This window comes from Eublepharis macularius, chromosome 6 (genome assembly GCF_028583425.1).
Source record: "Eublepharis macularius isolate TG4126 chromosome 6, MPM_Emac_v1.0, whole genome shotgun sequence".
In the NCBI taxonomy this organism is placed as follows: domain Eukaryota; kingdom Metazoa; phylum Chordata; class Lepidosauria; order Squamata; family Eublepharidae; genus Eublepharis; species Eublepharis macularius.
In genome coordinates, this window is record NC_072795.1 from 8,266,146 (window position 1) to 8,379,036 (window position 112,891).

At 44.2% G+C, this 112,891-nt stretch overlaps 2 protein-coding genes across 3 annotated transcripts; both read left to right on the top strand.

The window, feature by feature from the left end:
• The first annotated feature begins 3,866 nt into the window (after positions 1–3,866).
• On the top strand, positions 3,867–47,095 carry AP2M1 (adaptor related protein complex 2 subunit mu 1). Of its 2 annotated transcripts, none has more exons than XM_054982392.1 (11): positions 3,867–3,933; positions 22,659–22,776; positions 29,574–29,839; positions 31,743–31,825; positions 37,586–37,721; positions 37,810–37,951; positions 40,632–40,751; positions 42,336–42,471; positions 42,960–43,057; positions 43,207–43,318; positions 45,984–47,095. In XM_054982392.1, the coding sequence occupies exons 2-11, from the start codon at positions 22,703–22,705 to the stop codon at positions 46,116–46,118; spliced, it is 1,302 nt and encodes a 433-aa protein (XP_054838367.1). In that variant the 5' UTR covers positions 3,867–3,933; positions 22,659–22,702; the 3' UTR covers positions 46,119–47,095. The 2 variants fall into 2 exon arrangements, with proteins under 2 accessions (XP_054838367.1, XP_054838366.1); XM_054982391.1 differs by having other exon boundaries at positions 3,925–3,969.
• Positions 47,096–57,402: 10,307 nt separating this feature from the next.
• On the top strand, positions 57,403–80,164 carry LOC129331985 (matrix metalloproteinase-23-like). The gene is made up of 8 exons (XM_054982712.1): positions 57,403–57,525; positions 59,079–59,209; positions 62,013–62,149; positions 65,296–65,463; positions 66,898–67,062; positions 72,480–72,590; positions 75,594–75,726; positions 79,918–80,164. Exons 1-8 carry the CDS (start codon positions 57,403–57,405, stop codon positions 80,162–80,164), a joined length of 1,215 nt encoding a protein of 404 aa, XP_054838687.1.
• The last annotated feature ends 32,727 nt before the right edge of the window (positions 80,165–112,891 follow it).

Below are 112,891 nucleotides of genomic sequence, written 5' to 3' on the forward strand. Positions count from 1 at the left end.
CACAAAAACAATGGCGGAAAAGCGCATTCATGTTGGGAGGGTTCAGGCTGAAAAAGGAATTGGGTGCGGGGTGGGGGGAGAGAATAGTAACGGCCTCCACTGACGGCAGGCAGGCAGGGGCAGAAACCTGCTCTTCCGCAGCAGGTCTGTGGCAAGTCGGCAGAACTAAAGGATTGGAAGTGCCGGTTAGCCTGGAATTTTGCACCCGTGAGTGAGAGATTGGACAGGAATGTGGCAAAGAGTGGGAAGGACAGTGCCCATGAGCGAGCGATGAGCGACAGGACCCGCATTTGTACAGTGCAATGGATTGAAGTGTTGAAAACTGCTTTTGGTGAAATTTCCAGACTGATAAAAGCAGCCACCACTGCACCAGTCTGTGTTCCTGGTTGGTGATCATGCACGTGTTTTGTAAGCAATCCAGGCAACTTAGGCTGTGTAGCAGTGAGCTTATTTAAATTAACGTAGAAGAAAGGGGTTTTGTACAATTCTGCGTAAACCAACACCTAGTCACACTTTCTAGCAACATTAGCAAAAGCATCCAATCTACTATGAATACAAAGGACATACACAATACTGAGATTTCACACCACTGCTGGGGTAGAGTAGTTCAGAAGGGAGAAGAAGAAACAAAACTAGACCTGAACTGGTTGGTAACACTGTTCAAACCCAACTGTTACTGTTGGATTCAGGCCACTGAAGATCACGTTCAGGACTAGTTCTGCAGCCAAGCCACCAAAGTTACTGCTTACGTTGGCGCAACAAGACGTGTATAATGTCCTGCAGGGGCTTGGCTCACTCCTGTCCAGGGTGGCAGGCATTCTCTTCTGGGCCTGCATCAGGCCTATGCTCTGCCAGCGGTGCAGGCTCAAGGGGTGATGGTTGTACCTTGCAAGAGGCAGCAAAGTGCCTTGAACTATCCTGGTCATGCCCAGTTGATCTTGCACCTCCTCCTGGCAGTAATCGCAGAGATGTTCCCAAGATGGGAGTTGACTCCTTGCTTGCCGTTTAGATGGAGGAGGGCCCTTAGCCTTCAGAGGTACTCCAGTAAAACTCTCAAGTGACACAGCAGAGGAGCAGAGCCGGGAGAACATGGGTCCAGGGACATCCACTCCGGCTGTCTTTGCACAGCAATGGCTCAGCAAGATAGGGAGGCCCAAATCACTCACGCTGACAACTTCTAGACCTCTTTAAAAAGTGTTGAATTCCTGAACGCTCTGTTGCGGTGGCAGGACTTAACAGCAGGCTCCTCTGGTTCTGCGGTGGCTTTCTGGGTCATGAAAGCTAATTGCTTGGCCGAAGAGGAGGAGATAGGTGGCGCTTGTGCTCTTTGATAGTACCTTCTGTCTCCCTGCTGGTAAACCAGTCCTCGTGTGTGTATATTCCAATGGTAGGAGTGGACAGAGGAGGTAGAAGGAACTTGGATAGGGGTCCATCGGAGCCTGGCACTGACTGTGGCATAGCTGTGCCTTTCTATGCCATGTGACCTGCTATACAATGTATTTGATCCTCTGCCCCCTTCATTATAGCTGGTAAACAAGAGGGCACATTCCACTTTTCTTCACCACTCTACCCTTACTTGAACAGTTGATACCTCCCCCATTGTGTCCAATGGTTCAATGCACCATAGATGTTCTCTAGAACATGCCTTTAAAATTTTTGAAGGGAACCAGGTGTTTGAAGAAAGGGGCTACTGCTCACCGGCCTGCAGTGGCCCCTGTTGAATGTGTAGGAGTGTGGCAAGAAGCGTGAAACACGATGTATTGTCGAAGGCTTTCACGGCCGGAGAACGATGGTTGTTGTGGGTTTTCCGGGCTGTATTGCCGTGGTCTTGGCTTTGTAGTTCCTGACGTTTCGCCAGCAGCTGTGGCTGGCATCTTCTCTGAAGATGCCAGCCACAGCTGCTGGCGAAACGTCAGGAACTACAAAGCCAAGACCACGGCAATACAGCCTGGAAAACCCACAACAACCAGCGTGAAACACCTTCTTGCTAAATAGCCATAAAATAGGGTAAGTTGTGCAATATCATTCTGTGCCTTGAAACACGTCACACGCATGTCTTAATTCTGTATTCTCATACAATGTGTCAAGTCTTTACTCTTCCTCAATAAATAGGGCTAACCATCTGGACAGCATATGGTACAGCCTTCCTGATGCCACTCCAGCATGGAGACTGGAGGGGAGGTGTATTTTTTGTTCTAATTGTTTTAATGCCCCCATATAGCAAACACTCTGCCCATCAAAAGAAGGCTGCTTCATAGCCTGGTTTTCTATCTGATCTGTTACTTTTCTATAGGGATTCAGGACATGGGTGGGGGAGATGAGTGGGTGTTTATATAATGTAATAACAGTGCTTCTATACCACTTTTCTAGACAGATTAGAATCCCACTTAGGCTTGCCAGCCTCCAGGTCTCCTGGAATTACAACTGATCTCCGGGCCGCAAAGATCAGTTCACTTGGAGTAAATGGTGGGTGGACTCTATTGAATGATACCATGTTGAGGTCCTTTCTCAGTCCAAATCCTGCCTTCTCCAGGCATCACCCCCCAAATCTCCAGGAATTTCCCAACTTGGAGATGGAAATCCTAGCTCCACTCAGAGTGGTGGACAAAGTCAGTGTATTATTAACTTCACAATGCAGCTGGGAGCTGGGCTGAGAGGAGTGCCTGACCCAAGGCCACCGGATGAGCTCATGGTAGTAGTGGGATTACAACCCGCAGGCAGCTGATGTGTAGCCCAACTACTGGTTAAGTGATTAACTATGCTACAGCACTTCTTCCTCCCCTCTCTCTGTGCGTGCATATTCTTAGTTAAACATCATGGTGCAATCAGGGAAACTGCATTGATTGGGACCTAAGAGGGCTATATCACGTTTCTAGATGCTTAGGTGCAGGGTTGCCAGCTCCAGGTTGGGAAATTCCTGGAGATCTGGGAGATGAAACCAGGAGAAACCTGGAGAAAGCGGGGTTTGGGGAGGGAAAGGACATTGGCATGGCACAATTCCATAGAATCCACCCCCCCCCCCCAAAGTAGCCATTTTCTCCAGGTGATCTATGCGGCCTGGAGACCAGTTGTAATTCCTGGAGATCTCCAGCCACCACCTGGAGGCTGGCAACCTTATTTAGGTGAATTTATATATTCATGTAGTTGGTCCCCCCCCCACCTTCCCCACGCCCATTTGTCTTATCCCAGGAGATAAAATGGATTATGATTTATTCCTCCACGAGGAAAATGCAAGCAAAGCCTTTATGCATAAATTACTTTAGCTGAGCAAACGGAGGTGTGCAAGTTTATTCTAGTTGGGCATGTTTCCCGGAAAGCAAGTCCCTGGTGAATTGCACGGCTGAGCAGAGCCTTCAGTTTGCGCTTGTCAAAAATTCTAAAATTTGAACACGCTTGTAGAAGTGAAACACCCAAAACCCTGTGCCGTTTTACTCTCAGGGTGCACAGGACCGCATGTTTTCCCCCCACGTTTGCTCATGCCGGGAATAATAAGTAATAACGGTAATTTAGCCCTACACGTGAGCCCCATCAATTGCAGGACAGGAGCCAATTTTAGGAAAACTACGTATCCCAGCATGCACCACCGGGCTTACTTCTCAAACGCTCTTCAATTAACCCAAGAGGGAAAAAAATACATGCCCCACAGTGCTTTGCGCGCCGGCCCGTCCTCGAATCTAAGCTCCAGCGTTGCATTCTGGGACGCGCCGGCTCTCCTCCGCTTTCCCGCCCTTGGAATCACGATTCCCTGTTCACTTTCCCGCCCTGCGTCCCCCTCGCCCTCGGAAAGGCGCACGCGCAGGAGAAAGCCGGGCGTCGGCGGCGCACGCGCGATGGCGGCGGCGCTGCAGTGATAGGGGAGGGGCGGCGGGAGGAGGGGGAGCGGCCGCCATCTTGGGAGGTGGTTTCGGGGGCGGCCGGAGGCGGCAGCGGCAGGTGAGCGAGGCGGGTCTGTCAGGGGGCTGCTGTTCGGTTTGTGAGGCGATTTATTTATTTTTATTCTTTCTTGGGGGCTTTAGGGGCGGGGGGTCGAGGTTTCCGCGGGTTTTGGGGCCCCTCCCTTCAATTTCTGTGGAAAGCTGAGGGGAAAGATTAGAGCTGAGGGGGGTGTCGACGGGCGTTGGAGGCCTCTGCCCCCCGAGGAGACCGTCGAGCCTGGCTCTGTGGGGTGAGGGTGGCTACGAAGGGCTAGAGCTGAAGGCCGGGGCCGGGAGAGCAGGGGAGGCGCGAGTTCAAATCCCCCCTTTGGCCTTGTGGGTTTATCTGTTTTCTGTAGCGTATTGCATGTTAGATATTATATCTTTCATATAACAACATGTTATGCATTTTCTGTAATTCTATAATATTTTCTGTAATACATGGGTGTTGCTGTAAAGTATGACCCTCTTGGGTCGTCTCTGCGCTGTCAGAATGGCGTGGGCTCTTTTTCAGGGTTTCTTCGGCTCTGCATTGGATTTCTTCTGGTTTTAAATCCTGGCCAGTTCGCATTTATGTGCCCCGTTGCGCTGCTTATAGAAACGTCCTTGAAATTGACTCTCCCTGTGTAGCCTGCCTTGAGTCTCGGTGAGCAAGGGAGGCTTTAAAGAGATAAATAAATACCTTCTGGTTATTTATTGTTATTTTATTATTCTATTTTTATTCTGCTCTCCCTGCAAGTGGGCTCAGATACCAGGTTCTTCCACAATTCTAACTCCTCCCCAGATGACGAAAGAGCAAGAGTCCAGTAGCACCTTTAAGACTAACAAAATTTATGGACCGGTATGAGCTTTCCTGAGTCACAGCTCACTTCTTCAGATACCTGACACTCTAGTTTACAATACACCTTCCACCCTCTGCTATCTGAAGAAGTGAGCTGTGGCTCACAAAAGCTCATACCCGACCACAGATTTTGTTAGTCTTATAGGTGCTACTGGACTCTTGCTGTTTTCTGCTGCTAGAGAGAGACTAACACGGCTACTCATCTTAATCTATCCTCAGACTATAAAGATCCGTTTCTCTGGAGAAAATGGTAGCATTATATCCCTACTGAGCTCCCTCCCTAAACTAGGTTCTTTCCCAGGTGCTGCCCCCAAATCTCCAGAAATTTCTCCATCCCAGTGCTGTGAGCCTCTATGGAAGTCCTCTGTTTGGCTGTAGGCCCAGTTTCTTATCTTTCAGCTTTGCCTACCTCATAGGGTGGTTGTGAGGCTGAAATGGGAAGAGCCCTCCGCTTATACTAGATGGCTTTGGGCCAGTTTCTTTGCTCTTTCTGTCACCCACTTTGCAGGCTGGTTGTGTAGATAAAACAGGATTGGACGTTGTCCTGAGCTTCTTGAAGAAGTGTGATGTAGGGGGTATATGTTCTGTTTGGTAAAGTATCTGTTCAAGTGATAAAACATCTTTATTGTCAAAACATTAACAAGTTTTTGGTTCATCTAGCCTATGTACTTTTATGTATCAAATCTGTGATTGATTTTTATAAAGGAGAAACGGCTTCTTAACAGAGATCAGGACGGGTAGCATTAGTAGTAGAAAAGAACAAGAGCCCAGCAGCACCTATAAGACTAACACAATTTGTGGTAGGGTATGAGCTTTCGTGAGCCACAGCTCACTTCACTTCTTTCTGAAGAAGTGAGCTGTGACTCACGAAAGCTCATATCCTACCTCAAATTTTGTTAGTCTTATAGGTGCTGCTGGGCTCTTGCTCTTTTCTGCAGCTTCTTAATGGTCTCTAGTGTGTGCAGGTTACTAACTGTAAGGCTTGCATTGCAAAATACATGTTCCGCAGGCATGGGTGATCCTGGAATGCACAGGTAACCGTTTGTCTGTTTTCCAAGCCTTGGAAAATGTTTAAACATTTACAGTAATATATACATTGAAAATGAGTCCTTATTTAAACACAATCCTAGATAATGATGATTATCATTGTTAATAGTCTGCTGTTTTCACTGGGACTTGAGGTGGATTACAAATATAAGAATTGTTTTGTTAATCAGCAAGCAAATTACAAATTATAAGGATTCTTTAATTTAACAGCAAAGATTCCTCATGGAACAGAATAACAGAGTGGGTCTGGGCAGATTACAGGTACGAAAAAGTCCGTTGGCCAGTGTAGTACAAAATATGATAAAAATTCCGTCTTAACAGCAATGTTTTTTATTGAAACAAAGTAATGCAGTGGGTCTGGGACTGAGGAATTGAAAAAAATAGTGTTAGCAAACAAAAGGTTGTCTAAGGTAACAAAAAAACGTACTCATTACAAGTAAGGAGGCTGGCCAGCTGTAGGTGAGTTGTGTGTATGCTCATCACTTTGCCTTACTGAAAGTGGCAGAAACAAAGCAAGGCGGAAACGCCTATGCTGCCTTCCTTCTAGCCTCAGCATTTCTTTAAAATTAAATTGTTACTCTTTACGATGATGTCAGAGCTAGTAATTATTAGTCTGTTACATACATACAGGAGTTTTGTGGAGCCTCAAAGAAAGATACGCTTTTATTCTTGCATATGGTTTTGTAGACATGTGCCCACTTCTCATGTAATGTAGCGACAATCTAATACTTGACAAAAGCTTAATTTTCAAATTAAAATGTTACCTGTTAAGGTGCCACTGAGGTCTTATTCTTTATTATTGTCAAAGAGTCTCTGATCATAGAGTTGGAAGGGGCCATACAGACCATCTAGTCCAACCCCCTGCCCAGTGATCCTTGATATTGTGTTGCTTCAAAAATGCCAGTAGAGAAATAGGAGTTGCTTGTAATATCAGCAACTGAGTCACTTAAGTCTGTGAACAGTGCTGGAGTTAAAGCATATATGGCATGTGCATTAATTCCAAGCCTAGTGCTGAGCTCCTTACTGTTAGCGGTGGACCTGTCAGCTGATCAGGCTGAGAGTGTTGAGGACACTGCTTGCAATGTTGAATAGGAGCCAAAAGGCTTATGCTGTCTTCATTTGCTTTGAAGCAGTCTGATAAATGGCTGTAGCATGGTAGTTTTGATGTTTGTAGCCTGGGTGCATTTTCCTTCCTCCCCTTGTCTGACACATCCAACTTATAGTTTTGAAGGTGTGAGTGTATCATTTGAATTTGGTATAATGAAATGAGTGCAAGGATAAAAAAAGCTTCTTCTAAAGGTATTTAATAAACAAGGTGCCAGAAATAACTGGTTTTAACAAGAGCTGGCTACGTCTTGTTCACGAAAGCAGTTTGGCTTGGAGTGGGTGGAAGTATGGCTTGTTGCCTTATGTGTCAGTAATAAGTCTTGAGCAGTTTAACGCCAAAGGAAACGATGTATTATCGAAGGCTTTCACGGCCGGAGAATGATGGTTGTTGTGGGTTTTCCGGGCTGTATTGCCGTGGTCTTGGCATTGTAGTTCCTGACGTTTCGCCAGCAGCTGTGGCTGGCATCTTCAGAGGTATAGCACCAAAAGACAGAGATCTCTCAGTGTCACAGTGTGGAAAAGATGTTGGCAGGTCATTTGTATCTACTCAACCCCACCCCTCCTGAGTAGATACAAATGACCTGCCAACATCTTTTCCACACTGTGACACTGAGAGATCTCTGTCTTTTGGTGCTACACCTCTGAAGATGCCAGCCACAGCTGCTGGCGAAACGTCAGGAACTACAATGCCAAGACCATGGCAATACAGCCCGGAAAACCCACAACAGCCAAAGGAAACCTTTGTCATTTCACAGCAGGCCCGTGTGTTTGAGGGTTGTGGTAATGCTTGCTGTGTGGTTGCCCTGTAACTAAGGAGGCATGGTCAAGTATGGCCTTGAAATTTTTTGGACAGGCTGCAGTTCATGTTTGTATGGATATATTCCCTTCTCCTGCTGTGCGGGGCTGCTAGGCTCAGTGAAGGTTGAAAGTCTTTTATGTTGTACATCACAGGGCTTTTACAGCCCGTGTACAGCTTCAGAAAGTGGTGATGACCTATCAGCTTGGCTGTTCGTCTGGTGTGCCTGAATTTTTCTTTTCCCCTTGCTGAGAAGTGGTCCTGCCTCAAACATACTTTCTGCTGACATGATGAAGGCTATTTCTGCAGCATATTAGTCAGTTATGTTAGCCACCTGTTGCAGTAACCATGGGTGTTATGGCTGAAAATTGCTGGTTGAAGTCTGCAGTGCAGCTTTATCAAGCATTCTGTAAACTGGTGAAATAGCTGCTTTTTCTGGATTTGATCTGTCTATCACTATATTATGGAAACAGCCTTCTCTCTCATTTTAAAATTCTAGTATCTGTTTAAATGTAGAGTGTATAATAAGAACGGTGTATTTTGGTTTTATAGATATAGACTGTGTTCAATGGGATAGTGCTATGGAGTCTGTGGCTCCATTCCTGCTAGTTATTAAATAGCTGTAATAATCCTTGAGTACTTAACGCTAGTTGTGACTTGCTGCAGGTCATCAAGCTAGTTGCTGAATTATTAAGTGGTTAAGAGCAGCGGGACTTTAATCTGGAGAACTGGGTTTGGTTCCCCCCTCCCCCACTTGAAGCCAGCTGAGTGACCTTGGGTTAGTCACAGCTCTCTGGAGGTCTCTCTCAGCCCCACCCACCTCACAGGGTGATTATCGTTGTGGGGATAATAATAATGACATACTTTGTAAACCACTCTGAGTGGGCGTTAAGTTGTCCTGAAGGGTGGTATATAAATCGATTGTTGTTGTATTTCAATCATAATACATGTTTGGCTAGTCACTAAATTTAAAAGGCTGTGGTAAAACTTATTGACCTGTTAATCTTGTATATCTCTCCAGTGCACAGTCAACATGTTTTTGCAACACTTTTCTAATTCCTATGTAGGATGTAGTATATTCATAATGTTCTTGGAAACACTTGAGGATTTCTTCTATACAATATGATTATATTTAGAATGTAACAATCTGCAGTAACTATACTGTCTTATGCCTTATCTGAAAGATATAACAACAGGGAACCACTCTAGGATTTGTGGCTGTGGTAAAATTTGCTCTCCGGTGTAGTGATTGTTCAAGCAATGCAGAGGAACAGTTAATCAACAGAAGAACTTTAGAGGTCTCAGAATCAGATGAGGTGAGAAGTCCATCTGCTCCTGTACTTTCTAGAATGTCAATAGCTGATCTGACAGCTGTTTCCTTGAAGAGGAGGGCAGGGGAACACTGCTACAGTTGAACTGGAAAAAGCACCTGCAAGAGTGAGGTTCTTGTCAACTCCAGTAATGAGGACCTGAGCAACTTCAGGAGGCCTGGCACTTTGCATACTACTGAATCTCCTGAAGTGTATTATAAGGCCAGTGAACGTGATTAGATAATATTAACTGCCTTTCTTTCTGTGGATCCAGTAGAGGATTTCCTGGGTGAGTTCTGAACACAAAGCTGTTTCTGCATGTATGCTGAGGCACAGTGTTCTTGGTTGCATAACGTTGGCAGTTGGTGCTGTCCTTGTGTCTTGAAGCTTGGCTTGTGTAGCTCTTGCCGAATCAATTATGTTCTTCTGCACAGTTTTGTGCAGGTATCTGTTGTATTCCTGTCACTGTCCTGTAACTTTAAACAGCTTATAAAATGATTCCTTCTTTACATATAACTAGGTATCTTGGGCAGTTAAAGTTGTGAGATAAAGTTTGCATGGGGCCTTTGACGGTTTCACTGGAAAGATAATCCTAAGCGGGAGTGATACTTACAGTCTTGTTCTGAGTTAGGTAGCCGTGGGTCATCATAGGCTGGTTCTCATGAGCCCATGATAAGCCCTTTTCTGAGTTTTCTTTGCTTCTCCCCCCTCCCCATCCCACATACAAAGCTGTCTTGAATTCTAAGGATTTCATCCTTAACTGCTGCCCACTTACCTGTGAAGTCCTTGAACCATAGATCTCACTAAGATATGACAACAAAGGAAACGTTTTCTGCGCCCTTTTAAAGCTATTTTCCTTCAGTGCAGCCTGTAGTTTACCATTATATCTGAACCAACAAACAGAGGTTTGCACTTGTCCTCCAGATCAGAATTATTGGTTTAAACAGTTGTTGGGGATGGCATGCAGATCAGTTACTTTTTGTACTTGGTTTATTTGTTTCCTGTTTTTCTATTGTGTTCATGTTTCCCTAGCGGCTTGCAACAATTAAAATTGCAATAGAATATCAAAATCGCAGTAGAATATCAAAATCACAATAATCATGTTTTATTAATCATTTGACAGCATTAAAAGGAGAGACTGTTGTTGCAAGATGTTGAAACGCTCAACTTGATGCCAAAAGAGAAAGAGAGCTCCAGAATCTTGTAGATTTAAGGGTAGATCTAGTCTTTCTGTGGCTCCAAATCGCTTAGGGTTGTAGAGATCAAAGCCACTGCTTCAAAGAACTAAATGCAGAAACAACTCAATGGAGCTGAAATAATCACTCCAGTACCCAGTCAGGCCTCTCTTCACCACTGTATTTTGAGCTAGTGGCATTTTTCAGATGCTCTCAAAAGCAGACCAATAGAAAATGCATTAGAGAGGTGGAAGTTACCAAGGCATGGGAGGCTGTGCTTACCTCTGCACTCTAAAGGAACAAGAACAGCTGGTGAAACAGCTTAAGCTGTTGAGAAGCATTTCTGGCTGTCTCAGCCATTTGTTTATTCAAGTACCAATTAGGAATCCAATCCAGAAGCCCTTCCAAGCTGTGAACCTGAATCAAGAGAACATCAGGGTGGCCTACTCAGATAGCTTCCAGAATGTTCTAGGGGAATTTGAAAAGTTCTAGCATTACAGTCCATTAGACAGTATTCCTCAGTGTTCTCTGCCTCCCTGGTTTACCAGGGAGTTAAGAGCTAAAGAAAGGTTATGAGACAGCTTGACCACAGTCAGCAGAAGACTTGCATCAGACAGGAAATGCTGTAGAGCTCGTATGTGTGTGGTAATGATGATCAGGCAAAGAAGGCTTCCCCCCACCCCTCTACTGCCACTGTCCAAACTGAATATCATCTGGCACAGTTAATAGTGCGGACTGATGGTGCTACGTCACAATTAAGCCAAATATAATCTGGTTAGTTGTGGGGCTCTTGCTTATTTGCTGATAAAATCCCTGAGCCTCTCTGACTTAAATGCCTATTTAAATATAAATCATGCAGCACAGGTGATGTTGAGTGTTCATTTGTCAAACTTCTACATAGTTTTGAATGTTCTCCTTTACACATGCTGTTAAATTTTAAAATTCCATTCTCCCTCCATGGATCGCAGAGTGGCATACTTGGATATTCCTTCCATTTTCTTCTCCCTCCAGAGTCCTGTGAGGTAGGTTAGAGTGAGAAAACTACTGGTTCAGAGCTGCCCAGCGACCCTCGTGGCAAGCTGGGATTGGAATATACATGTTTGCTGGTCCCAGTCCAACACTTCAACCACTGCATCACTCTAGCTCTCATGGCGTAAGTGCAGTTCCTTGAAATGAGCGCCAGTGCTTGTGAATTAGATACTTGTCTTTCATGCTGTTTGAAATCTTACTAAGAGAAAGAGAGGGCCACTTTTACAAGGACTGTTAACTTGTCATGGATGGAACCCGCCCCCCCCCCACCACACACACAAAAGAAATGTTCAAAGAAAGCTAACTAGCCAATTGTAGGTCTCTTTCAGACCTATCCTTTTTAGTTAAAATGGCTAAGTAGGTGGTGGCAGAGAAATATCAGTATTCCTAGATCACGTCTCTGCCCTTGAATTATTTCAGTCTGGCTTTAGAACGGTGGTAATTTTATTCCTTACAGTCCTTCACTTCTCTCAACTTTATTTTATTGAAATACTTGAATAATAGAGTGGGTTTGCAGGGGGCAATAATTCTTGTTCTTTCAGTTCACTTGCCGATCAGGGTTGTAGTGGCCCAGTCAATAGTTACAGTACTTGCACTGCTTAGGAAAGGGTAGACAAACGTTTGGAGAAGGGATCGTGAATTTTGTGCTAATGGCACCTTAACCGTTTTATAAAAGTGCTGAAAAAGGAGGGAATAAACACTCCACAGTATTACATCAGTAATAAAATGTGAATTTATAGAAAAGATTGGGAGTGGTAACACATTTACTTTAGTGACTGACAATGCAACTAATATGAAAGCATTATGGGAAATCATAGTAGATACATATCTGCATTACTGCAGTAGGATGTGCCTCCCATGGCCTACACCTGCTTCTTAGAGACTTCAGGAGGTTGAATACAGTGGGAAAACATCTACAAAAGAGCAAAAGTCTACTCATATAGTAGCAGCCATCTTTAAGAAGCAAGGAAAGAGTAAAAATAGTGATGCAACTCTGTAGTAAAACTAGATGGGGTGATACCCTAATTTCATTTGAAAGTTTACTTTAAAAAAAACGAAGGTCTTCAAGAAAGTTATAATTGAAGATCTTAAAGTAACTAGAAGTGTCAGAACACTCTTCTTGATGAAGGTATCTTCTGGATTCACCTGCAGAACTTCTTGAAGCTTCTATATTCAGTTTCTTCAGCAGTCATTGTATCTGAATCAGACAGTGCACTTGCAGACATTTCTCACCTTATTGTGCAGATAAAACCTACTGTATTTGACAGTCTGTCACCACTTACAAGTTTAGAAGAATGAAAGGTGAAAGATTTAATTCAAAAACGAGAATTTTGTTGCCAAACAATTCTCCTGGATGTGAGATTCAAAGGGAGTCATTTCAGTGATAGCCTTTCTGCTGCATTTGACTGGGTCAGCACTCTTGGGGAAATGTTGTTGGAAATGATCTGAAGAAGGGAGCTTTGACTCTTGAAAGCTAATACCCTGAAAAATTTGAAGATCATTAAAGTATTACTGGACTCAAATATTACTGCTCTTAAATATTAGCCCACACCGCTAGCCCTGCCTTCTGTTGTTCAATGCACTGGCAAATACTAGGCTGGAACTACTAAATTGGCTTATTAAGCTGCCTTGGTTTGCTTAACTTGGAGCTAATCTTCCTTCAGCTTCAGCTATTTTACTTATAAATCTTACAGTCCCTGTTGTCAGTCCTCCCTTTAATATGTTAGAATACAGCACCCAACTAGTAAAGATTATAGCTGTAGTTTAGCAGCAGAGAACCAGTTGGAGCAACTGTAGGAGCAAGTTCTGTCTTGGGCTGCGGCCCCTGGGAAGCCCAAGCATAGCCACTTCTCTGGTTGGCTGGATAAAGAAGCTAGGCAAAAGCACATTGTAGAGCAGCTTTGTAAGTAATCTGGTTCAATTGGGATTAGTGTGTGTGTGGGGGGGGGGGAGCTGCTAAATAGTACTTCTGAGTGTTTTATGGGCACTGTTAAGCTGCTAAACATTAACTTTATGTTGTTCTTATGCCTTGGGGTTTTTTGTTAGGTTTTTAATTGATTTTAATCATATTGATTTGTCTTTAAGGCACTTCAAGCAAGTCTTGAGAGAGGAACAGTATACAGGTTTCTAAACAAAATAAGCTTGGAAGCGCTGATAATTTAATTTTTAATTTATTACATTTATATTCCACCCTCCGTCAGCTTATGACCGCCATTGCTTTATCTGTGGCACAGCTATTCATCCTTACAAGTGAAAGCTGCATACAAATAATTGCAAAAGCCTGTATTGCCAAACTTAGTCATAACTGGTTGACTGTGTTCCCTGGCTGTATTTGGACAGGTGCTGAGAAGGGCTTAGGAAATCCTTCTAAGCACCTTTCCAAGGCAACTATTTCTTCTTTTGTGCGTCATACCCCTGTTCCAAGGATCGTTTTTTCATATTGGTTATTTACCTTGGGTTGTATCCTTGGCTTCTTTTTGTACTGTGTTTTTTTAATTGTAAGCTACATTGAGCAGGACTCTGAAGAGGCAACATAAAACTATTTTAAATAAATAAATCCTGTGCCCCAATTCTACTAAGGGGAGAAACAGACTTCACATTTAACAAAAAGGGTTGTAGGATCCAGCAACTGAGTTTCTCTTTCTTCTCCATTCTAAAGAAAATTAGGTTCTTTCAAAACAAGTCCTAGAAGTTGAATGAAACATAACAACTAGTATATGCTTATATTTAATCTGACTGTCTTACTGTACAATACAAAAAAGTTTCATTTGTATTACATAGGATATATAAATACACTTTGCCATTTGGAATCAGCATTTTACCTTCAATAGAAGTGACATTCAGAATAGTCACCCCTAAAATACCAAGGCTGTGAGCCCTTATTTGGGACTTACGAGATGGGACTGCTCTGGCTGACACATGTTTCCAGAATTTATTTTTTAATAGCAGATGGATCTGGTGGGATTTTTTACTTCAGTTCTGATTGTTGAACTCTAGTAATGCAGGCTTCTGATTATGAATGTTTTTTAATCCTCTACTGGGTTCAAACTGACTTGAATTTAAATGTATTATATTTTCAGGTGGTTTGCTGTGTTGATTTATAGTAGAAAAGCAAGATTTGGTCCAGTAGCACCTTAAATATCAACTAGATTTCCAGGGTATGAGCTTTTGATTTCAGTGTATACATTGAATCTGAATTTTCAGCTCCAGATGAATGTTTCCTGAGGAAGGAAGAGGTCCACAGGGAGAGAGGAAATTTGATGTGCTTAGCATGCCTCACTTATTTCAGACCATTGTGTAAAGGGAGCTCTTCCTCTAATATATTGTGGTGCCTATCAAACAGGGGAGGATAACTCATTTACATGGGCCAGAATTCAACTTTAATTGAAATAAAGCAGGCCGTGCTTAAAGAACAACCCCTCTCTCTTGCGCTGTCGTGTGCTCGCATTTTCACGCGCTAGCTTGCTCTCGCTCTCGCTCGCTCTCTCCCAGAGCACGATTTCTCCTCAGCTCAGTTCTTCAGCAGCACAACTCTGCAGTTCAGAGGTGGCTGCTGTGGTGAGAAAGTGAGAGAGACTAGGATTTAATTGAGCAATACAGCTTCTGCGGAAGGCCTGGCCTGAGTCACCATCCTTTCTGAAGTGATTTTAGGGTCACCAAATGCCATGTAGGAATGAGTCATGAGCCCAACTTTTTAGTTACTGGGCAGCTGCTTTGGTTTCCAGTCATTACTGCAAAGCAAAAATAAATTGTCTTACAACCTACAAAGAGAAAATGTGGCTTTGGACACGGAGCTTGTCTGCATTAAGTCCAGCTCATGCTGTTGAAGGGACAAAACCGAATACCTAAATCTGTTAAAGTTCATCCTTGTGAAGAAATGTTGGCTGCTGTGCAATACATTGCTAGCTTATGATCTGTTTACCACAGCTGAAAAAAGGGTTTCCTTCCTGAGTCAGAGTTTGCAATATGTAATGGAAGTGGTACTCAAATGCTGTCCAGATCTTTTGGCCAGAGCTGTAAACTCGGCTCTAAATGACTTACTCTAGGAGGCATATCCTGGTTTTGTTTTTTCAAACAATGAATGCTAGTAAGTTATCCCGCCGTCTTCTAGGTGCACTAACTGTGACGTTCAGTGCAGAGTGACAGTAGAAGCCGCAAAATGGATTTAAATAATCCATTTTAAGAATTTGAAATCTTTTGATTTTTATAATATCCTAGTTTGATACTGTTTGAAGACTATGCAGGCATGCTAAAATGTAACCAAACTTGAATCCAAGATGGTAAAATTTGAAGTGAGGATGTAGTACTCCTATATAAATGTGCTGCCTTTAAAGGCATGATATATATATTGGGGAATACATGACAAAGTATATCGTAAGTTTAATACATTGGCAATACTGTCTTAAACAGGGTTACATCATCTTCTTGAGCTTCAAAGGTTGCATCTCACCTGAGCATGGCGCTGTGGGCAACAGATTGCTGACAAGTCATCTCCATTATTGGAACCCGGGTCCTAGCTCTGGGAGACACTGTCCTATAGCTCACCAGAGTTGACCACTGACCTCAGTTTGGTGATCTGGAGTTCCCATTCTACACTCTTTGCTATGTTAGTTCTACACCCTGGTCAGCCTCTAAAGTAGGAATATTATGCTACCAACCAAATCATGTTTTTTTTAAAATATGAACTTTTATTGGGAGTTTGCACAATACAGATATAAGCTGGTAAATGCCAATGACGTGAACAGATACAACTTACTGCCAAATCATGTTTTTAATACAAACACCCATGCTCTAAGCCAGTTGCGGTTCTTAAAACCGCTAGGAATGCTAAATTGTTACAAATGCTTACTATGTCAGCATATCTATAGCCCATCTCAGAGAAACATCTATATCCCCAGTGGAACATTCTTGGCATGTGATTTATACATAGTGATTTTGATTACTCTTTGTGTAGAGAGAATGCAGCAACAGCTTAACATTTCCTTGATTGAATTTCATATGCTTGCAGGGGTCAAAATTTCAGTTGTCAAATGGATCCTGCTGTTTTCAGCTTGTTCAGCAATGCTGATTTTAATCAGTGCTTAACGAGGCTGTCCACATAAAATCCTTCTGGACAGATCCTGATATGTGAAAGACTAGGACTCACAAGTCTTGAAACGTTTGTAGCTTAAAAGCAATATTCAAGTCCAGTAGAACTTCAAAGGCCAACAAAATTTCCAGGGTATAAGCTTTTGAGAGTCAGATTCCTTTCATCGGACCCTGGAAAGCTTATAATGTGGAGATCTTGTTTTTAAGATGCTACTAGACTTGAATCTGGCTCTTCTACTATAGACTAACATAGCTACTTACCTGAAACTACTTGTATCTTCCAACTTGTGTTGAAATTCTTGAGAGTTGTGTAGGTATTGTTGGTTGAAGATGATTTTTCTGAACTGCGTTCTTGAGGTACCAGAGGTCTTGCAACCTTATTCTGAATTGCCTCTCCACAACTATACTAGATACAGAACTTACTTTGCGAGACAAAGTTCAACATTACATCTGGAATGAATAAGTTTATTCGAAATGCATAATTGTCATCACATTTAGCAAAATGTTGACTGTAGGTCTTAATGATTCTTGGAACGACTGTACAGAAGAATTTACTGTGCCAGCTCTTACAATTTGTGTCCGGATTTATGCCAAATGTCCTAAAGCATCTCTTGCTGCTGAAGACTCTTGGCCTGCAAAATCCAGTTTCCAGTCTTGATTCCTACCATTGCCTGGGGGCGGAGGGTGCAACACATCTCCAGTTTCTCATAGCCCTTGCTTCAGAGGAAGTCTTCTTTGGTACCCTTTTCCCAGAATCCTGCAGGAGTTCCCCTCTCCACCTCCAGCCAACTGCAATTGGAATATTTAAAATCGTTTATACTTTGAGGGCAGATCCATGAATAACATGAGCATTCTAATTCTTGATGTAGGAGAAGGATGACTTAGTAGATCTCATGTTGCAGGCTGGTGGTCTAGAAAGGCAAAAAAAAAAAGGCCCAGTACTCTTTATAGTAGGATATGGTACAGATTACAGCTAACTTTAAACCCACAATGTTGGGGATTTTCTAGTGTTCTGATTTAATTTAATTTATTATATTTATATTCCGCCCTCCCCGCTTTCGCAGGCTCAGGGTGGATAAAAAATACAAACATGTTTAAAAACATTTAAAAACATTAAATAATGCATTTAAAAACATTAAATATAACAATTCATGCTGCATAGTGGTTCATACATGCCTCTGTGTTTGCATAGGGGTGATGGTTTAACCCCCCCTTCACGGGGGGGGGCACTGCCCGGCGTTAGCCATATGCCTGGCGGAATAGCTCTGTCTTACAGGCCCGGCAAAATGCAAGCAAATCTTGCCGGGCCCTTGTCTCGCAAGACAGAGCATTCCACCAGGTCGGGGCCAGGACTGAAAAGGCCCTGGCCCTGGTCGACGCCAGGCGGGCCTCCCTAGGGCCAGGGACACTTAAAAGATGTTTTCCGCCAGAGCGGAGAGTCCTCCGGGGCTCATATGGTGAGAGACGGTCCCTCAGATACGTCGGTCCCAGTCCGCGTAGGGCTTTGTAGGTTAACACCAAAACCTTGAACCTGATTCGGTACTCCACTGGCAGCCAATGCAGCTGATGTGTCTTATCAGCGTCTGAGCCCAGAGTAGTGAACTGTACAAATGAAAGTCTTGTGCTTTTGTGGTTTGATAATATGTTGGTAGTGGAGGCAGGCAATGGCAAACCACCTCTGTTAGTCTCTTGCCATGAAAACCCCACCAGGGGTTGCCGTAAGTCAGATATGGCTTGAGGGCACTCTCTACTAATACATTGGTGCCTCTACTTTAGTCCCTGTTTGTCAGTGCTTGCCACGTAGATTACATTCATGGAAGCTACCTGAGGATTGGCCTATGATACAAGGAAGACTGAGGGCCAAACTAGATGTAACGGTGTCCATGGATCCAACTATTTTTTAAAGCCCAGCAAAGTGATCAAAAAATGCTGTGAGGCAGTATGGTAAGGTGAGGGTGCTTTTCTTCGTCCGTGCACCTTTTCAAGTGCCTAACAGCTGTGGTGTTGTGTGTGCGCGCGCACGCATCCCTTTTGGCACCTGAAAAGGCATGTGGGGAGGCAGTGGCTCATCATGCATTGCTTTGGGGTCATTCAGGATTGGGCGCTTTTGTGGCATTTTATCAGTGTCTCGTTAAGCTTTAAAACGGGTTGGATGCATGGACAATGTCATTTTAAAACCTAATGAAGTGATTTAAAAATGCCATGCTTGGAGGTGGGGGGTGCTCTTGTCCTCCTCGATGCATTTTCAAGAATGCCTCATCTTGCTGCACTGCAGGCTTTATTGGGCCTTCGTGGCATTCTTACAGCGCCTCATCAAATTTTGAAAGGTGTCTGACGTATGGACACTACCATGTCTGTTTTTGCCCATAATTACTTTATTCCAGGTATTTTGACAATATCTGTTATTCAACAAAAATAGTATCTCTTGCCTGTAATGGTAGCATTCCCCAAGCAACATGGTCCATTCAAGTGTGGGCATAAAAACACGAAGATGTAAACGTGTTAGGATAAATGTAACTGAATTGCACATCCACATAGTTTTGCTAATATTTAAACTTCTGAACCTATTGAATAGCCAGAGATCCAAGCATTGAATTCTGCAGGTGGTAGAATAAGAGAAACTTGTTCTGAGGTAAATGAAGCTGTGTTTGAAAAAAGCTTTGTTGAGATAGGAATGGCAAACCATATTATCTAAGAATGCAACAGCATACAATTTTGCTGCCATATGAAGCTGTAGAGACACGAGAGAGTTTTCTGAAAAAGAGAAACTTCTGATGGAGTGAGTTAATGCTTAATCTGGAGAGTTACTGCATAACTAAATTCAGAGGCAACTTAAAGCACTCTAAAATGTATCTGTCTAACTTGGGATCAAGAAAGATCTTGCTCGTGTGGAATTGCTGCAGTCTTTATCCGTGCATGGTGTGAACTAAATAGGGGTGCAGTTAGAGATGCTCTGCAGAGCAGAATGTTGCTTGAAATGGATCCCAGTCTGTTCTCATTATTTATCTGCTTCACTTGGTGAGCAGAGAGCAGCGTGTAAGAGGGTTTAATCTGAAATGGCCATCTTGTTATCTAAGGCAGTTTTAAACGGACAAAATAGTCAAAATGAGTTTATGGCAATGTGCAAGTATGATATCTAGTTAATCTCTGATTTGCAGTCCTCTTTGAAAGCTAAGATAAGTACAGTTTTTAGGATGAATATACTGAATAACAGTAACCAGCCATGGGTATATATAAAAGTAACTGCCTTGTGTTACAAAGCCTTTCTTTGTGATATCACCCTCCCTTCACTAACCAAGCCCATAGCACACTTCTGTGCATTAGAGAAAGAGAGCTCAGACTTGCAAAAGCTCATGCTGAAATTAATCTTGTTAGTCTTTAAGGTGCTCCCTGACTCTTCTTGCTTGTGTACAGGGAAAAATCTGTTAACCCTCAGCACTACATATTTGCAGCTTTTTGTGTTCTGCTCTAGTACAGGCGGGTTTCAGGGAATACTACAGCTTGTGTGAAAATTCCTAAATTCTTGTACCTGTAACAGTGGCTCACTGTTCCCAGCAAACCGAGATCAGCTGCTAAAAAGAGTAGGACTTAATCTTCGACAAGAACAGACAAGACAACTCTCTTTTTCTGCACTAGTTGTAAAACTTTGAACAACTAAAAATCCTACTGTGGTTGTTGTGGGTTTTCCGGGCTGTATTGCCGTGGTCTTGGCATTGTAGTTCCTAGGAACTACAAAGGAACTACAATGCCAAGACCACGGCAATACAGCCCGGAAAACCCACAACAACCATGGTTCTCCGGCCGTGAAAGCCTTCGACAATACATAAAAATCCTACTATTTCAGATCTAGTTTGAGGATTCTTCTGCTCAGACGATTGGGCATTTGAGTCTTTAGAACAAAAATGATACTGGAATCAGACTTTGTTATAAGTAACGGCAAAACCTAATGTGACAATGAAATTAGCTTTTTGAAAAGTGATTGTAACTAATGTTGGGTTAGGGCTAAAGGTTTGTTGATGAGTTGTTCTTTGGCTCTTTTCCTGGAATGCCAGGGTCAGCATACAGGCTTAAAGTAAGAGATCAGCTAAACTTTTTAAGGGCAGCACATGGGAGGAGTACTCTCTCCTTGTTCTTGCAGCAAGCAAGATGGAGTCATAGTGATCCTTGGCAGTGTCTTTTACAACCAACTGCTGGTATCCCTGTTTAAAAATGTCTGAAGTTACGGCATGTGGCAAGCCACCTTGAGTTGGTACTCTGGAGAGGCAGTGTAGCAATCTTCTAAATGAAAATAAAGTAGTGAAGCTTTGCTATGCTACCAAGTTTTACCTGACTGCTGTCTGGTTAGTGCATTCATAGGCCTCAGTCATGCAGCTGGTAACAAATGGCATTATAATGAGAAATATAAGCTTCCACCTATGCAGCAGCATTCATGGAGTATTTGCCCACTGAGTTGACTGGGAAGCCCAGTGGGGTTACTTCTCCTGACCTTCAGAAAGACCCGATTCTTTTCAGAATGGCTGGGGCAATTTCTTATATAACGTCGGTAATATTGATACACTTCTAGGGCTATGTGAAAGTTATGAGACCAGGAGTTGCAGAAACGATGACCTACCATTTAATAAGTATAGCTGGTTCTGTAGTATGGCAGGCTTTCTACTGAACCAGCATGTGATTTCATCCCACAACTGATAATGCTGGTATAGTGCTGATAGTGCATAATTAAGAGGGTGCAGTGGCTTAAATGTAATGCTGAAAACTTGGTCAGATTCTATTGGTTTGACTCCATAAATGATTTTGATCCTGTTCTGCCTGAAACTTATTTTTACTCTTAGAAAATCAACTCCACAGAAATGTTCAGAACACCCTACATCTGACCTCTTCAGGGAAACTCTTGGCCACCTGGCTTCATGAGTCACTCTGCCTTGTGGTACTTTGCAGCCATAGTTAATATAGCCACTGTAAGGGTTTCTTTCCTCTTGATGCAGCCACTCATAATGCTCGAAACCTCTGCACAGTATTACTTTGGTTCATATGAATGTACTGATCCTAGAAGTGTGGTATTTGACCTCACAACTGCCGTCATCAATGTATCTAAGTCACAACATGGTCAAATCTGTGGGTACTTAAATCTAGAGACTAGAGTCATGAACAGAGAACAGCTTTCTACAAATAAGAGAAAAACCTCAGTTTGCAGAAAAATCTAAAATAAAATACATTGGGGGTTAAAACCTGCCGTGATAATAAAAACTAAATACTTTGTAATAGTTGTATGATATTCTGTATAAGAATTCCTGTTTGATATTGTAGCACATTGCACCTTACTACAGAAAGCCTTGCTTTCTGTCAGTATAAGGCATGGGGAGGAGGCAGGGCTTGGGCCCTTTCTTGGAGTGTTTTGGCCTTTGAGAGAGGAGTGGGCCAGGCCCACCAGCAACCACTGGGCAACTTACTACCATGCAACTGCCATGATTTATCCATGCCTTGCTGCTTGCTGCTGTTCAACACCAGCCACCCCACGAAAGTCACTGAGTATAGTGGTTAGAGTTTCAGACTAGCAACTGGGAGACCCAGGTTCAAATCTCTGCTCTGCCATAGAAGCTTACTGGGTGGCCTTGCACCAAGGAAGGGAAAGATGAAATAGTAGGGGAGCGGGAAATGAGATGTCCCTGCAGATCCTTGTTCGTCTCCCACTTCTGATAATCTAGCAGCAAACACTATCTTCTTACCCTTCCCCTTTTCTGCAGTTAGGTTTCCTAGTTGCAGGCAGGCAGGCAGGCAGGCAGATATAGTGTGTTCTGGAGGATAAGTATGATGCTAGTACAGGAACAGCTGATGTGAGTGGCCCTCTTTCCATTTGTCAGCTTAGAAAGCTGTGCTGTCTGCTTAAAAGAATAAAAGCTTATAAATGGCACGAGTGTGTTGGCAGCCCCAGCTTGAACACTGGCCAGTTGTGAGGAGGAGGGTGGTAGCCTGCATTTAGAGAGGAGCCAGAGGTGCTTTCTTCTTTACTCAGAGTGGAGAGTGTTGAGTAGATCTGTAGAGCTCCAATTCAAGCCCTGTGTATTGGATGGGGTATAATAAAATGGTAGTAGGCACTCTTTTATTAGTACATTGCTGTGCTTTTTTCTCTGGAACAAATTGCTGATGTGTACATGGATACATTTGGACTTCTGTCACAATAATGTGAGGATGTAAATCCTCTGATGGGAAAAAGCAAGTATCCACAAGAAGTATTTTTTACTTCATTTACCAACTTCCAGATTCAGCAACTTATCTTTCAAACAAAACAATTTGACCGCCGTGATGTTATGTTCTCTGCCATAGGTCTGATTTCTTCTTCTTTGTTTGTAGATCTAAGCTAAGCACCATGGAAAAAGAACACTAAGATTTCCATCATGATTGGAGGCCTGTTCATTTATAATCATAAGGGAGAGGTTTTAATCTCTCGTGTCTACCGAGATGACATTGGGTAAGTCACCCTAACACCATCCTTCTCCTGCTTTCCTTCTGCACTCCAATTCAGTTTCTTGCCATTCCTGAGCTGTTGGTGCTGCTTTAGCTCTGTGTGCATGTGTGTGCTGTGTTGCATCCAGGCTGTGTCCATTTTGCTGTATCTTTGGGTATGAAATGTCTTGGCTCATTCCCAGGCAATATCCATTAAGGAAACATCAGCAAGAACAGATCTTCTCAGATGCTGTCTTGGTTCCTGTATACCAAGCAAATGGCTTCAGAAAACTGCTTAATATAAAACCTGCTGTGAAACTGATCAAAAGCCGTTTAATGTAATCTTGAGGCCAAAAGGTAGGATTAGTGAGAACTTTGCTGTCTTATCCATGGGCTCATTGACACACCTCTTCCATAAGAGAGCTCCTTTCCATTTTCCCATTTACACATTTCTGATACTTAGGTATCATTCTGGAGCGTAACCATTAGCATTAAATGTAACCCTAAACAATAACATGGATGTCTGGCCTGAAGAACAGATGTGTATAAACAAAGCTTCTAGAGATTTTGTGTTTTAGCCTTGTCATTTTGCACATACCAAGATAAATGTGACCCACAGTGAAGGATGTTCTAGCATGAAAGGATATGCTGGCCACATACAGCTAGACAACATAATGACCAATATGCAGCACTGAAAAATAAATGTGAAGGTGCATATTGTTGCTTGATTCAAGGTGGTTATCTATAATCTTGATGATGCAAAAGTGTTTCGAAAATCTGTGTGACAGTCATGTTGCCGGATACTTACTTATTTTACTTCATTTATAGCCTGCCTTTTTCATTGAGGCTCAGAATGGATTACAGAATTAGAAAACAATGCAGAAGAGGCTAGTATATGAAGACAATGAACAGTGCAACGGAACTGGATTACAAATTTAAAGCGCAATGACAAACTGCCTAAACCATTGCAAGTAAAAAAATCTGCTAAAAGTTTTGCATACACTAAAACCACAACACTCTTCCCTTCATGAAAACTGCCCTCCTGAACAGATGCATTTTACACATTCTGTAGAACAGCAAAAGCGGAAGCTGCGTTTACCTTGTTGGGCAAGTCGTTGCTTCAGATGGGAGCCATAACAGAGGATTGTTAGAGTATGGGCCGCAGTTACCTTGTCAGCATATTGATGATACTGAACCACAAATAATACAAATGATCTCTCCAAAGGGCTATATATAAAGATTAAAGCCTCATGGGACACCACAGGGCAAGTCTCATCCTAGTGACAACTAGTATCTCACAGCAACCCCCATAATCCGACCTGGAAATGATTAAAACTATTCCAAAGCATCTTCTTTGATGCTACCAACTTCTATGTCCAGATGACTCAGAATGTGTCCAAGGGTACTGATAAATCTATCAGCAAAAACAAAACTCTTTCCTGCATTCAAATGGAGACAGCCAACTAAAGCTACCAACACCATCTCCATCCCATAGCCTGGCCTGAAACCCAATCGGAAGGGGTTTAGAGAGCAGATGTGTCATACAGAAAGGCCTGGAGCTCTTCACCAGTGTCTCAGTTATCTCCTCTGGAGAAGTCCTGTTATGGACTGGACAATAATTGGCCCCATCGTTCTTTTAAGTGATTTTTTTTAAACGAAGGCTTCCATCTTTTTGTAGTATTTTTCAGGTTCCTAAGAACTTGGTCATATTGCATAGTCTAGTTTTCAGCTCCGTAGGAACAGTTGGGGCTTCTGGATCAGTTTCTGAACAAAGGTTTTATTGGTCATAGGGTTCTTAGAAAATAGGTTTCTTCTTGAAATGGTAGGATCAGCTGAATAATGACGACTGTGTCCTGGTGTAATGTACTTCCATTCTGCCCACCAGATCCGTTGACGTACCTCACTTTTTTGCTGTATTATTATCCTAGATGTGTCTCTGGCCCTGATTCAAACGGTGGGGTTTGAGACAAAGAAGTGGCTTCTGTACTGTAGCAGTGATGCAGGACTGTGTTATAACAGCCATGTTAATGTCTCTTCCCAGCTGTGAGGCTATGTGAACTCTATTGAAAGTGGTGGCATTTGCATCAGGAAATGTTGAAGTATTAAGCTGTCCTTAATGGATTGCTGTCTAGCTTTTCCATCAAGTCAAGTCAGTGGTCCATTGCCTCTTTCCCCCAATATCTGGCAAATCCAGTTTCAGCAAGCACTAAGAAGTAGTTATTGATTCTTGACCTATCTAGCACAGCTTCATATATCCTTCTATAGATTGTCTTCATATCCTGCCTGCCTGCCTGTCTCTTGTTGTGAGTGATCTTTCTTTGGCCTTTGATATGCTAACGGTTCAGAGGTTCTATTTGACAACTGTTGGTTTACTTAGTCCAGTAAAGGCTGTTGCCCTAAATAAAGCATTGTTCTGATAGAACCTGTAGACCTCTAAGAGTAGTCATGTGTTTGTCAAAAAATGACTATTTTGATACCTTTTGAACAGGGTCACTTAGAAGTTGTTTGCTTCATAGGAACTCAGTGGCTTTATGGAGGAAATACTTCCCTTTTCCTTTGTTCATGGTGGCTTTCAATTGGTTTTAATGTCCTAAAATGACATGTAACTGTCTAATAAAGAGGCTTTGATCCCATGTCTTCATTCCAGGTGCAATTCTCTTTGGCTGTTTTGGCGGTGGAGTGCATTCCTCTAGGCACTCTGGGGCGCACTCAAAAAATGTGCCTTGCACAGGTGGACATGCTAAGAGTTAGAGGAAGTATGTGTCCCATAACAGCTGAATAGAAGCAATTGAAATAAGTCATGGAATCCACACCGTTATGTATTAGTTAATCAGTAATCATCTTGTCAAACAAGAGTCTTAACGTACCCTGTAAGAACTGTAAGGACTTCTCTGTACCCGAGTCACAACTGAGGAGGCACAAGCCTTTTGCAGTTTTCATTAGACTTAGACTTTTGCATAGTGTATAATGTATTTGTGGAGGGAAAAGTCCTTCTTTCAGGGACTCTGGTTAGGCAGTGAGTTGCATCGCTTCCATTGAAGCATTATTCCATCCCAGTTCTGGTGGAGGGGGGGAACACTGGGGCAGTAGCCTTTTTATGAATCCCATTCGCCATATGCTGTTCCCTGCTGAAGAGTGTAATTCCACTTGCTAAACTGGGGAGCGTAAGGCATACAGGTGAGGTGTCGACCCTTTGGCACCAAAACCTCTTTCCTAACTGGTGAAGTATTGTCACCCTGGAGCGACTGGCAGACAAGGGAAGGAAACATTACCTGTAACTGTGAGAAGACAAGTTAGAAAAACTGTTAACTACTGCTTTACTTGTCAGTTCCTTTTCGATAAGAGCATATTCCAGTTACGCCTCAAGTATTCTCCGTAATGTTGTTTAAAGCACTCTCTTGCAAAGGATGAAGGCAGCATAGAAACTAACTCCAGCAGTCTGTCTCATAGTAGAACATCTGCCTAAAATGTAAATATGAGCTTAGAATGATTTCAGCTTGCCATGGTCTTGAAGTTGCTTCCACTCACTCAGCCATCTACATTTAGTAAAATCATTATGTCAAGCTGTAAAAGTTGATTTTACCCTGAAAGTTGAGGACATTATTGTACATAGCGAAACTAAACTGGCTTCCATAGTGAATGGGGGTTGTTAGTTAACTAAATATGCCTGCTAAGCAAAATTTTACTGGGTAAAAATAGTAGCTTGTGGGTCCTGGCATGGCTGCTGCCTGCTAAGCACTGCTGCTGGAGTGGTCAGCCGTACTGATGAAGTAGTGGCAGAGTAGGCTGTGGGCCCTGAGCATGGTTGGGCAGATCAGGCCATGGGTCCCCCTGCATGCCAGTTAACTGAGTTTTCTAGCTAACAAAACTTATATTGTGTTTGCTTGTGAAGCTCAAGTTTGTGCATTAGATCATAAGAGAGGCTGATTAAGATTCATTGAAGAGTCCTAGTCCAATAGGGATTTCTTTCACAACAGCATGCTGTGGGTAAATTCAGTTTCAGAAATTGTTTGGTTTCTGTGGGACCTGGCTTTGTCCTTGTTTATGTCTTTCCTTGCCTCCTCCTCATAGTCGTGTGCTTTGATTCATTTACTTTCCTGCAACATACAACTACATTGGAGCTGGCCCAGCTGTAAATTGCGCACATGTCCATCTTTGTGCATCATAGTTTGAAGTTTGTTCTTTTACTTTTAATCCAGGAAAGCAAGCTAACTGTGGCTTGTCCGAAACAAAGTAATTTCACTGGGGCACAAGGGGTAACGTGAACAGCATTTACTCTTCTAGTGCTAAACCATTGTCTTGTCTTATTTATCAACTGATTAGTGCATCTGCTTCTAATTTGCTTGTATATTGAAACACCTAGGCCTGTTCATTAATTGCCTTTTGGTGATACATAAAAAATGCTTCCTTGCAACCATGTTAGAGGGAGCATGAGTTTGCACTTTAAAAAAATGCTGCTATTCTCAGCATGAAAGGCAACTTTCAAAGGACGTTATGCTCTTATTACAGTGACTCTAGTCTCTCATGCTGATCAGTCAGCTAAGTTGATGTGACAGTTTTCTAGCTCTTGGGGACAGGAAGAAAGTGTGTTAGGGAGCAGTTATTCTATAGGGAAAGATGTGTTGTAAGTGTATTAACTGACTTCAGCTTATAGAGTTCAACAGCAGGAATGTTTGCTGACAACTGTCAGTATACAGAAGAGAAGATTGACCTGTTTTGGTGTTAATCTTTGTGTTCTAGAAAGAGGGAGGTTCCCTTTATAGTTCTGTACCTGTGCTTCTTTGGAACCAGCAGATTGCTGCTGCCTGTTTCTGAAGGAAGAACAGCTTGTCAGATGCATCTTTTCCCATAAGAAACCAACTCCGTGTATTGTGGTGTGTGTTTCACTTCTCTAGAGTAGAGATGGGCACAAAATGGAACACGAACCAAAAAGAACCCCGAACCAGCCTGGTTTGTGGTTCCCGAACCAGTGGTTGGTGGAAGCTTGTTTCCATGAACTTCCAAACTGGTCTGCTGGTTCGTTTGGTTTGTTTTGAATGGTTTGTTTTGGTTTGTTTTGAATTTAAACCCGTGGATCAGCTGCTTGTCGTGGAGATCCCTGACAAGCAGCTGATGATTTAAACAGCGGGGCTTGGCTGCCCAGCCAGGAGTTCCCGGCCAGCCAGCCAAGCCCCACCCGCAGTTTAAACGGTTCAAACTTGCATCAGTTCGTGGAAGTTTGTGGTTCGTGGAAACGCACGAACCACAGGGTTCGGTTTTTTTCACGGTTCGTGCCCACCTCTACTCTAGAGAAATTGGTTATGGCTTCAGGAGAGGCCAACCTGTTGTTGATTCTAAATGTTTAGAACAGACTTGGCCTCAAAAGTCACAGGATGTACCTGGAGGCTGTGATAACACATCTGAAAACATCCAGTTCTGTTTGGCTTTGCCCTTCGGCATCTTTGAGGCAGAACATTTCATAATTTTTTTTTGCAGCTAGAAACAGCAAACTAAGCAAAAACACTTGATTAATTCAGATTCTTTGCATCTTGAGTGTGACCAAAAAATAAAGTAGCCCTTGGTGTTGGGTATGACTTGCAGTTGCTACCTAACATCGTAGACAAGCCTGGCTTCTTCACTGATGCTGTGTGTGGCTTCCTCTCTGCTGCAGCTGACTAGGGAGGGTGTGGGAGGGCGGGGTCACTGTCTGTCTCCTTTCGTTTCAGTTCATTGTGCTTTGTGTGTACGTGTGTGTTCTAACCTCTCTCTTGTTGCTGTCACTCCTCCTTTTTCTTCGCTGGCGCCATTTCTGTTCATCCCATCTCATTGGCTGCTGTAGCAATAGGTAAGAATGGCAGGACGTAATGGGTACTGCAACATGGGGAATTTGGTGTATCCGATTGAGTAATTACATAATGACAGCTTTGGCCATATAAATGCAATGAAAGCACATATCAACATTGTAATGATAACCTGGCTTATGACAAAATCAAACCAGTCTGTCATCTTAGCAGTTTGTGCTGAAAATTACGCAACCTTAAAGAGGCTCCTCGTGTTTTTAGAGCTGGTATTCATTAGCAGATTTGGCAGAGGGAGATGCAGCATGGGTCAGGTTATATTATGTAGCAACACTATCTTCATTGGCAACAAAGGAACACAATTTCCCCTGCCACTCTCTTCCTGTGGGAGAGTTGAAACTGTCAAACAAGACGATTCTGGTGTCTCTTGCCATAAAGGTACTGCACAATCAAAGAATCATGTCACTCTTCCAAGTGCTCTGTCTAGTCTTCAGCTGGGAGTAGAGGTTAGCCCTCTATCCTTGATTTCTGCATCCGTGGTCCTTTCCTCAGTGTACCTCCTCAGGAAGTTAAATCTGAGAGGAGCTGGAAAAGAGTGATTGATCACATCATTGTATTCTACCTTTGAGAACTCTGCACAGGAAGTGACAACAGGCTCCCAATATCTATTAAATATCAAATGGTATTTAGTAGTAGATGCATGACTAATAGGCAAATGTTTTGCTTCAAGATGTCAGAAAGGAGATTCCCAGACAGTTTGTCCCACTTCTGAATTGCATGAGGAAGAAGCAACTTAGTGTTTAGTTCAATCTGTCTGCGTAATCTTTCAGGCCCGGTTTAACACTCTTTAATATGCAGTCTGTTCCGTTTCCCACACTGAATCCTGAAAAAAACATTTTTGAAGTGCTCAGTACATCAGCATGCCTAGAATTTAGTTCTTTCCACAAACTTCCAGCTAGACTACTTGATAGATAATATATAATCTTGTCTGCTCAATGGTTTCTGACTTCTCGCTCTTGTCTTCTACCTTGTTCCAATTTTCCAGACGGAATGCGGTGGACGCCTTCCGGGTCAATGTCATCCATGCCCGGCAGCAAGTGCGTTCTCCTGTCACCAACATTGCCCGCACCAGTTTCTTCCATGTCAAGCGTTCCAATATTTGGCTGGCTGCTGTCACCAAGCAAAATGTCAACGCTGCCATGGTCTTTGAGTTCCTCTACAAGATGTGTGATGTGATGACTGCCTATTTTGGAAAGATCAGCGAGGAGAACATCAAGAACAACTTTGTGCTTATCTATGAGCTTTTGGATGGTGAGGATGAGCCATTCTGACTAAATTCGGGGAGGGGGGGGTCTGTTTATATTGGATGCTCAGAATTGTCATGAGGGGTGTGGCTGCCTCTGCGGTGTGGGGATCATAGGCTTCATTCAGGGCCCTTTAACATAAACCTCTTACCTACTATTGAGCTTTACTGTTTAATATTAAAGGGAAAGTTAAAGTACAGCCACGTATTGGCCAGTGTCATTTTTTGCTGGCAATCTGCTTCTGCCATATACTCTGTGTAAGGAGTTCTACACATAGTTAGAACTGAAGGGTTTTCAGGACATCTCTCAATTGAATGCAGATCCTGTAGTCCTAGCAATTGGGGCAGATTATATTTGATAGAATGTAATCTAATCAATGTGTGGAATGCTGAGCTTATTTCATGTGCAGTCAGCTTGGTGCAAAGTTGTAAACCTTGTTGAGAGGTGAGACTCAAATTCCAGAGCTTCCTCAAACTTGGTTAACTTATTTTAAGTTTCTAAGTCTCCTTTGCACTGAACTTAAAGTACCCAAAGTGGCAAACAATAAACTTTAAAACAAATGTATTTAGATACATAGAATCAACTAAAAGCTAAACAGGCACATGAACAGGGAGGGTCAGTGAGGGGATGCCAAGCATAACAAAAGTCTTCACCTGCTGATGAGGAGAGTGATGGAAGAGGTCAGATGAATTTCTTTAAGGAGGGAATTCCCTAGTTTTGGTTCTACGACTGAGAAAACCCATCACTAATGTGTCATGAGGAATTATAAATCTCCTGTAAATAGCGAGTAAGCTCCCACCCTGTGCTGCCAGCTGTATTCCTTACAGACTGCTCTGACCTTCCCTCCTTCCACCTCTGCCCTTGCTGAAGGTTGGTGACAATTTCTTCTCTACATCAGAAGTGATTGAATGATTCACTGATAGTGAGTGCTCAAAATACCTGCCCTTAGAGGCACAGGCCAGTCACTTGAACAAACGCTCTTAAGAGAAGAGTAAAGTACAGTGTCAGTTTAATTCAGAATAAGTTAATCACGGCTATTAGAAGTTTCTGAAAGATTACTCTTCATGACTGAAAGCAGTAGCTGCTGAAAGGTTTGTTGAGAATTCTTCAAAACAGCCAACTGTGTTGCATAGTTTCATCGTCTTGTGTGGCAGAAGTCCGTTTGAACTTTTAATGCTAGTCTTTCCTCACTTAGGAATGCAGTTGAATATTCTTAGTCCTCTGAGGCTGCTTAACTGCCTTGTAAAGCATTGTCAACCCATGGTGGAAATTCATCAGTACTAGAATTTGCAACTCCACTTTATTGAAGTTCTTGGTGCAGGCAGTTCTGGGAGAGGGAAGGGGGAAAAATAATGGGTCTTCAGTTTGCCACAGGCTGGAAGGAAGCTGTTCCTCATCCGCAGTGTCACTTTGTATTCATGTTGCAGATGTGTCCCCTCTGGATCCTGAGTGGCTAGCTCTGTCCTCTCTAGGGGTTGGGTGGGGGGGGGAAGCTAATGGCAGTTTCCTTTCTCCCAAGCTTGGCTGGCTGGCCTGTCCTGCGACTCCTGCTACTCTGCTGTTATTTTTTTAGGTTTTGATTTTTATGGCATGCTCATGCGAAAATCAAAACCTAAAGAAAATGCTGCAAAGATAGATTATTCTGCTGCAGTTCGAGAATCCTGCTTCAGAGCAGGTTTCCTTGGATGCCTGAATTCTACCCTCTTAAGTATTTCGTCTTATCTCTGCTGCTTACTCTAGGACAGCTGTGAACACTTGTGATGGGATCTTTCTCATATTTGCCAGCAGTTGATGTGAATAGCCATTTCCTTAAGTAAACTGTGTATTGTCTGTTGTGTGAGTTTTAAGTTACAGTGGCATCAAATCATCTAGGCATCATCTTTCTCTGATGACATTGTACCCTTCTGTAGAAATCCTGGACTTTGGTTACCCTCAGAATTCCGAAACGGGGGCCCTGAAAACATTCATCACTCAGCAAGGAATCAAGAGCCAGGTAAAATTGGGAGTGGGCGGGATTTTTGTAGCCTTCTGCTATAAAGATGTGGTGTGATGTGTGAGGGGAACAGTTCTGAACAGCATGTTCTTCTACAACCCCAGTCTGAAGAAACGCCTTCATGACGCAGGAAGTTCATTCAAACCAATCCGTTCTTCATTCTGTTGAGTAATCCTGATGTCCTTTCAGGATTCTCTCCTGCCCCAGTGAACAGGGCTAGGTATATATTCCTGCTCTGCTTCTGTTTTTGTAGCTATATCTCTGATTAGAGGGAAAGTATAGTAAGTGAAATAGGTTTAATTAGCCAACTGAATTAGCTCTGCTAGTTCTACAAACCTCTGTAACCTAATCCTTATCTTCCTGTCCCAGTCTGTGAAACTTTCTAGGTGAGCTTGGGTGGGCCAGTCTCTCGCTCACATCCCACACAGGATAAAACGTGAGGCTGAAATGGTGGAGAGGAACAAAACATGTATGAAATATCCCCAGAAGTCGTCTGATCTGTTGTGAGACTCACATGCAGAGTTTCACATGTTGTCTTTGCTCTTGACGCAAGCTTAGAGGTTTTAACACCATTACAAAGATATCTGTAAAAAGCTACAGCACCGTTGTATTAACAGTTGATGTCTTTAACTGAAGTTGTTCTTCTAATGAGCACTTTAAAAAGGAGGGGAACAATAATGGTGGATACGTAATCTAAAGGGGGAAGCTGGAAAGACAGCTATAGTGCCACAGTCCATTGTCTGGGTGGGGTTCCATGGCACAGGTAGCAGTGAGAAAACTGAATGGAGAAAACAAAAGTAGAGAAGCGGCTTGTAAGTCATTTCAGTGACTGGGTTGTCTCTGGGTACTGCAGGGCCCTTATTCCTAATACTTACGTGACACCCATTTACTCTGTATTTGGGTGATACAACAAACTACTGTAGAACAGGATGTTTATGGGATGTTTATGCTGTCCCAGCACAGTTAAATGCTGCATTCTTAAAACAGAAGTTAATTTTAGGGCCATTGCAAGCTGCTGCACCATTCTAATCAGTATGTAGGATTGCTGGTCAAAATATAGCTGGCTGCTGATGCCTAGCTAGGCTTGGGCAGTGTCATGATCTGGCTGTGCCAGGAAGGCCTAGCAAGGCCTCAGAAGCCTGTTATCAATGGGAGTAGGCCTGCCTACACTTCCCATTAGCCCCTGGGCCGTTTTGGCACCTTTTTTGGCCAATCAGAACACGGGGCGGGGGGGGGGTCGCTAGTGCTGTATAAGCCTGGGAGGAAAAAAAGCCTGCGTTCTTTCTCCCAGGGAGCAGCAGGCCAGAGGAGGTTTCTGCTAGGGGGAGAGGCCCTCATCCAGGTAGGGTGAGAAGACAGGCCTGGCAGACAGAGGGACAGTGAGTTCAGTCGTGCTACAGCCTTTTGTTTATTTTGCTTTTACCCATCTATTGTTGCTAATGCACCTTGCTTGTTTGTTTGATATTAACTGACCTCCTTGTAAATAAATCCTTTTGTTTGTTGTTACTCTGCTGGGTCCTCATGCCTGTTTATTGGCCAAGCTATGGAGGTCAGAAGGGTTGGGAGGGTACTCTGGGCTTTCCCAAGGGACCTTAAATCCCAGAGTGGTGGCAGCGTAACGTGGCTCACCCCACCTGAGGCATGACACAGGCAGTGATGCAAACTCTTCTGTGCTGGATAACTTCCATGTTAGTGGCCAGGAATAATTTCAAATTGGGTAAAGGAGAGTCTTATTTCCGAGTGTTGAATGGTCTGGAAAATGCTTCCAAACAGAGGTGCTGTCTGTTTCTCTTCTCTTCGGTGCTAAGATAATGCCTTAGTCTATAGATTCTCACCTGGAACAGCACAGCTGTCTAGTGGAACTTTCCTGCAATCACCCACAGAATAAATTACTAATGGGAAGAGAAGAGCAAGTTCCAAGGGTGGGATTCAGACTTTGAGAAACTGCTGTAAAAGTTTTCAGGACAGCCCTACCTCCAGCATTTCATTGCTGGCATATTAACAGGTTCATGAATCCCACAAATCACTCCATAAGCAAATGTTTCTCCAAGTCCACGAGAGCTTCAGCTGTACTTCCTCAAACAGAAAGCTTGACCAGCAAGTGTAAGAGGCGAGATGCGAATGCTACTTCCTGCAAGATGTGAATGCTGCTTCCTGCCTTTTTGAAACTATCCTACATGGAAGGGTGGTGTCACTTTTGCAACAAGAGGAAATAAGCAAGTCTGAAGCATAGAATCTAAACATCCATTACCCTTTTGCCCTTCTTTAAGTCTGTCAGTCTCTAATGGTTCTTTGTATGAAGATGCCAAATTGCTAGGCACAAAGTCTTGAACAGTAGGGTGGGTTTGAGACTGTTGGTCTCAACAGTGGTGCAACCATGCTAGCCACCAGTGTGACTTCAGTCTGCCTTGCCTGCCTGGGTCCTGTGAACGACCTATTTGGCAACTGGTTCCCTCGGCACAATGCATTGATTTGCTGTTGCAGTGAGTGAGCAGGCAGTTGCGGTATAGCTGCTTTCTGGCTAAGGGCCAGGGGAAGAAGTCACCTTAGAACAGTGGGTCCAGGAAGCTGTTGTTAGCATAGGTCAGGTTTAGATGAACTGTATGGGATTATTCCTGTAACCAGCATGGTCTTGGTTGATCTGCTTTCTCAATCTGTATGGATTGCAGATGGTACAGATGGAGAGTTCACACAAAGTAGTGGGTAGGAACCAGGAGACAGATTCAGATCCACCTTTACCTTGGATTTTTTTGGTGACCTTGTGTCTGTTGCTCTTGCTCTGCTTCACAGACCTCATGGGACAGTGAGAATACCATGGGGAAAGGAGAACTGTGTACAGTGCCGAGTTCCTAGGAGGAAGGATGTAATAAAAGTGCACTGGATAAGTTGCTTTCAGATGAATGTGCATATCCCTGTCTAGTCCCTGCTCTAACTAGTCTATGCCATGTAGGAATGTTCCTCTCCTTAAGCCAGGCTGTTCTCAGTCTAGTTTAAAGGCACAAAAGTTTCCTATTAAAAGAGTGAATGGTGGCTCTAGACACAAATTTCATGTAGAGTAGGAGGAGCCTGGAGTCTTTAACAGCTTACCTGCTTACTTTGCCCAGTGGCAGGAAGTTTCATCTTGAAACAAATACCTTTTCAGTGGGCTTCTGAGAAGAAAGTGAAGCAGTTGCCTTTTTGTAGGGTCTAGGACAGGAGGCCACAACTGTTGTACAGTTCTAAGGGTGGCTCGGATGAGTGATGGAACAAGATCTAGCAAGAATACCTTCCAGTTCTAAATTCTGCTTAGCCTGCTCTCACTTATGAATGCAGGATCGACCTGTGAAAGTATAGTAAAGGGAGTTCTGGGTTTGAGGTCCTTCATGCCCATTGTGCTAACCAGGCCCCAAGCAGGACTAAACAATGACCAGTGGGGGTTAACTAGTCATTGCTCAACCTTGACCAGTAGACTGCAGGATTGCTCCAGGGACATGGCATAAAAATGTGATGGCTGATGTCCGGCAGAGTTGAGGGATTATGTGGCAATCAGAAACTGTTCAGCAATGGCTGACTAATATACTGGCCTCTTCTCTTGTCTTTGGGAAGTGAAACAGACTTCCTATTGCTTTCTTCTCCAGTTCTGTAGCCGTTCAATCAAACATTGGTGTCACTATGGAGCTGATTGTGGTCATGCTTGGCAGTTGGAGTGACAGGATTGGAAATGCATGTGCAGAGATGCAAACTAAAACCTTTCTGTAGCTGGTTGATCTGTCCCTTGTGCTGCAGTTTCAAGCCACATGTGAATGGCCTTAAGAGGTCTTAACATCTGGCTGTTACAAAATGAAGACCAAGGGCTAGCCTAAACAATGCATGGACTTTCATTTTCACAGACATGCCTATTTAGAAGGAGCAGCCCATATGCATTTGGTATGTTGAGTTGGTAGCTTGCCGCCTTAGGAATTCCACAATATTTTTAGCCTGTGGCATTCTAGGTTATGGTCACGGAGAAGAGGGCTTCCAGTAACTTTCACTATAAAGTTCTGATTCCAGATTACCGGAGAACAGAGACTATCTAGCCATCTGTGTCTGTGGTTCTACAGTTTCTTTTCAAAACAGAGTGATGACTTATGGGATAATGGTTGGGGGGGGTCATAGTGAAAATGTTATTTTAAGCAGTCTTTAGACTGCACAGTACTGATTAACATTTGCAGTAATAGTAATAACATAACATTTGATTTATATACCGCCCTTCAGGACAACTTAACACCCACTCAGAGCGGTTTACAAAGTGTGTTGTTATCCTCATGACGATCACCTTGTGAAGTGGGTGGGGATGAGAGAGCTCTGAGATAGCTGTGACTGACCCAAGGTCACCCAACTGGCTTCAAGTGGCGGACTGGGGAATCAAACCCAGTTCTCCAGATTACAGTCCCGCTGCTCCTTAACCACTACACCAATCAGTGTGTCTGGTGTGAGTACCTTCCATATCACTTCACAATAAATTAGGGTAAGATGGAGCAGTACCATTTATCTTGCGTTGTGATGGCTCTAAAGGGAAAAGATGTTCTTCATCCAGCATTTTGTCTCCAGTTTGCCTGACTTGCAGTAGCAGTGGGTTGACCTGCTCTCCTGATCCTTCCCCTCCAGTAGAATATATTAACTTGTCCCCGTGCTGAAGTCCGCTGTTTCTGTTTCAATGAAAGTGTGGCCCTCCCTAGCTTATTAACTGAGTAGATAATGAGAAGTGTGGTTATAATCACAATGCTAACACTCTTCTCTTTTCCTCCTTCCCTTATACTGACCTGCTTACGTCTTAACCCTGTGTGTGCTGCGCTTGGTGTTGTGCATCTGTTTTTTCACTCTCTGCGTATGGCTGGACCTGCCTATAGCATCAGGTAGGATAAATTTGGCATCACTCCCAGTCGATTCTTGGTGGCTAGCTGATCTCCTAAGAATGCCTACTGGCAGAAGCTGCTTTCAAAACAGTACCTAACTTACCAGCGTTGGTACTGCTCTGGCCTTGCAGTGTATGAATGGTATAAAGAGGAAAAGGGGCAGTGACTCTCCCGCCCAATGTGATGGTATTGGAAACAAGCAGCTGTTCTCCTGCTATGCCCTTGTCTGTTTCGGCAGCACTTACATGGGCACATCTTGGCTGTAACAAATTTTATTTCCAACCCAAGAAACTTAAGTCTTAAGTTACATTTATTCAGATCATACCATATATAATTTTTCTTATATATAGCTGTGTTTCTGTGCTGCAGTTATAGGCAGATTAGTGGCTTTCTCAGAGCAGTGAAGGAAGTCGGTATTAGCCGGGGAGCTGGGACTGAGGGGAGAGGGCTTGCCCATGGCCACCTGCTGAGCTCATGGCAGTAGAGAGACACAGAATAGCAGTCTGCTGATTCACAGCTCAGCCACTTAACCACTGTGTTACAGCAGCTCACATACGAGCTAGTTTTGTGGCAATTCACAAATGCCAGGCAACTGTATCAGAAAGTCCATGGCATAAATGGATCACTATAATCATTATAACACAAGAGAGGTGAAGGCCGGGGCTGTGGGGAAACGCAAAAATGCAGGAAACATTTATTTTTTGAGGACTTTCTGGTTTTCCTTTGGAAAAATAGCAAACTGCGCAGAGTTCCGATGCTATGGAATACATCTCCTTTTGAAATGAACGAAAGGTGCTTCCAGAAATACGCCAGATAGGCTGCCTGGGACCTCTTATGACCTCTTAGTTCCCTGAGGATATGCATTCTTCCGTTCTTTGTCCTTTAGACTAAAGAAGAGCAGTCTCAAATAACCAGCCAGGTGACTGGGCAGATCGGCTGGAGGCGCGAAGGGATCAAATACCGTCGCAATGAACTCTTCCTGGATGTGCTGGAGAGTGTGAACTTGCTAATGTCCCCACAAGGTAAATGGGAACGTAGCGTGGTGTGGCAGCGCAGCGTGCAGCCTCCCCTTCCCTTCCGCTGTGCTGCAGTGTTTCTTCTTCCTTCCAGGTCAAGTTTTGAGCGCCCATGTCTCTGGCAGGGTGGTGATGAAGAGCTATCTCAGTGGGATGCCCGAATGCAAGTTCGGCATGAATGACAAGATTGTAATTGAGAAACAGGGCAAAGGGACTGCGGATGAAACAGGGAAAAGGTGAGAGGGAGGGGTAGAATGGGGCTGTCAAGAAGCCAAGGACTGCAGCCCCAGAGCTGGGACTACTCAGCTGTCAGTTATTTCTTCTTCTACCACATATCTCCTGTAGGAAGACAAAAATCTAGCCTTCTTAGGAGTTAACTGTGTTAAACACACTACCACAGGGGTAAGCACTTGGTTTTGCAATCCTTTTCCAGTAAGCAGGCGTCAAGCCTCCAGTGTTGCTGCTGTAATGGTACAAGATGGTGGGGCAAGGCTTTGGGTGGGGATGAACTACAGAAGGTGTCACTGGGTTTAGTTGGGCTGCAAGGAAAGCTGCTGTATTGTTCCGCTGTTTGTGTGCTTATTGAGGAGGGCATCTTAATTAGTTCTGCTTACAGGCTGCAAGCCTGGAAAGCAACAGGGTCAAGTCAAATGTCTTCCTCCTCTCCCCTCCCCTCCCACCCTCAGCAAAATGAGAGGCTCCTAAGCTTAGGTTGTCCTAGGTTCCCACAGTGTAGGCGGGGGAGGAGGAGGCATCTGTTGGCTCTCTTGGGGGCGAGGGAGGCAGAGTCGCACATCCAACTTGTTCATATAGTAGCTTCACTACGGTGTCATTGCCCCCGATCTCCCAGAGTCCCTCCTTTGAGATGGACAGTGAGTGCTGGCTCTCAGGCCCTCCTTTCTCTCAATAACAACTTGTGACTGAATTCTTTTTCCTCTTCTGTTCTGCTGACTCCAGTGAAACAGGAAGGTAGATAAACAACCTGCTTACCGCTGTGTGCACGCACTCCTCACCCCTTCCCCATCTTTTTGCTTTGTGTGACTTGTGCATGTGCCACCATTTCTCCAGGCACTTCCATACAGGGTCACCCCTGTGATTGAAGGCTAAGCTGCCACCCGCTAAGCCCACTGAAGTGTCACGGTTCCAACCAGCTGGCCCAGTAACATGCCTGGGTGAGATGGGAAAGGCTCATAAGGCTTTCGGTAGGGGCTGTTAGTCCTGGCAAAAGGCTATCGTTGGCTTCTTGCGTTAGTTGCATTGCAGAACGGTGTAGAATCTCCGAATCGAAGTACAAAACCAAGAGGGAACCGGGGAGCCGATGTACTGTAGTAGCTAGAGTGACCGAGTAGGATCTGAGTGACCCAGCTTAGATTCCCTGCTCTGCCACGGAAGCTTGCTGGGTGCCCTCGGGTAGTCACAAACTCTCAGCCTAACCTACCTCACAGGCAGGGCTTTTTTTCAGCTGGAACGCGGTGGAACAGAGTTCCGGAACCTCTTGAAAATGGTCACATGGCTGGTGGCCCCGCCCCCTGATCTCCAGACAGAGGGGAGTTGAGATTGCCCTCCGTGCCGCTGAGCAGCGCTGAGTGGCGCGGAAGGCAATCTAAACTCCCCTCTGTCTGGAGATCAGGGGGCGGGGCCACCAGCCATGTGATCATTTTCTCTGAGGGCAACCCACTGAGTTCCGCCACCTCTTTCCCCAGAAAAAAAGCCCTGCTCACAGGGTTTGTTGTGAGGAGGAAAATAGAGGAGAGGAGAACGATGTAAGTTGCTTTGAGTCCCCCTTGGGGAGGAAGGCAGGGTATAAATGAAGTAAAATAGAAAAATAATGAAAACTTAATGGGGAGACTAATCAAAACGGGTGTCACTCGTGAACATAGTAAGCGCAGTAGCTGGAGTCCTTCCAGCTGTGAGCTTAGAGGCCTTTCCTCAGAGCTTGATTCTAAGAACCCAGAGGGACTTACATTGGAGCTACCCGTTGTCTTCACTTATTTCTGAAAATCTTTAGCTCAGAGCATATTGTGCTACAAGCCTAGTTTAAGTTAAAGGAGGGGTTGCCAAGCTCAACATATACATATGGAAAAATGTCCTGGTAGAGCAGAAATACAAGGAGGATGTACAAAAGAGATTACCAAATTAAATCTCCGTTAAACTTTTTTGGAAAACCATCTGATGTAGACTACTGATCTAGTCTTCCATAATCCTTTTGAAACAGAACCCCAACCACGCGCATATGAAGCAAAACTGCTTCTGATCTCTCATCTCTCTCGGGTGCCCAGTTCTTACCCAGTAAACCAGCTACCTTTCTATGCTCCAGCACACCCTCTGTGAATGACATGTGTGCTTGAGTGTCATTTGCTCACTCCCATTCAACACTTGCCCTAGACAAGAGTTGCAATGAAATTTTGGTGGTATTGGATTGTTTCTGGAGCTCTTCTGCCGTCAGAGGCTGCAGGGAACCTACTAGCTTTTCCAAGTCAAGGTACCAAAGTATGTGACTTTGCCGATGCAAAGAGTGCCAGCCAGAGAAGTGCCACAGAGCGCTCGAAGGATCGGTGTGCTTGGGCCAGACAGCCTGGACTTCAGTCTGCTAAATGAACTGCTGTAGGCAGACCAGGGGTGAACCTCTACTTGGTGACCACTGGTGAGCGTTGAAATGAAGTCTGTTAACTTGGGCTTGCCAAACTTCCCCACTTGTAGTGAGGTAATTGATTGATCCTAGAAGTGCCAGCCCTCTGACTGGCTTCCCTTTTTCTTTGTCACTTCATGATTCAGCCTGTGATGGCAACCTGCTCTGTGGAGAGAAGTGTTGTTTCATCTGGTAGCCCAAAACAGTACCCAATACTCTCCTCACCCAGAAGCATTTTGGAGATACTGGCTTGTGTGACCCTGCTTGTGTTTTTTTGTGTGTCTCAGTGGGAAGCAGTCAATTGCCATCGATGACTGCACTTTCCACCAGTGTGTGAGGCTCAGCAAGTTTGATTCGGAGAGGAGCATCAGCTTCATACCCCCAGATGGAGAATTCGAGCTCATGAGGTATGGCCACTGGGAATGGACTTCTACATGAAGTGGTAATGGATGTAATGGGAGGAATTCCCAAGCCGCAGAGTCTTCGTGTCTGTGGGCTTTTCTAAGTCAAATGCACAGCTCAGTGGGTGTAAAGAGTCGCTGCTTTTGGAGCACTCAAGGTCCGTGGAGAACATAAGGTTGAAACAAAATGACCATGGCAGGACAAGGTTGCGTCATGTCAGGCACTGATCTGGAACAAGACGTGGAGCTTGTATTCGTGTTTTATTGCGAGATTATGACAGGATGCTCTTGAGGCTTGGTTGAGGAGGGTTAAATAAAGAGGATTTCTTATTGCTTGGCAGGTTCTGCTTTGCTACAACTCCAGTGGGTATCTCAGTCTTTCCAGTGGGTATCTCAGGGTAGTGTCTTTCTGCCCTAACGTTAGACTGAGTGGCACAGAATCCACGCCCCCTGCCCTGTTTAGCACTGAAGATGGGAGACAGGGAGGCTTGGTCTACACATGTAGCAGGAGCCAAGTAGGTAGAATAGGCTGTCAGGGAGGGGAAGTACCCAGACTTTAATAATACCCTCTTAAGTGGAAAGTTAGCACAGCATGCAAAGGTCTAAGCTAAAATCTTTCCTCATGATGTGCTAAAATCTTTCCTCATTATGTGGGATGTTACAAGACGAACATTAAAAAAAGTGACCACCCCCCCCCCATCCAAAGGAGAACAATCCACTACCCACATTCTTCAAGTCGGCCTGGGTTGTATCCCACCTGTGATCAGTAAGGCAGCCAGCATTTGCAAAGGGAGACACTTCCACCTTTCTACCTTCCCCAGTATATACAAACAAAGGAATTCCTCTCTAACATCCATTCCACAGCTAGCTTTCTCACACTTTGAATCTAAGGCAGTCATTCAACTGGACACCAGAGGCTCCATTATTCTTGTCATTTCTTTGGTCGGTGGCTTTCCTGCTCTTGGTCTCTTAAACTGATTTTACAATTGATCTAGGTTATATTAGTTATTGGGTCTGTCTTTCTTCTTCTGGCAACTTTAGTTGGACTGTGCCTGCGTAGGCTCTGCCCTAAGGCTGCCAGGTCCCCCTGGGCCCAAACTGGTGTATGGTGGGCTGTGGGGGGTGTATGCAGTGAGAACTTCCTAGTGTGTGTGTGTGGGGGGGGGGGGCTCAGTTTTTATCAAATTGGCGCTGCTCAGGGGCCTTCACTTCCTTGTTGCGCTGCCAATGGCATCAATCTGGCCCAACGAGGAAGTGCTCTGGAGTGTACAAGAGCATGCTGTGGAGCTCCCAGGCCTGTTCCCTGAATCTCTCCCCCACTGCCAACCAGGTAAGCAGTGGTGGGAGGTGGAGGCTGGGAGTGGGGGATCCCCTGCCCCCACCAGGGAACGAGATCCCTAATCTGCCCCCACTCACCGCATATTTGAGTCCTGAAACTCAAGGATGTTTCTCTCCTTTTGAAAACTGATGAGTGGCTAAAAAGTTCTATGGGAGCAGCTTCATGGGGAATGCAAGCCATCCATCCATTTGGGCAAGGAGACTGCTTGTAAGGCATGACACAACTGACACACATTCATTCTTGTTCCACAGATACCGAACCACTAAGGATATTATCCTTCCCTTCCGGGTGATCCCCCTGGTGCGGGAGGTAGGCCGGACCAAGCTGGAGGTGAAGGTTGTGATCAAATCCAACTTTAAGCCTTCCCTCCTGGCTCAGAAGATAGAGGTAAGACTAGTAAAGGCATGAGCCTTTTCAAAGCATAGTCTTGTGTGAAACAGGGAGTATGCAAGGCACCTTCCTTCTAGAAATGGGTGTGGCACGTCCGTCTGGTTAGGCCAAGAGAGGTAGATGTGCCCTGGGGGCAAAGAGCGTACTGCTTTCCCCTTGGGGTCAGATGATGCTGGCTGCTGCCGTGTCACTGTGCAGCTCCGTAAGAATTGGAGAGCCTTCACTGTTGATGGCTGTGGCCAGAGTTGTACAGCATATATTCACTGTGACACGCAGAATCCTTTTTACTGTCAAGGGTGTTCTAAAGAACATTATTCGTCTTTTGTGGTCCTGCGGAGTAACTTGTAGTTCTGTGACACTCAACTGAGTTCTCCCATTCAGATGCCTGAGTGAATACTTGAGTATTCTGTCTGTTTATGGGTTAGGACATACCTCTTCTCACTGGCACCGGCAGTGAAATAAGAATCCATTGTTTTCTCTTCTAGGTGCGAATTCCTACGCCCCTGAACACTAGTGGCGTTCAAGTCATCTGCATGAAAGGGAAGGCAAAATACAAGGCCAGTGAGAATGCCATTGTGTGGAAGTAAGTGAGCTGAATGTGGGCTGCGCAGCGGGCTTTGCCTCGAGCTCCTATTAGCACTGGCAGATTTTGTGCTCACCTTCCGGCTGAGCTGGGTGGTGTTGGGGCGTGTGATACTGTTTCAAAGTCAAACTCTCCTCTTCTTTTTTAAGGATTAAGCGTATGGCAGGAATGAAGGAATCCCAGATCAGTGCAGAAATAGAACTCCTTCCAACCAATGACAAGAAGAAGTGGGCTCGGCCACCCATCTCCATGAACTTTGAGGTAAGGGAGCCTTAATTTAGCCAATATACTGTCCGGCAAAGGGAGCTTTGACTCAAAAACTGATATCCTAAAAATAATTACTGGCCTTTAAGGTGCTACTGGACTTGAACCTTGCTGTTGTTAGCCCAGGCAACTCTGCTTATAACTGCTGATGGCTTCTGTCCCCAGATGATTGGCGAAATATCTGTGGAAATGATAGGGCAGGCAGGAGAGATGTCCCTACACAGTGCTCTAATTGATGTCTGTGTGTGTGTGTGTGCGTGTGTGTGTGTGAGAGAGAGAGAGAGAGTGAGTGTGAGTGTGAGTGTGTGTGTATATATATATATATATATATATATATATATATATATATATATGCTGGCTTTTGTTTATTGTGTGTTTTACACTGCTGTTAGCCACATGGGTGGCCTTGATTGGTCTGGAAGGCCGGATATAAATCATAAATAAGTATTACACACCCTGAAGAAATAGACAAATAGTTAAGGCAGGCTCTTCCTTCTGTCTCCATTGTCTGTAGCTTATTTCTCTAAAGCAGCTGCTTCCAACTATAGGCCATTATGAGTTCCTATTATGATTCAGGCTCAAGAATTGATGTGCAAGACAATATAGCTTAATATTCCGAGTTGCCCTTCTCTGCACTTTATTAGAAAAAATTAAGGTAAAACTTTTAAAAGCTGAGGTGCCTTGGGTTCTGGATGCCAAAGATCATTGGTGTTCATGTTGCGCAGTGCTATTGGCATCCTTCATAAGCGGGGAGTTGGGAGATGCATGCACAGATGTCACACTGGGAAAGAAATTGGTACCTCTCCCATGAACTGTGTTTGACAATTGTGGGTACAGCTGATGGCAGAGATCCAGCAAAGGGCTTCCACAAACAGAAGAGCTGGTTTGCAGATTTCTCCACCCCAGTCCTGTTCTGGGGGATCCCATGTCCCCCAAGGGCAGCGTTTCAGAGGGGATTTGGACTGCAGAAGGAAGGAGAGGCACAAGATGTACTTTGCAGATGATACTCCCTTTTGTTTATGGAAATTGTCACTGCAGCCGAGCCAGTAGATTCTGCCTTCAACTTGTAGAGAGCAAAAAAGAATGACTTGTACTGTTTCTCCCCTCTACTGTGTAATACCTATAGTTACAGAAAACCAAAGTACAAAAGTAGTAGAGGTTTCAAATAAAATATAGTATTAAGAATCCTGAATAAGTATTGAAACATGGATCCAAAGTTTTGATACGATGTCATTTCTGAACAATGTATTAATAAACACACTGAGGACAAAATTGATTTATACTGTGTAATTCACCTTGAGTCTCAGTGAGAAAGGCAGACGTTAAAGAGCATAAATAAGAATGGCCCCGCAACTTTCAGTCAGGCATAATACTCAAAAAGTCGGAATTTGCAGCAATACCACATTTGAACAATGAATAGGTAAGATATCCAAGGAGTAAGTGGAATAATAATTAAGAGTGTGATTTGGTATATTTGGTCAAAAATACCATATAGATTTTTTTTCAAATATATTTCTGGATCGTGAATAAATCTGGGATTCTCTGATATAAAATCAGTTCCAAGCTATATCTTGAATTATTCAGAAATTGGTAGCGGCAGTAGTTTAAAGGTTGCAGCAACATTTTAAACCCTTTGCAAGTTTCTTGGGCAACAGGAGGGGAGGAAGGAGGCAGCTGTCAGAGAAATGGCCCTTGAATTTTTTTGGAATTTGCCTGGTTTCTGTGAACAAGGCTTGTTGTTTTGAGCTAGCAGCAGTATCTCTGGCTTCAGTTGATTCAGCTGGTATTCTCTGGTAGGGTTCTCTGATCTGATGTTGATTCTGTTGGGCTTTGTTGATTCTTTTTGCATTGGGAGACTTTTGGCTAGTGTAGTTGCTCTTGTGTGTTTGGCTTAAGGCTCTTGGGCTTCTATTTTGCCCTGAAGAAAGCATTGGTTTTTCTACCATAGGAAACAATGGAGTAGCTGGGGGCACCTTGTTCAGGGGGTCTGTAGAATTGGGCCCCTTGGCCCAATAGTCTAGAAACTTGCAGCTCCCCTGCATTTTTAGTGTCATTTGCTTGAAAAAATACTCCTTCAGCCCCCAGGAAAAAAGTCTCCCATAGGGAATAGTGGAGCCAAATGATTTCAGATTCTTGAAAAAATCTGAATATTGAATTTGATTGTTTGAACCTGAATATCAGGAATACCAATATTTGTAGTCTTCCCAGTACCTGAATCTGAAAAATCCAGTTTTTTAAATGTAATAGTAATTACAGAATGTAGCCTACTTGGTTTCAAAATCGTCTTTGGAAAATATATAAGCCCATATCAGTCATTTATGAGCAATTGGCTGAAATGGTCTTTATTTAAAACTCAGATGGGCTCTAAAGCAACGGAGGTCTTCATACTGGAATCCTTATCCTTGCTGAATCAGAGGCATAAGGAAAACCATTAGTGCCCTTCTTTTACCTCAATAACTGTAGCTGCTTTGCTGGTGTGGCAGTACACTGTGGTTACGAAGAAATCTTGATCAAAAGGGACCAAAGTGACTGAACTGGGATAGGCGGCTGCTGTGGATAGTTTCTCCAGGATCGTGCGATGGAAGGGGTGGAAAGCTTTTATTCCCAACGTGAAAGATGCAGGCTTTTAACTCCCCCCCCCCTTGTTCTTTGTTGTATCCAGGTCCCCTTTGCACCTTCTGGGCTGAAGGTGCGTTACCTGAAAGTTTTCGAGCCAAAGCTGAACTACAGTGACCACGATGTGATCAAATGGGTGAGGTACATTGGCAGGAGCGGGATCTACGAGACAAGATGCTAGTCCTCCGCGTCGACCTGGCTTCCTCTTTCCCCAGCCAGCCTCCCTTGGTCTCAAAGTACAATTGAAGAGCATCTCTCTGGCCCCTCCTCTGTTCGGAGGCTGGAAGCTAGACGCCTGTGGCTCCTCTCTGGAAAATGGACAGTGCTGCCTGCTCAGGTTTTGGTCGCTATCCATCATGGCTGAAGTCAGACAGCTAAAAGAGCCTGACTGGCATCTTGCTTCTGTTCCAGGGTCTGAAAGGGCCAGTCTAACCACCACCACCACCCCTTGTGATCATTCTAGGGAATGTCCACCATGTAACAAGCCCTCTTCTGTTGGTGTCACTACTTGCATCGTAGCCTAGTATTTTTGGAAGTTCTTGTGCACATGTACTTGTAGAATAGGTCTGAAAACTGTAGACTGGACAAACCTTGAGTTGATTCCAGCTTCCGTACCTGCTATTGGCTGTTGTGGTGGTTTGTTAAAGTGCAGCAGGAGTGGGGCTTGCTTTCCCCTCCTCCGCTGCCTTTCTGTTTTTTCCTACAACATCCTTAGAATGGAGTCCTACTTTGGGAAGGTTTGTGACCAAAACGGCTGAGGGTTGGCATTTCTTGCTGGAGGTTGGGGGTAGCACAGCAGTTCAAAGCCTTGGAGGGCAAGGTCCTTGGAGCACTGATAGCTGACTAAGCCATCACCTTCCCCCTCCGCCAACTTAGAACTTATACCCGACTCTCAAAACGAATCCCTAGGAAGCTGACTTTGTGTCAGGACGTGAAGTGCAGAATCGGTCCCCTGCAATCCAGAATTTGTCAATAAGTCATGCATCTTCTGCCTCCCCCACCCATGCCTAATCGGCTTACGCTTTCTTCTGCTGAATGCTTTTTGGTCCATAGAAATGCTGCCGCAACCTACAGTCCTCTGCTTCAATAGTGTGATCTCCCATTTTGTACACTTGTGATTTGTTCAGTTCAAAACCTAATAAAAGTATGTAGAACCTGCTGGTTGGAGTGCTGCTACTCATTGAAGGGCAGAGGCCTTAGGTAGATGGCTGCCCCTTAATCTCTTAGGCTAAAGTGATGGACTGAAACAGACCTTTGCCGATGCACACAATGCACGAAACAATGTTGCTCAACCTTGGACTGCACATCTCTGATCCTACAATGAGAGAGCTGAGGCTCTGATACTGTGGTGTGGAGAACTGGCATCACATCCATGTACACATCTTACTCCATAAAGTTCTGCATGCATTCAAGGTTTGCCATTAGGTACAGGGCTTAAAGCGAAGCAGTGGCTGCAACTAAATAGCTTCTTGGACCTCTGCACAATTTGCAACCAGCTTGGTGTGGTGGTTAAGAATGCGGGACTCTAAGCTGGAGAGCCAGGTTTGATTCCCCACTCCTCCACTTGAAGCCAGCTGGGTGACCTTGGGTCAGTCACAGCTCTCTCAGAGCTCTCTCAGCCCCACCCACGTCACAGGGTGTTTTGTTGTGGAGATGATAATGGCATACTTTGTAAACTGCTCTGAGTGGGTGTTAAGTCATCCTGAAGGGTGGTATATAAATCGAATATTATTATTATTACTGAGACAGGTGCTATGCTATGCTTACCTGCTGATCTTAGATGCTTGGGGTTCATTTAGGGAACCTCACCAGACTTCTTGAGACCTTAGAACATACCGTGAAGCAGTGCATTGGGGGATGGTTGAAAGTGGTGGGCAAAGCTGTGTTTGAGAAGCATTTCCTCCATCTTCCTACAAAACCCTGGGACTACCTTGGACATGGTTCAAAAACATATATATGTATTTAGGTAAGTAGCTTGAGCCAATAGGCTTGAGTGACTTCAGTTTTGGACTAACTTTGTAACATGTTCCACCAGAAGAAGATTGTAAGTCAAGAGGCCGTTGTCCCTGGTGAAGGTTGCTGGATCCTGGGTCATTTGTGCTCTATCTCTAATGACTTTTACACCCTCATCGGTCCTTTTTTTGCTTGGTGGCGGGGACCAAATTCAGATCTGACTATGCCTGTAAATAAAATCAGCTGAGCCTCTGCACTGTACTGAAACAGTCAAACAGAACATCCTAGTCCAGTAATGGCTGGTGCTGCAGCATTTTCTATAACTTTCTCCTTTAAGGAGCTGCTGTATTTCTTTCAAACCTGGACACTCGTAGGAATCGCCATCCTTAGTGTCAAGTAAGAGTTCGGGCAAGCTGTCTTGAGCAGCTATGTATTGAGACTTGCTCAGATGCAGGACAAGTAAAGAGTCCAGTAGTACCTTTAAGGCTAACTTTATTGTAGCATAAGCTTTTGAGAACCACAGGTGGCTGCATGAATCTGACAGAGAGCTGTGGTTCTCAAAAGCTTATGCTACAATAAAGTTGGTTAGTCTTAAAAATGCTACTGGACTCTTTACTATTTTGCTACTACAGACTAACACGGCTACCTTCTGAATCTTGCAGGACTAGTCTCTTGCTAGAATTGGCTTGGGACCAACCCCAGTCAAGTTCAGGATCCAGAAGTCTGTAGTCTCAGCTTGCTGAAGCTTCACGTACATGCTTAAGGGCTTTCATAGTTAGTTGACAATTTGTATTCTCTACTTGACAAAGATGGACCATTGGCCTAAATTGACTAAAGTAGCACATCGGTTCTGTGAAAGATTGCCTTCTCCTGTGCTCTTTTCTATACTTGGCACTCTTGCTAAATCCAGAGCTCTTCAGGTATATCTCCATGTGTAAGTGTCTTGGGATGCCCTTCCCTCATACCCCATGATTTATATACAGTTGTAGGGCCTTCTGTGGTGGTCTGCATAGTCTACCTACAAGCATTAGTAAAATCAAAAAGAGTCCAGTAGCACCTTTAAGTGCTACTACTAAGTGATTTTGCTACTACAGACTAACACGGCTAACTCCTCTGGATCTACAAGCATTAGTAGTTCTGAGGACATAGGATGGTCTTTACAGGGACTCACAAAGGTAACAGTTCCCGCAAAATGGTTTTTGGTAGCTACTTTTCTAATGTGTTCTTTTACTCAGTAAAATGAACACTAAACTGTAGGCCTTTTGGTCTCAACTCCAGCCTCCAAACTTCCACTGAAGACCGTAACTGCTGCATCAAGAAACACAGTGGCAAAGTTGCTTATGTGCTTTTAATAGTCAAGGTTCTTAATTTCAAACTACTTTGCTTGTAAAATTCAGAAAATCCAAGAAATAAATGAGATTTCAAATCAAGTCATATTTCTTCCATATTTCTGTGAAGCTGGACACTTCGATTTTGGGACCAACTATAGAATGTGCTGTTGGCAAATGGAAAGGAGGCCCACTAATGGGGCCCTGACCATATATGCTTGGGGTCTCCAACTTTTTTTAGCCTGTGGGGGATCTTTGGAATGCTGGTACAACTTCAAAATGGCTGCCGCACAAGGTAGACCCAACCACAAAATGGCTGCCCCCAAAGGCAGAGCCAAGTACACCATGGCAAGGAAAATCATATCTAACTCTTACATTAACTCTTCGACGTTTTAAACATTTTTGTTTTAACAGGATACTTCTTAAAATTAACAGTGCTTTAAAATATTTCTTTGTGTACACTCAGAGTACCTTCAATCATACATAGAAGACTAGGGATGTGCGTTTCGGCTTTCGAAATCCCGAAAGAAAGCCGAAAGAAATGTCTTTCGGGTTATCCGAAACGTTTCGGGGAAAGCCGAAACGTTTCGGGTTATCTGAAACAAAACAAGCCGAAACGTTTGGGCTTGTTTCGGCTTTCTTTCGGCATTCAAGAATCGCCATTTTGTTTTTGCTAGGCGTTTGCCTTAGAGACCCTTGTGCTCTAGTGGTAACTGCTGCTGAAGCAACATTTAAAAAAAAATGTAGTCGGGCAGCCCTCCAGTGGCCAATCAAGCTCTGCTGGGCAAAAGCCCCACCTGCCCTGCCCACTTTCTACAATTCCAGGGGGGCCCTGGAAAGGTATTGGCCACCATGGTACCCGTGGGCACCATATTAGAGACCTTGGATATATACTCATATATGGAAATTCCAGTTCCTTGATGATATTTATATTAATAATATCTTGTCTTCTGGAAAGTGAAACTATAGATTACGTTGCCTTGTAAGGCTAGTTTTCCAAGGCAAAGCACTTGAAATGTCTTGCTGACCCTGTTTCATGCTCTCAACTCCGCGTCCCTCAGAGCGTAAGAGCCCTGTTGGATTAGACCAGAAGTCCGTCCTTACACCATCCGTGTACTATGGATGGTGAACAACAGGCCATAGAGGCCTACGCTTTTCCCCTCCAATATTGCCACCTACCGTTAGTGCTCAGAGGTTTTTGAGCCTGGAGGTTTGTTTGTTTGTTTATTCATTTATAATCCGCCTTTCTCACTGAGACTCAAGGCAGATCACACAGTATGAGATTAGTACAATCCGTTTCGAGTACGTTTCCATACAGTGTCAAGGACATTTCCCTAATGCCATAGGGTAAATATAAACAAGTTTACAAAGACATACCATTAGCAAGGATCCAGTACAGAGTAGAAGAAATGCTGAAACAATGTAATGAATTCTAGGACTGATAATAAACAACATGAAGCTGAAAGAACATAATTCTAGGACTAACAATTTGACAGCATGACGCACAGTAGTGCATATTTAAAGCAGCAGATAGTATGTGAAACCAAACAGAGAATCACGGAAGAACAAGACAAGAGAAGCTCATAGAGCACTGTGATATGCTAACTAGTCACAATGAAACAAAGAAATTGAATGTTCGTTAGTGCAAACAACATAATACAGCTACAGCTGCCAATACACATCAGGCAGGGAAAAACAGTCAATTGAATGACAATAAAGTGCAAAGTGCAAAAATACTATAAATGCAATTCAAAGTAACCGTGCCAGGTACAAATATATGAAAATGTAACAATCAAACTGGAGATGTTCACAAATGGAGATATTCACTAAGTCCACTCAGGGTCCAAATGAAGGTAAGTAAAAGAACATTGAGGCAATGCAAAGGACAATGATTGTTGTAACCGCGACGGAGGTACCGGTGTGTCCACCCGTTTCCTGTTCTCTTCCTGGCAGTTACCACTCTATAAACATTAATATAAACAATTAACAGCAATGTCTTTTCTTACAAACCCATACACATACCATGAAGTAAATGAACTTACATGTAGCAGTTCTATTCAAAGTACACAGCATAACACATCATCTCCAAATAGTAAAGAATGAAAAGGCAGCACTGCCCGGCACAAGCCCCAAACATTAATAAAGAGCTTCAGCTGTAGAGCTGCTAAGAAAAAGCTCAGCAGTTAAAAGTGACAGTGCCACTTGAATTGCATTTATTGTATTTCTGCACTTGGCACTTTATTGTCATGCAATTGACTGTTTTTCTGTGCCGTATGTGTGTTGGCAGCTGTAGCTGTATTACGATGTTTTGTTTGCACTAACGAACATTCAATTTATTTGTGTTTCATTGCAGATAGTATGTGAGGCAACTGGGTGAAGTCTATGGTGCATAACTCATTAGCCATTGATCGACCTATCTTCTATTAAATTTGTCCGATCCGCTTTTACGGCCACTTAGTATGCAGATAGACACTAGCCTCTGGTAATGCTTATTCCACGTTTTAATCCCTCATTGAATAAAGAACAGCGTTCACATCGGCACGGACTAAAATCCATCTTATTTCAAGATAGAATCCGTCTGCTCCTGTACGCTTTGGAAGGAAGGAGCACCATACCGTCATGATGGCGTTATCACCCTACTGCATCAATTTCACCCCTATATAGAATATGGAAAAAGCTTGCTTGGCCAGCAAGTTTTCAGCCATACACAGGGCCTTGTTTTCATATGGACATATTACGGCTCCTGTTGGGGTGCCTGCGCTGCTTCTGTCTCGGACCAGTGCCTCAAGAGGCGGCTTCTGGCATAACATTTTCCTTCTCTTAAATTTCTCTTTTCCATCTTCCTCAAGCAGCTTGACATGACCGGGGGGCGGGGAGGTGCTGCTGCTTCTAAGAAGCTAGGATAGCCAAGAGGCAACTATGAATAGACCAGCTACCGGTGGCGTAGCACTGTATGGCAACTGCTCTTACAGTTCACAAAGCTAGTAGTCACCCCTACCACCAGGGCTTTTTTTCAGTGGGAACGTGGTGGAACGGAGTTCCGGAACCTCTTGAAAATGGTCACATGGCTGGTGGCCCCGCCCCCTGATCTCCAGACAGAGGGGAGTTGAGATTGCCCTCCGCGCCGCTGGCATCACTGGGCCTGACTTGTGAAAACTTCCAAGGGATTCTTTTTGGCTCTGTTGGCTGTGAAGTTTCCACAGATGTGGCGATGAGATTTTCAGTAGAAGCATCTATCGTATGTGGCACTTGTCCCCTTATTCCTGCTCTTGAGCTTGGAGCCCAGCTTGCTACGTGCTTGGTTGAAATCAGTGGATCTTAGGCCTGATAAATTAGCCCTAGTTTGCTATCCTGGAACCTCAGATTTGACCGAATGGAGTTTTGCTGCTTCCCTCAGATTCCCGTCCAACCTTGTTCAACTCTCCGTGGCTCCTGTTCTAAGTATCTCCCCTCCAATTTAGGTCTGTCCTGCTGAGCTGTCAGCCAGAATTGGGTGTTGGATCTACCGGTGCTATCTGGTCCAGCCACTCCTTACGGTGCAAGTCAGTTTGCCAACCCAGGCAACCTGAGGAGATCTGGAATTATAACTGATTTCCAGAGATTAGCAATCCTGGAGGAAAAATGGCAGCTTTTGAAGACATACTATAGAGTTCTATAGAGACATACTATCAGGTATTCTAGGTGAAATTCCTCCCCAAATTCCCTCTTCCGCAGGCACTGCTGCCAAATCTCCAAGCATTTCTCAGATCAGAGTTTGTAACCCTAACAAGTCTGAGGACTTAGAAAGAGGACACCCAAAGAAAGCAGTAGCTTTGCATTTGAAGTATAATCAGGGCTCATTTCGAGGGGGAACGTGCAGGAATGCAGTTCCGACAGTTCCCCAAAGAGGTCACATGACAGCTGGACCCACCCACTTGACTGGATTGGGCCTCTGATGGGTGGTGGATCACTCTCCTGCTCAGCAGCGGCCCGATCCTAACCATTTTGGGCCCCTTTTCGGCCATTTTCAGCCCCTTTTTGCCATTTTGGGCCCAATTTCGGCCCTGAATGGCCAGGATCGGGTCCAAAACAGCCAGGATAGGTGATGTAAGGGGGTGTGGCATATGCTAATGAGTTATGCTAATGAGTTCCTCCAGTTCTTTTTCTACGAAATGACCCCTGAGTATAATCATTCGTTTGGGATGAGGGACCATAAACCTGTTCAGCTCAAAGACTGAAAGTACTTAACAGCACCACTAATTGGACCATGGGGGGGGGTCTCCTGGTGGAAGGAAAAGCAACACAAGATCCAAATGGGATCTCCTTGTTCGTCCAATGTCTGCAGCTTCTTCCTGGCAGGCCTCACCCGTGTGCATTTGGACCAGACGCACTTCCATGGAGGAGGTGGCTTCTACGGGCCAGACAGTGCAGCACAAATCAGGGCTTGTAGTATTGTTGATTCTGGCTTAGCAGCTGCTTTCTGCAGGGGCAGGCAGCATGCAAGCCTAGAGCAGGAAATGGGGAGGGGGGATATCAATAATGTATCATTCTTCTAAACAGCTTCTAGCTTGTTGCTCAGAATTACAGGTGGTGCATCAAATAGACCCCGCCAGAAACGTTTTGTGCAGTCCAGTATGAGAACGTGAGTGATGCTTGATGCGGGGGGAAGGGTACTCTTCTTGTGCGCAGCTGGAATTGCCAACTTCCAGGTGGAGGCTGGAGTTCTGGAATTTCAACCGATCTTCAGGCTGCAGAAATCAGTCCCCCTGGAGAAAATACCTATACCAAACCCCGAGACGTTACGCAAGATGCAACCTAAACGCTCTCAAAACAACAGCGCTTGCAATGAATATAATCAATTACTTACTACAATTTTATGGAAAATATTTCATTCCTGCTTAGATGATAAGGGAAATTTCCAGTTCCAGTCGGATCTTTTCCTTTATACTGATTGTCCACAATAAACTGTACACTGGACATTCTTTCCTCATTCCTCCAACAGTCTTCATAAGGAAGTCTTCGAAGAAAAGAATAAATGTATATTTGAGGACTTTTTCACTGCGGGACTGCCTTAAAGGGATACAGTCGATATTTGTCTTTTGTAATTGTATTGTAAAAATCTTGTATAATAGTGTTGCTAAGAAATTGTATTAGTTGTGGGCCGGGCTTTTTTTCAGCTGGAACACGGTGGAACAGAGTTCCGGCACCAATTGAAAATGGTCACATGGCCGGTGGCCCCGCCCCCTGATCGCCAGAAAGAGGGGAGTTTAGATTGCCCTCCGAGCTGCTCCAATGATGTGGAGGGCAATCTAAACTCCCCTCTGTCTGGAGATCAAGGGCGTGGGCCACCGGCCATGTGACCATTTTCGCTAAAGGTGATTTAAACTTTAAAAAACTGCCCCCTTGTTCCAGCTGACCCAAAGTGACGTCATTGTGTGGTCCTGAGTTCCACCACCTCTTTTCCCAGAAAAAAAGCCCTGGTTGTGGGTATCACATTTTGGCACTGAGCACTTTAAATGGATGAAATATTTTCTATAAAATTGTAGTAAGTGATTGATTATGTTCATTGCACGTGCTGTTGTTTTGAGAGCCTCTGGAGAAAATGGCAGCATTTCCAGCTGGATTGTATGGCATTGCATCGTTTCTGAGCTCCTTCTCCACAAACTCCACCCTACCCAAGCACTGCCCCCAAATCTCCAGGAACTACCAAACCCTCCACCCTAAGTGGTGCCATCTGTGAGCAAAACTCTGTTAATGATATGCTCCAGTCTATGTTTTTCTCCTTCCAATTTCTCACCTCCCGATTATGCTTGGATTTATCGCTCGCACTTTCAACAGCAGCCAAAATCTGAATTCCCAACAAAAATACTTAATTTTAATTATTATTTATTGTTATTATTATTTTTTAATTTAAATTGCCTTTTCAACTTAGGGTCCCCTCAGGTCTCTGAGATGGCAAACAATGAAAATGTTAAAACTTGGTTAAAAACACATGGATGCTATATATAAAACAACTAAAAAGATAACAAAACACACCGACACGTGCCAATGCAAATCGAGGAAGCTATACCAGGCAAAACAGAGAAGTCTCCACTCCCTGGCAGGAGACAATCGCGTTTGCCGCATGCACACACATGCTGGGTTTTCTGGATATTCAGTCCACGAGAATCAGATTCGCTTTGGACCTCTATTTTTCTGCACTTGAGGGGATCGAACTGAAGCGGTATCCATTTATTTTTTCTGCACTCGAAAAATGCCGTGTTTCTGCTGTGAGCAATAAACAAGGAGGCTCCTCCACCAAACCGAGAAGAATACTAACAGAACAAACCATATATAGAGGAGAATAATAATAATAATATCAGCTCTATCAAACCACCAGACTATTATTGACAGCTGAGCAGATCATTTTCTTTACCTACCTTGTCAACTCACCTTTGGACGGACTTCATCAGAGGCTGTTGAATTAGTGGACTTTACCTATGGGACTGCATCTTTATTTCGTTTCCTAGAGCGACTTGCCTCATGTGGATGCATGCTTCAATTATGCTTTAATTATGTTGTTTGAGTAGCTTCTATATTGTATTTCTCATTGTATTTAAATATATAATAGTCTGGTGGTCTGATAGAGTTGACTATTATTATTATTATTATTATTCTCTACACAGGGGTGGCACCAGGGTTTCTGCATGTGTGCGCCCCCGGACTGCGTGATGACGTCACTGCGTGATGACGCAAGCCGGCCCCATTGGCCAGCGGGTGGCTGGGACGGCACGCGGAGGGTGCCCACACTCCCAGTCAGGCACGGCAGGTGGCTGGGGAGGTTCCATTTGCCACCCTGGACGCCTGCCATGCCTGGCCTGCGGCTGCTGCACCCAGCCGGGGGCATGTGTTGGTGGCGGTAGTGGTGGCGTGGGGCTGGCCGGCTGCAGCAGCTGCGGGCCAGGCATGCCAGCTCTGCGGCACGCACCTCTGCCCCTGGCGCCTCCTTCGGCGCCTCAGTGCCCGTGGCACCCGCCTCACCACCTCAATGGTGGTGCCAGCCCTGCCTCTACATACAGTGTTTCTGCAGTGGGCTTTCTGGGGAACGTGTCAGTTGATCTACTGAGGAAACTTACAGGGATTTTTTTAAACAGCTCAGGAGAATTACTTCTTTCTATGTTTGTCAAATCCCTTTACCATCTGGACAGGAGGCAGAAGACCTGACACTTACCTTTTTAGATGTCTTTTCCCTTGCTGGCCAGGTAAGCGAGGGTGGGGGTGGGTGGGAGCAGGGGATCCCCTGCCCCAGTAGAAGACCAGCAACCCGATTAATTTCACGAGTTCGCCACGGAACCAACCTGGTCTCTGTGCAGACACACGGCAGCTCTGAGGAATGGCTTATATATATCAAAAAAGGAGAGCCCAAATGGGCTGAGAAAGCTGCCACCAGAGGCGGGAAAGCTCCTGTCTTTCTCCCAAGTGGTTTTCCCCCATGCAAAAACAGTGCGGAGGGCAGACATTTCCCCCATTTCTGCTGCTGCATGTGGAGGTATTATGTGCACATGTGGCAGCAGAAACTGGAAAACGCCCCACCCCTGCGCTGTTTTTGCACGGGGAAAAATGCTTGGGAGAAAGGCAAGAGCTTTCCCCTCCCCTGCTGTATGTCTGCATGGAGCCTGGATTTTCTCCATGGAAAACGTGTGAAGGAAGTAGCTTTAAGAGTGACCCTCGATTTCAAGCACTCATCTTGCTGGTCCTAACACGTGGTACTCAATGCCACGCTGCTTTCGAACAGACAAGTTTTTCTTTGCAATCATGGCTAATAAGGTCTGTTGTTGGCTGTCATCCATGAACATGTCTATTTTTTTTTTAGAAGTCATTTAAGGTAATGGCCATCGCTACATCTTGCATTAATAAAGTATGTGCAGAGATTGTGCCGTCTAAATGGGATGTTGCCGGTGATCCTCTGGATGGCAGGGAAGAGATGGGGGGGTCTGCATCTGGAAGTGTTCGCAGAGGCCTGCTTTGTTCCTGTGTATCTTGGACAGATGGATCCAATCTGGCAGGGCAGGGGGCCGGCTGCTGTGCTGAGGGAGCCAGGCTCTTTTGCAAAGCAGTTCATGTTTGTGGGGCGGCAGCAGCGGTGGATGAATCTGAGAAACACAGGAACCTTGGGGGCAGCTGCTCTTCCATCCAGAGTTCTGTTCCCTGGGGAAAGAATCAGCCATGGAGCTCTTTTTGTGCTCCCCGATGCCAAGGAAGCACCTGGGGGCAGTTACTGGTGGTGTTCTGCTTCTGCTCCTGCCCGCCGTTCCTTGGATTCTGCAAAATGCTGACTGTGGTTATGAGGTGAGTGAAGACCTGGTTCGTTGTGGGGGATTTGGGTGGCTGTTTTGGTGTGAGAATATCGGTTGAGGTTTGGGAGATGATTTCGGGTACTTTTTTATTAGAGGGAGGAAGCATGCTGCAGAGGAAACGTTTCTTTTCAGCTTGGAAGGGTCATACACAGTAAGAGTGGCACTGAGCTGACAACTTACGGGTGAAATCTCTAGCATGCCTGTAGGCTAGCAATGCATGGTACGGAGAACTTGGAAGGGCAGAATCAAACGGGATGCTTGGCGGCTGCTTCCCCTTCCCAGATTCTCACAATTCTTCCTGTTTTCTCGACAGCAGAATTGGCTGTATCTGCTGGAGCTGGGGGCGGGAGGCAGTCTGATAGGAAATTCCCCACACGGCAACCAGCCAGAATGGCCACTTTTTATGGCTTGGAGATAAAATTGCCAGAATTGGGTACAACTGCTGATTTGCTTCATATGTCAATGTCTACACCTCATCCATGTCGTTATTTTAAGCTGAGCTGTTACAGTGAGCCATTGCTGTAACTGTGAACCATTATTGATGCTGTACTTTGATGTCATATTGCCAATGCCATAAATTGCCTTGCTTTCACAGACCTACTGAAGCTGCAGGTGCCTTATTTAACTGCTTTGAAGCACCCAGGGCTTCTGACCTTGTAAACGGGCCGTTCTCATGAATCACTGTGTTTCAACTTTAATCATATGCCTTCCTAGTGTCTAGACTTGATATGTAAACTATGCGAAGAGTATTCAAGACTGCTTCGCGCCAAAAGTTATGTTTTACTGTTGGGAGGGGGGATGAGTAACTGGGCTCTATAAGAAGTAGGGATACCATACCCTCAGATTCCCCGCCCCCACCCCTCACACTCCGCCCCCACTTACCTGGCCAGCGGGGGAGGGCGCACCTTCTGTGGCGCTGCACACTCCTGTGCGCAGCAGCTGCCTGGATTGGCCCAGTTTGGCCAGTTTGGATTGGGGCCACTGCGGAGCGCGGGAGCGCTCCTGTGCTCTGCAGCAGCTCAAAACGGGCCCAATCCACACCCAAACGGGGCCGTTTTGGGTCACTGCAGAGGGCAGGAGCGCTCCTGTGCTCCGTGCCAAAATGGGCCCGAAACGAGCTCGTTTTGGTGCAGATTGGGCCCATTTTGGGTCGCTGCAGAGGGCAGGAGTACGTGGCCCCAATCCAAGCCTCTGCGGAGCGTGTGTGCACTCCGGGGGTGGTGCACTTCATGTGCACGCACCCCACCCCCCAGGAAAAGTGAGTGCCAGGCCCCAATCCCCCTGCTGGGAGGTTGAGGAAGCCTGGCAACCCTAATAAGAAGAATGGTTTTCACACATTTAGGTATTCCTGTCAACTTGCTCATTTGCTTACTTGCCTTCCGAGCAATCCTATGGACCTATCTGTGGATTTGATACGATTCCTGAATAAAGTCTTTCAACCAAGACTGGGGATTTCTTGATGTGAAGGTACAGGGGTCTATCTGTCATAGCCTGTCATCCATAGACTGACGTCATATGATCACAGTTGTCCTTGCTTCTTTGCAGGAGGAAGAAGCAGCCTGGACTTTAGCAGGGGCCTCTGGTACCCAGGAATCTGGCAAAGTCTTGTCCAGAAGGAGGCGCTATGCAATCAACCCTCTAGGTTATAAGTGGGACCACGTGAATCTAACATACAAGTGAGTGCGTGTTATGTGTTCTGGATTTTGGGAAGGTTAGGGATGCCTGTGAAACAGATGCTTGAAGAGCCCACTTCAGTGCCATGGTGTACTTTATTGGACTACAATGGGATGGGCAGAATTTTGTATCACTCTTTTTATTTTATTTGTATACAAAATGTATACTGTGCTTTTCTGCCCTCATCAGGGCCACCAAGGCAACTAACAGTTCTCTTCGTCAGATGCACAGAGGGTACATTTTGCTACTACAGACTAACACGGCTAACTCCTCTGTATCTTTGTAGTTGTGTTATTGTCATGACTTATTTTCCTTCTTTTGCTCTTTTAGCTTTTCCATAATAATTTTTTTTTAAAAAATCCAAGAATAACTAACTAGTTTATTTACTTCAGAGAGGAAAGATCAGGTGAAATCGGGTTGAACATTTCTGAGGTAATTCAACATCTCTCTCTCTCTCTCTCTCTCTCTCTCTCTCTCTCTCTCTCTCTCTCTCTCTCTCAATCTCTCTCCGAGTTAAAATTTAAAACATGCACAGACTTCAGTTCTTATACTCTTTTCACTGTTATTTAAAGCTTACGTTTTGAGGCTTTGGTTCCCTTGTTTTACCCCAAGCACTCTAAGATAATTTCTTTTAGTATTATCTTTCTCTTCTGGAGTTAGGAATGCTGGTATTCACTTTCTAGTACTCCAGTCCCTTTCTCCTCACACACCAGAGCTTTCCTTCAGTCGTTAACTGAATCTGAAAGCCTTCACTGGCAGTTTCCACGCCTGGCCAGGGACCTCTTCACTCTCCAGAGCTAGCTCCCTGTTTGACTGGGTAGGCAAAGTCTCCTCTCCTTAGTAGATGTATTCCTTTTCTGTGGTCCATTTGGGAGTCTGCACCTACTTCCCAAACCTCCTTGCCAACTTTCCCCAATTCTCCTGCCGGTGTGAAAACTGCTGTCTGTTAGGACTCCATCTCCCAACTCTTCACACTCGATCTCTCTCAGCTAGGACTGAAAAAAGACCCTCCTCATGGTACCCAAGCAGATCCCTTGAAGTTCCCTGCTGCTCAAAGCTCTCTGATTCTGTGAAGGATTGCCTCTTAACAGTCCTGCACTTGTGTGTGTACAGCCCTTCCAGGCTATACACAGAGCCAGTTTGGTGTAGTGGTAAAGAGCGGCAGGACTCTAATCTGGAGAGCTGGGTTTGATTCCCCACTCCTCCACTTGAAGCCAGCTGGGTGACCTTGGGTCAGTCACAGCTCTCTGGAGATCTCAGCTCCACCCACCTCACAGGGTGTTTTGTTGTGGGGATAATAATGGCATACTTTGTAAACTGCTCTGAGTGGATGTTAAGTCATCCTGAAGGGTGGTATATAAATCAAATGTTATTATTATTTTTAAGACGTGCAATCTGTCAAAGGCTCCCATGGTGACTGACCCTGAAATTCCGCCCCCTCTTCCCCTGCCCCCTCAGAAGAGGTGTCTGGGCAACTGATGAGGTGAAGGTAATCTCTAAACATGGAAAATCTGAAAATCGTTGCTGCAGAACTCTGGAACTCCCTCCTCAGAGAGATTCATCTGTCCCCTTCTGCCTGCCTTATAATTTAATTGCTGTTTCCTCTGCTTTTATATTTTTAATTTTTATATTTATATTATTTAATTTTTAATTTTGGTTTGGGATCTGCTGTAGCATAGTGATTAAGTGGTTGGGCTGCAAATCAGCACTCTGCTGATTTGACTCCCACTATGGCCTTGAGCTCAGCAGGTGGCCTTAGGTCAGTCCCAGCTCCCCAGCTGTATTGTGGGGATAACAACACTGACTTTGTTCACCACTCTGAGTGGGGCACTAATCTGTCTAGAAGTGTGGTATATAAGCACAGTTATTATTACAGAGAGCTGTTTTAGGATAGTGGTTGGGCTGTGAATCAGTACACTGCTGGTTCAACTCCCAGTACTGCCATGTTCTCTGCAGGTGGCCTTGGGTCAGCCACTCCTCTCAGCCCAGCTCTGCAGCTGCATTGTGGGGATAATAACAACACTTGACTTTGTTCACTGCTCTGAGTGGGGAGCTAATTTGTCTAGAAGAGTGGTATATAAGCACATTTATTATTGTTGTTTTTATGATGCTTTTTTTTTATGCTTTCACAATGCCCATTTTAACTGTGGTTCTCAAAAGCTTATGCTACAGTAAAGTTGGTTAGTCTTAGAGGTGCTACTGGACTCTTTTCTATTTTACAACTACAAAGAGCCAACAGTGGTCTACACATCGACCTAATACAACAAAGTAAAAAAACAGCAAAAAGCATAATAAGCATATTGTTAATCCGTTACAGTTTTTTCCCTACAACACTTCGTCCTGTAGTATCAATCATCTTGTGGTCTAATTAATATCTTTTTTCTATATCTCATCTTAATATCCCAAATCCTTATTGTTAAAAATCAAAGCCACAAATCATTAATTTGTTTTTCTTCGTCTCTCGCAGAAAGTCCATAAAGGGTTGCCAGTTTGCCATAAACATAGACAGTGTTTTGTCTCGACTTAAAGCTGAGAGTTTGGCTATCTCAGCGAAGTCCATTTTTGGAATTTTAAAAATGCCTCTGGTGCCATTTTTGTTGTTTAAGGACGAGGGAACATGATAGAGCCCAATTAGCAAGACAAGTCATGTGAGTTATTTCCCTAAGATGACTGGGTTGGGTCTTGGAAGTTGCGGGGGGCGGGGGGGGGCGGGGGGTCCTAAAGGGAACTATGTCTCTTGGTAGCCTTGTCTCCAGCACCTCTTTGACCAGGTCTTTCTTTGCTTGCTTGGCTCGTTGGATTCAGGATCGTGCAATTCCCAAGTACTCTCAACAAGGCTGACACGGAAAGAGCCATCGCCAATGCCTTCCGCATGTGGAGCGACGTTTCGCCTCTCAGCTTCCGCCGCCTGCCCCCTACACAGCAGGCAGACATCACAATTGGTGAGAACTTTCCAGGCAGAAGATTGAGGAGGCTTGAGGGCCCTGGGAGGGGGGGGGGGTGCATTGCTAACACTCTTATGGAGCACTTGAGAACATTCAGAGTGCTTCATGTACAACCTGCTCATTGCGATCTTCTTTACAATGAGATCGCAGAAGGCAAGGAGGTAGGGTTGCCAGGTCCAGGTTGGGAAATTGCTGGAGATTTTGGGGGTGGAGTCTGGAGAGGTAAGAGTTTGGGGAGGGGAGGGGCCTCAGAATGGAATAATGCCATACAGTCCACCCTCCAAAGCAGCCATTTTCTCCAGGGGCACTGTTCTCAATAGCCTGGAGATCAGTTATAATTCTGGGAGATCTCCAGGCACTACCTGGAGGCTGGCAACCCTACGAGGAGGTAAGAGTGACCGACTGGCTTGCAGCAGGCCACCTGAGAGGATCATGGCGGAACCTGGGGCCTCCTGCTTCGCCAGTCAGACTTTAAGACCGTTCCAAGCCAGAGATGTTTTCTGTGGTTGCCAAGGAGCCACAGGGCGTGCTGCCTAGCCAGTTCTGCGTTCACTCGAACGAGACAGGGAATTCTTTCAGTGGTTGCCAGGTTGCAGTTGGCTGCTTTCCACCTTCCCCACAAATAGCAAAGCCAGATTTGGAAGACTGAAGCTTTGAACTCTCCCCGTCTCAAACTTGGCTGTCTTTATCACGAAGCAGAAGAGTAAAGAGTCCAGTAGCACTTTTAAGACTAACCAACTTTATTGTAGCATAAGCTTTCGAGAGCCACAGCTCTTTTCGTCAGCTTTATCATGAAGCAATGTGTTGGTGTCGTAGCGAGCAACTGAGTACAGTTTAGATTCCAAATGTGGCTGACTGTAAATCTTCAACAGGCAAAGCACTGCTGCTAGGGTTGCCAACCTCCAGGTAGGGCCTGGAGTTCTAGCTGATCTCCACACTACGGAAGAAAAATGGCAGCTCGGGATGGTGGACTCTACGGCATCACATCCCTGCTAAGCTCCTTCCTTTCCCGAAACATCACCCTCCTCAGGCTCCACCCTCAATTTTCCAGGAATTTCCAAACCCAGAGTTGGCAACTCTAACTGCTGCATCAGTAAGGCAGCCTGCTCCCTGCCAAAACTCCACCCATCTGCTTCCTGTTTCCTGTCCTACAGTACTACAACTTCCAGCAGGCTCTATTATTTATAGCCCCTGCTATACTTAACAGATACACTTCAAGGGGAGATCACAATGTCAGATTGCTGAACTTGAGTTGAGTCACAAATTCAGGCCAATCGACCCCCCAGGGCTGAAGAGGGACACAGGATTCTTATCTCAGTACAGATGCCAATTTTCTGCATTCCCCACCCCTAAGCGTTTCTCCCCTACTCTAATCGAGCACTAAATTTTGTATCGTGTCTTTGCATCCTGACTCTTCTTTGCAACATTCCCATTCTTCTGACTGGGACAAGGGCATTCCTACTTGTCTCTGCTTATACCCAGGAAATTTTCTGAAGAAGTGAGCTGTAGCTCACAAAAGCTCATACCCAACCACTGATTTTATTAGTCTTATAGGCGCGACTGGACTCTTGCTCTTTTCCACTGCTACAGACAGACTAACACGGCTACTCATCTTGATCTATCTCCAGGAAATTGTGTTGGTCTTCAAGTTGCTACCAGACTTGAATCTTGCTCTTCAACTGGAGTCCAACGTGGTTACCCACTTGAAACTGCTATATCTAAGAATACCACACTTGAGTTGTTGGGATGGTAGGGAAAAAATAAAAGGGGGAAAAAAACCGTGCCAGTGCAATAAGAGTGTCTGCTGTTGTAGTATTAGAATAAGTCAATTTTCAGAAATAGAGACATCTTGGACAATGTGAATATGTTTGTTTTGAGAAGCAGATACCAGAGAGGCCCCCATGTTCTCGCCTCCGATCTCCATCGCTGTGTGGCATACTCCCAAATGAGGGATGCCGCCTTGAGGTTTCCTGTAAGTGCCAAAGTCCCTAAGGGTGGCATTGCCTTCCTAAGCGTAACAAGGTAGTGCCTAGAGAGATGCCAAGCTGTTCTCTCGTATTGCCTTGCTACTGTTTAACTGCTCCTTCCAAGTGAACGCCGTCTATTAGAAGAAGTGCCCAGAGCAGAAGAGAAACTTCCGTGGGTAGATAATGCACTTTCAATGCACTTTATACATCGTTTGAGGTGGACTTTTTGTTCCGCACACAAAAAAATCCATTCCAAATGATCTATAAAGAGGATTGGAAGTGCATTATCCAACGTGTCCAACGTGTGAGGAATCACTCATAGTATAGCTGGGCTTCTTGGAGGGAGTTCAAAGAAACGCAACAGTATTTTTTTTTTAAAAGTCAAGGGAAAGGAATGCAAGACACATGGGGAGTCAGAGTGAGAAATATTTATTTATTCTAGCAAAGAGAGAAAAAAGTAATAGGTGACTTCAATCAAAACCAGCAGAAGATACAGAAGAGGGTGTACTCCATGGTCTCCTATATATCTTGAGTGGGATTTGGCAAACCGGGAACAATTGATGTTTTGTCGAAGGCTTTCACGGCCGGAGAACGATGGTTGTTGTGGATTTTCCGGGCTGTATAGCCGTGGTCTTGGCATTGTAGTTCCTGACGTTTTGCCAGCAGCTGTGATGTTTCGCCAGCAGCTGTGATTGGCATCTTCAGAGGTGTAGCACCAAAAGACAGAGATCTCTCAGTGTCACTGTGACACTATGATCTCTCTGTGACACTGAGAGATCTCTGTCTTTCAGTGCTACACCTCTGAAGATGCCAGTCACAGCTGCTGGCGAAACGTCAGGAACTACAATGTCAAGACCACGGCTATACAGCTCGGAAAATCCACAACAACCATCGAGAACAATTGAGGTTGGCTTTTGTTTCAAGAGAGATTTAAATTCGGATGGCTGTAGATACCTTTCCTAGAAAATATTCAAGGCTGCATCAATTGCACTACTTTGTCGTTTTGGCTGGCCTTGGGTCCCAAAGGCAAAGGTGAGATTCAAACCAAGGGACAGCTGATCCAAAGCGCAGCCCTTTAGCAAATGTTCATTTTTCATAGAATAACTTTGTACGTTGCCAATACAGTAGCAGCAACTGAGTGCAATCATACATTTCTCCTTGGCTTCCCTGTAACAGGTTTCTACACCTTCAATCATACCGATTGTTGGTTCTCCCCTCTGCACCCGTGCTTTGATGGGCTGAACGGGGAACTAGCTCATGCTTTCCTCCCTCCCCGTGGTGAGATCCACTTCGATAACCATGAATTTTGGATTTTGGGCCGCTCACGCTTCAGTTGGAAGCAAGGTACCAGGGAACGCTTAAGCCGTGATTGTCAACAATGGAAAATGGTGTATAATTTTGCTTGGCACTGGATATGCCTTTGGGAAAAGCATTACCTGTGGCCTCATTAGAGAGCAGGGAGTTGAATCTGAGCTGCTCCATCCAGCATAGCTGTTCTTCTGGTACAGCCTTTTTGGGAATCAAAAGTGTCCCTCCTCTTTCATAGAATTATAGGGTTGGAAGGAACCTCTAGGGCCATCTAGTCCAACCTTTTACAAACCCCTGCACAATGCAAGAAATTCATAACTACCTCTCCCCTCCCCCACACCCCCAGTGACCCTTGCTCCATGCACCAGTAAAAAAGCTTCTAGAATCAAACCCACAGCATCCTTTCTATTGCTGATTTTGAACTACGTGCTAGCATGCTGCCTCTAATATATTAAGGCCAGTTTTTGCCTGTTGGAGATGTAAATTTGGATAGGTTGTCCAGGGTTGTAATTGTAAAGCTCTTGCAATTCTGGTCCCACACCCCAAATGTCCAGGGATTTTACAGCCCAGAGCTGGCAACCCTATGGAAAAGTCACCAGCTGTATCTGTTGCATCCCGTGAGCTTTTTATACCCACACTTTATAACTTTTTCTTTTCCTCTGCTCTGTGTATACATTCTACTGACTAAGTTTTCACTTCATGCATCAGCAGAAGTGGGATCTAGCCCAACAAAATACATGTTTTGTTGGCATCTGGAAGACTCCCTTTTTTGTGTATGTTTGCTGCAACAGGCTAACTGGGCTATTCATCTTTTATTGTATAACTGTCATGTTTCTCCTGACCTGGAGATGGCACCAAAGCTCCTTCAGACATTTGTCTTTGGGTATATAGTGGTGTAAAGGCCCTAGTCCTGCTGAAGCTTGTCAGGTCTGCTAATGTTCCATGTGTGGACGGCAAATTGAATGGAAGGCCTTTAAGGAAGGTGGGACAGCAGTGCAAAGATTCCTCTCTAAGAGAGCAGCTCATCTTTTCAAGAAACAGGCACCCATTGTTTTGAGACTGCAGCAAGATGCAAAGGTTAAGTGGCAGCTGATGCTGCTTCTAGAGGGATTTAAAAGCTTCTAGAACTTTCTGCGGAAGATGGTCTTTTGAGATAACTCTTGTATTTGAGAGCATTGAAACTTGCCAGTTCTGGAGTGGAAAACTAGAGATTTGGGGGTGGAGCCTGGGAAGGGCAAGGTTTGGGGGGTATAATAGGGTATAATGCCATACATTGGGGTATTATCCCATACACTCAACTGCCCACCCACCCCCAAGCAGCCATTTCCTCCAGAACTGATCTCTGTAGTCTGGAGGTCAGTTGTAATTCTGGGAGATCTCCAGGCCCCACTTGGAGGTTGGGAACCCAATTGATGTGTATAAAGGGAAGCAGGGTTTTCTAGCATTTCTTTTTGCTTCTCCATCTCACAGGTGTTTGGCTGAATGACCTGGTGCAGGTGGCGGCTCACGAGATTGGCCATGCTCTGGGCCTATGGCACTCCCGGGACGTCCGTGCCCTCATGCACCCCAATGCCACCTACAGTAGGACATGGCGCATTGGCCAGGATGACGTCTGGGCCATCCAGCGACTATACGGTGAGAAGCCCACCTGCCAGGCAGTTCCAAAATCAATATTTGATATCTTACTGGCTCGTAACATATCTAGGGTCAGTTCTGATTTGAAGATGCAATTCTGGGCTGGCCCCTCTATTTGGGGGAATTCCAGTCTTCACAGTTTTTTTCCTCTGCCCTCATTTTGGAAGAACACTGTCTAACCTTTTACCTACTTTCTTCTTGGCATAATACTTTCTTTTTTTTTTTTTTGAAAAATTTTTATTGGGTTAGAATCCATTATTTCCACATTTACATTCAATTTTCCCCAATTTTTTCATCTCTAACCCCCTCCCTTTCCCCCCCTTTTTGTTGACTTCCAACAGCTTTCCAACCCTTTGTCCCCTTTCCCTTAATTTTATTAGCTTCCTCTCTCTAAAACAAATATATATTCTCCATTATTCTAAGCAGTACATCCTTAACTATTTTTAACATTGTATGCCCAAACTGTAAGTCTTTGTTTCCATCTTAGATAAACAATTTATCCCAATTTTTCAATTTCAGATATTTCTATATATCGTAAACCATATAGATCATACATTCATTTATATCAAACAATTTGACTTATTCTCTATATATTACTCATTCTATCTTTTTATAATAGTTCTATATATCTCTCCTCACGTAGTCAATCAATTTGACCCATCTATATCTTCAGACGTTCAGTTTGGTACAAAACTTATCAGAAAGAAAGAAAATATTGTTAGTTAATCAATCCTTATATTTAGTCCTTATAATTAATTATTTTCTCTATGTTCTGTTTGTTAACCTATATATATCTATATATATGTCAATCTATTAATCTGACTGCTTATTAATTCACATTTATCTCTTCTCCCCCCGGTAAAGTCTCCCCCCTCTACTTCAGTACTTCAGTAGTTCTCAAACTGCCACAGTTTTCCTCCCACCTCCCATTTCTTCTCCAGATATTGTTTCAGCTTCTCCCAGTCTGTGTTGAACTGCCCTGAGTCCAGATCTCTCAGTTTTCTTGTCATCTTGTCCATTTCAGCCATATACAGCAATTTGTAAGTCCAATCTTCAATAGTTGGCACTTCTTGTACTTTCCATTTTTGCGCATACAAAAGTCTAGCTGCTGCTGTCATATAAAATATCAACGTCCTGTGTTGGGCTGGAATTCCCTCTATTCCCAAGTTCAGTAGCAGGAGTTCTGGGTTCTTATTAATTTGAAATTGTAAAATTTCACTCATTTCTCTTATTATTTCCCCCCAGTACTGCCTGGCTACCTCACACGACCACCACATATGATAGAGGGAGCCCTCATGCTTCTTACATTTCCAGCATTTATTAGAAGTATTCAAATTCCCTAGCGCAATCTTCTTTGGTGTCATGTACCAACGATAGATCATTTTGTAAATGTTCTCTTTGATATTAGTACATGTCGTTGTCTTCATTGTAGTTTTCCACAAGTATTCCCATGCCTCCATTGTTATTTCTTTATTAAAGTTTATAGCCCATTTCACCATTTGTGTTTTAACTATCTCATCCTCGGTATACCACTTCAACAGTACTTGGTATACCTTGGATATTCTTTTCTTATCTTCTTTAAGAAGGGTCTGCTCTAGTTCCGAATTCTCTATTCGTATACCTCCCTTTACAGAGTCCGAATTATATAAGTCTCTGATCTGTCTATACTGGAACCAGTCGTAGTTGGGTGATAGTTCCTCTTGTGTCTTTATTCTGAGTTTGGATGCTTCAGTTTTAGTTATTTCTTTGTACGTTAAACATTGTTGTTCATTGTCAACAGCTCTCGGGTCTATCACCTCATATGGAACCACCCACAAAGGGGTTCCTTCTTGTAGATAAATTCTGTACTTCTTCCAGATTATGTATAGACTTCTCCGAACAAAGTGATGCAGGAACATCGAGTTGACCTTTACTTTGTCATGCCATAAATATGCGTGCCATCCGAATATTTTTTTATATCCCTCTAGGGCTAATAGTTTCTTGTTCTTTAATGTCATCCATTCTTTCAACCAAACTAGGCAGATTGCATCATGATAAAGTCTCAGATTGGGCAGTTGCATTCCGCCTCTTTCCTTTGCATCTTGTAAAACTTTCACTTTCACTCGAGGCTTCTTGCCTGCCCAAACAAAATCTGAAATTTTCCTCTGCCATTTTTCAAATTGTTTGGAGTCTCTGATGATTGGTATTGTCTGTAGCAAAAACATTACTCTTGGTAACACATTCATCTTAACTGCTGCAATCCTGCCCAACCATGACAAATTCAATCTATTCCATTTAATCAAGTCTCTCTCTATCTGAGTCCATAGTTTTTCATAATTGTTTTTGAATAGATCTATGTTCTTTGCAGTTAATTCGACTCCCAAATATTTCACTTTACTTGTTACTTCACAATCCGTTGTTTCCATTAACAATTGTTGTTTCTGCTTAGTCATATTTTTGCATAATATCTTTGACTTCTTTTTGTTAATGAAGAAACCTGCCAAGTCTCCAAACTCCTTGATCTTATCTATCACTCTTGGCATGTTCTCCAATGGGTCCTCTACAATTAACATTATGTCATCCGCAAATGCTCTGACCTTATATGAATAGTCCTTTATTTTTATTCCACGAATTTTGTCATCTTGACGTATTTGTATCATCAGAATCTCCAATACTAAAATGAACAACAATGGAGATAACGGGCAACCTTGTCTTGTTCCTTTACTTATCGTCAATTTCTTGGTCAATTCATCGTTCACCACGATTGCTGCAGTCTGGTCTCTATAAATTTCCTTAATTGCTCTGATGAATCTTTCTCCCAATTGTAGCTTTTCCATAGTGGCAAACATAAAGTCCCAGTTTAAATTGTCAAACGCTTTTTCAGCGTCTACAAAGAAGAAACCAACCTCTTTGTCACAACGCTTGTCATAATATTCAATAGCATTGATCACTGTCCTTAAATTGTCTCTTATTTGTCTGTCTGGCAAAAAGCCTGCTTGTTCCTCCTCTATGACTTCCGAGAGCCACCCCTTCAATCTCTCCGCCAATATCTTCGCAAAAATTTTATAGTCATTATTGAGTAGCGATATAGGTCTATAGTTTTTCACATTAGTCAGGTCTTGGCCCTCTTTTGGGATCAATGATATATTCGCTTCACTCCAAGTGTCTGGAATCCTTTGATCCCTTAAAACCCCATTCATCACCTCTTTTAGGAATGGTGCCAGTTCATTAGCCATTGTCTTATAGAATTTAGCCGTAAGTCCATCTGGCCCTGGCGCCTTTCCTAGATTTGCAGATTGTATTGCCTTACTTATTTCCTCGTCAGTTACTTCACTATTCAACTTATTTCTCCAAGCTTCCGAGATTTCTGGAAGTTTGGTTTTCTCCAAATATGACGCTATTGATTCTTTGTTTACTTCTTTTTTATTATACAGCTTAGCGTAGAATTTATAAAAGGCTCTACTAATGGTAGTCTGCTCCAAATACGTTTTGTTATCTTCGCAAATTTTATTTATTATTTTCTTTTCCCTTTTCTTCTTCAATTGCCATGCCAGGTACTTCCCAGGTTTATTAGCACCCTCAAACGCTTTTTGATTCAGTCTTTTAAGATTCCACTCCAATTCTTTATTGCTCATTGCTGTTAGCTGTTCTTGAAGTATTTTAATTTCCTGGTATACCTTCTTTTTCCCTGGTCTCTTTTTTAGCTGTATTTCTTTGGCTTTTATTTTCTCCTCAATCTCTTGTCTTTTCTCCTCTTTCTTCTTTCTTGCTCTACCATTTAAGTCCATTAGTATGCTCCTTACAACCGCCTTGTAAGCATCCCAAACTTTATTGGTTGGTACTTCTTTATTCACGTTGTATTGTATAAAAAACTTTGTCTCTCTTCTCAATATTTCCATATTCTCTCTTTCCTGTAACAAGTCCTCATTTATTCTCCATGCTTTCCTTTTTCTCCTTTTTCCAAATTTCCACATAATTGGGTTGTGATCTGAGCCTACCATCGGCATTATTTCTACCTCCTTAGTCCATAATGCTAAGTCTTTTGAGGCCCAGATCATGTCAATTCTTGATAATGTAGAATGCCTTGCAGAATAGAAAGTAAACTGTCTGCTTTTAGGATATTCTCTCCTCCATACATCTTCAAGAGTCTCTTGTTGAATCAACTCAAAAAAAAGCTTTGGTAATAGTCCTCTTTTCTTTTGTGCCGTTGTAGTCTTTTTGTCTAGTTCCAAGTCTGTCACTCCATTGAAGTCTCCAGCAAGAATTATCTGGTCATATGCAAGATCGTCTAAATGCTTCCTCAAATCCTCAAAGAAGCTCTCTTTTGCACCATTAGGTGCATAGATTCCGACTATGGCATAATACTAAGGCATAATACTTTCAAGAGCGCCAATGAGTCTCAATCTGGTGGATAGGAAGGGATGTTTTCCTATTCGTGCCCTTTCCCCCAGTTTCTTCTCAGCTTTAAGGAAGATAATACCACAGGTGGCCAAAACCAGCTTGCTGCGTCAAATCAGTTTTCTACAAAAGGCTCTCTGGTACTGATTTCAATTGGAATCTATAGAATAATATAACATATAATATAAGTGCAGCCCTAAAAGCAGTATACCAGTTCTTACAGAGTTTCAAGTCTTCTTGTTTCAAGTGTCAAATTCTTACAGGTTACATTACAAGTACTACTTTGGCTCCTGAGCATAGAAAAAATGCAAAGCATGTAATACTGAAAAAGCATAGGTTTAGTATATAAAAATAAGTATATAAAAAACCTCCAAATCTATATCCATCACTATTTTGTTATTAATATTTTCTAAACGGATATGTCCAAACATATATTTTGTCATTTAAAGTTTATTTTTGTTATTTATAGTCCGTCTTTCTCATTGTGACTCAAGGCGGATTACACAGGTTAAGTCAATATGTTCAGTGGCTGGGACATCCAATAAAAATGCAATATGATGTTGACTGCAGAAATTTGAAAACAAGCAGAAATCTGATACAGAACTGAAACAATAAACAATACTGAAATGAAGTCCTAATAAAGCAGACGGTCCGGTTCTGAATAGCAGAACTGAGTGGAGGTTGACAGTTTAAACTCCCATCCTTGCATGGCTCAAGGCAAACCGAGGCTGCATGAACCAGAAATTTGTCCTTTATGGATTGAACAAAATGTTTGATCTTCCTTCATCTGTTTGATCCCTTGGGGCCGTACCAAGACTTGATGAAATGATGACCATATTTAAAGCATGTTTATAATGGATCGTTGGAGCAAAGCTGAGCCAACATCGGTTGGATTGGATGATGGCGAATGAGCTGCTTCTGTACCCTTATGGTTGTTCCCATCTTCTGTTCCCTGTAGCCACATCTTGGCCAGCTGGGGAGAAGACAATGCAGCTTGATACAGGTTTTAATCCTCCTTCTTTCTCCCCTCTCCCTTGCAGGCTGTGTGGATGAGAAGAGACAGTGCCCATTCTGGGCACAGCAGGGATTCTGTACACGGCAGCGAGACTTCATGAAACGACACTGCCCCAAGATCTGCAACGCCTGCTTTGGTGAGAGCCTGTCAATCCTACAACAAGCTTGCACAGTAATGAGAGAACAACCAGAGGGTGGTAATCTGATGACTGTACTGGCACACAGGGACATATGGGGGGAGACAGTCCTTTTGATGTGTGGGTCCCAGGCTGTGAAGGGCTTTAAAGGTCATAGCCAGCACTTTGAATTAAACTCAGAAATAAAATGGCAACCAATGGAGATGTTTTAAAATTGGCAAGATGTCTTCCCAGTGGGCAGCCCCTGATGTCAATTGGGATGCTTGGTGGCTGGGCTTTGCTGGTTTGAATCCCCCTTCGGCTATGAGCTTAGCAGGTGACCTTGGCTAAGCCACTCCCCTCTGCCCCAGTTCCCCAGCTGTATTATGGGGATAATAATAACCAGGGCTTTTTTCTGGGAAAAGAGGTGGTGGAACTCAGTGGGTTGCCCTCGGAGAAAGTGATCACATGGCTGGTGGCCCCGCCCCCTTATCTCCAGACAGAGGGGAGTTTAGATTGCCCTCCGTGCCACTGAGCAGCGCATAGGGCAATCTAAACTCCCCTCTGTCTGGAGATCAGGGGGCGGGGCCACCAGCCATGTGACCATTTTCAAGAGGTTCCAGAACTCCGTTTCCCTGCGTTCCAGCTGAAAAAAAGCCCTGATAATAACACTGACTTAGTTCACCACTCTGAATGGGGCACTAATCTGTTGAAAAGAGCGGTATATAAGCACAGTTGTTATTACTAAAATTTCTGAGTTGTCTTCAAAGGCAGCCCAATGTAGAGTCCCTTATGGTCATCCAACCACATGGATCAGGAAGGGACGACAGCTGCGTTGAAACAGATGCACGTGAAGAAAGCACCCTTGGGTACCCCAGAAGCTTGCTTTTCAAATACCAAGATTGAATCTGAGTACCCTCTCCCCAAGCTCTTAAGGTGCTTTACAAATGCTGACTTTGGAGAGAGGCCGTAGCTCAGTGGGAGATCCTCTGCTTGGCATACAGAAGGTCCCAGGTTCAATCCTCAGCATCTCCATTTAAGGATCAAGTCAGGTGTTGAGAAAGAACTTTCTCTACTTGTGACCCTGGAGAGCTGCTACTAGTTTGAGTAGACAATACTGACCTTGATGGACCAAAGTCTGATTCAGTGTAAGGCAGATTCATGTGTTCATGTGCATTAAACTCCTCTCTGTCCCAAGCATCCACCTTCTTGACCAGTGTCACCTCTGCCTTGATTGGATCTAGCTTCTGCTTAGGGACTTAACCATGGCTTCAAAACACTGGCTAAGGTCCAGGACTGATGCATCTAAAAGGTTGGCTAATGAAATATAGAGCTGGGCGTCATCCACACGTTAATAACATCCAACCCATAACTATAGACCATCTCAATAAGCAACCTAGTAAATATTGTTAGGGAATTTTTGATCTTTCATCCATTGTGAGACCTATTGAAGAAGGTCTGCACCCACACTTGGAAAATATCCTTACTTAGCTAAGCAGTATTATCATATCATAGTTTAGAAGTCAATGTAACCTCACTGTAGCTATAAGAATGTCAGCATCTCTTATTTTCCTTTCCGCTAACCAAAATATAGCCTTGGAAAAGCAGTTTGTAAAAACCAAACTGTAAGAGAAAGCGCCAAACCTTTTTGACATATTTCTATCAAGAAGTATTTACTGTCTTGTCATCCAGACCCATCAGGTGCCATAATTGCTCAAGACAGCATTTCCAAAGAATTGTTTGTTTAAACCCTGTGTTAACCTTTTGGTCTTTTATTCTGTAAACAATTAAGCTGTACCTGGGTCCTTTTCACACTGCTTACCTTCACTTGCAACGACACGGAAGATCGCGCTAAAAACGCGGAAGAACACGTTTTCTCGTGCGAGATTTGCGTGACACCGCGCAAATCTCGCGTGAGAAAACGTGATCTTCTGTGTTTTTAGCGCGATCTTCCGCGTCGTTGCGAGTGAAGTTAAGCAGCGTGAAAAGGGCCCTGGTATATAAGACTCTCTGCTGTAACCGATTTTTTTAATGCACGTGTCTTAATGAAGGCATCTGCATCTGGGTTTTTGTTATAATAAAACTCATTATCTTCTTGGATGTTTTCGGTGTCTTGGTCAAAGTGAGTGTTGGCTGTTGGGAAATATAATCAGAACGCAGAGTACCTTTAAAGAACTTTTCCTTAACAAATATCAAAGAGCCTAGGTGGCAAAATGGGACCCTGAGGCACCCCAGAAGGCAGGGCTGTTGATTCTGCTGCCCCCCATGGAAACTCCCAGTGTTTGATCAGCCCAAAAAGACTGAAAGCACCTAAGAGCTGCTCCCGTTAACATCAACCCCACATTCCAGTCAATGAATAAGAACAGAGTGGTCAACTGTATCAAAGGCCACAGAAAGGTCTAGTGACGTCAACCAAGATGACTTGTACTGGGGCAACCACAGTATTCCAAATAGAGCTGCACCATAGATCTGTACAGGGGTGTTACAATATTGGCTGTTTTATTTTCAGACTGTTTCCAATAATCCCCAGCATGGAGCACGTGGGGTTGACATTTTCATACAATTTTCCCACCACAATAGCAAGGTCTGTTTGAGTCAGTCTCAGCTAGTTCAGATCACAACAGCATATATTTAAAGTTAGAATTTCTTGGGACAGCATGCACCATCTTATAGTTACTATATTCAGCTTCATCGGCCACGTTGATGCCCAATTTAGAGAGATCCTCCTGGAGCCCCCCCCCCACATTCCATCTTATTTTCACCCTTCTGATTAATTTGGTATCATCAAAAAACTTGGCTGCTACAAAAGAGAAAGATCCGTCCTTATCCCTGTGAGAGGTGCAGGAATTCCATAAGAAATGTCACTCGTATCAGCAAACTTGGGTTTTACTTCCTTGAAAGTCCTTGAATCTTCTGCTCAAAGCAGAAACCTCCAAATTTGCCCGCATAATTTACTTTGCATGCAACTCTCATGCTCTTGTACCTGCTGCCGACTTTGTTTGCATTTGTCTCCTCTTCTTACAGAGCACCCTGCTACATCCACTTCCTCTTCCCCATCTGCCCGTCCTTCTCTTGTTCGCTTAAGATTCATCTCTAAGGGCAGAGTCATCACCTTCCGTTGTGGGTTGAATTCCTCCGCATCGCACTTGCAAGTCAGGTGAGAATCTTTGACTCCTAAAGCCTGCAGTTTTGGGCAGATGAAGTGCCACTGGGCCCGGAGGTTGCTCACATAGCCTGGCCTCCCAGTGGCCAGTTTTTGCCCTGACCTGGATATGCAGTGTAAGGGTTCTTCTGAGGTGACAATCTAGCCCCTTGCTGCCTTAACAAGCCTTCACTATACCAGGTGGGGAAGGTTGGGATGGCAGAGACAGTAAAGGGCAGGAGGAATGGAGGAATGCTGGAGGAGAGAATAGTAGCCAGTGGAAGGAACAGGAAACTGTTCAGGGTGGGTATGCTACGGAGAGCTTATTTGTGCCTCATGAAACCATCCAGTGTCAAGATTAATATCCCAACTCCAAATCGCTGTAAATGCCTTAGATGTGAGACCTCAAACAGAGATCTCTCTTTCGGAAAGACTGTTAATCAGCGCAAATAATTTATCGGAGTTCTGCTTGTTTTAACTCTCCCTGACAAGGTACATCAAGATGGGTAGCCGTGTTAGTCTGTTTGTAGCAGTAGAAAAGAGCGAGAGTCCAGTAGCACTTATTAGATTAAAAAAAATTGTGGTAGGGTGTGAGCTTTCGTGAGCCACAGCTCACTTCTTCAGATACAGCTAAAATATGAGTCCATCTGTCCTTGTATCTTGGACCTTTTATCTCGGCAAGGTACACAGAGAATTTTTTAAGAGTTTGTTGTTGTGGGTTTTCCGGGCTGTATTGCCGGCAATACAGCCCGGAAAACCCACAACAACCATCGTTCTCCGGCCGTGAAAGCCTTCGACAATACATTTTAAGAGTTTGTTTCGTCTTTATTGAAATAAACTCTTAACTTTATAAATAAAGCAAAATACCAAAATATAAAGGATTATTCAAATTAAAAACCTACGAGAATGGAACAAAGAAATGTAACAAGTATCAACTCTCCCCTCAATTAAATCTAAGATTCATTTAGAATCAGATTTATTATGAAATGCATGGCATTTTCAATAAGCACACAAATAAATAATTTTTTTTCTCACATAGATCTTCATGAGATTTCTTTCAGCAAAACCCCAACTCCTTATCTGGGTAGCATCTTCTGTATTAACTGGCATATGTTACCTACTGAGAAATCTTAAGATCTTTCACTCGTGACATCAATATTGAAATATGATTAGTTTTAGATTTAGCTGATCATCCAGACTTTCAGCCATGTGACATTCTACCTAGCTAAAAAGTGATGCTATGTCCAGATGCAAGATATGCTATACAAATCATTAGAAGGTGGCAGAAAAAGTTAAGTGAGCAGATCATCATCGGTCCATTTTAACAATTAAAGAACCATGTATTTTCTACAATTAAAGTTCATACACAGTTCACTAAAATAGATCCAGAGGAGTTAGATGTGTTCATCTGTAGCAGCAAAATCGAAAAGAGTCCAGTAGCACCTTTAAAACTAACCAACTTTATTGTAGCATAAGCTTTCGAGAATCACAGTTCTCTTCGTCAGATGCATGGAGGGAGCAATCTGACAAAGAGAACTGAGATTCTCGAAAGCTTATGCTACAGTAAAGTTGGTTAGTCTTAAAGGTGCTACTGGACTCTTTTCTAGTTCTCTAGAATACATGTGTACAAGTAGATATAATGTGATCTAATCCATATTCCCATTAAAGGTAGTCATGTTGGTCTGCAGTAGAAGAGCAAGATTCAAGTAGAAGAGCAAGATTCAAGTCCTGTCTTAAAGACTAAGAAGATTTCTAGGATGTAAGCTTTTGAGAAAGGTATCTGATGAAGGGAGCTTTGATTCTCAAAAGCTTATATGCTGGAAATTTTGTTAATCTTTAAGATGCTACAGGACTTGAATCTTGCTCTTCTGTAGATATAAAATAGTAAAGAGTCCAGTAGCACCTTTAAGACTAACCAACTTTACTGTAGCAGAAGCTTTCGAGAATCACAGTTCTCTTCGTCAGAACTGTGAACGTTGTGGAAAGCTTATGCTACAATAAAGTTGGTTAGTTTTAAAGGTGGTACTGGACTCTTTACTATTTTGCGACTACAGACTAGAGATGGGCACGAACAGAAAAAAACCCCCCCGAACATGATGTTCATTGTTCATTGCCATCCACGAACAGGGACTCATGAACAACCACGAACATGGCCCTGTTCACAAACATGTTCATGGTTGTTTGTTTGTGGGGGCCAGCAGGCTCTCCTCCAGCCATCATCCAAGTAAAGATCCCTACTGCACCACTCCCAGAAACCTGACCTGAGCAGGCACCAGGAAAGGTACCAATAATAAATAATAGCTTGGCCCCATAGCCTGGCAGCAGCCCTGGAACTTGAAGGGGTAGATCCCTACTGCACCACTCCCAGAAACCCTACCTGAGCAGGCAGCAGGAAAGGTACCAATAATAAATAATAGCTTGGCCCAGAGCCTGGCAGCAGCCCTGGAACTTGAAGGGGTAGATCCCTATCCCACCACACACAAAGAAAATTCAAGCTCCAATGCACTCTCTCTATCAAAATGCCAGCAGCAACTGTCTCTCCCTCTCCACTGTCTGCAAAGTCAGAGCTGGGAGCCTCCCTACCCCCTGCTCTTTGCTTCCTTGTAACAAATTTGGAGCACCACACTTGAAAGGAAGACCTGCCTATCAAGCTAAATTGGACTTAGATTGGGGTTTCCAGGGCAACAGCAGGAGTTCAGACAGAGTTCAGACAATCCCTGCCTAAGTTGCCAAGGGAATTGATTTCAGGTGACAGACTGTCTGGCTTGACGAACAGCAAGGAACGAGGCTTGCAACGACCACCTGTTCATTTAGAATGGGGCCTCACAAACAGCTTGTTCGCGAACAGCAGATTGGGGTGTTTGTGGCTTTTTTTTGTTCGTATTGCTGTTTGTGCCCAACTCTACTACAGACTAACACGGCTAACTCCTCTGGATCTGTAGATATAGACTCCCTAGGCAGCCTAGGCTGTTGTCCAAACCCACTTTGAGTACTCAGCTGTCAGCAGGTAGTTATTTATTTTGAGGTTAATATAATATCATATAAACAAAAAGAAAAGTTCTGTGTCGGAGCTGGCAACCTTAGCCACAGGTCATGGAGGACTTTAAAGGTAACAAACAGGACCTTGAGGTTACAGGAGTATGGATCAGCATGGCTGGATCCAAAAAGAAGGATAGTTTCAGAGTGATACTGACTTCCATAAGTCCACTACTGCAATGTGCTCTATATGGTGCTGCCCTTGAAGACTGTCCCAGAGCTTCAGCTGGTACAGAATGCTGTGGCCAGAATGCTGAATGGAGTAGGTTGTGGGGATCATATCCCTCCAGTTTTGTTCCATCTGCACTGGCTCCTAATTTGCTTCTGGGCCTAATTCAAGGTGCTGGTATTGACATTTGAAGCCCTTTACATCTTGGGACCAGAATACCTTAAGGATTGCCTTCTCCCATATGAACCTACCCATCAGTTCCAGTTCAAAGGCCTTGTTTTTGGGTGCCCCTGTGATCTGAGCCTAGATGGGTGGCAACCTGAGTAAGGGCCTTCTCAGTTGTGGCACCAAAACTTTAGAACTCCCTCCCCTGGGAGACTCACCTATCTCCCTCGATCATTCTCTTCCACCAGCAGCTGAAGACTTTTTTGTTACATTTGGCATACTTCCAGGAACTGTCATTGTTCCTCCTCCCTGTTATTTGTGTTGTGCATTTGTTTATTGAATTTTTTAAATACTGTTTTAAATTTTAATTGTTTTAAGAATGTTTTAAACTGTTAGCATTTTAATGTTGGGAATCCTATTTTGGGTAGAAACAGGGCGTACAAATGTTTTGAACAACAACAACAACAACAACAACAACTGTGCTTATATACTGCTCTTCTAGACAGATTAGTGCCCCACTCAGAGCAGTGAAAAAAGTCAGTGTTATTATTATCTCCACAATACAGCCGGAAAGGCCACTGCTGAGCCCACGGCAGGAGTGGGATTCAAACCAGCAGAGTGCTGGCTTGGAGTCCAGCCACTTAACCACTATGCTATAAAAGGATGTATCCAAATTTCAGAGCAGGGTGTCAGGAATGTTACCAGTCTATAGAATAGATTATAGCTACAGAGGGAGAAATGTTTTCACAAATGGGGCACTTTTAGGGGCAAGATGGCCCGTACTAAGACCTAACACCCTCCTCCTCCTGATCTTTCTGTTCTCTCCTTGCTTGCAGCTGGTATAAAGATGGGGAGCCCCTCTCCCACTCCCTCCCAGGCTTTGAGCTGCTTCCCAGCCAGGACCTGCGTGTTGTTGCAACAGAGTTCAGTGAAGGGCGGTACGCCTGCTTGATCCGCCATGGCGGCACGACTCTCCGGATTAACTCTTGGCAGGTAAAGCTTAAAGCTAAGAGCTCTTTGCACCCCCTGCTAGGACTGCCTAAGGACACACACGGGAGCACGCTGACGGAAGCTGCACCTTAGGAGACGTTTAGAATCCCAGCTGGGACCTCGATAAGGGCTAGTTGCTTGGATCTCTTGTGCTGCAAGTGGTTGGCCATTGCATCCTCTGGGCTCATCTGTTCTGCAGCCAGAAATTTCAATTTAGAAGGGACAGCTGGAAACCCATAAGGTTACCAACCTCCAAGGTGGAGTCTGGAGTTCTCCTGGAATTACAACTTATCTCCTGACTACAGAGATCAGCTCCTCTAGAGGAAATGGCAGCTTCAGAGGGTAGATTCTATGGCATCACAGCCTTACTGATCTTCTCCCCCTCCCAAACTCCAGCCTCCCCAGGCACGGCCCCTAAACGGCTCCAGGAATTTTGCAAGTCAACCTGCCCAGCATGTACAGATTTTGATGCAGCGTTCCGATTCTTTGTTGCTTGTCTTCCGGCCTCACTGGACCACATCCTACTCCATGCGCTTCGAGTGATGTCCCTTTCCAGTCCCAAAGATACTCAACATTCAACTGGGGCCTCAGTGGAGTGGATAAATCCTGACTCCACAGGGAAGGATCTGGCATGAACAACACTGACTTATTTTCTGCTGTTAGTAGACCTCCATCTAAAACTACACAGCTTCCAAAGGACCAAATAAAAAGGAAAATCTAATCTTTATTTTCTGCCGCATTTTCCTTTTAAGTAGGTCATTTCCCAGTGAAATGCTTCTGGACCAGAGATTCCCTTCCCTGTGCAATGCCTGAGGCAAATTGAGGCAGCGCAAGCCTGCAGTTTGCATTTTATGTCACAGTATTCTTAGCTGTTTGAACTCTGCGTGATTCATTGTGAAGTGGGAATTTGAACCTGAATCCTGGGTTCTGAAACCTTAACCACTGTGTAACACTGCCTCTCGTCTGGTAAGCATAAGGAAGCTACTCTAAACTCCCTGGAAGAAATATATGTGCAATGAAGGAGAGGAAGGCCTGGTTCAGGAAATGCTTTTCTTGGCTGTGGATTGTTTTTTTAAGTTTTTTTATATATTTAGAAAAATTGTTTTCCTGATTGTCTTGCTGGTGGGAAGCAGCTCCAAACACCCCCCCCCCCATAGCTTGTTCTTGGTTTTGTTCTTGTTCACCTCCCCAAAGGGGAGGTGAAATTGACAGAGCCTTTGGGGAGGTGAAGATGAAATTTACAAACCCTAGTGTAGAGACATGAAATTAAAACTACGCTTCCCTGCTAACATTGTGTCTCCCCACATTTGAGCATCCCCATATAAGATATCTCCTGTAGAGAGACTCTCAGAGGATGTGGAGATAGATTCCTATTTAACTTCATTTATACTCAATCTTTCTCCCCAGTGGAGACCTCATGCGGCTCGCATTTTCCTCCTGTCCTCCATTTCATTCAAGGGCAAGTTATATTTATCTGTTGGTTTATATGGCATTTGTCCCACACTGCAGCTTTACTTATTGCCCTAATAATCAACCGTCTAACCACAATGGAAATGATGACAGCCCTGGGTAAATTAAAGGGAGATCGAATATCCTCAAGGTGTGATTGAGAGAACATTTTAAAGTGGCACAGTTGGGTTTTGTTGGAAACTCTAGCAGAGGGCACCATGCACTTCTGAGTTAGTAAGTGTGACACTGATGTTTCCCTGTCCTCGGTGAATGTATGTTCTTCATATTCATAACCAATTTACTGGGTGCCTTACTGGGATGAAATTTGCTCCCTGCTTTCTAAGCTAGCTCAGAAGATTCAAGGCTGCCATTCAATGCCGATTTCCATAAACATAATGAAATTCGAATCGTAGGAAAATTCGGTGTTAATTAGATTCACGAAAAATTCAGATTATCTCACACTGAATATTTGATTGTCTGAAGTGTGGAAAGACACCCGAAAAGCACTTTAGACCACCCTCCTCAGCTCCCCATCTGCTTTCCCTTAATTTCCCTTTTGGGGGGGGGGTATTTCTGAAGAGCAGCAACATTGCAGCATTATGAATTTATGTTTAAAAAAATTAAGCACTTTAAAACAGAAGCATGGACATTTAACAGTAATTGTGATGTTGGGTTGAGCAAGTGCACAGAACGAGCAGAACAGAGGCTTGCTTGGGATGGGAGATTTCCCACCACAAATGGAGTGGTCCCCCCCCCCAATCCCCTCCCATCATCTTTGCTTTGTTGAACTCTGCCTGCTTTTATTGTTTTCTCAGATAGCAGATAATAGTAATAAAAATTTGGCATCGAGGGGGGAAAGCATGGGTTGATGTTAATTTCACTGTAGCTGCTCTGGTGCCGTCCTCCTTGCAAGTAAAAAGACTCAAGCTGTAATCAGCTCTCAACACCACTCATCGCTACTTTCGAACGTGATAGATTTGGGTTCAAAATGGTTGCACAGAGAGGGTGGGATTTCTTAGTCTGACAAAGCGTCTACGTTACAGCAGTACAACGTTACCATGCATGCACAAACTTAAAAATTAAAAGAAAACCCATGATGTGTGTTGAGAAGCCCACAAAGCCCGAGGCAAATTCAGTGCCTGATATCTAGCATAAAATACAGAAAGGAATGCAAAACCGAATTGGGAGCGGAGAGTGTAAAACGGGGGGGGGGGGATGCAAAGCCACTGCCATGGTGATACGGGCGGATGCTCAAATCCATCGGTTTTAAACTTGAGTGTGAAAGAGGCCAAGTTCTTTTCTACTGCTACAGACAAACTAACATGGCTTCCCATCTTGTTCTAGACACAGTTATATTTATTTTGTAGACACAGTTAATACCAATTTTGTGCTTCAAACAACAATCAAATACTCTGACCTTTAGACCTTATACAAATTAAACATCTCTCTATATAAAGACAAGTGTCCTGACTGACTCATCAACGCACAGCCCAAACCCCTGGAACTAGAAACGTGAAATCGGGGGAGAACGTTCCTTTCATGATGTAGAGGCTCACTAAGAATGGATTTTAAGAAATTCAGCCCCTAAGGGGGTAATTCTAAACAGTCTGCAGTTGCTATTGGGAGTCATTGAATGTGTCCTGAGGTAAAATGCACCTCTCAGTCTTCCCCTCAAAGTTCACTCGAGTTGCCAATCTCCCTGTGGGGCCTGGCTTTCCTGTGTGGCTGGCAGGCTCCTGCCTGCTTGCACCCCCTCTCTCTGATTGGTCAGCTGTGGAACTCTGTATTCTGAGGTAAAAATCAGGTCAAGGAAACTGCAGACAGTTGAAGAAAGATGGTAACTGGATTTAAAGTAGTTAAATACCATAGTGAAGCACAGGTATCAAGCTAGTAGTTCTATATATTTGTCCATGTTCATAAGCTGTGTTGCATCCTGTCTGTATATTGGAATTCTAGTGCTCGAATGGATCTTACAGGTCACTGACTTCACCCTCCTGCTTTGTGCAAGGACTCAAAATGTAGAGCATTCCTGAAGATGATGGTTGTTGTGGATTTTCCGGGCTGTATAGCCGTGGTCTTGGCATTGTAGTTCCTGACGTCAGGAACTACAATGCCAAGACCACGGCTATACAGCCTGGAAAATCCACAACAACCATTGTTCTCCGGCTGTGAAAGCCTTCGACAATATTCCTGAAGATGGTTTCTTCTCTGGACCATCGTGAGCTTTGTGAAAGGGCATATTTTCTCCCTATTTATTTATGCTTTTATTTCATCATCTGCCATGTTCACAGAGGTTTGAGGCAGATTACAAAACCCAGTGATACAATAAAAAAGCATACATACAATAAAAACTATCTGAAAATTGTAAGAAGGATTAAAATGTATAAAAGAGAACCCTTACTAAATTAAATTGCAGTATAAAAGGGGCAAGGAATTCCCCATTGAACTGAATGTGTAGATTTGGGCTTTAGACTGTCCCTTCATTCAAAAATATCTCCCCCTCCCTTGCCCCACTTTCCTTGTGTGGAAATTTAGATAAGTACTGTGTAACTCTAGTTTACACTGCATTGCCAAATCTTGTTGTTCCTGGTGACTATTATTTGACCAACCTTGAATTTTGTTCTTACGGACCAACATGACTATCAGATTTCTATCTGTTCCTGAACGAACTCTGTGCCCTAGGTTTACGTACCCAATTGGCAGCAAGATACTTGGTTGACACCAATAAATCTTGCTGTGACTAGATGAGAAGCATGGAGGATGAATCGTTATCAGACAGGAAACTCCAATTTGCAGATAGGATCTTTCCAGCGAAGAGGAAAACATTGCAAGTTACACATGACCTGTGTTGTGTGTTCCGTGGGAAAGAAGGGGTGCTTAACCCTTTTCCTGCCAGCTGTTTTTCTGGTCCAATCTGCTGGGGCAACAGAAAACAACTCTGCTCCATCCTCTATTTGGCAGCCCTTCAAATACTTGGCAAGGGCTGTCATATCATTGCTCCTCACCATCTTTGCTGCCATCCTTCAGACACATTCCAGCTTGTTAACATCCTTTTAAAACTGTGGTGCCCAGAACTGTATACAGTACTCCAAATGAGGTCTAACCAGAGCAGAGTAAAATGATATCATCACTTCATGTGATCTGGACTCTATATTTCTGTTGATACAGGCTAAAATCGCATTTGTTTTTTTGGCTACAGCATCACATTGCTAACTCGTGTCACATGTTACATGTAGGAGACACTCAAGGATTGCCCGGGGCATCTCATTTCCCCCTCTCCCATTATTTCCTCTTTCCCTTTCCTGCAATCCCTGATAGCTTCTCCCTTTTTCAGATTTACTCCCCCCCCCCCACTCAGCCAACCTACTTTTATCCATCCCCCTGTCTTCATCTTTCCCTCTTTGCCTCCACTGGCACCCTCTGCTTAGGAAAACGGTGGTCCATTTGCATAATGCTGGCCTCCAGGCTGAGCCCAATTGCACAGTGTTGGCCACTCAGCTGGGTCCAGTAGTATGGTGTGGAACCTACCAGGACTTGCAAGGGCCGTCTCAATTTCCCCTGTATTCCCCTCCTCACACTATTTCTTTTTTTTCTTCTCCTCCAAGGAGCATCGATATCTCTATCTTTCCCTCATTCTTTCTCTCCTTCCCACCTACCCACCTATATTTTATCTGCTCCCAATCTTTAGCTGTATTTACTTACTTTATTTGTACCCTAACTTTCTCCCAGAGCAGCTTATATCATCCTCCTCTTCTCCATTTTATCCTCACAACAACCATCTGGTGTCCTGAGAGTATATGCCCAAAGTCACCCAAAGATCTTCCATAGCAAAGTGCTGATTTGAACTTGGTTCTCTCAAGTTCTAGTCTGAACATGTAATCATTACTCAATAATTCATTTTGTGGGGTGGCTGCTGTTGATCAATAGCAAGCAGCGGCCACCATGGCTGAATCATGCATGTCACGTGGTGGTTATTGGCTGGTCTGGCCCCAATGAGTCTACCCTCAAAGGCCAAAACAGCCCTGGAAAGTGCCCTGCCCCTCTCTCTACCTTTTACTGACATTAATCAAGGCTCAAAGGCTTACAATACTGTGCTGTTGCCAACAATGGCCACTGAGGGCATTTATTTCTTAAAGGTACAAGCATTGCTTTTATTATTATTTGTGTGTGTGTGTGTGTGTGTGTGTGTATGTGTTAACCTCGGCTCTCCCACCTACTTCTTTGATTTTAGATTTTTCTGCATACCCGGGTCTGACTTGGGAGCCCACATGTGAAAAAAACAAGTCTCTCTGCTTCTGACTAGAGATGGGTGCAAACAGAATAAAAAACCGAACATTATGTTCGTTGTTCGTTGCCATCCACGAACAGGGACTCACAAACAACCACGAACATGGCCCTGTTCACGAACATGTTCGTGGTTGGCTGTTCGTGGGGGCCAGCAGTCTCTCCTCCAGCCATCATCCAAGTCAAGATCCCTACTACACCACTCTCAGAAACCTGACCTGAGCAGGCACCAGGAAAGGTACCAATAATAAATAATAGCTTGGCCCCAGAGCCTGGCAGCAGCCCTGGAACTTGAAGGTGTAGATCCCTACCGCACCACTCCCAGAAACCTTACCTGAGCAGGCAGCAGGAAAGGTACCAATAATAAGTAATAGCTTGGCCGAGAGCCTGGCAGCAGCCCTGCCTAAGTTGCCAAGGGAATTGATTGCAGATGCCAGACCGTCTGGCTTGACGAACAGCAACAAATGAGGCTTGCAATGACCACCTGTTCATTTAGAATGGGGCCTCACGAACAGCTTGTTCGCGAACAGCAGATTGGGCTTTTTTGTTTGTATTGCTGTTCGTGACCATCTCTACTCCTAACATCTGTCTGTCAGAGTCAGTCAGGTCAGCTGAATTCTTGACCCTACACATTTCAAATCATAACATGTAGTTTGGCCCTCAGCCACTGGCTGCAAGCCATGGGCTAAGAAACTGGTCTTTGACTAATTTCTCTGGCCATGCCGAGGCTAAATAATTAGAATGGAAAAGCCATGCCCAGGCAGGGCCACCAAAAGGGAGGACTGAGGGGTACAAAATTTAGGGGGCGCAAGTCAGCTCGAGGGACGGGAAACCAGACTCACTGCTTTCAATGACCAACTAGATTTCTAGACCAAATAGAGTAGAAATCCACCTTTAAATCTAGTTGGTCTTTAAAGGGCTACTGAACCCAAATCTTGTTCTTCTACTACAGACCAACACGACTACCGACCTGAAACTGCATTCGGTGAATGCATGTCAATTTATTTTACTTTTAATGCAGTTCTGTGCTGCAGCTGCTAGGGGAGCAGGGAAGGCAGGGCACAGTAAACAACAGTTGTAGGCAGGCGCCTGTGTTGGTCTTCAGTGGAACAGCAGGACTGGAGGCCAAAGCAGCTTCCGTTGTTCTCCCGTCCTCCATTTTAACCACACAACAAGCTTGTGATGTAGGTCTGACGGAGAGTGTGACTTCCACAGCAGATTGGAGATTTAACTATTAGAGACATGTGACAGATTGCTTAAAGCTCTCTTATGATTTATTGCCTGTCAGGGAGATAAGCAGGTCCGTGATGTTCCTATCCCTTCATTTTTGGCACCGCAACTCCCGTCATCATCTTGAGGACAGTGGGCAATTATCAAACACCTAGAATTATTTGCCGATGACTGATACCTGCCCCAAATGGACACACACAGAGAGACATCCTTTTATTATGAGAGATGCATGGTAACGTGAAGCCACATGATTGATTTTGTTACGATATTTGGTTTGGAACAGGGTCAAATGGAATCTATAACTGATTCCGCACACGTTGGATAATGTACTTTCAATGCACTTTCTCAATCGTTTGAGGTGGATTTTTTGTTCCGCACATGTAAAAATCCGTTCCAAATGATCTATAAAGAGGATTGGAAGTGCATTATCCAACGTGTGCGGAATCACTCTTTGTCTGGGGGATCTTGGCAGATCTTAGCAGCCCTTTGCCCAGGCTAAAATACCTGCATCAGAGAAGGAACAGCAGTTCAGACAGGATTTCACTTAGCTGACGATGTTCCCAGCCTTCCTTCCCTTGGCTTCTACTCACTGATATTCTCTTCCTCTCCCATCAATGCTTCATTATTTGTATTAAAAGGAATGTACCTATTAGCCAACTGGTAAGACTTCAAAGGGAACTGCCATTCATCTGAGCTCAGTAAGCTTGCCCATAGTTTTATATGTGCTAATAAAGAACGGATCTGATGTGGGCATTAACATGCAGCCTCTTTGATTAATACCTGCCCTTGAGAGATTTCATAAAATGTCCACGTGTTGTCCAGACACGCAATACAGTGATCCTGTACCCTTTCAAAGTCGGATCAGCAGTAGACCAATTTTTATTTTTTTTAACAAAGAGCTTTGATCAGAAATTAAGCTCTCTGTGACCAAGATCAACCAGCATCTATCCAAGGGATGCCAGACCCAGATCTGCGTGGTGCACATTTAACCATACAGCGGTCCTAAAAACGACCGCAATAAAAAACAGACAGTGGTTTTTAATAACCTGCATGTCATATGCTCGGAATGGGAGCCTCTTCCCTATCTCAATTTAGAGTGAACTCAACTACAACAACTCCCCTCATGCCACTCCAACAGGAAAATAAATCACCAGGTTTGATCCCATTTCTAAGTTTGGCTGTATTCCTGCATCTCCACCAACTCTTCTCCATGTGGACAGAACTCCAGTGGACAGACCGCCTCTTTCTCCCCCACCCCCCAAACTGCTAGACCAAAGGCGTTGGTTTGGCTCCACAGTAATATTTTCCATTATACAAGGACTTCCACCTGTGGAGCACAACTTTCTTGCCTCTCCCTCCTGCAACAGGCCAAAATGTCCCCCCAAGTCAAGTTCCTTGGGCAGGGCTTTTTTTCAGCTGGAACGCGGTGGAACGGAGTTCTGGAACCTCTTGAAAATGGTCACATGGCTGGCGGCCCCGCCCCCTGATCCCCAGACAAAGGGGAGTTTAGATTGCCCACCGCAATCTCAATTCCCCTCTGTCTGGAGATCAGGGGGCGGGGTCACCAGCCATGTGACCATTTTCAAGAGGTTCCAGAACTCCGTTCCACCACCTCTTTTCCCAGAAAAAAAAGCCCTGTCCTTGGGGGTCCCTTATCCCTCAATAACAGGATTTTGGGCTGCTGTGGAAGAAGGAAGGGGGAAATCCTACTTTGTGGGTGGAAGTTCTTGTATCTGTGGGAAACATAAGTCAGCATCCAAGCCCTAGAGATGAGGAAGGCTTCTACTGAGGTTTCCATTGTGCCAGCAGTGTCCCAGGTACCAGAATGCTGCTGTGATAATGTTTTTGAAGGTAATGCCTCCGGCCCTCCACAGCCAGCCTCCCCTGTGCTGCTGCCAGGTAAAGAGGTGTAGCACCAAGTCCTTGATGAGTCAAAGACATGTTTCTGAGCAAGTTTGGGATCTGCTCGTAATTGAGTTCTCTGTCTAATCCTACCTCGTAAGGTAAAATGGAGCGCACGTACTCTGCTCTGAGTTCCTTGGAGGAAGGGTGGAACAACACTGAACTAAGTAAATAAATAACGGGTTCAAACTTTTCCCTCTGATCCCAAAATTTGGCATCTCCACTGCTGCATGCTAAAGCACACCTTTCTCCTTGCCACCCTTACGCTCAAGGTAATGTCCTTTAAATCTGTGCATAGGTAATTCAGAAGTACGACACGCTGCATCATTGGCACCCACTTATCAGCTGTGTGTTGCTCAAGCAAGGTCACACACCCATCAATCACTCTGTAGGGAATTAATAAGGACCATTGCCGGGTTCCGCCAATAAGCACATGTTGAAACACTTCAAACTTGGGCTTGGAGTGGAGCAGACGCACGTTATTGTCCTTTTAATGATACGGTCGTAAAGCAGCGTTGTTATATGGGGTTGGGAAATTTCTTTTTCCAAAATTCACTTTTTTAGATGTAATCATTGATTCCTCTTATTCTTTTTTTTCTCCTTTGAGTGTCATGTATGTCTGTACCCAGGGCTTTTTTCCTGGGAAAAGAGGTGGTGGAACTCAGTGGGTTGCCCTCAGAGAAAATGGTCACATGGCTGGTGGCACCGCTTGGCGGTGCAGAGGGCAATCTAAACTCCCCTCTGTCTGGAGATCAGGGGGCGGGGCCACCAGCCATGTGACCATTTTCAAGAGGTTCCAGAACTCCGTTCCCCCGCATTCCCCCCGAAAAAAGCCCTGTCTGTACCCCTCCATCCACGTCATGGTTCTCGGGAAGGCTAATAGCCAATACTGTGCCCATTGTCTATATTGTGGTTTGATTTCATATGACCAATGTTATATGCCTCACTTTCGTTTCTCTTCTTCCCTGCCTGAGAACGCAGCTGTACCATCTGTGTATTTCTTTGAAGCCGGACATTTCTCTGAAGCTCACCGAAATGACCTTAAATGTCTGAAATGTTAACATTCCTTTGTATCTGGTCTAGCTGATGTATAAGCAAAAGTTACCCAGACTTTTCCCGCTCGAAACTGTGGGTGGGGGGGGGGGAGATGTCTGAATGTTTTAGATCTGTACTTTCTTCAAGCCTCTATTCCTTTCAAAGAAGTTGTACTGCTCAGAAGCATCCTTGCCTCTAAGTAAACTTATGGCCCTGTGCATATGGAAAAGATCTGATTTCTGAATAAAAGTCATTTAACCAAGGACCTGTGTCTTGCTGCAATGATCCAGAGATCTGTCTGCCATATCCTGTCATCCATAGCCTGACATCGAGAGCAATATTTCTCTTTCGTTTGTCTTCAAAGAGAAATCAAGGTGCTCTTTTGTAACTTCAGGCCTTGCAGTTGCTTTATGTTATACATTCCAGGGTAGTAAAGAATCCAGTAGCACCTTTAAGACTAACCAACTTTATTGCAGCATAAGCTTTCGAGAGCCACAGCTCTCTTCGTCAGATGCATCGACAGCTTTTGAGAATCACAGCTCTCTTTGTCAGATGCATGACATCCCAGGGTGGTACTCTGGCAGGGTTGCCAGGGACTGCCCCCCCCGTTATGGAGCCCACTCTGAACTGTGCCAGTTTCCTGCTTTGCTGTTTGAGGCTCTGCCAAAGACTGTTTAGGGGCAGCATTGCCCATGCCTGCTTCCTGCCTCTCTGCTGTTATGGACTGTGTTCACCCATGCCTGTTTCCTGCCTCCTTGGACACCTACCTCACCTGGACCCAGAGCCATGCCACTAGCAGCACAGTGCCAGCTGGAGGGACCCTCCGTGAAACTGGCCAGGCACCCCCTGGTCAGTTCCCGTGGGGATCCCCTTGCAGGATGGTCACTGGGTCTGCTCCCGCCACTGGGCAGCCTGCCAGCCAGCCTGCAAGACGTGCCAAGGAAGACACCATGTTCCCAGGCAGCAGAGAACCACCACGGACAGTTTGCTCTGAGGCTGCCATTTCGAGACCAAGCTCCTGTCACGTTCACGGAGCCCAGCCTCGCCCTGCTATGCATATTGCTGGAAGCCGCCCTGGAATGGAAGCTACGTGCCAGCTGTCCAAGAACACCTAATGGACGCATTTCAATACAACCACCGCATTCCAGAGCTGATGCCATCAAGACAACGCCAGCTTCCTGGCAGATTCGATCAACCCGCCCGGCACTCCCCTCCCCTCCTTTGTCCCCTCTTCCCGAGGTGTCACAATCATATATTCCGATGCTAAAGTGGCCCATTAGCGATAGTTGTAGACCCATTAAGCCTTTGTCCCCCCCCCCCCCCACCGTGAGAACCACATGGAAGGCACTCGCCATTCCTTTCCTGAACCCCAACCGTCTAGTGCAGGCATTAGATGTCTCCCTGCTTCACTGCTGCTTCTCTGCTTCCTCGCCGTGACCAGGTACATATTGCCCCGCTTCTTCGATCTCAAGTGGGTTCCCTGTTAATGCAAATGGCTCTATTTTTCTACTCTTTATTTCTTAGCTCTTGTATGTACTTTGCTTGTATGTGCTGTTGTAGGCATACGCAACACTTCTAGTAAACACTTTTTATACTAGTCCTTGCCTCTGGAAGACAGACTCTGGTATAGTTGGTTAAGATCCGCACTAATTAAACCCAGACTGCATGCTAATTTCCCCATAAATAGCAGTTCTGGTAACAGAAGTAGGAAGGCTTGGGAAGGCATTGCCTGCCTTTGAGCATCTACAGAGTGAAATTCTGAAATTTTGCAGAACCCCCCCTTCCTGTCTCTCTTCTCTTCAAATTTCTCTTTGATCAAAAGGAATTGATTAGAAACTGACTCCAAATTCCTAAAATGTGGAAAAGAAAAGGATTGTTGGATTTCATGGAGAAGCTGCTGTGAGGAGCAGGCCTTGTTCCACCTGATATAGAGTAAAACTTTGGTTCAGGCTTCACATCCTGTGTGCCTTTTGCTAGGACTGTTTGCAAGGAAAGTCCCAAGCCCTGTTAATTAGCTGCACTGGGCTGCTTTCTTCTCATGAGAGAGTGGCCTTGGGAAGGCAAGTGCTTGGTGCTGATCTCAGCTACAACCGTACTCTCTAAACTTTCACAGTGTGGTAACGTCCAATTAAGAAGTCGAGCCTTGATTGGTTCCTCGAGTGAACTGATGCCCCTCCAGATCTCAAGATGCCTCTTTGTCTCTAGGCAATTTACCAGTCTTTATTAGTCTCACTATCCAGTAGCCATTGCTAACCACCTGCAATGTGAGAAGAGAGCTACTTAGTTCCATGCTGCCTCTAGGATACCTAGAATAAGCTGGCATGGATGGACTTTGGTAAGATCAACTCAGAGAATGCTTAGTCAGTTAACCAGTAGTATTTTAGCTAGTTGGAACATATGTAGATCAGCAAGCTATTTGTTTTATGCCTTTCCTAAATGGTTCCCAAGAGAGAACAAGAAGAATTGAACTATACATTAAGCTGGGCAAAATTCAAGAAATATGTGGAGAAAAAGTGGGACATGAAGAGGAAATTGTGGTCTTTGGAGATTGGAGAATTAGACTTAAGCTTAAAAAGGGGTATATTTTACTGTATTTTTATATTTACAGGGGAGTATAAGTATGTAATAAGGTTATAGGGAGTATATGTGAAATATAGACAATATAGTTAATTGGTATGTAAGGAATAGTAGGTTATATATATATATGTAGTTTTGTTTTAGTTAGTATATGTACTTATTATTACTTATATAATTTTTATATTTTCAATTAAGATAAGCAATATAGTTAGTGTAGATAGTTAAGATAAGTAAAGAGATTTGATTAGTATGTATAATATAGATATATATTATAGATTTTAAGAATTTATATAATATACTTTTTAGATTAAGTTGGGTATGGAAAACTGCAGGGAGTCACCAGAAAAAGGGGGGGGGGAAGGATGGGGGAAAATGTAATGGGGTGGATAATGATAATGATTTTTATGTTTATGTTTGTAAACCCATCCAATAAAAATTCTTTAAAAAAAAACTAAATGGTTCCCAAGAGCTGCTTCTGCTTTGCACACACTCCTATGTTCTTTCTTAAATGAACTCCGATAGTATATTTTACCAGCCTGTGTCCAGTGTTGCTTGCTAAGGAGGTACACACACTCAAAAGAACCCAGGAATCCAGGGTGCTTCAAACACCCAGAGCTCTTAGAGCTTCCTAGGGGACCTGAGTAGCCAAGAGAACTGTCAAGAATGGGGGATGAGAATCTCTGGGTCGATACAACTGTGTAAAGAGGAATCAAGAGACTTTCAGTGCAATTCTAAACAGATTTAGGCCAATCTAATCCCACCAAAATCAAAGGACTTAAACTGGAGTAACTGTTTAGGATTGTACTGTTTCTCTTAACAACCCTATCGTAGAGTCACCAAAGAGTAATCTATGCCATGCAAACTTGCATTCATACAGTGAAAGAGAATGAAGAGGGCACAGTCTACGACATCAAACCTCTGCTGATGTCCTTCCCCATCCAAAACCCTGCCTTTCCATGGCTTGACCCCCCCCCCAAGTCTCCAGGAATTTCCTAGCCCAGAGTTGGTAACCATAGTTGGAGCCCTGCCCCATATGACGAGAACAGAGCTGAGATTGGTGGGGTTGCAAGGTTGATGCGATCCAGTGCGATGACTGGAAAAGTAGAATGAGGAATTCTCTCTCCTAGGGAGTTCACCAGCTCCCTCCCATTCAGACGCCCTTCAGAAACAAGCTGCAATTTGTTGCGGCATGAATCAGCCCTAAATTTGGGTTTGATTTCAAGTAATCCACTCCCTTCTTCCCTCCCTCTTTTCTTGGGCTGAACCGCAATTGAAAACTTTCTGAGTCTTTGATATCATCCCAATTGGTGATGATATCTGAATGTGGTTAACAAATTCGGCTTTCCTTCTTTCTCAGTGCCCGGGATTCTAACCACCATTTAACCCTGGAAAAGAAAAAAACTCCAATTCGTTAAACTCCCTGGGGGTCTGTGAAAGAGGAGCCCCTTATATTTATGGAACGCTTTGCCTGATTTTCTAGAAACCCCCAAGTTTCAAGCAAATTGGGAAAAGCGGTCAAATTTTTCAGGCCCCTGATCAACGCCACCCCCCCCCCCCGCCATTAGATTTTTCTGTTTTCACAAGAAAAAAATCTCTCTCCAGCCCACAATAGAGATAGATCAAGATGGGTAGCTGTGTTAGTCTATGTGTAGCAGTAGAAAAGAGCAAGAGTCCAGTAGCACCTATAAGACTAACAACATTTGTGGTAGGGTGTGAGTTTTTGTGAGCTACAGCTCACTTCTTCAGATACAGCTAGAATGCAAGTCTGCCTGTCCTTATATCTCTCCTGGCCTTTCACAAACCATGCAAAACGGAATTATTCAAAAGGGCCTTTTACACAGATAGGAGGGCTGTATTGTAGGGAGACGCTTCACTAATGAGTTAATGAGCATAGACTTCACCACTATGTTGCCTTGCGCGCTATCTGATGCTTTAAGTATGTGCTCCTATGTACTACCTGTTGCTTTAAGTCTGACCCTACTAGGTAGTTCTGTGTTGTCTAATGTCAGTTCTAGAATTGCTTATGTTCTGTTTCAGCATTTCTTCAACTCCGTTTTGAATTTTTGCTAATGTTATATCTTTGTAAACTTGCATTTATTTACCCGATGGCATTTTTATTGAAATGTCCTTGAAACTGACTGTACTAATCTCACACTATGGAATCTGCAGTCTCAGTGAGAAAGGCGGACTATAAATGACATGAACAAACGAATAAATAAATTAGAGGCAAATGTTGGAACTAAGCAGAGGGAAAGATGGATTTTGTGAGAGAGCAGTTTTATGACTACCAAACAGCCAGGGCTAGGGTTTTTGTTCCAGAGAGCTGCAAGTAAGGCTCAAAAACAGTTTTTTGTCATGATTTTTATGCTCAGGATTTTATTTCTGCAGACCCCTTACTATATTGTACATCTCCATCTTTTTTTATTTGAAAAAAGTAAAGAATAGCTCTTTGCCATGACTTATTTATATATCTAATAATAAATAAGTAATAGTCATGTGTTAATTTAAAAACCTGGATTTCTCTTCTTCAAATACAAATAAATATCAGTAACCTTGGTAGGTCCACAAAGAATAAAAATTAAAATGGAGAGTCCTTGGGATTCTGAAGTTTAAATAGCATTATTTTCAGACACCTACGTCTGGATGTCACAATAAATTGGCATTTGATTGTAGAGTTCCTAAACGTCAGTTGTGGCTCTGTATGGGAAAAGAGGAGGGTATGTGTGTGGCCCAAGAACACATTGAGGATTTTTTGTTTAACTTTTTATTTATAAAAGTGATTTTTATGTTTTATAACAAAATCAACTACAAACAGGGCTTTTTTTCAGCTGAAACCTGGTGGAACACAGTTCCAGAACCTCTTGAAAATGGTCACATGGCTGGTGCCCCCACCCCCTGATCTCCAGACAGAGGGGAGTTCAGATTGCCCTCCACACCGCAGCAGTGGCGCGGAGGGCAATCTAAACTCCCCTCTCTCTGGAGATCAGAGGGCGGGGCCACCAGCCATGGAACCATTTTCACTGAGGGTGATTTAAACTTTTAACCCCCCCCTTGTTCCAGCTGACCCAAAGTGACGTCATTGGTCCTGGGAGCATGCATGCACTTTGCGCGCACATGTGGTACCAGGGGCACCACCTCCCACCAAGAGTTGCCCCCTGTGCTGGCAACCCACTGAGTTCCACCACCTCTTTTCCCAGCAAAAAAGCCCTGACTACAACAATCAACAAATAACAGTTCAACAAACAACGGTAAGTAGAATGCAAATAACACAGGCTGGATCCAACTATTTTCAACTATCGATGAACGTTAGAAATTAAAACAACATTCTAAATACGGAAAGGATCAGTAGGATACAGTTTGCTCGGATTTATATCATGAGTGATCAGGTGATCCAGGACTGGCAGCCAATCTTCCCCCCAATTAAGTCGCATTCTGTTCAAATCAGCTTGCTTTAGTTGAGAAGTTATTTTTTCCATGTAGAAGTGATCAGGAATGTTCGCACCAACATGTTTTGTTTCTGATGTGTAAAATGCAACATTAATCTCTGGCCAGCCTGTTAAGGCATTTCAGAAAGAGTTTTGGGGAAATGATGGAGTGCTCTATTTTCTAATTGCTCAAAGCTATAGTTTTTAGTGGGTTGGATTCTGCTGGTCTTTGATGCTAAAAATGATGCAAAGCATGACATAACAGGTCCAGCTGCTGCTGGGGTTGGTTTTAAATAATTTTATAAGGAGGTGGTATAAATTATTTACAGTGTTGGCTGCATAAATGACAGGAAGATGAGGCACAGAGAGCTAGTGTGGAGTAGTGGGTAAGAGCAGCAGGACTCTAATCTGGAGAACCGGGTTTGGTTCCCCACTCCTCCACTTGAAGCCAGCTGGGTGACCTTGGGTCAGTGTCAGCTCTCTCAGAGCTCTCTCGGCCCCACCCACCTCACAGGGTGATTGTTGTGAGGATAATAACAACACCCTTTGTAAAACTCTCTGAGTGGGCGTTCAGTTGTCCTGAAGGGTGGTATATAAATCGAACGTTGTTGTTATTATTATTTGGGAAACTCCAGGACTGAATCCCCACTCTTCAACAGAAGCTTGCTGAGCCAGTCATGCACTCTCAGCCTAACCTGCCTCACAGGGTTGTTGTGAGGAGAACGGTGTAAGCTTCTGTGGGCCCCCATTTTGGAGAAAAGTGGAGAAAAAGAAGAATATTGTGAATAATTAGTACACAATAACAGTGCTGAGCATTGGCCCTTCTCCATCTTTTATTCTACAGCCTGTGCCTGCTGGTGGGAGGGAGCTCATTCTTCTTAAAGAGAGTTGTTTGGTGGGATAGAATCCCCTCCCGCTTTCCACATTTAACTCTCAGATATAGGGGTAAGATATACAGAGGAGACTACATGGGTGGCAGACTACAACTTCGCTCTCTTGGCGCATGCTGCTGGAAGGGAAAGTTTGGTGGAGATTCCAGAAACTACTTACTTGCTTATCTGCCACCATTAGTAAGACTTCCTTCTGAGAAATGTGGAAGAGACTTGCATGGCTGGTTCCATTCTATCACACAAGTGTTTCCCCTGGAAAGCTGAGTCCCTTGGCTTCCCTTTCCAGCTTTCTCCATCCCACTCCCTCCTTCCAGGCACGCACCTGCTCCTCTACAAGTTGCCGCCTCACATGCGGATGTGGAAAGGGTGGGAGAAGGCTTATTTCTTGGAGGACTTGGCCTGCAGTTGTGCAATGGAGCTGGATGTTGGGTGGAAGGATTCCAGCACAGAAACTCAGGGGGGTGGAATGTCCTATTGAACATGACGGGACTTACTTCTGTGTAAATATGCATACAATCAGTTTATGCCATCTGTAGAGGCAGTGGGATGGGATGAGGAAAACTGGTTGAATTTTCCTCCTAGCCCTGTTGACAAGTTACCTCGAATGCACATATGGTTGGAAGAGAGCATACACTTGATTTTTTTGTGTTGCGCAATTCTCATATTCTGCAGCCTGAGACTCTTTCTGCATGAGATGGCTTGGAGCGTGTTCGTGAAATGTAGGGAGACACAATGTTAAGCAGGAAGCGTAGTTTTAAAAAACAGAACCAGCGGAGATCGCTCCTCAGAGGATTTGTCAGTTTCATCTTTGTCTTCCCAAAGGCTCTGTCAATTTCACCTCTTCAATCTAAAACTGTGTGGGATTGTAACCAGAGGGCTGCGAGGAATGGAAATGGGTTGGAGCTGCCTTCCAGAGCTGGCCTTGGACCTGGAGAGGTTCAGATGGGCTGAAGTTTCCCTTCTGGCATTTCACAGCCTCTTCACACAGCTCCAGTATACAGCTCTGTCTTTTTAAACTACCCTTCCTGGCTACCATTGCTTCTCCTGACACATGTTCTTCACATGTCAGATATCTTGTGCAGAGAGACTCTGAGTAGCTCTGACTAGCCCATCCTGTCAGAGCTGGGTTGCGAACAAGACGATGATTTTTCTTTTTACGTGTGTTGATTAACTCTCATGTTACATTAAATGCATGTAAAGTTAAATGCATGATTTTTAAACTCTACATTTATCCAGATACTAGGTCTCTATTTTTGTTTCTAAAGTGAAATCGTATTGGGTCTTCCTTAGTGTATTGGCTCTTTCTTACAAACACATGTACACAAGTACATGCAGGCCCTATCTAAATTCTGGGAGATTTGGGGCAGAACCTGAAGAGGGCAGAATTTGGGGAGGGGGGAAGAGGAAGTTAGCAGGTAAATGGTGTCACAGAATCCATTATCCAAAGCAGCCATATTCCCAATGGGAATGGATCCCTATAGTTGGGAGTTTGGTTGTGATTCTGAGGAAACTCCAGGCCCCACCTGGAGGGTTGGCAATGCTACCTTGCTCCCATGGCCGAAGTCTGCAGCAGCACAAATCCAGCACTGCTGATTTTGATCATGGAAAGTATTTGTGCTGTCATGTCTGTGTACAGCCGTGCCATGTTCATTTATTTGTTGTAACTGATGCCACAGTCTACTGAAGTTTTAATGCCTCAGTGCTCACCTGTTATAATCTCTCCTTTTGCCATGTTAACCATGTTCTCCCCATACTATAATTACCGCTTTCCAGGCCCAGAGAAGGGCCCCTCCCCTTATCTCTCTACTAAGCATCTTCTAGCTAGACATGACCTTGGAGCTTCCAACTACCAGCTCTAACCGTTTTGCCCAAACATTGGGAATGTGTTATTGTGTACTAATCATGTAGCCATAACTATAAAGGGTTCCCACAGAACCCGTGTAATCTTGCACGCCAAAAACCCTACCCGTTGCTGGAGCATGGGAGTTTTCAAGTATATCCTAGCCTCTATGTTTTGTTTCCTCATTTCTACCAATGCTCCGTGATGGAGTACAGACCTGACCTGTAAAATCCTGAATAAAGCCTTTTCTATTGGAACCCATGTGTGTTCACTGGAGAGGGACTGAGGGATCTACCTGCCAGGAACTGACATGTGCAGCAGTTTGCCAGAATTGCCAGCTTGCCACTCCTGTTGATGACGATTCTCTGTGTAGCTCCCATTGCTACTCTGAATGAAGGTGTGTGTCCATATCTGGCAATTTCCCCTGTCTTTTCCTTGCTTCTGTCACTTGCACCCACCATACCCCCTACACGTCATGAGAGGTCCTTTTTAAAAAAAATTAATAATTGCTAGATTGCTATAGTGCAAAAACCATCTATTTCCTGGTCTACTAGCAACCCTGAATTCCCAGCTTTCGTTTTTTTCCACACTGAAATAAGTTTCTAGCCCTTTTTATTTATTATTTATTTATTTGATTTGATTTTATACCCCGCCCTCCCCACAAATGGGCTCAGGACGGCTAACAGCATTCATAAAACAGTGAATTAATCACAAAACCATAAAATCAACAATAATCTTTTAAAAGTCATTAAAATGGTCCAGGCGCAGGCTATTTAAATAAATAATTGGGAGTCCGTATATGGGTATATTAGATGGCCAAGGGCAGCCCCAGAAAAGTAGTAGTCTTAGATGGAAGAAGGGGGACACCCGCTGGCACTCAGCCAAAGGCCCGGTGGAACACCTCTGTTTTACAGGCCCTGAGGAACTGTAACATGTCCCGCAGGGCCCGGATCTCCAACGGGAGAGCATTCCACCAGGCTTGGGCCAGGGCAGAAAAAGCCCTGGCCCTGGTTGAGGCCAGACCAATGTCCTTTGGGCTGGGGCCCACTGGGAATTGCTTGTCTGCAGAATGCAATGCCCTGCAAGGGACGTAATGGAAGAGGCGGTCTCACAGGTATGCAGGTCCCAGTCCATGAAGGGCTTTAAACACCAAGGTTTGTTATGGCTCCAATCTTTTCCAAAAAAGATCGTATCGAAGATGGGAGAGATGTCATCAAAACATGGGGAAACCCAGAAAGTGGATGATTAGAGGACGACTATGGATGCTCCAAAAACCTCATTTCCATTTGCACACCCTAAACCTCCCCATGGAAACAATCTCAGTTTTCTATCTGGTATTCATTGAGTGAGTGCTTTCTGAAAGAGTGTATTTTTAGCCATGGCCTGCACAAAAATGCAAAAGGCATTTTGAACAAAAGGAGGGATAAAAATGTAGTCCCTAATGAACAAACAGATGTGCATAGCGGGCTAGCTGGTATTATAGTAAAATAGCTGCAGCCAGTGTAGCCCCTACGAGCTAATTGGTTTAGGCCAGTAGGGTGGAGTCAGTAACTAGAGCCAGGCAGGCTGAGGAAGAAGCTGGTTGCTGAAGAGCTTGGTAATAATGAATGCGTTCTTATCACCTTGGATGAGGTAATCAGAAATGTTCTATGTGAACAATATGACTAAAAGTGGTGTGTGTGTGTTGTGTTTGGTTGGTGTTATTCTTGGGTTTATATTGTTCTTGCAGGGCTGTAATTCCCTAAGAAGAGGACAGACGCCTGGGTCCCAGTTGCTTCACATTGGAAGGATTGTCACAAAGTACTTTATCACTTGGGCCATTTTCGTATGTCTTGGCACAGTACTAAACTCACCGAACAAGGGTGTCTTTATGGCGTGATTTCTTTCTTTTTTTTAAATAATATTTTTTATTGTTTTCCAAGACATATATACAAACATGAGACAGTTATCATTTTACTTGTCGATATCTATCATCTATTTCTTTTATCTCTTATTCAACCGTATTACATCAACTGTGAGCTCTATTATATCATTATACAGTTATATACATTATACAGTTAATCTTAGTATCATATTTATGTTTACTGGTTATTGTTATTTGTCATCCATTTGTAGAAGGGTTTTCATGGTACAGAGAAATCTTCTTCCGTTTGCCCTTTCATTAACAATGTTAATTTATCCATTTCCGCCGTCTCCATTACTTTCGTTATTAATTCTTCTTGTTGGGGGACTCTTTGTTGTTTCCAATAGGTTGCTAATAAGATTCTAGCCGCTGTTACTATACGGATTACTAAGTGTTCTTGCTCTCTCTTCATATCCGACATACAGTTTAATAAAACAATCTCTGTTTTCAAAGGAATTGTTATCTGTAAGATATTTAGTAATAACTTATGTACCATTACCCAATATCTATGTACTTCTTTGCAGGACCACCACATATGGAAAAATGTCCCTATACCTTCTTTACATTTCCAACACTTATTTGACATATTTTTAAACATTTTAGCCAGTCTAACTGGCGTTAGATACCATCTATGGAACATCTTATATAAATTCTCTTTAAACACAGCAGATTTAGTTATTTTAACATTTACTTTCCATAGCTTATCCCACTGTACTTGGTCAATATCATTACCTAAATTCTGAATCCATAGTCTTTTACATTTCTCCACCCCATCATTTTCTTTCATTTCCATTAGGCATGATTTCTGACGTCATCGTGCCATGAAAACAGAATCTTGATGCAATGACAACAGAAAGAGCGCCATGAAGACGTCCTCGTTCCGTGGGTTTAGTGCTATGCCGTGACGTGCGAAAACAGTCTTGGTGGGATCCAACAAGTTGAACTGTTTACCTTGATTGTGTGAAAGTTTGCTATCTAAATTAGCTCCGTAGAATCCATACAAAAGAGGTTACACCAGCGTATTCCAGTGCAAGAGGTACCTGTGGGATTTAGCTTCCTCATGTGTGCCGTCACTCTTTGTGAATCGGCAGGGCCCAGAAGTCTGAATGTGTGTCTTCCTGTTATGAACTTTTGTACCAGGTGATCTCCAGCAGTGGAGTCCTGCTGAAAACAGAGTAGCCAGGTGTATGTTACTGACATATGACTGTGACTAAGGATTCGCACATGTGATAGACCTGGTAGAGCGAGTAATTAAAACCAATTAGAGGATAGCTAGGAATCTACTCTGTGCTTAGATGACCTCTCCAAGTGACAGTGAATGTTTTGTGGGTTTTAAAAAATAAAATAGAGAAAATTAAATTGTTTTAAATCTACCCATCTATATATGCGCACACAGATTTGAAAACATTTCATATGTGTGAGTGTATCTTGGTTATGATCTTTGGAATTAACTGTTGTAACATTCCAGTACTTACCTGCTGTGCAGGAAGAGACAAAAATTGGATGGCGTGCCAGGCTGTCAGTCAGCATTAGGAGTCTGGGTTCCAACTCAAGCGTCAGAGCCGTGTGATTTCTGGCATTTGGAGAAAGACCCTTCCTATGGTGTAGCCATTCTGCTTCAGGTATTTTAGGCTGAGCAGGCACAGAAACAAAAGGCAGAGCTACGCATGGTCACCGGTGTGACTTCCAAAGGGCTGCGAACTCCAGTGGAACCTGCATGTTGGTGCTTCATATGAAGAAAGTCTCAGGTTTCCCTTAAGAGGGAAGCAAAGTATATACAACAACAACAACAACAACATTCGGTTTATATACCACCCTTCAGGATAACTTAATGCCAACTTAGAGCGGTTTACAAAGTATGTCATTATTATCCCCACAACATACACCCTGTGAGGTGGGTGGGACTGAGAGGGCTCTGAGAGAGCTGTGACTGACCCAAGGTCACCCAGCTGGCTTCAAGTGGAGGAATGGGAATCAAATCTGGCTCTCCAGATTAGAGTCCTGCCACTCTTAAGTGACTGACCCAAGGTCACCCAGCTGGCTTCAAGTGGAGGAGCGGGGAATCAAACCTGGTTCTCCAGATTAGAGTCCTGCGCTCTTAACCACTACACCAAACTGGCTCTCAGTTAAAATAAAAACACTAGTGAGAAAATTTAGCAGGAGGAATAAAAACCTCATCAATTGGTGATGAAATAATGATAAAAATGGTGTTTGCAGCATGGAGGGGTAAAAAACAAGCAGTGTCCTCGCTGCCATGCAATGATATGTCTGACAAAGGATGAGCTTTAACCTTGTGCCAAAACCGCAAACCACTTGGCGCCAGGTGGGTGGATGTAATTCTACAATCAAGGCCCACCAAGATGTTCTTGTCTGTGGTCACACAGCCCACTTACTTCAGACAGCAGGGATAGGTGGAAGAGGGCCTCTGAAGATGATCTCTGATTATAGGCAGGTACATACAGGATGGTCTAAATTGGTTTCATCCTCAAAGTGGGAATTGAGTAGAACTAGAGATGGGCACGAACAGCAATACGAAGAAAAAAAAGCCACGAACAGCCGAATCTGCTGTCTGCGAACAAGCTGTTTGTGAGGCCCCATTCTAAACGAACAGGTGGTCGTTGCAAGCCTCGTTCCTTGCTGTTCGTCAAGCCAGACAATCTGGCACCTGCAATCAATTCCCTTGGCAACTTAGGCACGGATTGTCTGAACTCCTGCTGTTGCCCTGGAAACCCCAGTCTAAGCCCAATTTAGCTTGATAGGCAGGTCTTCCTTTCAAGTGTGGAGCTCCAAATTTGTTACAAGGGTAGCTCTGGTTTTGCAGACAGTGGAGAGGGAGAGACATTTGCTGTTGGCATTTTGATAGAGAGAGTGCACTGGAGCTTGAATTTTCTTTGGGTGTGGTGGGATAGGGATCTACCCCTTCAAATACCAGGGCTGCTGCCAGGCTCTGGGCCAAGCTATTACTTATTATTGGTACCTTTCCTGCTGCCTGCTCAGGTAAAGTTTCTGAGAGTGGTGCGGTAGAGATCTACCCCTTCAAATTCCAGTGCTGCTGCCAGGCTCTGGGCCAAGCTATTATTTATTATTGGTACCTTTCCTGGTGCCTGCTCAGGTCAGGTTTCTGGGAGTGATGCAGTAGGGATCTTGACTTGGATGATGTCTGGAGGAGAGCCTGCTGGCCCCCACGAACAGCCAACCATGAACATGTTCGTGAACAGGGCCATGTTTGTGGTTGTTTGTGAGTTTCTGTTCATGGATGGCAATGAACAACGAACATCATGTTTGGTTTTTTTTCTGTTCATGCCCATCTCTAGTTATACACATGGAGTTGGATCCGAAGTTCCATCACTGGAATGGAATCTTTCTGTTTACCCCCTCTCATTTCACCCTACCAAGTCCCCCAAAATAGCCCCTCCCCCTCCCCCCAGGAGCAGCATTTCCCAGAGATCAGTGAGAAGGAGGAGGCCCAAAAGTTGTATTCTGCTGACCGACATACCTTCCATTATTGGAAAACTTAATCTGGATTCAACTCATGGACTTCCAAAAAGCTTTTAAGTTCCTCATGAAAGCATCCACTCAGTCATGAAACTCAGTGTGTCATCTTGAGCCACTTGTTCTCTTTCAGCCTACTCTCTTTCTCATAGTTGTGAGGAGAAAGTGGAGAACTATTTATGCTACCCAGAGCTCCCTGGGGTAGGAGGGGCAAGATAGAAACTTGAAGATAGATCTTGAATGTGGTGGTTAGCCCTATGAAAATGTCACCTGAGTATGCAGCAGCAATTAAAAAGTTAAATTTCACAATAGAGGTTTATAAAATAATGCATGGTGTGGACAAATTAGATACATTTATCTCACTGCTGCAGGTCACTGAATGCAACTGACTAGCAGTAGAGTCAGAATAGACAAAAAGTTCTTTTTCACTCACAGCCTATTTAGGGAATTTTCTGACCAGGTCATCACTACTACTACTACTACTACTACTACTACTACTACTACTACTACTACTACTACTACTACTTCTTCTTCTTAACAACAACAACAACAACAACAACAACAACAACTCCTCAATTTATAGCCCGCCCTCCCCGTGAGCGGGCTCAGGATGGGTTACAGCAGTAGATAAAATTACAGTAAATAGACAAAAATCTCAAACTCATTTCCCACAGCATAATTATCAGTAACCTAGATAATTACCAGTAACATAGCCCCCTTCCCCTTCCCCTGCACATCATACACATAAAAAAGAGGGTGGAGGTGTGAGTTTATAACTCAGAAGATTTTAAGAGGGGACTAGGCAAATTTATGGTCCATCAGTGGCTTTCAGTTGCGACACTGTGCTTGGAGGCAGGGCCGGATCGGGGGGGGGCATGGGGGTAGCCTGCCCCTGGCGGTGCCAAATAGGGGGTGCCAGGCGCGGCTGCCAGCTGCCTAGAGTGTGCTGTGGCTTGCCACATGGGAGACTGAGTGCAGGGTTGGGAGGCCCTCGCCTGCCCCACCGATTAGGTGGTTGGCTTGCCGCGTGTGCAGGACCTCCCAGCCCTGCGCTCAGCCACCCGCGTGGCAAACCAGCCGCCCCAGTGCATGCCCATGCTGCCACCGCTGCCACCAGCTCTGCGGCTCACCATGCACTGGGGCGGCCGGCCGGCACGGGGCAGGCAAACCATGTGGAGGGCCTCCTAGCCCCTGCACTCAGCTGCCTGTGCGGCTAGCTGGCTGCCCCAGTGCATGCCCACACGTCTGCCGTCAGCTCTGCAGAGCACCGGGCTCTGAGGCAGCCGGCTTGCCACAGGGCGGCATGCCTCCCGCCCCTGCATGATGACGTCATGGAAGTGATGTCATCACACAGCGCTGGGAGCACATGCTGTGCATGCGTGTGGAGGGCCAGGCAAGGGTTGCACTAGGCGCTGGCAAACCTTGATCCGGTCCTGTTTGGAGGTTGTTAGGAATGCAAAAACTTCAAATTTTTATTCTTTGGAGATACTTTAATGTCTGAGAAACCTAATTTATTCTCCTCAAATTTGTTTGTTTTGAGAATTTCCATGCTGCTTCTCCACAGAGACCTGCTGGACTTCTTTTTCAAAAATTCTCGTTTGGATGATTCTTCTGTGACATTTGTTTTATGATCATTTCTAGATGTGTTCTGAAGCCATTGGCGACAAAATTTGAGGTCTTTTAATTAAAATGTGTTCCTTTTTGTGAAGTCTACTTTAAATAGAATATCTTCCTTTCCCAGAGATGTGAAAGGAATAGCACTATCCCTTGTTATTGTGGTTTTCCTCCCTGTAATAAGGAAGGAGGAATGGTAATCTCACCTTTGGAAATTAATGGGGATTAATAGCCCTTGCCCTCTTCTCTTGGTGCCTGTAGATATTATTTCTGTCATGGAAACTGAGCCTTCCCTTCCTTTTGGTTTCCTTTCTTTTAGGATTTGCAACTGCTTTTGATATCATGCAACGGCCGTTTCTGTCAGACTATGTCATTCCAGAACTGATAGTCCGCTTCACTCCCTTTCTGCAAGAAGACAAAGTCCTTTGATTTCAAAAAGGTTTATTGTGAAGAAACAGCATTCATTTCCAGACGTACATATTCCAGGATAGAGATCCTGGCCAACCAAAGTATTGTCAAGAATGACTCATGAAAAGAAAGTGGTTACATTTCACACTCCCAAGCCCAGCCTCCCCCTCCTGAGTTCGCATAGCCAAGCTTCTCAGAGGAACGTAGAGCTGGCCAAGGTCAGTCAGACAGATAAGAGGATTTCCTTTCCCATGGACTCGGCTCCTTGCAGGTGCTGGGGCCTAAAGGGAAAGAAGACTAAACACTACAAAGTTAAACATGGCGTTACTCAGGTTAAACAGGCTCCGACAGTTTCCACACGTCCTTAAACGGATAGCCCACTCACCGAATGCTGCTGGCTTTCCCCCTTCACTCCACACATGTCCGATTTCAAAATGGTAGTAGGCTGTTTGGCTTCCATTTTTTTGGTGCGTTTTCTGAGAACGCACTTTTCCATAGTCTCCAAAAAGGCGCTGACAAAATGGAAGCCAAACAGCCTGCTACTGTTTTGAAATTGGAGATGTGCGGAGTAAAGGGGAAAAGCCGGCAGCATTCGGTGAGTGGGCTATCCCTTTAAGGACGTGTGGAAATGGCCTTTATTTTACCAGACAGGCCCCAAAGTTTTAAACTAGCCCAGCAGATTAACATTGTTTTAAGCAGTAGTTATTGCTTGTGGGTGATTGGAGGTGCTCTCTCTGTGTGTAGGAGCTTTAATCTTTCACCAACAACTTTGCTTTGTAGGATGACAGCTCAACAAAGAAAGCAGGAGGCTATGTGTTTCAGAAGAGGGGTGGATTGTAATATTAACTAGCTTGAGGCATGTGTAAAATTGTAAATAAGAGTCATCGGTCATTTCCTCAAAAACAGTGAAAGAATGTTAAAAGAGGAATATCTTTTTAAAAAGACGATAGAATCAATAACCCATTTCAAATAGACATAATTATTTCATTTTTATGACATTTGAAACGGATTGTTTATTCTTTGATCAAACTTTTAACTTAAGTTTGAATGTGTTTGATGGTTGGCGATTTGATCCATGGCTTAAAAGAATCCATTGGATTGACCAGCGAAGACGGGAAATTCTTTGCTTCCCTAGAGGCTATATAACTCTGAATACTGGCTGCAGGTTGGCAAACAGCAGTGCAGGAGGGCAAATTGTTGCTGTGAACTTCTAGCTAGTGTGGGAAATTAGTGATCCAGCATGGTAATGTCTCTCAATCATAACTCATCCTTCTATCATTGGTATATGTTTGCACCAGAAAATGCAGAGCAGCTAGAAGGATTTCAGGCAGTTCTTGAGGCATGAGGGAGAATTCTCTAGCTGTGACTCACCGACCTGAACAAAATTTCATCCTGCCAAAGCAAGTAACTGGTTGCACCATCATATTTACAATGGATTGTGCAAAAGACATACAAATATGGCTTCATGTTCCCTCCTCTTCTCCAAGGAATGGGAAATGCAAGGTCAGTTTTTTACAGGGAAACTTTCTGTACAAGTAGTAAAGTCCTCAAGGTATCTAAATTTAAATATATAGGTATAGACTGAATGACTGAGACGACTGAGAGGGTGATATGATCAGGGGTCATTTCGTAGAAAAAGAGCTGGAGGGACTCATTAGCATAACTCATTAGCATATGCCACACCTCTTGCCATCACTGGAAGTGCATCTTTAGTATAACTGATTTGCATATGCCACACCCCCTGACATCACCTATCCTGGCTGTTTTGGATCCAATCCTGGTCATTCAGGGCTGAAATTGGGCCCAAAATGGCAAAAGGGGCTGAAAATGGCTGAAAAGGGACCCAAAATGGTCAGGATTGGGCCGCTGATGAGCGGGAGAGTGATCCACCACCCGTTAGAGGCCCAATCCAGGCCATTTCAGCCCCAATCCAGGTCAAAACGGGCCCAAAATGGCCAAGAGTCGGGTGGGCGGGGCCACCTGACATATGACCTCTTTGGGGAACTGCCAGAACTGCGTTTCTGTGTGTTCCCCCTTGAAATGAGTCCTGGATATGATAACCGTTTTCGAATACTTGAAGGGCTGCCATATAGAGGATGGTGCGGAGTTGTTTTCCATTGACCCAGCAGGTTGGACCAGAACCAATGAGGTGAAATTAAATCAAAAGAGTTTTCAGCTAAACATTAGGAAGAACTTCCTGACAGAGCGGTCCCTCAGTGGAACAGGCTTCCTTGGGAGGTGGTGGGCTCTCCTTCTTTGGAAGTTTTTAAGAATAGGCAAGATGGTCATCTGACAGCAATGCTGATTCTGTGAACCTGGGCAGATCATGAGAGGGAGGGCAGGAAGGCTTACATCAGTGCTTAGTTCTTGTGGATCGCCACTTTGGGGCCAAGAAGCAATTTTCTGCAGGCCACTATGCCCAGGGATCCTGGAGGTTTTTTGCCATCTTCTGGGCATGGAGCAGGGGTCGCTTGGGGTGTGGGATGGACATAGTTGTGAATTTCCTGTATTGTTCAGGAGGTTGGACTAGATGACCCTGGAGGTCCCTTTCAACTCTATGATTCCGTGAAATGGGAAGCAAGCACAGTTGTCATGGGGAGTGAGGGCTGCTAGTATCAAAGAAATATGAGTGGGCTTTCCACATACCTCAAAAGTTACATCTGCCAGCCAGAAGCATCGTAATCTTTCCCAGGAGGCTCCAATCTCTGATGTTTCTGTATTATGACTGTGTTCATGTTTTTTTTTTTAAAGATATAAAGCAAATTCCATGTGGCTTGCCAAGAACCATTAAATGCTATTAATCAAGACCTCATTGCTTATGTTCCAGCACACCCACAGCTGCAGAGAGACTTGGGAGAGCCTACACAAAGCTGCCTTATACCGAGTCAGACAATTGGTTTCTCACAATCAGTATTGTCTCTTCTAACTTGCAGTGGCTCTCCAGGGGCTCACGCAGAGGTCTTTCACATTATCCTCTCTCTGATACTTTTAATTGGTGGTAACAGGGATGGAACCTGGGGTCTTCTGCAAGCAAAATATATGCTTTGAGCCATGGCGGGTGCATTAGCAAACTCAGACCCATATCTGTGGGGGTTCCACGGTATATGTTCATTTCAAAGCCCTTTCCAGTCATGCTAGAACCCTCATAAATGACAGTCCCCCTTCAAGGACATTCAGAGCCTCATTCTTGAGTTTTCAGGTTTTATTTCTGTAAATAAATGTCTCTCTAGTTGTCAGGTTCTGCCAGGTGACACCCCCCCCCCAGATACTTCACTGCATCAGACCAGGCTGAATGAGTTAAAGCTCATTATTCCAACAGGAATGCTAGTACACAGTAAAGTCTCAAGTGTTATACTCCCGTCCTCCTCCCCCTTTCCCCAAGCTCGGTTATTAATTTGGGCACAAAGCTTCTAGGCTGGAAACTATTAGTCTGTCCTGTGAGAAGAGTTACTCCTGTGAAAAGAGACAGCCAGTTTGGTGTAGTGGTTAAGAGCACGGGACTCTAATCTGGAGAGCCGGGTTTGATTCCCCACTTGAAGCCAGCTGGGTGACCTTGGGCTAGTCACCCACAGCTCTTTGGAGCACTCTCAGCCCCACCCACCTTGCAGGGTGTTTTGTTGTGGGGATAATAATGGCATAATTTGTAAACCTGAGTGGGCATTAAGTTGTCCTGAAGGATGGTATATAAATCGGTGGTTGTTGTTGTTGTTATTACTCAAGGCCATCCCCTCTCAGACAGAGTAGAAATTCAGGCATAAACAAGACAACTGAAAGCTGATAAGAAGACAGTAGCTTTATGGAGATTTGTACCATCTCCCTCTCCCCCCTCCCACCAGATAACACACAGTCCAGTCATGGCAGACATCCAGCAGGCATGTCTGGCAAAAGCCCCCTTCCAGGCAGTGTTCTTTCTGTGGTGGCAGCAGGGCTTTTTTTCAGCTGGAACTCAGTGGAACCGAGTTCCGGCACCTCTTGAAAATACTCACATGTCTGGTGGCCCTGCCCCCCCTGATCTCCAGACAGAGATCAGTTCCCCTCTTAAGAGTTCTACCACCTCTTTTCCCAGAAAAATGCCCTGGATGGCAGCAAACGTATTCCTGCCTGCCAGTACTCTAGTCAGTGAATTTGAAATAAAGATAATGTTACTAATTGATGTTAAATTAGTGCTGTGATTAAAATATTCCAGCTTCTGACATAGAGTTACCAGGTCCCCTTACCTTCATAGTGTGTGTGTGGGGGGGGGGGGACACTTACTTTTTTGGATGTTCTTGTGTATACAAGAAGCGCTCATGCTCCTGGCATGGCGTGATGATGTCAGGGAGTGATGTCATCAAGCAGGCCCCAGGAGTGCACCCGGGCTTCATGCTGAGCTGATTTGCGCCCCCCCCCATGGGCTGAATTGGCCAGGTGCAAAGTCCAGGAGCACTTCTGGGGCCTGCACAGTGACATGATTACTGGGAACGACATTGTCGTTCCGTGCTGGGAGTGTGCCCCAGGAGGCCTGTTCTTGTGCCTTTTCCCCTGCCTGGTGAGGTTCTGTTGTAGGTTTGCTCACTCCAGCTCGAGAAATTCCTGGAGATTTGGGGGTGATGCTTGGGGAAGGTGGAGTTTGGGGAGGGAAAGGAGCTAATCAGGGATGTGATGTCATAGGGTCCACTCTCCAAAGCAGCCATTTCCTCCAGGGGAAGTGATCTCTTTAGTCTGGAGATCAGGTGTAATTCCAGGAGAACTCCAAGTCCCACCTTGAGGGTGGTGACTCTATTCTGTTGGGAAGAAACAGCACCCACCCGCACAAGAATGCTATGAAACTTCCGTAGAATTAATGAAATATTAATTGTTTATAACAAGAGAAAAGAAAAAAATATGCAATAATATATTTATAATGTACCTCAAGTTTTTATTAGCCCTAACTTGGGCTGAATCCACACTTACCAGCATAGCGCTAAACAGTTAGAATGATAGCATCTTCCTGGTGCGTTTAATGACGTCATCACCCCACGATGCTGCTCTCATGACGCAATGACATCATAAAACATGCCAGGAAGATGCTATCATTCTGACTGTTTAGCGCTATGCCGGTAAGTGTGGATTCAGCCTTGGATAGCCCAAGTGAGCCTGATCTCGTCAGATCTCAGAAACTAAGCAGGGTTGACCTTGGTTAGTAATTGGATGGGAGACCTCTAACGAAGATCAGGGTTGCAGAGGTAGGCAATGGCAAACCAGCTCTTTTAGTTTCCTGCCATGAAACCCCACCAGGGGTCACCATAAGTCAGCTATAACTTGAGGGCACCCTCCACCACCACAAGTTATTATTACAAATTGAAATCTGTGTAACCAGGGCTTTTTTTCTGGGAAAAGAGGTGGTGGAACTCAGTGGGTTGCCAGCACAGGGGGCAACTCTTGGTGGGAGGTGGTGCCCCTGGTACCACATATCCACGTGCAAAGTGCACGCATGCTCCCAGGGCCAATGACGTCACTTTGGGTCAGCTGGAACAAGGGGGGAGTTTTTAAAAGTTTAAATTGCCCTTGGAGAAAATGGTCACATGGCTGGTGGCCCTGCCCCTGATCTCCAGACAGAGGGGAGTTTAGATTGCCCTCCGCACCGCGGGCGGCAATCTAAACTCCCCTCTGTCTGGAGATCAGGGGGCGGGGCCACCAGCCATGTGACCATTTTCAAGAGGTTCCGGAACTCTGTTCTGTTGTGTTCCAGCTGAAAAAAAGCCCTGTGTGTAACAATAGTTTCTAAATACAAAATTAAATCCGAACACATCATACCTCTACCATAGCTTCTTTGTATATCTTGGAGCACTGGATATTGTACTATATCTTCATCATTAGCTCTTTGCAAGTCTGCTAAGCCTTATTAATATATAAATATATATATATATTGCTCTTTCTTAACCAATACTGCTTCGGTGGTTGTTGTGGGTTTTCCGGGCTGTATTGCCGTGGTCTTGGCATTGTAGTTCCTGACATTTCGCCAGCAGCTATGGCTGGCATCTTCAGAGGTGTAGCACCAAAAGGTGCTTTTGGTGCTACACCTCTGAAGATGCCAGCCACAGCTGCTGGCGAAACGTCAGGAACTACAATGCCAAGACCACGGCAATACAGCCCGGAAAACCCACAACAACCATCGTTCTCTGGCCGTGAAAGCCTTCGACAATACAATACTGCTTCCATAGTGATTTTTTTCCTCCATATTTTAGCAAAATGTCAGTCCAGCTGTAGTAGATATATTAAGAGTAACAACTTGTGACTTTTTAAAAAAAAATCAGTTTTAATGGTAATAATTTTATCAAACGTATTTCAAAGCAAAAATGAAACCATTTTGATATAATGATTATAGTGGAATAGATATCCGATTTAGCATCGATTGCATATAAACGGCATTTAGAAACGATGCAAAAGAAACTAATCGGCAATACCAGCAATGGAAATAATAGGTGAAAAGGACCAAATCAACAATGTGTGAAATGAAAAGAAAAGGCATATTCATTTGAAAGGACTTGAATAACACAGCCTTGGTATTCAAAACATGTTAATGCTCTGAATCATTTAAATGATTTAACACACAAAGAATATATTAGATGAATACCGGAGCGTTTGCCATTTCAAATTAACTTGCTGTGACCTCTTCAAAGTGCCAACAAAGCGCCTGGTCACATCTTGGGTTGAATCCAGAGATCTAAGAGTGCAAGAATTGTGGTTTTTTCCTCTTCCAGCAGTCCTTTCCAATCCTGACAATGCCGATTCCTGGAGTTATGGGACCCA

Coding starts and splice junctions, on each gene's coding strand:
- AP2M1 (XM_054982392.1), top strand. CDS start 22,703: ATGATTGGAGGCCTGTTCATTTATAATCATAAGGGAGAGGTTTTAATC. Junction 31,826..37,585: donor AGCAAGGAATCAAGAGCCAG/GTAAAATTGGGA, acceptor TTTGTCCTTTAG/ACTAAAGAAGAGCAGTCTCA. Junction 40,752..42,335: donor GGAGAATTCGAGCTCATGAG/GTATGGCCACTG, acceptor CTTGTTCCACAG/ATACCGAACCACTAAGGATA.
- LOC129331985 (XM_054982712.1), top strand. CDS start 57,403: ATGGAGCTCTTTTTGTGCTCCCCGATGCCAAGGAAGCACCTGGGGGCA. Junction 62,150..65,295: donor GCAGGCAGACATCACAATTG/GTGAGAACTTTC, acceptor TCCCTGTAACAG/GTTTCTACACCTTCAATCAT. Junction 72,591..75,593: donor GATCTGCAACGCCTGCTTTG/GTGAGAGCCTGT, acceptor CTCTTCTTACAG/AGCACCCTGCTACATCCACT.